Source organism: Ursus maritimus, unplaced genomic scaffold (assembly GCF_017311325.1).
Source record: "Ursus maritimus isolate PB19 unplaced genomic scaffold, ASM1731132v1 scaffold_4, whole genome shotgun sequence".
NCBI lineage: Eukaryota > Metazoa > Chordata > Mammalia > Carnivora > Ursidae > Ursus > Ursus maritimus.
The window spans coordinates 32,437,120-32,581,298 of NW_024426552.1; the positions used below are offsets into that span (position 1 = coordinate 32,437,120).

A 144,179-nucleotide genomic window follows, 5' to 3' on the forward strand; every position below is an offset into this window, starting at 1 on the left:
CAAAGGCATTACGAATCTCAGGTATCTACTTTATGTGAAAGTTCTATTTATACTCTAAGATGCTATCTAAGTGGAAAATACTATGAGTATCACTTGACTGGCTTTTACTTCCATCTACAGTGACTCAATGAATCAAACTACCTTCCTCTTCTATCCTGATTAATCAGGATTGTTTGGCATGAAAACTGGATTTTCAAGTCTAGGTTTTGCTAAAAGAGCTTCTTTATTGGAAGAATGTTGGGGTAACACTGAGTTGAAGAAAAATCTGCAGAAACTAGGGCTCTTCTGGAGGCCTCATTGACTATAAAACACATTTTTAATCCAAGAAGGACTTTTACCACCTTTTCCCATCCCATCTCTGCTTATGTGGGTCACCTTCATTCACTTTCATTCACTTAGCCTCTTCCATGGAGGCATGAAAGCTGATGGCTCTGAGACTACATTCTCAGAACTTAAGGACCTGAAAAAAAAAAAAAAGGATTTCCCTTCCAACTAACTATTCTTGGAAAACTCCAGGAGAAGGAATTTGATTGTGTCTTATATAACTTTTTTTTTTCATGTGTCATTCCATTAATTCAGTAAACATTATATGAAAACCTATTAAATTCCAGGTCATGTTCTCAGCCTATGTATAAAGGAATGAACAAGACTGTCTGTCTGTCTGTGTCTCTCTTCGTGTGTGTGTGTGTGTGTGTGCGTGCTGAATTACAATGGAGGAATCAGAGAACCATTAAGAAAAAAAAAATAAAATTTAGTTAAGTAAAAGTACAATGAAGAACTTAATACAGAATGGTGTGTGACACAAAGAGGGCACTTTTAGATAGCCAGAAGAATGGCAGCACCTTACTGGGTCAGTTTAGTTAGGGTTTTCTGAAAGAAAGTGGATCAGAAACATAAAATTGAGATGAAGAAGCCACAGTTCCCTCAAAGGAAAGGGGTGTGGTTATCTCCCATTTTGTTATCCCCAAAGACAGGATGCTAAGTAAACAAAACAAAGATGTCCATTACATCCTCCTGTTCTGGTTTTTTCATCAGTCTAGGTAAGTTTAAGCTTCAGACAAGACATGATAAAACCCCAGGGTCACATTACAGATGGCCTCCCGGCCATATTAGCTATGGAGGATTGTAGCCACAGAAGATGCTGCTTAGCCATTCCATCATTTCGTAGTTTACACAACAACACTAAAGTTTCCAATCCTCTCATTCAGGAAGTAATAAAATTATTAAGCAGTTATTAAGCAGTAATCTTGAGAAATCATTTTAAACGGGGAAATAAAAGTATATTCCTAAAAATGTATGGAAAAATTATTACTTAATAATACATATGTTGGAGTATATCTCTTGCACAACTAAAAGTTTTAAAAACTGATCCTTGAGATAGTGGTTGAAGAAATAAAGTGTAATGAATGACCAAGCTACGTTCTAATTTAGATATTGACAGTTCTTTTGTACACATTTTTTAAGGCTGCTAATAAACTTTCCACTCTAATTTTCATTCTTTTTATGTGTTTTGTCTTTCTACTGATGGAGTTACAAGAGTCTGGAGGTAATAGGAAGAATATAAAGAGAGACTCCCTCCTCAGTACTGCTTCTCATCCTTGTACACAATCTTATTAAAGCACTTCTTATACATTATTTTAATGTATTTGTTTATGGCTCTGTCTCCCCTACTGGTCTGGATGTTTATGAGGGCTGGTACTACTCAGAGTTTTTTTTTAATCTCTAATTCTTCTCCTTAAAGAACGTTTCACCTTACAGAAACAAAATGGATGAAGCAAACTGATCACTTATTTCACTTCTCAGCATAATGTCGGAAGAGTCATAAAATTGTTTCCCTTCATCGGGGGTGCAATGTGGCAATACAAGGGTGGTCGTGCAGACTCAGCTCAACCTTTCCAGCAATTTAATTGGATGCCATTGGGTGCTGTCTCGGTGGAGCATTTCCCATAAGAAAAGGATTCTTTTCTGTGACCTCCGATGTAGTGAAAACTATTTGGCTCAATTTCATCTTTTCCAGAAGAACAGATCCAAAGAGAAATTACAAAAGAAATGTAATAGCATTTTTACTCCTTTCTGCTGGAGGGGTTTGCAATGTGACTGCTTTAAAACTTACTATTTTGCAAAAGCCAATTTTCTTCAAGAGGCCGTTGGCACTCAAATCAGCAGCACAATAAACTTGCTAGAATCAGACTATATGTTGAATGATGAAAAAAATCGCTGCAATTTTATAGAGCAGAATGACTCACTTTGTTATATTATTTATTTATTTTACTATATAATACATGTTAGAATTGAGATGAAATGGGTGTTTCTGGTTTAAGTTCAATGCTTACTCCACAATTTGGTGAACCCAAAAGCAGATACTCTATTATACTTTCAGAATAGGTGGCATCATAAGGGTTGACTATTCAGACATCTGAGCCTGACAAGCCCGGATTCAAACCCCAACTCTGTCACTTACTAGCTCTATAAAATTAGGTAGCTTCTCTGTGCCTCATTCTTTTTCTGAAAAATAAGAAAAATATATATGCGTATCTCTACATAAATATATAATATACTAAGACATATTCATAATATATGTTCATATCTATGTATACATGTGCTGATATGTCAATCCCAATTATATATTCAAAAACTGGTAAACATTCACCAGATTGGTCCACAAAGCCACTGGAACCACTGGACTTTAGCTATTATTGGACACTTGTGAACTGGATTTGCCCATTTGTCACCCATCCTCTACACAGCCCCATTCCAAGAGGAGGGCCATAATGATTTTTCAGGTCTTGATATCAACTCAAACCCGGTATGCAATAATCCTGGGAATACCTAAGCATTGCCCTTTCCTCAGTGAACAGTCACCTGAGCAACCCCCTTCCACAGCTGCCACACTTACCAATCACCATGTTATAAACTTGTTCCTTACCTTTACCTGAAGTAACTGCTTATTAAGGTTTGATGAAAATGTGCTTCAACTTCTGTTTCCCTGAAATCCAAAACTGTGACTATCTCTTCTTACTTCTCACTCCGTTTCCTTTCTTACTTATAAACTTGTGTATATTTCAGGCTTCTAATCCCTAACCCCTCCCCTATATTTTGTTCCCAAACCTGGTTTAAGTTCCCCAATCTGGCCCCTCAGTGACACCACGATGTTCTCCTATTACGGTTCCAGTCCAAATAAACATCACCAGCAAGACAGTATCCCATAGCAACTCAGCTAAAATGCCCACCTTTTCCTCTTCAAACTCTCTAACTCTTCCCCTCTATTGCTGAACTTACTAGTATTCCTCTGTGGTATCAATAAATGTTGACTTCTCAACTTTTCAAGCTACTTATATAGCTGTGCTTACATGTGATTTTACAAAAGACACGGTCACCTATGTTCTTGTTTTCTTACTGTCATTCTCTAAATGGATGTTTTTTTTAAGATTACCACCACCATCTACTCTGTTGTTGTTGTTGTTGTTGTTGTTGTTGTTCTGAATGTTAAAACAAAAACTGGCTGAAAATTCAGAATACTGTGAGGCATTAGAAAAATATATGACATATAATTCTAACTGAATGCTCATTCTGCTCAAATATTTTAAGCCCTAGAATACTCCCCTGAGTACTGTTTCACACTTTTATGATTTTCTAAATCTTTGCAGTTGGCATCATAGTCACACAACATACAGATTTAGCATTCTGATATCTTCCTTTTGAATTGAACTCTTTATCATTATGTCATGCCCTTCTTTAGATTTAGTTATGCGTTTTAGGGCAGGGCTCTATACTGGTAAGACTCCATCAACTGGTGCACCTTTGTTCTAAAGCATTACTTTTCTTCTTGGGCTTTTAATTGACATCTTATGGATCTTTATCTCATCACTGCAAGACTGCAGGATACTGAGTTTTGCCCTTCAGAGGTTTTTAGCTCAGCTCTTTAACATTTCACCTCACACAGTTTCAAAGTTTGATTAAGGTCTTGAGATTAAAAAAAAAAAATGGGTATGTATTTGAGTTCTCTCACATGGGCCTTTTCAGTCCCAGATGAAGGCCAAAGAAACTCCTGGATCTCTATCCCTCAGCTGATTTTTTACCAGGACTATTTCTGGGTTCTCAGACTCTAAATAGCCCAAAAATAAATGTGTACCAGCAAGAACGAACTCTAAATCCCTCCTGTCACTTCACTCTTGCTTTTTATCTTATCTGATCTCTCTTGTTCTCAAGCTCCTTCCCCCCAGGTGGGTGGGCCTTTGTTTTTAAGCACTATGTCATTTCACTGGCCCTTTGAGTTTCAGAAAATGTCTGGTACAAAAACCTAATCATATATTCAAAGCCCTCCACTCTCAGGTGGAAAAACAAAACAAAACAAACAAAACAACAACAACAACAAGAAAAAAGCCCTCCAATCTCCAAATTTATCATTTTAGCAACTCATACCACCATTAAAATATTTGATGATTTGGCTCTTGATCCAGGAGGGGCCTTTGGCTTGGTCCACGTTCCCATCTACAGTCCATGCCCAGCACCAGAAAATTGCTTACACAGAAAAATAATAGCTGCCAAACATCAGTTCACATATGAACAATTCTCCCTTCAATGGAGCTTTCATTCACTTTAGTCCTTCCACGCCTTCCACAGCACTTGGCTTTAAAAATACAGTTTTTGGAACATATCCAGGTTTCTCTAGTAGTTGTCAGAGAAAGCACTGCCCTGCCAAGACCAACTACACCTAACTCAAAAGCAAGAGTTCAGTTTTGTTTTAATGTTCAATTTGTCCCTCTTGGCCTCTAGTTTTCTTTCCTGAAAGTTGAAATTTCTATCTGATCCTATTTAATACAATCTTCAGTACCCGTGAAAAAAATATCTTCCTTCTGGCAAGGCTCACCTTGAGTTTTACTATCTCAAATACCAAATCAGTTATTTCACTAAGAATCTTGGTTCTTCTAGTAAAGAATAGCATTAGAGCAGTAGAGACCAAAATCTTGGCACTGATGTTGTATTTCAGATTGTTTCAAGGGACAGCTGGGTAAGTGCTACCAGAAACTCAATAGTTATAAAAAATTATCCCTTGAAAAATGATGAGTTTGTGTTATTTCTAATTTGATTACAAATATTACTATAATAAATTTATTGACATACTTCCTCCTTTCAATGAAATTTGATGTACTACTTTCTGATATTATAATGTATTGTTTAACTTATTACCAAATCTCCCTTTTTTTTCTTCCTTTTAATTCTTGAATTAAGTATCCAGAGATTGGTTATATGGCAAGAAAGTCAGTAGATAACATTGTCAAACACATTTTAATATCAATTATCCAGAAAATATTTAAAAAAAAACTGTTAGCCTTTCTCTGAAAGCAAATAATACAGACAAATTCACTAACCTAGGTCATATATATTTCAGATAAAGTCATAAACAAGGAAAAGTATAAGCAGACCAATATAACATTTTGGTTTTGTATTTTGCTTTCCTAAAATTCGTCTTCTCTCTGTGACAGTGCCATCATTTATACGGTCAATTGCTCTGATCTGAAAGAATAAATATTCTTTTATCTTCCCAAGAGACTCCAGTGATTGTAGCCCACACTAGATTCTTACATTAAGCTCCCTCAAATGCCAGGAGACTGGAATGCTGTCTTCCTAGATACTTACATTTCCAAAGAATGAAGTACAGACCTGAGAGACATCTCTAGATCATAAAAGCCAGAGACAGTAGGCATTTGTCTAGTCCTTGGAAAAATGTATTTACATTCCAAAAAGTTAGTATGAGATCAAAGGACCTTTCCATCAAAGGAACAAAGGTGTCTCCCTTCTTTTAGGAATCTCTCTGTATATATTTTTGGGAATAAACACACACACACACACACACACACACACACACACACACACATGTATATATACACATGTATATACACACACACACATATATATATTCCCAAATACACACACACACACACATATATACACACATATGTATGTACATATGTATATGGATATAAATGTGCATATATGTGTACATATATGTATATATTTATATGCATATATATGTATATGTATACAAATTGGGGAAAAACAACCACCTATTTTTGCCCTTTATCAATGAAGTGCTGGCCATTTATGTAGATTTTTCTGGCTGAGTTTCATCATGTTACTAGAGGTAAGGTCTGGGGCAAGAAGGGCTGAAGCACTTCTTATTTGCTATACGGTAATCAATTAGAAATATATCTTTGACCCAGGGCATACTCAGGAATGTATGCAAGACAATAGTACTTTTAGTTACTAACATATTTTATTTGTAGCTTAAAATTTACATTATATTTAGGAACCTACAATATCAAAACATGTATAGGGGCATGGTGTATCTATGGTCTGCTGCACTATATTCTGATGTAGCTGTTCCAATGCAAGTTTTCTCCATTGATTATTGCCCTAAACACTCGGCTCATAAGCTCATATTTAGAACTCCTACTGCCATTAGATTTATGTGTATGTGGCGTGTTGTGTATCCAATATACAGCAAAGCAATATAATGTGTGTGTGTGTATGTAATCTTCACAGAGCTACCCAATTAGTATCCTCACAACTTGAATAATTTAAAAAATATTCTACAACATGTCACTTGGGGTTTTTTTGCCCCCAAAGATTTGTAGACAGATACAATGCTACTATCCTCCACTCACTTCCTAGTTCAGACGCTACCAAAATTATAGCCATCAGTCAACCTAAACAATTTCACTGTTTATAGTCTTGAAGAGGAGTAATCTTAAAATAATTACATAAGCATTTTTTGAAACTCCATCTTATTTCTAAACTAAGAAAGTCATCTTCCCCTAAAGAAAATTATAATAGGAGGAGAAAAGTCAGGCAATATATTAGTTATAGTGCCTTGAGACTATCTCAATGTATTATATAGAGTAACACCAGGAATGAAGACACTTCTCAATTTCTCAGGTATGAATAAATCATTTTCCCCAGCCTGGCATCACATAGACATTTATATATCCATTTAATGAAATCAGAGGTTTCTTCTTGTATACTCTGTAAAATTTTTACTGCCAATTGAAGAAATTCAGGACAAGCAACCTCAAAACATGATGCTTTGGTATATTGATTATTTTGATCTGAAGGCACTTGAAAAACAACAAATGCAGGGAGAGGCTTTCTCTAAATTCCCTTTATCTGCTTAAAGAAGGATCCTCCAAAAGGAAATCAATGGTTATAAATCCCCTCCCAAAGTGTTTCACCAACCAGGGAAGTCTGACTCTTTTCACAGAAGAGGAGACAAAGAAGTCAACACCATAACCACACAAATTGTCACAAATTATCATACTCCCCCCATCTATTCTTCTAAGGGCCCATTCATCTTTCCTAAAAATAATTTATACTCCCCTAAGTTACCCATTCCTCTATCAAGGCGATATATAAGCTCTTAAATCTCACTGCCTTTTTTGCTATTTTTGCTATTTTGCTTTTTCTCCTGTGATGCCCCCATGCATGTAATATTAAAAATAAATAAACTTATAGACTTTTTCTCTTATTAATATTAATGTCTCTTGTCAGTTTATTTTATAGACTCAGCTATGGAAACTAGGAGGGTAGAAGGAAAGTCTTGCCCTCCCCTACACAATTAATAGTAGTATCCCTATTTTTACTTTTATGCACAAAAGTGTTCAAAGTTTCTCTGTGATAATGAGATAAAGCTTTCCAGGTCTTCCTTAAACTAGCTTTGATCCAATTTTCTGCCACTCTGATCCTTGTTCCCAGCAAAGAAATTCTCAGATCCAGTTTGATTTGATACTCCCCATCACCCAAATGTACCACAGGAATTGTTGTATCATATTTTCTTATCTAGTTTCTCCTATCAGTGATGGCTTTCTCTAATTTCTTTCACATTAAACTTCCTATTTTATAAACAAATTAGAGTATCGCTTCTCGGCCTTTTGGCTAAGATCAAGTGTAGAAACAAATTAGAGTAAACATTTGAGATTTTGTAATTCAAATACCATTTCCCTTTCACCTTGTGAATGAACCTATATTTTCCTTAGGGAATTATATATTCCCAATCATATAATCCCAATTAAATATATAATTCTCCACTTACTGTGATTTAAATGGCACTGCCCCCCATCCCTCACTGTCTTAACTGAGGTAGGCAGTGGACTCTGCCCTTCGCAACCCACATATCCCACTTTTCTGACTACAAGTCAGTGATGGTCACATGACTCTAGTCAGTCTAATCATACATATCTGTAGGATTGCAGCTGGGTAACCTCGAGGAAAGGATTTCTTTTTCTAATGTGCTTGGGAGTTCTGTGAATTTATGCCTGAAACCGTAAGGGATGAAATGTGGAAAATGCTTAGTTGATACTGTTGGATGGGAAACATTTTTCCCTATCCATCAAGGTTCTTCCAGGTGGTCTAAGACCAAACTGACATGAGACAGATTAACAGAAGAAAATCAAACAAAATGTTAATAACACATATATCTTCTGTATACATGGGAGAGACCCAGGAAAACTGAATAACTCCCCAAAATGGCTGAAGCCATCACCTTAAATACCATCTTCAGGTAAGGACAAAAGAAGATATTGGGGAAAAGAAAAAGATGTAGGGGGTGAGGAGTCAATTATGACCGGTTACCAGGAAAAGCATAGGAAGTAAAAGTAAGGTTTTTATACAGATTTAAGTTCATGACTTTTCCATCGATAAGTTTTTAGAAATTTAAAGTCCCTCTCTGCTCCCTGGTACAGCTCTGAGGAGACACCCTTACAAATGGAGATCTCATGTACATATCTTTTACAAAAGGGTAATTTCTACTTGATTTTCAGAGCTCTCTTGTGTCTGCAGTTTCTTAAATATAATCAGCCTAAAATTATCAATATGCCAAAGTACAGCTTCAGGTGGAAAAATATGCACACCTGTACAGTACAAGGACAGTGAAGAGGTATGCAGAGAAAAGAGATTGAGAAGAGATGAGGGAAAGAAAACTTGGGTTTTCAAGACATGGTAAGAGCCCTAAAATCTAGCCTTGTTTGAAGAAATTTCTTTGCTTAAATATTCCCTCTGCATTTTTTCAATCAAGGGAACATTCACATCCCACATCTCTTTGCCCTATACCAAATGTTTAGAAGGAATAGTTCCTGAATGATGTACAGACTTATCACATTTATATCACATTAAGTATGATATATATTTTATCTTTATAAAATCAGGATTGCAGTTTTAAGATATAATTTCTTTTAAAGATTGATTTAAAACATAAATGCATGATAGTCAACTGAAATGGTTTATTTGTGAAAGAAGTAGACATTCATAGATTTTATTTTCCTTTTATCTCATGGTTCAAAATTTTAATTATAAAGTTACATTCATCTAATACAAAAAGGCATAACATATACTAACTTTTTACTATTAAAAGTAGTATTTCACTCAAAATTAATTTAGGGATGATTTTATTTTCTTCAAGCAGTATCATTCACTTCGTGTTCATCATAATTACAATAAATGTCACAATTCTAGGTAAAAACCAAGAAAATATCCTTAAAGGAAATTATTTTATGTGTTATATTATTGAACAAGCACATATGTCCTTGACAAAGAAAACAATGTTTTATATAAATAGGATAATTAAAAAATAAAAACATATTTTCCTACAAATCTACTTTTTTCTCAAAATAATTTAGTCATGAAAATTATATAAGAATATAGAAATGTAATTGCTATTTTAATAATTCCATTTTCACTGTGTCTTAAGTTAATATAAGATTTTTTATACAATCTTTGCTATATTTGATTTTCAGTCCTATAGCCTGTTAGATTAACTGCATATATAACTATTTACCTTAATCTTAGTAGTGACTGTCCACATGTATGATTATTTGACATACCATCTAATCACGCATTGTCCTAGGCTCTGTCACAGAATTGTTAAAGCATTAGGAAAAAGCCCCACTTTTAATATAATAGAGTAGGGACAAAAAGACAGATTATCCAATTATACTATGATTCGTGCAACTTTCATCATTCTAACGCATATTAGCATTGAGGTAGGTGTATATATCTTATTAGTGATAGGAAGTCACATAACTTTAAGATGCCACTGTAAATATTTCATATTCTAACAATATGACTTTTCCTTATGTACATTAATTTCTTTTTCTATACCTGAGGCAAAATTTTCATTGCTTCCTAAATAAGAGATATGAGAAAATGCAATATAATGAGCAACAAGCCTAGACAGGACTAAGCTTGACTAATAAAATGTTCTATAAAAGATATATTTTCTTTAGTGGCCCAATTCTGCATGCTAAAATATTACTTTCATTCTGAGTTAGGGCCCATGAGATTGAACCACCTCTCTATAACAATATTAGTAAGGAAAATTTTTTAGGACTTACAGAGACAGCCAAAACACTAACATATGATGATTAAACCTACATTAAATCATAAAAACAAATACAGTTTATTTAGAATACAGTAGGTTCTTTCCTGATATGTTAGGACATAAGAAAAGTGGCAAAGTAAATATATCTTTTTGGAATGTTAATTGAGGAACATTATTCTGTTCAGTTAGGGACCATATTTCTGGAATATAAACTTTTGCAGAAAAATCTTCAATACTAAAATCAGGAACTGCTTGAAACTATTATTACTTTCACATGGGTTTTTCAACTTTCATTTTTTTAAGTACATAATACATTTAGATAATACATATTTCAAGAGATTTAAAAAAAATTTGGGTCCTACCTCTATCCTTTGTCCCAGGCTATATTTTCAATGATGTTTCTATAGTGACAAGTCTCAGAAGATAGTGTCTCCTTTAGAGCAAAGAAGGGGCGTGTTTATGCCAGGATAAAAGATTTTGGTTTCCAAATCACAGGGCTCCTGAAGCTCAATAGTCCTACCCTATAACTCAAACCACTGCATATACAGGTATCTAAGCCCTTTACATCACCTTCAAAGGACTTGGAGGCAAGAGAAAATGCCAGAAATATGCCAATGCACATGTTGCTTGCCTGACTTGAGATATAAAGTCCTTTATCTCTGCCCTAAGAGCTTGTCTCTGTCAGCTCTGATGAAATTGGAACACGCTCACTTATTAGCTTGTTAGTAGGTTAAAATCCCAGAGTTTTCATAGTTCTTCACAATTCTGCAATAAGAACAAAATGCTAGCAGACATGGTTTACTGGATAAGGAAAGATAACGGCCCCGATAGCACTTGCAGGTATACAAGAAGACTCTCCATGATCTGGCTGTGAATACTCTGGTCTAAGTTGTGCGTGAGGAGGTTGAGGAGTCCGTCTCTCACTGTCCTAATCCTCCAATGAAAGTTCAGAAACTGAGTTATGAGAAGTAGGCTTGAAAGGGTATCTTGGGGGACGCCTAGGTGGCTCAGTCAGTTAAACATCAGCCTTCAGCTTAGGTCATGATCCCAGGGTCCTGGGATCAAGTCCCACACCAAGTCCCGCATCAGGATCCTTGTTCAGCCACAAAAACAGAATGAATTCAGAGGCTTGCTTATGAGGGTAGAGCTGCTCTCTCCCTAATCACCTCCTGATTCCTCCCTCTCTCTCCATTTTGACTTAGCTGCTTTAAAGGGAAAGATAATCACAGTTGAGGTCCGTCTGTCCCCACGGACAACTAAAGGCCATACACACCCATCCATGTACGCTTAGAAACTTTGAGGAGAGGAGGAAACCCAACTTTTATGGCTTTGTCGGAAAACATCTCTAACCTATCTCACCCCATAAGAGAATAAGAGGTGCTAATTTAGGTAGGAAAGAGAAAATAATCTGACCTTGCGGGTAGAGCCATTTTGATCAATTTACTTTTGTTGCTATACTAAAAACTCTAACAATTAAAAATAATAATGTTAATGTTAGTTATTATAAACATTTAATGTATTATGTAAGAATCTTTGCTATATTAATGACCTCAGTTAAATTTACTCATTCAGCGACAATTTCCTGAGTTTCTATAATAGCACATTGCTAGAGTTATAAGGATATGGTATCTTTTTTTTTTTTAAAAAGATTTTATTTATTTATTTGACAGAGATAGAGACAGCCAGCGAGAGAGGGAACACAAGCAGGGGGAGTGGGAGAGGAAGAAGCAGGCTCCTAGCGGAGGAGCCCGATGTGGGGCTCGATCCCATAACGCTGGGATCACGCCCTGAGCCGAAGGCAGACGCTCAACCGCTGTGCCACCCAGGCGCCCCAAGGATATGGTATCTTAATACCTGATACCCGTAGGCACTTAAGTGATCTGTTGAACTGATCTGAAGTGAGGTGAAGCAAATTTCATTAAAAGCTTTCTTATTAATGGAGCTTACAATGTATTGGGTAGTAGTGGACTGACAGAAATTAAATATCACACTGAATGTCTGTTGAAGTTCTCTGGCAGAGGAACTAAAAAATCAGTAAATATTTAGTTGCAAAGCAAATAATTATCAAGGGGATGACAGAAGCATGGTTCTTGGAGGGCATCTGCTAGATTTTAGAGCAAGTGAAATTTCAGAGAGAAAATTAATTTGAACCATACCACCTCTATCCCCAACCATCTAATATTCAATTTTCTACCTATAGTCACCAGCCTGAAATGCATCCCATGATCTGAAAACCACTTGATTTGGGCAATGTAATAGTATATACAGCTATACCTCATTTTATTGTGTTTCACTTTATTACACTTCATAGATACTGCATCGTTTTTATAAACTGAACGTCTGTGGCAACTCTGGGTTGAGCAAGTCTATTGGTGCCATTTTTCCAACTGTATTTGCTCACTTCATGTCTGTGTCTCATTCTGGTAATTCTCACAATATGTCAAACTTATTCATTATGTTTATTATACTGATCTGTGACCAATGATAATGACTCACCGAAAGCTCAGATGATTGGCATTTTTTTAAAAAGTAATTTTTAATTAAGGTATGTACATTTTCTCTTTAGACATACTGCTATTACACACAGAACAGACTGCATTATAATGTAAACATAACTTTTATTGTACTGGAAAACCAAGGAATTCATTTGACTTGCTTTATTGTGATATTTGCTTTATTATGATAATTGCTTTCTTGCAATGGTCTAGAACCAAACCCACAATATCTTTGAGGTATGCCTGTATTGTAATGATACCAGAGTTTAGGGTAAATTACCTCACAGATTTTTCACAGTACTCACAAGCAGTTTTCATGAAACAGCCTGGAGAAAGTGAGCTCTGTGTGAAGCAACATAAACAGATATCTACTCTTCCCTGAAATATTAAATTCATAGGAACTAGAATTTTCAGAAAACTCATGTATAAAGTGGGTTGTAAAATTAAGGTAATTAATGGGATACAAGGCAAAAATTTTAAAACGCAAATCAAATGTCTACTAGATGACTCAGAAATCAGGATATTTTGTCCCCTCATATACATTGAGTTGTCAAAGTCACAGATATTCTGATTAGTCAAGATAACAGAGGCCAAAATGTGTTCCACATGTTGAGTAATTTAACTACAGAAAATAATTTTTTCCTAAATTCCCTAAGTATCTAGAGGAGGCGAAAAACTGAAGGATAGGTTTTATTTGCCTATTGAGGTATCACATACAATTATTAATATAATTCAGATAAAAATCAAATTTCTTCTAGGATTACCCACAAAGAATTCCACAGAGTTTTTTTTTTTTCCTTTTGTTATGAAGTACCAACTCTTATGATTGTAAAACTTTTCTAGTCCAGCTAGTTTTTCTCTGGGTGGGGAGAGGGAGGACTGACTTATCCCAGGGACTCTCAGCACTGGCATTGGCTAGAATTAGGAGCTAATTAGGTCTGCATAGGTTTAACAGTGAAATCACTCTTTCCCAGTGGTTAGGCTCAACCTTGGGAAAAGGTGTAGGTCAGTTCTTAATTTAACCAGAGTGGGTAGCTCATCCCTAATGTGTTACAACATTAGTATGCTCCTAAAGTTAAATGTTGGGTTTATTAATTGGGAAGAGCTTTAAGAGGCAATGTTGTGGAGTGCAATGTGAACTTTCCAGGTTTCTGCTCACCTCAAAGTCCACTGGGACATTCTTAGAATATAAGTGAATTCTGCAGTTATGCTACATTGACCAAACACTATAAAAATTGAAGATTAACTTAAGTCGATTGTAGCATAAGAAACTTTACATTAAGTTAATAAGCAATAAAACTAAGTTTAACTTCTAACATTTTCTCTTTGGGGCAAGAATTCTCAGCCTGCATGAATTTTTCCTAAATATTTAAAATTAGCAGACTTATGGAATGCAAGTTAATTTTTCATTATAACATCTAGCATATGATCAATAGGTATAATTCCATTTTGAGGATTTAGATTAATATTTTTATTATCTTCTCAAAATACTGAAATATACACATTTGAGACCCAATCTTTATTTCTCAATGTCACATTTAATAGATGGCACTTTGGTCTCCATTATAAATCAGATTGTGTAATGTAAACAATTAGTGCTTAGAAATCATTAAGCAAATTCTGACGCACAGGTAAATATTTTACATAAACAATAAGTTCTCATTATCTTAATAACTTCAACCATCCCACTCACCCAGTCAGACCATACCAATCTCCCCTTAGAAGTAGTAGTACAATTATCTTAAGAATATGTTGAATTATCTATCTTCCTCCATAGATTTCAGGCTCTTTGAGGACAAGGATCATCACATTCAACTTGTACAATGTTGGGTCTCCAGTACATAGTACAGCCTCCAGAACCAAATGGGCATTTAATAACTCGTTGATGAATTAAGTTAAACAGAGAAATGGAAGCAGCCCAGCCAGAGGACTAAGATATAACATATGTTTCCAAGGCAGTCCTCTTCTAAGCCAAGACCATTTGTGCTGATTAACTCCTGCTTCTAAGCTTCGGGCTATTGTACTCTCTGGTATTAAGTCAGAGCTAAATATTTCCTTAAACCACAACTGTGAGAATCCCTTTCTTGAATGTTATACATTTGAATTTGGTCTGGTTAATATTTAGACATTGTTTTGTATGTTAATCTATCACCCACTCATATTACCCAAATTTTACATGGTATAGAAAAAAACTATCTGACTTGCATTTTCGCTAAAGTATAAACATAGTATTGATTGATAGAAATCATAATATTTCTAAATAATTTTGCTCTGAAGGACACTATTAAAAAATTGTTAATCACACTCTCAAACACTAATTGGAACAGGAGAACTGGATAACTCACTCACTTTATCATTCTATAAGTCTTACCTTCATTGTTTGTAATTCACTTAAACTTCCATTTCATCTCATTGTTATATTTATGTATTAGATTTTGACAATTAATATCAGCAAAATGCCACTTACAGATACGTTCAGCTTCCTTCATTATTCCTTTCATTATATGTATGGTTAGTATTATTGACATTTAAGTATAAGGGATCAAACAACTTATTAAAACTTTTTGCCATAAAATCTTCACTGTGTGTATGTTGTGTATGAAATATATCAGTATAGGACTTCATTTCCGGAAGGTCCTGTCTTATTCTGGTCAATTTTATTCCCCTCACTTTCTAATCGTCACTTTATTTTTTATCAACTTATCCTTTTTTAAGAAGTTTGTCTTCTCAAGGACATTTCTAAGATGTGATAAAATAATTGTTCTCTTACATAATGTGGTAGAGGTGCTAATTATCAGCACAATGGCAATCATCTTACAATATATAAATGTTTAAATTAATATGTTGTGCACCTTAAATTTGTACAGTGTTACATGTCAAATATATTTTTTAAAAAGTGGAAAATTATTGTAATCTGATATAATTGAACAAAATCCCTGCTGAATTTTTTTATAGTCAATATTTTATGCCTTTTACTCTCATGAATCTGTCATAATTGGTAAAATAATGCATACCATCTTCTTCTGGAAGTGCTCATTTTATCAAACCTAATTAGTGCACTCTCTCTGGTACTTTAGATAGAGAGGAGAGCTCAAATGAGTAAGTACCTCCATCGTTCATTCTTATCCCTGTCAGAGAGTGTTCATTAGGTGTCTCCAGGTATTTCTGAAGTTTGTGTCTCTAGGTAATCCCAAAACAAATGAGGAGAAAATAAGAGAAAGAAGACAGTCATTCACTTAATCAAAATAGTTCTTGAACTCCTACTCTGTGCCTGGCAATATTCTAGACTATAGGAATACCTCAGTGAACAAAACAGACAAAACTTAGCCCTCATGAAGTTTTCTCTATACACTACGCTGGCCAGTGGAACTTTCTATGATAATGGAAATGTTCTATATCTATAGTTTCAATACAGTAGCTAGCCACTAGCCACATATGGTTATTGAGCACTTAAAATGTGGCTAGTCTGACTAAATCTTAAATTTCTACTTTTATTTAATTTTAAGAAATTTAAACTTCACCCTGTGGTTAGTAGCTTCTGTACTGCACAGCATGATCCTATAATGTTTGTATGTATCTTTGCCCCGGGGTAGGAGGGTGGGGGTATGAAGCAAGGCAAGTTGGTGGACATGGCATAAGAAAATGAAAATGAATGAGAATTCTTCCTTCAGACTTCTTAGTCCTTTCCAAGACTGAAAGTCTGGTTAAAATGATTCTGAAAGCCACAAGATATATGAGTCCCTGAAATACATAATTAAGCTGCAAAATGGTCTTTTTACTGATAGGCAATCATGTTGATGTCACAATTAACGCCTGAACACCAGTTAATGTCCACATAGGGAAGAATAATTACAAAAAGTCATTAATTAGGACCTATTTACTATTCCATTGTCAAAACTAATTGCCTGGAGTAAGATGTTCTCCCTTGATTAATGGCTTTATAAGTGCAAGGCCAAATATATGAAGGCTACTGTTTCCCAGGAAAAGTGCTTAAGGTGCTAGGACCAGCTAATACCAGGTAACAACCATCACATGTGCTTTGGCTGCCCAGGCCAGACTTCAGTGTTAATTTCTAGACAGTTAATTGAGTTTGGGGCATTCAACAGATGATCCAAATACCACTTTTTCTATAAAGATGCAACCCTTTCCAAATACAGAACCTTCTGTTCTTATAGTATTGCTTTTATTTTGGAAACTTCAGCCAATATGTAATATGGAGTTATAGTGAAAAACTTAAGTCCCTCTTTGGTACAGACTGCTGTGTGCATTCACTACCCTATTCAGCGATTGGTCTACCTTAGATTTTTGGTGGGGTTTTTTTGTTTTGTTTTTGGGGGTTTTGTTGTTGTTGTTGTTGTTGTTGTTGTTGTTGTTTTCACAAATGGACCCTTTTAATAAAAGTTACCAATACTCAAATGATCTAATAAATACATATATAACAAAAGTGAATAAGGTAAAAGTAACTATAGCGAGATGAGGTCCTTCCAAAAAACTGTCTTGTCAAGCATTCTAGGAGTCTGAGCCAAAGACACATCACCATTTTGCTCATTCTTCCAACCACCCACTCATACTTCCTTTGACCCACCTTCATACCCAGCAAACTCTAGTAATCCCTCTGGGGAAGGTTCCATATTAGCCCCGGGGCTCGCCAGCACCTCATTAAACAGACTGATATTAAAAAAGAAAAAAAAAAAAACAGCTGTACAATGTGGCCCATGGTGGTGAAGGTGCAGTGCCTCTGTCCTTCCTAATAGTGAAGCATGTGGGAACCGACCAGCTAAAGAGAGCTGTGCCAGAAGCAGTCACCACAGTGTCTCAGCCCTGAGACCACAGACTGCAAAAACCAGCAGGTCTGGAATGACACCCGGGAAAGCTTAGCAGTGCCAAGTAGAGGACAGATACAACTCACAGGACCTCACAGAAGTGTAGGGTCACTAAAAGCAAATAGCATAGGGTTATTTTCCCGACCCATGGTTTGGCAGAAAGACTGTGCGGGAAAGCTTCCTCCTCTTGGCTTCGCCTGCCCTGAGCTCCCTACTTTCTTAGCCTCGGAGATTCTAAAGGCTGGGAGAGCACAGCCCGGGGAAAGCGTGAGTCTCTTCATTCTGTCCCACCTGGAGGATGGTTTTAGTATTTGAGGATACTCACTTTTAAACATTTTCACTTGCACAAACTTAAAGCTATAGTTGCAGCCCTAAAAGATGAACATCTACCCAATTCTTCTGTCCTTTTGTCAGAAAAGAGGCAGAACAGCCAAAATTGGGTAGCGGTGCTTCCAGGACAAGTTAAAGGAATGCACTGAACTGCACTCCGGAAAGGCAGATAGGGCATTCGTTCTGCGGAGACCCAAAACAGACTGTAGACATTTGCAGGAAATGTCACTCAGATTCAGCCAGACACAGCCAGTGGTGGAGCATTTACCCGATCCTAAAATTAGCAGCTGTTACTCATATAAATCTTACTACAATCTGACTGCAGTTAACTCTACCTCAGACTCAAATAAAACCATAACTGCTGCATGTAAAAAACCAAAGGGAGAAAAAGTCTAACACAGCCAGACCATCGCACTTGGTGTCATACCATTGGTGGGCTGTTGGGGAGGAAAGTCTGCGGGGAAACCACGTAATACTGCTGGGAACGTTTCCCCCCCATTTTAATTAGTCCCGTAGTTCTTTAAGTTATTCTCTTCACTGATAGAATAAAATATATCCAGATTCTGATTTTTTTCATATATCTGATACCAGGCCATAGAATTCCTCAATAGCTTGGTCATCCATTTTCTCTACAATGTCATCGTCAAACCAAAGCCCGAAGCCATGACTCTTCACAATAGTTAAATAATGTTCACCATTAGGACCACTGCCACAGTGAGCCACCTCGGCCACCAGGTCATATATGCAGTCCAGGTTCACGGCATCGCTGGAAGTGCTGTGAGCCGGAGTCAGCGCGGGAAGACCACCGAGTGAGACAGCTTGGTGTGCCTGTGTACACCATGTACTCAAACTGCGTTAGGTGCAGGGCCAAAATCACGGGCAGCTTTGTCACTCTCATCCTTTTCTGGGCCTCCTTTGTGCTGCAGCACATGTCACAATAGTATGTCTGTTCACTGCACAGTGTTTCTATGTTGCTAACGTCTCTCAGACGGTGGGTAATAGATGTATTCTGCGCCACATTGATAGAAAGGTCAAGAAAATCTTCACCTTTGCCCTGAAGCATATTACAGATGGAGGCGATGTTTCAGTCACCCGTCTAAAGTTTGCAGCGATCCCGCAATGCCATCTTTGTAAGGTGAAAACAGGACTGTCCACGGTGGAGTGCTGGCGGGGAGGTGGTCTGGGGTCCGGCTTGAAGTGTGGCTGGGAGAGGGAGGTCGTGGGTGGGTTTGTGTTTTTTTGTAGAATCCAGGGTGCACATACTTACTGGGCCCTTGGGTGTTGAGGTGGTATCCAAAGAGCAAAACAGTCCAGCAGCAAAGATGGATGCTTTCTCTGCTGTCTCTGGTTGTAATTCCTACAACCTTCCTCCAAGCTCCCAAAGCTTCATTCCTCTTCCACGCTGATTCATTCCATGAAACCACTTGAGGATTGGGACAAGTATCAAACAATTGCAAATATTTCCCAGTCCAGTACAAACTCATCGAATAAATGAGTGAGTGAATGAATAATTGAATCCCACGAGGAACTAAAAGCACATTTGAATCTCCCACATTTTGTATTTCTATAACAAAAACTGAAGCTTAACGAATAACTTCATATAATTTTGTTCTCATCAACGTATTAGAAAAACAGAGCCCTAATTCAATGGCATTCCCCTGATGATAGCAAGTGCTACCATTCAGTATTTGATTCTGAACTATTTACTGTTTATTAGTGGTTTCTAATTGTGGGGTGATAATATACATAGGACCCCTCAGCAGGGGGAGGTCATGATCCCCACATTTGAGAATAATTTACTAAACCGTTATACATTACTTTAGTGTCCCATGACAATAAAATGGAAAATGTTAAATATAATAAATACAATAGAATGCTATTGCTTTCCATTTATTTCCATATATTTTCAATATATATATGTATATGTGTACATACACGTATGTGTGTGTGCGTATAAGAGAGAAACCAGAATGAGTGCAAAGATAATTTTCCAAATTCCTCACACCATTTTTAAATTTTTTTTAATCATTTCAGGACCTCCAAAAGTCACCAGGACAGAATTAGATACGCAAGAAATTGGGTAGAAGGAGCCTGGCAAGAGAGAGTTAAGGCCACTGAGTGAAAGCTGAGGTGAAACCCGAATGTACAGCAATTGAAGGCTGTCAGCTAACCACACCCTCCACCGCAGGGTTTCTGTGTGAGGAGGTCTCAGCAATGTTGTCCCGTAGCTAACCACCCTAACAAGATGACGGGTACAAGCGCCATCGTAAAGTATTCCCCCTTATAGTACTTCAGTGACTATCATTACAAAATCCCATGTGAGAATTGTTCTAGATTAAAGGACTAAAGAGACATAAAAAAATGCAATACATCTTCCTTGTATGGATGCTGGTCTTATAACAGGATAAAATAGCTATAAAATATATTTTGGGACAGTTGGTAACATCTGAATATGGACTGGATAGTAAGTAGATGATTTCAGGAAAAGATTTTAAAGTTTCAGATGAGCTAACAGTACTGTGGTTATATGAGAGACTTTCAAATTTATTGTAGATGTATACTGTGATATTTAAAGATAAAACGCCATGATATCTTATAAATACGTTGATAACAACAAAAAAGTAGCAAAATTAGTCCAAATGTTAATAGGTGTTAAATATCTTTAAGTGTATGTCTGTTCATTAAATATTTCTCTACTGTAATGTGTGTTTGGATATTTCATAGTTAAGATTTTAAAGAAAAATATGAGCCAGTGTCTTTCTTTTAAAACATATTCTAGGGGCCTGGGTGGCTCAGTTGGTTGAGCATCCGACCCTCGGTTTTGGCTCAGGTCATGATCTCCGAGTGATGAAATGGAGCCCCCAAGTGGGGCTCTGCACTGAGCATGGAGCCTGCTTGGCATTCTCTCTCTTCCTCTCACTCTGTCCCTACTCCCCCATGTGGGCCTTGCATTGTCTCTAAAACAAAACAAAACAGAACAAAACATATTCTAATCAAAAGAAGAGTTATAGTAACTAATGAAACAGAATGTTAGTACTCGGGAAGGCTGGGTGGCTCAGTTGCTAAGCGGCTGCCTGCAGCTCAGGTCATGATCCCAGAGTCCTGGGATTGAATCCTGCATTGGGCTCCCTGCCCAGCAGGGAGGCTGCTTCTTTTCCCCTGCCTGCTGTTCCCCCTGCTTGTGCACTCTCTCGCACTTGCTCTCTCTCGCGTTTTTGCTGGCAAATAAATAAAATCTTTTAAAAAATGTTATTACTCTACATTCATGGTAAATTATGAATAAAGATATAATTAAAGAAATTATTTCATCTACAGATGAAAACTTTTTTAAATTTTATTTTCTGACAGAAATTCACTTTATTGTAACTACTTTCAGAATCACACATGGGGCACCAGGGTGGCTCAGTCCATTAAGTGAATGACACTTGATTTAAATGATCTCAGGGTCATGAGATAGAGCCTGCATGGGGCTCTGTGCAGAACATGGAGCCTGCTTAAGATTCTCTCTCTCCCTTGCCCTCTGCACCACTTCACTGCCCACATGCATGAGCTCTCTCAAAGGAAAGAAGAAAGAAAGAAAGAAAGAAAGAAAGAAAGAAAGAAAGAAAGAAAGAAAGAAAGAAAGAAAGAAAGAAAGCCACACTACAATGAGATGTACTTTTAATATATATCACTTAGATGCCAAAGGATCCATTTTTCTATTATATAACGGAATATTTGTTGTGAAATTTATTTTAAAATGTTAATTTTGCTTTAGTTACAGAATCTTTAAGAAACAAATAGTATTACTGGTATGTGAGTGGTAACAGATTGGCAGGTCCTAATCCCAACAATATACTACATCTCTCATTCTCTGTGGTTACCTCTCTAGTCTCAACATTACCCTGTTGAAGTGTCTACATCTATCATGGCATATAAAAACAGATGGTGTCTACACCTATCATGACAAAGCACTGCATAATGTACAGAATTTCCAAATCACTTTGTTGTACACCTGAAACTAATATAGCATTATATGTCAACTATACTTCAACAGTAATAATCTTAAAAGCAATCAGATCATGAGATTAAGGTAGATTACCTATAAAGTTTACAGTATGTTAAACAGTGAGAGAATTACTCTAGTCATCTAGATACTAACAAAAAACAAAAAACAAAAAAACAAACAAAAAAAAGCACTACCTGAGAAGGATGCCATTTTTGCCAAAAGCTAATATTGTGGTTACAAAGAATGACTACACAAAGAGAGTGAAGTGTGTGCCATATTTAACATCAAAACTTTAGTCCTCCAAATTAATACTTTCAGTAAGATCTGAATTCATATACACAATAGAGATCATTAAAAAAATGATAATCTAGTTTAAAAAAGATAAAATTCTCTGAGATTCTACAACAACATAAATGCAGCCGATAATTAAAAACACATTTATTTTTCATGTGCTTTTAGCAGAAGCATCTTATACATATGACAGGGAAAGGAATTTAATTCATGCACGTTACTCAGTACAATGAAACTAAATTATCAACACAGCATCTTACACTTAACTTGAATATTCCTTTCCAGATAACATGATGGATTTTTAATATTGCCTTAGTAGTATGTTTCAAGCTCTGCAGAAGTCCTAAACAGTATTTCAATTGACGAAGAAGTATCAATGTCTTGATAATACAAAATATCTATTCTTATGTCATCTTAGCGATTATTCTAGGCTATATTAAATTCTGCTTTTCTGAATAGGATCCACATCCCATCTGCAGCGCAATCTAGCAATCAAATACTCCAAGTGCTTCAATTCTTAGCAAACATTAATATTTTTCCCTCTGCTGGCAGAAACAATTACCAACACAATGTATTTATTCAATTATTATTTATTTGCTCAGTCATACGTACATTCACTCAACATTTCAATATTACACAAGATTCTAAGGATATAAAAATAAATAGTCGAGGCACTTTCCCTAAAGGAAATATGTAAAGGGAGATGCAAACTATTAATTTTAATACAAAATGATAAGCACTATCATAGAGGTAAGATGAATCTCCCCCCTATTGCATTTCCCCAGGTATAGGTCCATCTCTACAAGTAGAAAAATTCAATCCTTTTAGATTCAAATTTGTTAGAGTCTATGGCATTTGTTATTGTTGTTTCCACACCATTGCATCAAAACTGTGTTTAAGGATGAGTGGCCCATATTACAAAAACTACAGTCAAAATGCACATCTCCATCCCCACTCCCTCTAATTCTGATTCCACTGATTTTATACAGGTTCCCTGTTCATTTTCTGTCTCTTCTGGGGGCACAGCCATAATGGTAATTTTCCACATACCTTTACTTGTTATATAATGTTTTGGGTGGGAAGGATATGTTCTCACCCATCCTCTCGCTACCATATTCCTCCTCCTCCCCCACACTCTCTTCTAACCAAGGCTAGAATCTTCTCCTTTCTGATAATGTTTGCCTTATTTGTGTCTATATTCAAGGCAGCTAAAAATTTATACAATACAGTACTGTCTACTGCAACCTTAGACGCAGAAGTTATGGAAGGCAATGACACCAAAGGTCTTTTATAATAATGTAGGGGTAGGGTGACATATGTTCAGGTCACGAACCATTTACCAATATGCACATAGAATTATGATAGCAGAAAAGCAAAAATAATATTTTCTGTGAAATTCAAAAAATTTGTCCTATGAGCTAAGGATGAGTATACCAGGTTGTACAGCAAAGAAAAGACACTTCCAGAAGATAATATGCCTCTTTTTTTGTAAAGTAAGACAGAATGTGTTGTATATTGGGAATGGCACATAATTTATTATTGTTGGATTACAAGGTTTGTTGAAGAGAGTTTCAGAAATTAACCCAGACAGGTAGCAAGTACCCACTAATAGAGGACTTTATACTATGCAAAGTCTGGATTTTAAGTTATATATGAAAATATACAATAAATAACTTTAAGCAGAAAACTTACATGATTTAAATTTGAATTTAGAAAGATCATCCTTTCTCAACTGTAAGGATGAATAGTCAAGAGTAGTTCAGAATCTATGAAGATGGAATTACCTAGCATTGAGATGAACAAAACCTAGAAGAATATGATTTATTTCCCTTGTCTTCTTATGGTGTACCTGTTAGATAGAAATATACGGATATATGATTGTACGTATTCCAATAGGAAATAATACCCATAGCAAAAACAATGCAATAATAATCAATGATTTTTTTCATTTGTTTGTTTGGTAGTAATCTCCCAGCAAATCTAACATCCTGACTTTAGACTTTATCTATAGAACATCATCAGGCAAATCCCAGCATTCCTTACCTGACAGACATCTAACCAGCAACCTGCCAGCAAAGACTAGGCTAATGATGGAGAAAATGTCCCCTACTTATTCTAAAAGCTTTCAACTTTTAATACATCCTTGAAGTTTCATTTAATGAGTGTAATAGATAAAGTGTAACATAGGTAAAAATGCTTTCTAATCCACAGTTCATGGTTTTTTGTTTTGTTTTGTTTTTGCTTCTCAATGACTACTTAACTTACCTATTTAGTTAGCTTCTACACTCTCTAACTCCACAACATATGGGAAACCAACATCAAGAAAAGTATAAAGTCAACTACAAAGTCTAAGTGAAAAATGGTACAGGGGAAAGAAAGTGTTATGGGATGAGAGGAGTCACAGTAAACAAACATGCAAGACCTAAAGGCCAACAAGGTTGCCAGAATTAACCCATATTTGAAGCTTAGCTCCTTGTTTACCAAAGAGAAAGGAAAATACTATCAGTTATAAAAATACTCACTGTCAAAAGAACATATTTTAACTTCAAAAAAAAGAAAAGTTTGTCCTAATGCATGGTTCTAAAAATGATTTCTCAGAGGCAACAGTCAGAAATTACTCAACTCATTTACTGGTTTTAGATAAATAACTGGCTTTATTTTCATCTCTTAACCTTCAAAAAAGTTGCTCAGGGCCAATTAATTCTCAGAGAGGGTATATTTACATGTTAAAGGTAAACATTTAGATTATAACAGGCAATTCTTCAATTTGCAAGACAAGATAGAAATCTTAAGTTTTACTTGGATCACATGTTTGTATTTAACAAGACAAATATTATTTCATATTATCTATGAAGATAGATAAACCCATACAAATCTTTAAAATGTTTACTATAAAAATATTATTTTTCCAGGTTAATTTTTAATTATTTATTGTGTGAATAAACCTGAACCCTTAAAAACTATATCAAAGATTTGTTACTATCAAAAAGTGAGGGGCAAGAAAGCATTTTTTCTCATCACACATGAGAATATAGCACCATAAAAAAAAATAATAATAAAAGGAAAACTGGTTCAAATGGGTGCAAATGAGAGTGACAGTTTTATACATTCTCTCCATACAAATGATCTCTTTTTGATCTTGCATTATAATATTGCTAATAGAAAAACCAAATTTTATTTAGGAATCACAAAACAAACACAAACAATATAATAGCATGGGAAGCAATAAATGTTAGCAATTCTAAATAAAGAAAAATCAAAGATAAGTTCTCCACAATCGAATGAAAAATATATATACCTGATAGATATATATCTACCTAAGTGATAGATAAATAATAAATTTATAAATATAAATTTATAGATCTATATAGATAAATAGACAAATAGATAAATAGATATAAATAGATAAATTTAAAAGAAGTTTGAAGAAGATTCTGGAAAAAATGGCACTTTAAATTAGCATCCTTCTGCTAAATCAAAACCATTGCCTCTTCTGAGCCATGCTAAGGCTGCTGCTGGAAGGCAGTGGTGCAAGAATGTATGAGTGAAGCTTCAAGGTTCTCTTTTGCGTTCTGAAGGAAAGAAATGTTACTGAACTCCTTTCTGACCAGGAGGAGATGCTGAGGAACATCAATGGATCCTGAGGAGTGGTTAAATCACCAATCTAAAATGATACCCCGGAGGAAAGTTAACCAAAGCTGGAATGAATGTATCTCTTTTCTCTAGTCTCACATTACTGAAGAGACCTTATAAGCAAAACTACATTATCACTAATACTAAGAGTAGGAAAGTGGCAGTAGGGAACAAGATAAGGGCTTTCTGCCATCTCTAGAAGCTATTGACAACAGACTTGCTAATATCTGCTAGTTGCAATAAGAAGAAATTTCTACCATTTGTGTCATGATTTAAGTAGCCCAGAGCTGGGTCAGGCCCCAGGCCATGAAATCTGCAAGAAATATAACACGCAAAAGACATCGTTAATAAGTTTTTGAAAAAAAGACCAGAAAAGAACAGGAAACTTATACCAATAATTAAATCACTTAAGGGACCAGATAGCATTCAAATTAAACTTTATGGAAATTACCAAAATTAAAAGTTTATTAAATGAAAAAAATTGTTGACTTTTTGAAATGAAAAAAAAAAGTTGATGAATTGGTGAGGACTGAAATACAAATTGAAAGCCTGGAACATTAAGTTAAAGAAATAAAGCAATCCTTTAGACAAACTCATCAAAAAGAAAAGAGAGAGATGATCCAAACAAACTCAGAAATGAAAGAAAAAAATAACAGTGAACACCATAAAAAAATAAGGGATTATAAGAGAATACTATGAAAAATTATATGTCAAGAAATTGGACAACTAGAAGAAATAGATACATTCCTAGGAACATATAACCTACCAAAACTGAAACAGGAAGAAAGAGAACATTTGAACAGTCTGATTACCAGCAAAGAAATTGAATCAGTAATCAAAAAAGTTCCTACCAATGCTTCACAGGTAGGTTCTATCAAACATTTAAAGTAGAGTTAATACCTATTCTTCTCAAACTGCTCCAAAAAGAGAAGAGGAAGCAAAGCTTCCAAATTCATTCTAAGGGGCCGATATTACCCTTACCAAAACCACATAAAGACCCTACAAAATAAAGAGAACTATAGGCCAAAATCTCTGATGAACATAAATGTCAAAATGCTCAACAAAACATTAGCAAACTAAATCCAACAATATATTAAAAAAAAAAAATCATTCACCACAATGAGGTGGGATTTACTCCAAGGATGCAAGGGTGGTTCGGTATTTGCAAATCAATCTACATGATACATCACATCAACAAAAGAAATGATGAAAACCATATGACCACTTCAATAGATTCGGAAAAAGAATTTGGGAAAGTACTACAGCCATTCATGATAAAAAACCCTCAACAAAGTAGGTTTAGAGGGAATGTACCTCAACATAATAAAGGCCATGTATGAAAAACCCACAGCTAACATCATCCTTTAAGGTAAAACACAGTTTTTCTCTTAAGACCAAGAATAAGAAAAGGATTTCCATTCTCACTGTTTTTATTCAACACGGTACTGGAAGTCCTAGCCACAGCAATCACACAACAAAAATAAATAAATAAAAGGCATTCAAATTGGTAATGAAGAAGTAAAATTTTCACTGTTCGCAAATGACATACTATATGTAGAAAACCCTGTTGACTCCACCAAAAAACTACTAGAACTGATAAATGAATTCAGTAATGTCACAGGAAACAAAATCAACACAAAATCTGTTGCATTTCTACACACTAATAATGAAGCAGTAGAAAGAGAAATTTAGTAAACAATCCCATTTACAATTGCACCAAAAATAATAAAGTACCTAGGAATAAATTTAGCTAAGGATGTGAAAGACCTGAAAACAATAAAACACCGATGAAAGAAATTGATGATGATATAAACAAATGGAAAGATATTCCAAGCTCATGGATTGGGAGAACAAATACTGTTAAAATGTCCATACTACCAAAAGCAATCTATAGATTTAATGTAATTCCTAACAAAATACCAGCAGCATTTTTCATAGAACTAGAACAAACAATCCTAAAATTTTTATGGAACCCCAAAAGAATAGCCATAGCAATAGCCAAAGCAATCTTGAAAAAGAAGAACAAAACTGGAGGTATTACAATTCCAGATTTTAAGATATATTACAAAGCACTGGTAATCAGAATAGTATGGCACAAAATAGACACATAGATCAATGAACAGAAGACAGAACCCAAAAATAAACACACGGTTATATGGTAAATTAATATTCAATAAATGAGGCAAGAATATACAATGAGGAAAATGTTCTTCAACAAATGGTGCTGGGAAAACTGGACAGCAACATGAAAAGAATAAAATTGGACCACCTTCTTAAACCATATACAAAAATAAACTCAAAATGGATTATAGACCTAAATGTGGGACCTGCAACCATAAAAATCTTAGAAGAGAGCACAAGCAGTAATTTCTCTGACACCAGTAATAATAACATTTTTCTACATGTGTCTGGGAAGGAAAACAAAAGCAAACATAAACTATTGGGACTACATCAAAATAAAAAGCTTCTGCACAGCAAGCAACAATCAACAAAACTAAAAGACAACATACTGAATGGGAGAAGATATTTGTAAATGATATATCTGATAATATATAATATATAAAGAACTTACACAACTACACACACACAAAACCACCACCAAATAATCCAATTAAAACATGGGCAGAACACATGAACAGACATTTCTCCAAAGAAGACATCCAGATGGCCAACAGACACATGAAAAGATGCTCAACATCATTGATCATCAGGGAAATTCAAATCAAAACGACAGTGAGATATCACCTCACACAGGTCAGAATGCTTAAACTCAACAACCCAAGAAACAAGTGCTAGAGAACAAAGAATCCTCATACACTGTTGGTGTGAGTGCAAATAGGTGAAGCCACTGTAGAAAACAGGAGATTTACTCAAAAAAGTTAAAGTAACACTACCTGGGCGCTTGGGTGGCTCAGTTAAGCATCCATTTCTTGATCTGGGCTCAAGTCATTCTCTTGGGGTCATGGGATCGAGCCTTGAGTCAGGCTCTGTAACAGCAGAGTCTGCTTGTCCCTCTCTCCCTTTGTTCCTTCCCCTCCCTCCACTTGCCCTTTCTCTCTCTCTCTCTCAAATAAATAAATAAATAAAATCTTAAAAAAAAATAACGCTACCATATGATTCAGTAATTCTACTACTGGGTATTTAACCCCCTGCAACAAAAAACAAAGAGACAAAAATACACACACACTAATTCAAAAAGACATATGCACCCCTATATTTATTGCAGCATTATTTAAAATAGCCAAATTGTAGAAGCGGCCCAAGTGTCAATCAATAGATGAATGGATAAAGAACACACATGTGTGCGCGCACACACACAATGATATATTACTCAGCCATAAAAAAAGAATGGAATCGTGCCATTTGCAGTCACGAATGGATGGATCTAGATGCTAAATGAAATAAGAGTCGGAGAAAGACAAAAACCATATGATTTCACTCATGTGGAATTTAAGAAACAAATGAGCAAAGAAAAAAGAGACAAACAATAAAAACAGACTCTTAACGTACAGAAAACAAACTGATGGTTACCACAGAGGAGGTGGGTCCCCCCACCCACCTGGGTGAGATAGGTGATGGGAATTAAATAGTACATTTATTATGATGAGCACTGAGTAATGTACAGAGTTGTTAAATCACTATACTGTACACTCGAAGCTAATATAACACTGTATACTAATTATACAGGAATAAAAAATAAATAAGTAAATAAATAAAAATTTTAAAAAGGAAATGCATATGTAATTTTGTTAGGGATTGCCAAATTGCCCACCATAAGGGTTATAGCATCTGCATTTCCACTAGCGATAAAAGAAAGCGCTACACAGTCTTGTCAGTAGAATCTGTTGCCAAACTTTTTAATTTTTTTTGCCAACCTTAGAGAAGAGCAAAAGTATCTCACTGTAGTTTTATTTGCTTTTCTTTTACTTTGAGTAAAACTCAAATAATTTCATAAGAGGAAGAGAAATATATTAAGAATAGAACCAAAAAAACAGAAAGTCTGTGAAAATGGAGTCAAAATGTAGAACGACAAGCCTCACTGTTTTCAAATTACTCCTCAATATGATAACAAAATAGTATTCAAAGTCTAGATTAAACCCAATTTCAGTAGACCCCATGTTATTTCTCTATTACACTGGAGTTGGGTTTAATATTGCTTAAAAAGATGTATCATTTGAAATTCTATAAAGAAAGAAAAAATAACCAAATAGAAATCATAAATTGTAACTCGGAGGATAGACACAGGAGACAAAACATAGGTAAGTAAAAGAATCTAAGAATACAAAGAAAAATATGGAGGAAAGATACAGAGACCTGGTCCTGTAGACTGCAAAAACTCAGAGTTCTAGTTGTGATTGACTTAAAGGAAAAAAAACAAAGAACGAAAACCAAGATATACCTTGATAAAATTCCGGAACTATAAGCTAACCAAGAATGTATTACAAATAAAAAGAATCTGCTATGGACAAAGAAAAAAAATTCCACCCACACACTTTACTTGAGAAAACAATAAAGAAATGACCCTGATAAAATAGCAAAATGAACAAGCATAGAAATCTTAACAAAGATAAAGAAGAGATAAAAGAGTGGAAAAAAATACACTCCTCTTTATAACTTAAGAGTTTATTTTAAATGGATAAAATCAGATCTCTGTATATTTAACGTAAGTACTGAAAGATCCTTTCAATTGAAGAGACATGTGACAATAAAAATGCTTATGCTAATTTAGAAAAAAAAAGGTACTAAATCTAGGAGAGCAGAATTTAGGGAAAAGAAAAGTAATCCAGCATTCTTAACTGGTGGGGAAGAGATAAAACAGAAAGATAATACATGCAAATATTGTGAAGGTCTTATAAGGTGATGGGAAGGAAAGCAAATGGGAAAGAGTTGAGAAAGAAAGTATATCACTGGAACCAATGGCTGGAATTTCATTTTCGTATAAAAGTAAAGACTACCAGGTTTTGTTATGAACATTGGAAAATAGCCATTAACAATGGGAAAAAATAAAGGAAAATTCCCAAATTAACACAGGGGGCATAAAAGGAAGAGTTACAACATTATTAGACCTTATCTTAAGAAGAAGAAAAAGATAACAACAAAGCAAATGAAACTTAATATATAAATTTAAGTTGGAAGAAATACCAAGTATGTAAGTTATTACACTGAATTCTCCATTAAAAGTTGAAAATCACAAAGATTTTTTTTTAAAGTCTGAAAATGAATGGATTAGACAAAGGGATATTTAATGAACATAATACAAAGCAAGTATTAAAATACTGATACCAGATGGGGTAACTGGGGGATGGACATTAAGGAGGGCATGTGATGTAATGAGCAGTGGATATAAGACTGATGAATCACAGACCTGTACCTCTGAAACCAATAATACGTTATACGTTAATTAACTGAATTAAAAAAATAAAAATTAAAAAAATAGATACCAGATAATATGGAATTTAACACTAATTAACAAAAATATGCAAAGATAGACATTAACAACAAATTTGTTTGTATGGATAGTCTATTAATTATAAAATAATCAGTATTAAAGAGATGTTTATATGAAAGAAATCTCAATTATCTATATATGTATGATATGATTTTTGTGGATTAAGATAATTTTTAATGCCATGATTATAGTTTCACTAAATACTGAGCATATTCACTGGAGCACTTTATCAGTTTGATGAAATACATTTAAGGAACACAAACAAATTCATATAATACAAATAAAAAATGTAAACATTTGAAAAATTTTAAGAAGACATATTAATAAAAAATAATATAAACATACATGTGTATGATTATCTCTCATTAATAGTCAAAGAAGGAAGGAAGGAAAACCATATAAAGCATAGAGAGAAAAATGGAAGAATCTATCAATGTGCATTATTCCTGTGTGATCAGGGACATATTGATTGGAGAGAAGAGATAGGGCAAGCATGTAATAGAAAATAAAGTTGTTCAAAACTCCTTGGTTATATGAAACGGTCCCATTCATGTAAAATGATGTGTACATGAGTATGCAGAAAGAAAACAGGAAAGTCTATGCAGTTAAACATCAAGCCTTTCTATCAGCATTGGGAAAGCAGAAGAATATCCGTAAGACTTAGATCAAGGCACTGGGGGTTGGAGAGGGCAGGAGAGAGCTTTTCGTGATAATGCTTTTATACCATTTTACCCTCTTTCATATGTGTTGCTTTAGCAATTTTAAAATAAAACCTGCTTTAAAAGTAAATAAATGAGTATATACCAGAATATATGCAATGAAAAAGCTATCGCCCTTAAGATACTTTGACCCATATATAATCACTTTCAAAATTATCTTGACAGAACTACAAACATTCACATAGTCAAGAATAGCTCTTTTAAATACTGCCTTGTAGTTAGGAAATAATCATTTAACCAGAAGCTTGTTTTAAAAGTCCCCCACTATAAATAAATGTTTCTAAAAATCCCCAAAAAAATAAAAATAAAAATAAAAGTCCCCCCAAAATAAACAAATGCATCTGACTTTCCTAGCAAACAAGCTGTGTATATATCTAGGACAACATATATAATTTTGTTGACATAAGAAAACAATGCTTAATTTTCTTAACTCCAAATGAACAGTTTAAAATCCCAGCAAAACATTCATGCAAGTGAATCTGACTTGGATATATACCTTTGCAGGAAAATATAGACAGTTCGATCTTGTATATGGTTCCTAACAATCAGTATTTCAGAAGAATAAAAGAGCATTTCTGGAACATCCCCTAGAATCTTCTTATTGTCCTTGTCGCACTTGTTGAGGGACTTATGTTCCACTTTCTTGCAGAAGATTTATGTGCATGCATGTGTTGTACACATACAGATACAGAGTGTATAGGGAGAGGTGTTTTGAAATTGCCAGAGAACTTACATTCTTTCCTGTAAAAAAAAATGTCTTTGTATTTTTGGAGAAGTATCCTATGTGACAGCTGAAAGTTATCTTTGAACTTATATAAAAAGCTCCTCACTAGAGAGATATCTGATCCGACAGCCAGGGGCAGGTGACAAGCCAACCGCTCTGCTGCCCGAATCAAAATTCTTGGAGAGACTGGCTCACATTGGTGCATCTTGCTACCTGTTAGCATGATATGTATGTTTAGTGGGAAAGAGGCTGTGCCTATATTGAGACAAAATGCTGGTCATCTCAGCTAATGCAAAGTAAAGTGGTGTAGTTGAGAGAGAACTCTAGAAATGAAAGACCTGGCATGACCAGTAAGCCCCCTGTGGCTTTGGCACAGCCACTTAGCCTCTTCGAACCTTATTTCCTTTACTGTTAGGACTGTTTTTCAATGTGTCAATATTTTACCGACTTATCTTTGCTTACGAGAAAAGTTGAGTCCCTGAGGATGTTAACGTCAGCACCAAACCAATTTAGGAAATGTTGCTGATCCAATGAACATCATGGTACTAAACACTGTGTGAAATCACGCATTAGATAAACCAGTGTAAATGGTTGAATTCCAGATATCCAAAACCTGTTTAACTTCAGGCAATTTTGTTTTTATTTTTTTGCTCAGAGTTTTGAAACTTCACACAACACAATTTGGGAAATGATGTGCTAAATGATATTTAACATCCTTTCTAGGTATAAAAATATATAATTTATTAAATAAATCATTCTAAGTAGAAAAGTTATATCACCAGTATTTTTGCATCACAAAGTTGGCAAAATTTTTTCACATTTAGCAATGTTCTGGCATAACCTAGACTAAGCAACGAGAGCACTTTCTCCCTTATAACATAAACAGCACCAACAAAAAAGAACAGTTTTCTCCCTACAACTTTTTTCTTACTCATATTCTCACCAGTTTTACTTAACATTTATTTTTAGTACAAAAACACATTTCTCAGGATAACACATAAGTATGATTGCCAAAAATATTTATTATATCCCATTAAGTAGTGATTTCATGCACTTTTTCAAAATGCATATAAATTATCTGTCTAAATCAGTTGCTGCAAATTATAGAACGATAGTGCCGGTTTCCACCCCTCTAACTGAAAATTACAGAAAGATTTTTTTTTCTGTAAAAGCTGCCAAAGTAGTTCTCACAGGTATACTGAATATGTACGAATCCAAATTAATTATTTTCCTGCCTTCTTGAAAGATGCCTGAGCCCAGAAGATACTGCCATAAAAGGAACATACTAAATTTACACCAACTTTAAAATAACCCGGCTGTGGCAAAGCATGACCAGACAGCTGCCTGCAGCCACAGTCCTACAGTCACTTTCCATTTAATGAACGATTTTGGTTATATAATGAGTATCACTCAGCTCCCCCAGACCTGTGCTATCTTGAGCAGCTTCTAAGGCTTTGAGAGCTTGAGCAAAGAAATAGGAGGCAGAAAAAGTAAATGGTTCCTGATAATTGCCACCTCTGGCACCAAACAAAAGGGATGGTAGGCATCGCTGAGCTGACTCGACTGTGCAGAACGTATGCTCACCCGGGGTCAGGGCATCACACAGCACCTCTTCAGTGTACATGTTTTCCTTCTGTTTTCTCCTCTGTTAGGTCTTTATTTAAATGCAGAGATCTGACTGGAACATCAGAGAATTGCTTTCCATGGAGTGGATATCCAATTATTACGACAATAGTCAGCAAAGAAAAATTAATTTCATGTGAAAAGTGACAAAGCTCAAACAAAATGTGACCTTGAATACAGATGTATTCATATTGGGGAAAGAAACTGCTCTTTCTTGTCAGTCATGCAGATATTAGCTTAGTTACACAGTAACTGTGGCTTCTTGTAAATTTATTTTAAATTTTCAATATTTAAAAAAAAAACATGTGGGGGCGCCTGGGTGGCACAGCGGTTAAGCGTCTGCCTTCGGCTCATGGCATGATCCCGGCATTCTGGGATCGAGCCCCACATCAGGCTCCTCCGCTGGGAGCCTGCTTCTTCCTCTCCCATTCCCCCTGCTTGTGTTCCCTCTCTTGCTGGCTGTCTCTGTCTCTGCCTCATAAATAAATAAAAAATCTTAAAAAAAAAAAAATGTGGGTATATATGTATTACATCAAACCTGAAAATATTTCATCAAAATATGCAAAACTTTACAGTTTTTTACTATATATTTACTTACTGTATATTCTCACACTATTTGAAAGTCTTCTAAATTAGGGAACAGAAAATATATCATCATAAGATACATATGAACCTAGTTTATTCTAGGAATAGAAAGAAAGAAAGCTGGTGCAAATGTAAAGAGGTGGAAGAGGGGGTAAAATCATGTGAATAACTATTAGCAAAGTTCAGAGGTTTGCTTTTTGTTCTAATGCCATTAAGCCACTGTAAATTTTATAAACAAAGTAGCATGATACGATTCATAAGGTGAAGAAGTCAGTCGCATGGCCTGCCATCTAGAAAATGGATGTTAGGGCAGGGTGGGGTGATGATGCCTTACACTAGCACAGAAATACTAGAAATGAAAGAAGTAATGAAAGAATACATTTTTAGTGGTGCTGATTTTCAGATAGATTAGATATTGGAGAGTGGGGAGTCAGTTCCGTTAATCGATTATGACACCTTGAACCACTTCCTGTTAGATTCAGGGACAATATGGTGTTGAGGGGAAATCACTGGGCTGAAAAACTAGAGACAGTTATAATATTCCTAGTTCTTTCACTTTGATAAGTTGTGAAGGCTCCCTACGTCTCTTTATTCCTCTGTAAAATGACCTTCACATCGCCTTCCTCCTTGAGAATGCTGTGACTGTTAAAGCAATCTACGCTACTGCTCATTGTTCTCCTGCAACTCCTTTCTCTGTCTTAATTGCATTATGCTACACTTGTTCCTACTGAATGTCAGTTCCATTTGTTTTTCATAACTTCCCCAATTTATCAAAGTCAACAATCCAATCTTATCCTCCCAAGGTGTTGACCTTCCTTTTTTCCCCCTCTTATTCCCACGTGTACTCCTAATGAGGTAAATTTTCTACTCTATCATTTAGATTCCGGATTCTTCTTTTGTTATCTACCTCCACTCTTTACTCACTTTTCCCATGGCCCGATGATAATCAAGCTTTTAAAACCCCTTGCTTCCTATGTGTACTATCTGTAGAATGGTTTTAGCTTTTAACACAAAAGATAAAGTCATGCTTACTAAAGCTACATTACAATCAAAATTCTCCACAATATACTGTATCTAACATCCTAGATTCAGGATAAGATTAATCAAACTTCACTGCAGAAACATAAGGCATCATGTCGTGAATTCTGCCCATATAAACACATATTTCACATTGTGATAAATCTTTCAGACGTAGAAAGTAAATGTATAAGTATCTATCTTCAGGTTCTACAGGTAACCAGCATAGGTGGGCTGGCTCAAAAATCACATATGTAAAATATATACTGAAATAATATAAATAATTAATATTAAATAATTAATATAAATATTACTATGTGTATGTATTTAATATGTATATATAATTAAAATGTCTTTCATCATGTCACCCCTTTGCCTGCTTTTATTTAATGCTCTTTTTTGATAAAAGTAGAAGAGAAAAAACAAGCGTTAAAAAAATCTTTTTTTTTTCACTACAGCGACTAACTGAACATAATTTTTAAAAAGTCTATTTTCCAGCAGCAGACCTAGTGTATTTATTATCATTTCTCATCTTTTATATACAACACAAATATATATGGCCTATATTAGGAACATAATTTAATGTATAATGCCCTTTGCTTATATTTAATCATGACCTTTAAATAATAAGTATTTTAATCCTGTAAACTCCAATCTGCAGAGAACGAATGCCTAATTACATGAGGAAAATAATTAAAAATACAACTGACCTTTCTCTATGATTGCATATTGTATGTTTTTAATTAGAAAAAATTAATATAAACCTATGAATACAGATAATTATTTTAAAATATCAGTGTGTGTCCAACTTAATATGGTTTACTTTTCTGGATCAATGACTACTTTCTATTCATTAATGCTAATATATCAAACTTTGTAAAAATATGACATTTTATAGCAGTGAGCAATTCTTGTATTTGTCATTTTAGAATTAAACATGGAAGAGTTAGCCCTGAATGTTAAAAGAAATCTAACCCACCTAAAAATACACTAACAGCATGAAGTAATATAGTACAGAATGTAGTTTTTCTAATACCTCTTATATATATTATATGAAAGTTTATTTCTAAGATTTCTCAATATTTCTCAGCTAACCCATGTCCTAAATGACACATATATAAAATAGTCCATATACTTGTGTGTTTGCCCTGAAAGTATACAGCTTGACTGCAGTAATCACTTAACTATGTATATATATATATCAAATCATAATATCAATACAACTTATATGTATGTGATTTTGATCTAAATAACAAAGTATAAAAGAAAAATTTTACCCTAATAGAAAATGTATGTTATTTAAAATAGCAAATATAAACTCTTCCAATGTTAGATTCATTCTTATATATTTCCTTTATGCAAATAAGATCGTATGATAAACACATATAATGTGACTAAAAACAGCAATTCCTTATCTACTAAGTATCTTTAATATGACTAAAAATAGTGATTCTTCATATTTTTCCACCATTGAGACAAGAAGTTTATTTTCTTTCCCTTGTGTTTCTATCCTCCAGAAATAGAAGCCTTAAAATTTATCAGTAGAGTAAAACAGGTAGCAATAGTGCATTATAACATGACTATAATAAACCACAAGGGAGAGGAAATAAAAATTCTAAGAATGAAATTTAAATTCTTTTTATTAGATCTAAGATATGCCATCCATCACTAATATGAGGAATATGCTCAAAATAACAGCATGTCAGTTACTCTACCCACAGTTCAGAAGCATTTTGGGACAATTCCTATGATATGAATGTCCTTAGATACACAATAATAAAATGTCTCAATTTTGTGACAGGTTTTATAAATTATTTTGGCTATATAAAACTGTGTCTGTCGCTCTCAAAATACCAACAAATGAAACATGTATTTTAATCAAGTGAAGACTTCATCATTAAAAGCCTTGAAATAAATACTTGAAAAATGTATTTTTAAAAACAGGCATTCAGCAAGAAGTCAATTGGTCCTAGAAAGTGTAATGGATGTCTTTATGAAAAGTCATTCATTTAAAAAAGAAATGCCATTAAAATTTGAAAGTGGTGATCATATAAAAGAAACAATTATGGAAGAAAATTATTTTGGGTAACATAATTATATATGTTCTTCTATGCTCATCATCATTTGAGTCACTTATTTGAAAACAGAACTTTGTTGCGCTACCTAATATTAAAGATAAAGTATTAGAAAGCTTTCATGGCTTGTAATTCAAACTGATCACTTTCTAAAGTCATAATAGTGACAGTTGTCATATATTCCTCAGTAATGTTTGATATGTTAATTAGAAAAATATCTGCATAGCTTTAGTAAAATACTAAGAAAAACAGGAAGGTCCAAAGTTGATAGAATGTTCTCTCTCTGTACTGTCCAATATGGCAGTCACTATCACAACTATTTAAATAAAAATTAAAATAATTAAAATTAAACTAAAGATTCAGCCCCTCAGTTATACTACCAACATTTCAAGTAGCCAACAGCCACATTGTTACAGTCTATAGTAATGGGCAATGCAAATAAAGAACATTTCCATCACTGCAGAATATTCGTTAGGAAGCATCAAATCACACTTTCTATGTATCTATAATTTTCAAGTAAAATTCAATTTTACTTCATATTTTCTATGAATGTCTATACACCAGATGAGATGAAATTAAATAATAATGATGTCCTGTTAAAGCTGAAAACAGTTAAAACTTATTCAGGTTGGATATGAAGCCTATTCAGAAAGCCAGAAGACAGGAAACAAATGCTAACTCTATATATCAGTGATTTCTAAATCTGGCAAAGTAAAGTAGTCATTTATAATAAAAGACTGAGACTCACACTACCAACTGATAACACTAATCCATGTTTCTCATGAGTTTGAAATGTAGGGATATATTTACAAAGAATTATTAACAAAAGTCTTCAATGTCTTTTGCTAGGAGTAATATGGAACAGGAGTCACAAAATTTCAGTGATGAATGGTTCTATAGACAAACACAAATATAAACTGACTCAATATTTCTTCAACCCTAAATCAAAACTGTGATTAAACACTGTATATCAAGTACTCCAACACTCTACAGACTAGTATGCCAATGCCTCTGGGAGTACATTTTCATGGAATACTAATTAGCCACTCATTTAGCAAATAAACTCTGACCTTTTAGGGTGAGAAGAAAAATAAATCTGACACTTTAGTTTTGAGACCCTTTAACAATTCTGAATCACCCATTCCATCAACCTATTATCATGTTCAAAATGTTGGAAGGAGGTGAAGTCTCTCACATACATGTCCTCAATATAAGGTGAATTTAACACATAATTTTGTTAATCAAAGGAGTGTTAGGAAAAAAATCTACTTCCCTTATTTTAAGCCCTGTCTTTTTAAATATATCAATCATGTGAGGTGTTTTGTTTTGTTTTGTTTTTTGTGGAGGGGATCTCTTCTCCTTTTTGGTTGTGATGGTAAAGCACATGTTGAATCCTTCGGATTTTAAAAAAATATGTAATTATTTATTAACATGTTAATATATGTAAGATATGGAACCCCCCCAAAATAAGTAAAAGTAAGGAGGTCTAAAGCTGATAAAAGGAATAAGAGAGGGTGCAGAAATAGATGGGATCTGGATGGTAGCTACAATACCGATTGCCACAGCCAGCAGCTATGGAGTAGTCTGGAATGTGTCCAAGACCAGGCAGAAGTCTAGAAAAAAGACTAAAGAGGAGGAAAATTTCAAGGAAAATCTCAGTAATGTCAAAGAAGCAGGTAGTCAAGCACCAAGTGGCAGTGACAGTGGTAATAGGTATAAGTGGACAAAGGAAAAAATTTCAGCAGAGAAATGAAATTAATAGCTTTAGCAGTAGGGAATTCTGAAACAAGTATCATTCTTTTAACGGTATGTAGAACCTCAAGCACTTAATGATAAGTTGGATTCCATTAGAAATTATCAACAGGCTATAATTGGCTTTTGTTTGTAACTTGAAACATTAAAGTCTATGGCACTTTTCCTCAGTTCACCCTCTTTGTAATATATTATACTAATTCATTTTCTTCTCATAATCTCTATTTCATTGATGTCCTCATTATCTCTGACCTCAATTGCTGGGCAACTCAACATATTCCCACTTGTTCCTTCCTTCCCTCCAACCATGACCATGACATTTATCTCCTAATCAGTGTCCAATGGAAAAGGACAGAATGACTCCATATGATTAAGTAAAGATTTATCTGAACTACTCAACCCTTCTATTGATACAAATTCTCTCTGACTCAAATTCTCCACTGTAGTAAGAGTGATCATCTTAGGGTTCTCCAGTCATACCAGCATTAAGATGGGCACCAAGTCTTTGTATATGCTATATCGTATCTACTTGAGACTTTCTCTTTGTTTCTCTTCCTTGGGTTTCCAAAATTATTCCTAAAAGAAAGCACAAAGTCTACTTTCTCCATAAACCAATTATAGTCCTATTTACATGATAACCTTTCTAAACCAGTATCTTTAACCTTTGGACCAAAGATCTAAGAGGAGGAGCTGAATTTCTGAAAGGAATTACAAACCCATAAGTACACAAAAAAATTGCCTATAAACTGTATAAACAAACACCACACAAAATTATTAAAAATATTTAAAATACATATATAATTTTGTGTGTATATAGGTACAATTTCATTAAAACATATTTTATAGTCATTTTTTACTTAAAAATATTTATTATGCAAAATATAGAAGTTTTTTACCTCCTTCCTTAGAGGTCTTTCATCTAACTAATCAAATTACGAGGATATAAATTCTACTATTATTTAAAATTTGATGTTGGTTAAAGTTTTGTTTTTAAATTCAGGGCAGTGATTCTGGGGTAAAATACTAATGAATCACTTTTTTCTTCTATAGATAAAACCTCATTATTCTGAGGTTAGATGCTCTGAGCAAGATGTAAGGAACTTCTCTTTGTTTCATGTATTAAACAATCTATAGTCTTAATAATTTTATGAAAAATATTTTCTTGGGAAAAGGAGTATCGACAAAAAACTTGGACATCCAAAATTATATCTGATTTTATTGGCCTATAAAGCATATTATGAAACTGTACTCCTAATATGACTTAGATAATAAATACTAGTATTTGCTCTATTTTCAATTTGATATGTTATTGTGTACCTGCATCTATCCATTATCCCATTTTATTTTAAATTAGAAGAATGGTTTTATATTTAATTTATTTTGCCAAGACCTACATGCACTCTGACAACTGAAGAAAATCACAAAAGATATAAACTGTTCTGAATCTTTTTGAATGATAAAAATTTACCATTATTCATCTAGTCTTTAAAATACAGTATGTAGGGTATTTATATTACTTAAAAATACAAATGACATTACTGAGCATGTGTCATGAGAGGAATAGTTTAATATATACTAGTTATACTAGTCTAGTATTTTAATGGAAAAAATGAAAAATGTAATAACAGATTCCTATATCCTCAACATTTCTATTTTCTATGAAAAGCTCCAAATCCAATATCCTATGAAATTCAACATGATTAAAACATTTTTTAGGGGCACCTGTGTGGCACGGTTCGTTGAGCATCCAACTCTAGGTTTAGGCTCATGTCATGATCACAGGGTCATGAGCTCAAGCCCCATGTGGGGCTCCATGCTCAGTGCAGAGTCTGCTTAAGATTCTCTCTCCCTCTCCCTCTGCCCCTCCCCCCTGCACTCGCACACATGCTCTCTCTCTCTCTCCAAAAGAAATAAATTTTTAAAAAAGAAACATTTTTAAAATTTGAATTGTTGACAAAATACAATCAACCCATATAAATACCTAGATCAATTTGGATCAAGGTTTTAAGAAGAAAACCTCATTTCTGACTGAGGGTAGAATCAATACTTAGATGATTCAGATATGGGATGATCTTGCAGAAAATAAATAAAGATAATTTATTCAAGGGATGTCTGGGTGGCTCAGTTGGTTAAGTGTCTGCCTTCAGCTCAGTTGATGATCCCAGAGTCCTGCGATACAGTTCTACACCGGGCTCCTTGCTCAGCAGGGAGCCTGCTTCTCCCTCTGCCTGCTGCTCCCCCTGCTTGTGTTCTCTCTCTGACAAATAAATAAATTAAAAATCTTTTTAAAAAAATCAAAAATAAAGATAATTTATTCAAGTCATCTTGACTTTGATTACTACTCAAAGGTAAGTCTGGACTTGCCTCTAGTAGGGTATTTCAATCTGCAAGGAGAACAAATCTAAGACCTCTCTGCTGGGAGAGGGATGGTAGAACTAGGATGAAACATATTTCTAGTTTGTAGAAGATGACATAAACTTTTTTCTGAACGCTCTCCAAAGCCAGTATTCCATACTTTATTCATGAATGAAAATGCTCTCTACCATGTAACTCACTTCTGAATAACTCCTCCGAAGAAATGAGTATCAAATAAGAGTGACAACATGTGGAAACAAAAGGAAGGCCCAGCTCAACTGAAAGATTTTTTTTCTATGTTTTATATAGATAAAAAATTTCTATCTAATATTACTGGTTATTATCTCCTAACTAGAATATTTGGTTCCAACCCTGATCAAAATACAAAGTTGGTTCAAATAAGCTAGTAAATTTGCTAGTTGGTTATCAATATGACTATCTTCATGGTTTTTTAAAAGTTTTCTCTAAAACCTTTCCTCATTTAGAACACAAAATTTTCTTGAAAATTTGTGTCAATACACAAACATAGCCAAAAAGATCAATCAAGGAAAGTATTAATTTGAATGAAAAATAAAGTAATACAGATTTATTTACAAAATAAAATAAATTTTGGTTCACCTTCTCCTTATAAAGGGATTTTAGTAAAAACTTATGTAGCAACTTAGCAATGACAAGATTACAAGTAAAAAATTGAGTTCACAAAAGAATATATCATTAATTACTATATATGAATGATAATTTAGCAGGATATAAAGGTCACAGAAAAATACTGACAAACTGGAAATCTTTTGTTTGATCGTTTTCTTCCAAGGAACTGGTTGGCACAAGGTTAAACATAAAATTCATGTGCTTGAAAATCTGGTGTTGAAAAAGATTTCTAATATATATTAGTTGATCTTTTTTCTTGAGTCTCAAGGCAGTAGTGATGAGTTGTGAACTCTAAATTTAGGTAAATTTGGGTTTGAATTAAGTCTTCACCCTTTACTCCTTCTGAACTTACATACTATATTTCTATTCTTACTCAGTAGAAGTCTAAACTAAATGCTTTCAGGGAGACAGCAGTGTGTAGTAGGGAGAAATGGGGGGATACAAATTGGTAGAGTAGTGACAGAAGAATAAATAGACTGCCATCTCCAATTTGTAACTACTAATATTGCCTGGATACTGCTTATGAAAGAAAAAAAAGAGAATGCAGAATCAAGTGTCGAAGTTGTGTCAATCACATATCACTTCTGATCATCTTCCATAGATTAAAATTTAATTAAGTGACCACACCTAACTGTAAGGGAGGCTGAGATGCTATTTGGCTATATGGCTAGGAAGAAGAGAAAATGGATTTATTGAATAGATAGAAGACTCTGCCACAACGTAATATAATGCTACCTACCACATAGAGCTGTATTGCAGATTAAATGGCATAATGTACAGTTCAGTATGCACCATGTAGGGGTTAACAAAATATTTGCTATTATTATTAATGTCAGTGTTACCATTCTGAACTTCATTTCTCATTATTGAGCTTTAAGGTTGTGAAAGAGATTGTAAATTGGTTAAATATTTACTCTTTCCCAGAGAGAGACTGAAAAATTTCCTTTCTAACCCTCTGATACAACTTTCTCATTTTGATATAATGAAAAGAGAATAAACTTTGGAGTTGCACTAACTAGGAACTAAACCTCTACTTTCCCACTTAATATCTGGGCAACTACAACTTAATAAATAGTTACTGAGTACCTACAAAGAGTTGACCTTGTAGTGTGCTCTAAGAACATAAAGGAAATTGGTTTTGTCAGGTAAACATTAAACAATGGCAATATATTTAAATGAGTCCAATTATGGTAGTAAATTCAGAAAGCAAATACAGTTACGGTGAAATATATCAAGGACATCAAGGAAGAAGATTATTGTGCTAGTGCAGGTGAGAAATGACAGGGACTGAAACTTGACTGGTGGCTAAAAAAAAGAAAAAGAGGGGCGCCTGGGTGGCACAGCGGTTAAGCGTCTGCCTTCGGCTCAGGGCGTGATCCTGGCGTTATGGGATCGAGCCCCACATCAGGCTCCTCCGCTATGAGCCTGCTTCTTCCTCTCCCACTCCCCCTGCTTGTGTTCCCTCTCTCTCTGGCTGTCTCTATCTCTGTCGAATAAATAAATAAAATCTTTAAAAAAAAATAAAATAAAATAAAAAAAGAAAAAAAGAAAAAGAAAAAAACACATTTGAAGGGCACCTGGGTGGCTCAGTCAGTTAAGCATCCAACTCTTGATCTCAGCTCAGGTCTTGACCTCAGGGTCGTAAATTCAAGCCCCACATTGGGCGCCACACTAGGTGTGGAGCCTACTTAAAAAAAATTCTTAAAAAAATAAAAAACAAAAAGAAACCCACATTTGAATAGCATTTTAGAGGTGAAATAACAAACAATACTTGATTAATTGAAAGCTGGGGAAATAAAGAAAACTTCAAAGGTATCTGGGGGATTTTTCTCCTGTGGAGGTATAATATTACCGAGACAGAGAACACATGAGAAAAAGTAGGCTTACTAGAGAAGGTAGTAATTTAAAAGTCTTATGTGTGTAAGTTGGAACATCCTATACGAATTACACTGAAAATGCCTTGTTGGTATTTTAAAACTGTCTGGAAAGGAGAAGCAACTCACGGTTAAATATTTCAGAGTAACGATCATAAATGTGAATTACTGCTTAAAGGTGGTCAGAAAAGGCAAAGAAAGGAAGCCCGGAGTGTGGACTAAGAGCATTTCTTGGAGGGCTGGAAGCAGGCTGTGATATGCAGAATAAGAGCGAAACTGAGGGGGGGGAAGCCCACAAAATTCTTAGGGACTTTTTAAGCATTAATTTTTAGTTTGGTTAAGTATTTTAGAAATGTCAGTTTGCCCCATGACCAAATCAACTAGAGGTCTAGACTGCAGTGGGTTGAGAAAGAAGAGTGATGAGAAGAAATGGAAGGCTAGCTGCAAAAAACTCACTCAACGACATTCTTATAGGGAGAAGGAAAGAAGGACACAAGTAACATAAGGGAACATGAAAACAGGCCTGAGATTTTAATTTTGAGGGCAGAGGCTACCTCCATTTGTTTGAAAACTGAGATCAAGAATGTCAGTGAGAAAGAGATTTACTTCCCATAGGAAAAAAAAAAAAAGACAATGTGAAAACCATCAGCTTGAAAAGGAGTTGAAATACTGCTTCCAGTAAGACAAGGTGAGTGAGAGATGCCCCATGAAGGATGAAAGGGAAGATGAGCAAATTATGAGTCTGTTTCTCAGTGAATAACGAACACGGTTTTGTGCAGCAGGTGAAGAAAGTGTTTTCAAGGTGCGGATTTTACTTACTCATTTATTCAAAAAAATACACTGTGAACACTAAGTTCCAAACACTAAGATAGGTATCACTGACAACACAAAATTGAATTCAACATGCTTCCTAACCTCAAAGTGCTTACGTTTCAACAGGGAAGACAAATCTGGAAACCACTGATTAGGGAACTGTGTGGTAAGTGCTATAGTGGAGGTGGGAACAGGATGCTTCTTAGGGAGGCAACGCTAATAGAATGCATGGGGAGAAGTAAAGGAAGGAATTCTTCCTGAGGAAAGAAAGCTGGAGGTGAGTCTTAAGGGTGAGTAGCCTTTAAGTAGGCAATTAAGGAACTGGGAAGTGTGTTCTTGGTAGAGAAAGCAGCAAGACTGAAGGCAAAGTTAGAAAACAGCATAAGAAATTCAAAACATGGAATTTGTTTATACGGCTGGAGCTCAGAACTTGAGTGAGGAATTTATAAGTAAGATTAGAGGCACGCAGGAGCCAAATTGCAAAAGCACATTTGCAGTTTAAGTTGTATTTTCAAATAAGGTATGGGGAACTATTTTAACACTGAAAATGTGAAGGTAGGCTCACTAGATTTGCAATTGAGAAAGGAAGAAAATGATTCAAGGAAGAAAATTGATTCAAGGAAGAAAATGTCCTCCTGGAGGAAGCAAGTAGTTATGGCATTACTGCCTAAACTGATCTAAGGCAACAGGGATGGAAAACAGACGAAAAATGTAAGAGCACTTTAGGACTTGGAGCTTGAATGATCAGGCTTGGAAAAGAAAAGAAGTGTCATAATATGAAGCATGGGTCTTCGGCTGATGGTGGTACCAATAATGAGATAGGGACTAGAGAAGACTGAACTGGGGAAGATGATGCTGTAGCATTGGACTTCTGTTTATACATCTAATTCAGCAAATTATAAGCACATACTCTTTTCCAGGAGCAATGTTAAATGCCGATATATTGAACTTGACTTATCTATGGAACATTCAAGTGGAGATTTTAGTAAGTGAATCAGTCATAGTTCAACCAGAGAAGCAGAACCAGCAGGAGATATAAATGTAATATATCCTATAGGTATCCTACAGGATATCATATCCATCTATCTATAGCATATATATCACATATTTATATCTATCTGTATCTGTGTCTGTATAGAGATATAGATATCATGATACATATATGGAGAGGGAAGGGGAAAGAGAAAGAAAGAGAGAAAGATTCATTGTAAGAAATTGGTTTCATGATTATAAGGACTGGAGTGGCAAAGAACAGCCAAAACCCACAGAATTCCCTTTATCTCCCTCTCCCTTCTCCTTCTCTCTCCCCCTCTCTCAGAAGCCTCAACTCTGCCTCAACCTCCTAAGTAGCTGATTAAATTAGGCCCACCCAGATTATCCAGAATATTACCCTTTACTTAAAGTCAGCTGATTTGGGACTTTAGTTACATCTGCAAAATCCCTTCACAGCAACTACTAGATTAGTGTTTCATTGAGTACAGAAGCCTAGCCAACTGGTCACATCAAGAAAAGCCATTACCATTGGTAAATCAGAAGGGAGGTGTGGGCTAGGGATATATATTTTGGTATTATCAGATTGCAGGTGGTAGTTTAAAGCATGAAGTTACATGAGTTCTCCCAGAATTAAAATATAGTGTATAGTATAGCAAAGTGTAGCAGTATAGTCATTACTGAAAACTCTCATATTATCACCTCATCACACACACAGCAGAGGAAGGTACAAAATCTTTAAATAAGGGAGTCATTTCTGGAAACGTGTGGAGTAGACAGAGGTAGGATTTCAGATGTGCCTGCTCTATTTAACTTGTCATTGCCAGTTCCATAAGAGGATGGGTGTACTGACCACTACTCTTAGGTCCACTGAAGTAAATCTCCTTCTGAAGTCACTAGGGAAAAATGCACTCAGGTTTCACCCCTTCTCTTCCCTCTGCTGTCTCCAAATTGAGATTCCTTTTATTTTCTTTCTTCTCTCGCAATACCTCATTTTGTTAACTTAATTTCACTGTATGTAAGGACAGAAGTTTGGTACAGAGAGAAAGGAATACAAAGGCGGGAAAAAAAGGAATCCTACCAGGGGCGTAAGAGATGAAGTACAATTGAGGAGATGGTACTGGTGAGCAGTCTTAGTGTGAGGCAGGGAAGGGAAGTAAGAACAAAATGAATCAGGAGGTAAATTAGAGGTAAGGAACTTCATGTGGAAGATTTCTGAAAAGTGAGAGAGGTGTTACAAAAAAAATGACAATCTGAGGAAGGATGATTTCTATGGTTTAAGTAACTTGAGCTTATTTGTATGTTGAAGGAGAGAGTCTTTTGAAAGCCAAAAGGAGTATGAGGACAAGGGTGGAATAGGATGGAGCAAAACAGTGACCTGAGTAAGGCAGTGGAGAACCAGGCTTTGGACAGCTCCAACTAGCCCTTTGACAGTAAGGGTGAGAGAGAAATAAAAAGCCTCGAAATGAGAGATTACGTGGGTACCAATGCTGCAGGAACAAAACCATCTACCAGTATAGATGTGAAGGCTGAAACAAAGTAAAAGAATTTAAGAAATTGTCCTGGCAATAGGCACAAAGGTCTTAATTTATTTGTAATGATAATATTAGATCACCTGTAGTCGGAAGATAAATAGAAAGGATATAGGGAAAAATTGGACCATAGTATTCCATCTAATATCTGGGTATGGGGTTGTGATGCTGTGATTAATTCCACTCCTGGCACCACATTTTTGGCCCATTGTATCAGTTTTGAGTTTCTGTGCTAAAGAAATGTACTGTATTGCCACTGTCAGAGCAGCAGAGCCATAAGGGTAACTGAAAGTTAAGATTTCCTGATCTGGGAGCCCTTACCTTACCGGGTTTTGACTGTCACCCCGGGGAGATGTAACTCAACAATTTATTCTTCTGTACCTATGTCCCGAGTGTTCCCTGAATATCCTTCAGGTCACTTATCTCAGGGAGTCTCCTGAATGTTAAGAAAATAAGCCAATAAGAAAATTACATGTATACTTAGATTTTCAGGGGAAAATTTTATAATTCTAAAATCAAAAGAGGGGAGGGTGGGGAAAAAAAGGAAGGAAAACCGGAAGACAGGAAGGATGATAAGGAGAGAGTAAAGGAATGAGTATGGATAAACAACACAATTCCTTATCTTGGTAAACCGGTCAAGTAAAAAACACTATGTAACAATAGCAACAGTGTTTTTGTTTCCTAAAGCTGCCATAGGAAACAAGGGGGATTAAAGCAACAGAAATTTATTTTCTCAAAGTTTTAGAGGATAGAAGTCCAAAATCCAGGTGCCAACAGGGCCATGATCTGTCTGAAGACTCTAAGGAAAGAATCCTTGGTTGCCTCTTCCAGCTTGTGATTGTCTGCAATCCTTGATATTCCTCGGTTTATAACTACATCACTCCAATTTCTGTCTCTATCTTCACCTGGCCATCTTCCCTTTCTGTGTTTAGGTCTGTCTCCAAATGTAGAGATACCAGTCATTGGATGTTGGGCCCACCCTCATCCAATATAGTCTCATCTTAGCTTGATTACATACACAAAGATCCTATTTCCAAATAAGGTCATGTTCACAGGTCCCAGGGATTAGGACTTAAACACATCTTTTGGGGAAGTAATTAACTCCACTACAGCAATAAATGTTTATCAAAGAAAAAAATTGCCTTAAATAATTTCTGTTCAGTTCTAAAATAATTGAACTATCATTTCTTTCTAGTCTGCTCTCAAACACTTAGTTCCCTCATCTATAAAATGGGGACAATACTAATTTCTACCCTCTCAGGTTGTTGTGAGGATTTTGTTAGTATGTGTCTAGTGTTTAGAACAGCTCCTGGCTATCTATCATAAGCATTTTGTAGGTGTGAGATGGGCAGCCTTGAAATATTTGTTAGCCCCTCCTACAACAAGGATCCTGCCAAGACTTCACCCTGAAGAAATGAAAAGATTAACTAAATCTTATTGTCCAGACAGTGTGGGAAGGAGCCAGTCTATTAGTGAGACAGCACTAATTAAAGTATTTTTATCATGTTTTCCCTATTGTTTCTGCAACTGACTCTATAATTGGACAATTTACTCTAATAGACAATGACCTTGGGCATTGTGGTTGGTTTTAGCAGCCCATTCTCAATTTTCTAACAGAAGCAGGTGAACTCTCTTAATTGGTATGCCTAGGGAGAAATATAAACATGTCAAATGAATAACCATCAAGTAATACACAGTGTTAAGTGACATTCACTTTCTTCTCTGCCAACTGCCTTTAACGTAAACTTGATAACAAAGCAGGACAACTTTTCCTTGTCTATACAGAGGTAAGATTAGCTCATTTAAGAGGTATAATCAGGGAGGAAGGCTGCCTAAAGTGAACATTATAGACCAGCAGTTCTCACCAACTAAGCACAATTAATAGACAAACCTAGGTTGTAGAGAAAAAAAAAAGATGTGCCACTTGAAGATTATTTTCCTTGGCATATGTCAGTCAAAAGTCTCCTTATTCATTTTTAACTATCACAGAAATAAATGTAATGAATCCCCAGCCATCAGCCTAATTAAGCAGTGATGTTATTTTGAAAGGACTTAAGAAAAATTCTATTAGAAAAATTCTATTCTATTAGACCATCACCTTAATCTGCATTATGTGGGCTAGATTTTTTTTTCCTCCTCAAATTACAGATGCATGAAAAAAACAGTGATGCCCCCACTAATCTGTAATCCCATAGATCTATCTAACCAGACAATGAATCTCAATATTATGAATAACCCCCTTTCTATAAGAGCTTCACCAAGTAGACAGAATTAACAAGGAGCTGTAACAAAAACAGTAAATCCTAGTTCTGTGTAATTTGGGGTTAGCTTGGCAGGATGCCTTATAATCCACTGACAGCAGCCAGATATTTCAATCCTTCATTTTCACAATGTATGTGGGAGGGAATGAGAAAAAAGGAGAAGGCCATAATTAGCCCCAATATTTTAACTAGGAAAAGGAAAAACTGATGTTTTGTTTTGTTTTCCTTTTTTAATCTGGCTTTCTATAATGATACTCATATATTTATGCATACATTTAAAATAAAATCTTTCTCTAGTTTTCTATCTTAGTTATCATGATAACATTTTCATCAGAGACTTAAATCAGTGCTTCTCAAACTTGTTGGCTCATTAGCATCACCAGGGGTGATTTTACAGCCTTGGATGCCTAAACTGGACCTAGACTAATTAAATCATAACTGAGTGGGGTGGGGAATGGGATTTCTGCATAGGTATTTTTCAGAATCTTCTTGAAGTTTTCGCATCTGTAGGGTTGTGAACCACTGACTTACATGGCTAGAATTTGATATTTTAGGTGCTCCATTTTGTTCATCTTCCCATCTGTTACTTGTCATTTCCCCAATTTGTAGACATCATTACTCAGTGTTAATGAGATTCTTATGTTGAGAAAGCACTTTTGCTTCTTCATTTTCCCTTTCCTTTGGGATTTCCAACATTTGGTTGTGTGGGTATTAACTTCTTGACCTTTCTAAGGTATAACCACATTAGATTAATTCTATGGTAGCATTAATAACAAAAGTGTCTATTAAGGATCCTATTTCTGTGTAATTGTCTAGAAAACAACACAAATACAGTTAATGTCCTTTAGAATCTTGCACTGATAATAACTGAAATGCAACCAAAACACATTAGCTTTAAGAAATATTCAAGTTTATATGCTCATCAGCAGCAACTCAGGATATCCAGCCATAATTACACCAATTTGTCCTAGAGTATGACCCTTCTTTTTGCTTAAATATCTCTAGATGTCAGGATATTCCTCTAGAGATCAGACTATTGCTCATCTTTCAAGAATTGTTAGTACTTTAGTAGGGTCAGAGGCCTAGAATAACTCTGCAACCTCAAACACAGAAAAATTGTGTATAATTCTGTCTCTTAAATGACAATGGCCTGAGGTATAGTGTGCATTATAAATAAAATGCACTTCTAGAGCAGTGTAATTTCAATATTTATTCATTTATTTCCACACCAAAATGGGGGGAAAAAAAAGACAACTTATGTGTATAGCCCATAGCAACATATATATTTCTCACATTATTGCTTCCAAGATGTCCCAAACAATGCTATTTTCTAGAGAGTTTTCATTTACAAATCTGGCAGGCTTTGCTATCTATTTCTAAGACATTCTCAGTAACCTTTAAAACTGGGAAGCAAATACATTTATTATGACATACTATCTGCCTGTCCAACATTGTAAAATAGTAATAATAATAATAAGCATTTACTATTTGAAAAGAAGTAGCATAAACTTTAAAGGTATTGACTAACAGTTTAACCATGTTACTACAAAATTTACCATGGGATAAAGGCCACATCAGAGCAGACCAGGTAATTTCATTTTGTAGCGCTTCACCAGATCAGAGCATTGATTTTATTTCTTTCATGTATTACATTACTGATATCAGAGTTAGAGAATCAATTGTATAGGTGGCCCCACAGACCAGTTTGTTAAATTTATGAGTAGCTGGTTAGGATCAACAGTCAGAAAATCAATTTCCTTCTATTCTGTTCCTCATTAGTGTACGTGTTTTGTTTTGTTTTTGTTGTGTTTGGGATTGCCTAACTCTTTTGAGAAAGCAATTTAAATAGACTATTCTTGCATATTCTATCAACTTCCAATCAAGCCCCTCCATGGCAAACAGGATTTGGCTTCCACACAAAAGAAAAGTAACAATAAAAACAATAACAAATAATTTCCTTTATAATTGTTTTTCCATTAAATTAGCCTGACAGAGGTCATCCACACACTGGCTAATTAGTGGGGTCATTTTTATCCCAACTCACACCGTTGAAGGGAGAATATTTGGATAGGATTTAGTCGTGAAAACAGGAATAGAATGTCAGCAAATACTCCAAACTTCTGGATATTTAACTGAACTGTCATGGGTTCCTTACTGTGGAGCCTGTCCTGCCTGTCAGCCAATAAATATGTATTGGCTACCCACAACATCCCAAAAGTAATTAAAAATTTAACAGATTTCTTCATCTCCTGGGCCTACAGTTAGTTCACCATAAAATCATAATCATCAAAATTCATTCTTATTCACTTGGTTCTCTGATATATTCAATTCAATCCTATAAATATTTATAGCATGCTGCTTTCTACTGTTGAAAAGTTTACGGTCTTGTATGAACGATAACGCAAGCACATATAACGAGCTACCCAAATGAGCTAAATGCCATGAGACAAGCATGAATGAAGAACTATGCCACAAAGTACAGGCAGTGATACTATTTATGAGAAGTCCACATGTCAGAGTAAGTACCAATGTTAAGTCAGGAGAATTTTAAAAAGTAATTGAGTAATGTAAGTATATAGAGACTTTCTGTGATCTACAAAGTGGTGAGGTAACCTGTCATGTCAACAGTGAAGTATTTTCCATTTCTGGTTATGATGGAGTAACTGACACAAGACTAGTCTCTCCTCTCCCCTAAGTCACACACACGTAAACAAAATATATGAAACTATGTTTTCAGATGTTACACAAAAGGCAACACAGAACTGAGTGAAGGAAACCTAGTAGGGTGAATTCCACCATCCTTCCATCCTTCTGCCTGGAAGCACTTTATGTATCACGGGACAGGGGAGGGAAGCCCAAAGAGAGAAAGGTGGTCTCACCGAGTTGACGAGACACAGAAGAGGGACCTGTACAGAAGAGGAGCTCCCGAATCCTGCATAAAGTTCCCCATGCATCAGTACCAGAACACTAACCTGCATATGAAAAAGGTCATGAAAGATAGAAATAGTTGATTTCTTCCCAGGGATATGGATTACACAACTGTATTTGTTACAACTCATCAAATTCTACACTTAAGATTGGTGCATTTCACTTTCTGTAAAATAGACCTCAATTTTCTAAAAAGTGGTGACAGGACTTGGCTCACATTTTAATAGGATCGCTGTGGCTGCTTTGCTCAAATTTAATCAAGTAGGGACATACAAAGGCAAGAAGAAGAGATAGGAGCCTGTTGTAGTAAGATGAATGTGAGATAGCTGGACCTGGACCATGGTGGTATCAGTGGACGTGACAGGACTTCTAACACCTCTGGATAGATTTAGAAGCTAGAACTATCATATTTACTGAAGAGTTGGGAAATGGGTGGAAGACAAAAGAGTGAAGAATGACTCCAACTATTTTGGCCTGAACAAATAGAAGGGTGATATAAACATGTGCTGATACAGGGAAGAGCCTGTATGTTGGACAAAGCATGTTGGACAAAAAAAAATCAGGAGTTCAGTTCCAGATGCCTTAGGGAAATGGGATGAAACCACCAAAGGACTACATGTAGATTGAGAAGAGAACTGTTCATGGCCTGATCCCTGGGACACCCTCATAATAAAAAGCCAGGAAGCTGAGAAGAAGCCAGGAGGAAAAACAGAAGGGAGTGGTGAGTGAGGAGGTATAAAATCCAGAAGAGTGGGATGTCCCGGAAGCCATGTTCAACCTCTCCCTATCAACTATGATCCTTAGACTTTGAAACACATTACAAATCCTTCTTTAAAACAAAACAAAGCAAACACCCCCCTCATCTACACCAGTTATAAACCTAGTTCTCTGTTGCTGAAGTCAAAGTTTTAGAAAGAGTTCTTTCTTCTCTCTTCTTCCACACTTTTTTACTCACTACTCAATTCCCTTCAAACTGGGTTCAGCCCCTAGTGCTCTGAGGGAGGCTCTCACTAAAGTCACCAATAAACTATAGTGTTCTAAATCCAAAGTTTGGGTTTTGCCCTAGATCTGATCTGACTTGATCTCTTGGGAATATTTGATATTCTCTACATCTTAAAACACTCTATTTTCAAGACATCATACCTTCCTGGTTTTCTTCTTACCTTTCTGGCTTCTTCTTAGTCTCCTCTTTGGACTCATTTTCTAGTCTTTGAATGTTGGAATTCCTCAAAGCCCAGTCACAGTCTCTTTAATCAATCTATATTTACTCCTTAAACAATCTCATTCATGATAGGTGGCATAACAGAATGATTAAGAATATGAATGTATTTTCCAAACTGCCTGGGTTCAAATCTCAACTCTGATACTTATGAGCTTTGTCATATGGCAAGAGCTTCACCTCTTTTTATCTCAGTGTTACCATTTATTTTAAGATGGGGATTATAATGGTGTTTATTTCATTGAGTTGTCACAAAGATTAAATGAGTCTATATTTGTAAATCACTAATACAAAAGAACACAGGTTTAGCTACCACATGTAAGCAGATGGTTCACACTTGCTTTTCAGTGGCCTAGACATTCTCTTTCTATTAGAAACCCACACACACAACCTTTTATTTTTCTTTTAATATTAACTTAGGTTTCTCAAAGTTATCTCAAACTCAGGACAGTCCAAAACAGAACTCATGATCTATTCCCCAAAGCCTTGTGTTCTCTCAGCTCAGAAAACCAGGCAATATCCTTGATACCATCCTTTCCCTTACCACAACCTTCACATCCATATCCAATCCATCTCCACATATAATGATACTACTTTTTATATATTCCTTGAATTTGCCTCCTTCTTTCCAATAAGTTCTACACCCACTAGCTTATTCTCATTTACGTTTATGTCTACTCTCTGCTATGGTAATAGCTTCTTAACTGAGCACCTTGCACCTAAACTTTCTCCTAGTCTCTATGCTGCAGGCAGAACAATCTTCTGATTGTGTTGCCCAAACTGAGCACAAAGTCTTCACTGATTTATTATGATTCCGGGAAAGGTCCAAAATTCTTAATATGGCTTACAAATCCCTCAGCGACTGACTTCTTCATGATCTCATTTCTACCAATCTCTCCACCTTTAGCTCTTCTCTTCCTTTCCATAAATTCTTCAAATAACACATGCTTCATTCTGCAACAGAGCATTTACGCATAGCCTGTCCCCCTCCATTCCTCTTATTTAATTTTTACTCTGCTTTCAGAGTTTGGCACAATAATCATTTTCTTAGTGAAGTCTTGCCTGGTCTCCAGGTGTGGTAAAATCTACTAACTCATGCACACTTGTCCATATGTACTTTTCCCTATCCACCTAAACTGTGGTAATTTTACATTTTTTTTTTAATTTTACATTTTTAAGTAACAATTTAGCTAATGAAAACTTCATGACAATAGGAACAGAGTCTACATTTGCTTATTATCATTGTAAGCCCAAGGTCTAGGATGGTTCTTAGCAGTTAGAAAGTGGTCAGTACATATTTGTTGAATGCATAATAGGGTAGCAATACTTACTAGTAGGAGAAAAACAGTTTCTAATGAGCTGTGAAAGAAAATTAAGCAATTAAGTGTAAAGAACCATCAGCACAAGCACAGAGATAAAATATGTGTTGTCATTAGCCAGAGAATATTACTGAAGAATAATCATCACAGAGTGGTAAGATTGCCAAGCAAACATCAGCCTTTCCAGAAAACAAGTATTATTCCAGACACCCTCTTAGGAAAGTCAGAGAAGCAGAGCTCTAATAGGCTTGGTGATCTTTAGACTTGAAACATGGTACCTGCAATCCTTCTTTATAAGTACCACAAAACCAAATTAACTCACAAAAGGTTAGGAGAAAAAAACAGGCAAAAAGACTATAACAGGCATATTGGAGCCAATTAGAAACACAGAATGGAATGGAAACAGCCATTAGGATGTTTCGCTCCAGTGATCAGCTTCGTCTGCAGACACCTGTAGGTCGTTCAGTATTTTCTCTGTGGGCTCTCTGTATATGAACAAGGAGCTTAACAGGAGACAGACAACAGGAGGTGGGGCTATCTTTTATCAGTTTCAGAGATAATAATGTGTCTCCCAGCATGGAACTGATTAGAAGGAGATGCTGAGCAGTAGAAAATATGGTAAACTGAGCAGCATTCCAACTCTCTCCTGAATCAGTAGTTCCACCTCTGACTTCATTATACAGTTCAAATTAATGTTAAAAGGGCATAAAGTAGACATAGTTGATAGCAGATCAAATTTATGTAATACTAAGACACTTTCCTCACCCCAGCTATCTTCCCTGTTAAATGACCAGTGAATCTGAAATTTCTATCATAGAGCCATTGATTAAGTATTATTCCAGAAATTGATACATTTAAACAGCTTTCAAAAATTACATTATCTAGGTAAGTAAGAAGACACTTAGCTATCACAGATTGGTTTATCTAATGTTAAATACAAGCAAACAACCACAACAACAAAAACAACGCACTCCAAACGGAGTCACTTTTGCTAAACCCCATGTTGCCAAACTGAGACTTCACAGTTTTGGCTCTCCCAGAAATGTGATTTTGAACCAGTCAATCAAGAATTGCCTGATCAGCAAATTAGGTAATCTGCCTGACAGACCCTTATTTTCCCCTAAAGGAAAGTAATCTTGTAAAAACCAACCCACTTTTTTCACCTAGTATAACTTCCTTGTTCCCTCTCCCTTCTGCCTATAAAAGTCTTTCATTTTGTACAGCAATTCTGAGATCCGTTCCCTCTGCTAGATTGGATGCTGCCCAATTAGGATTGATTTTTTTTCTCAAATAAACTAAAAACTTTTATATGCCTCAGTTTACCTTTTAACATTTCTAATGTCAGGAGAGGTAACTGGAGACCGATGTCAACCGCCAGGAGCAACAATCAAGCAGGTATAGATACCCGTTAAGTCCCTTGAGCTCACTGCTTTCTCACTGCCTCCAGGGGTAGCAGATAAGTCCCTCAGAGATCATAGCTCTGTAGCTTTTGTGTTATAAGCTATATGTTATCACTTTATTTCATTTTCCATACTGGATCTAGAAACCAGCTGGAGTCAGACTAGGGCCAACTTCAAAACTGAACTGGGTCCAGGGTCAAACTGGTTCTTATTTAGAAACTAGACTGGGTCCAGGGTCAAACTGGGTCTGACTTAAAAACCAAACTGAGTCCAGTGTGAGGCCTCAGGTGACCAAAATTTTGTTTTAAGCCTGAACACAAAGGTTAACCTTATCAAATCTTGAATTGTAGTGGCCACAGTAGAGAATTTTTAACCCAAACAAGCTTATCCATTTATCTTAGTTAGAGAAAAAGGGGTCTCAGTCAAGTGCTCATCATAAAAGGCAGAAGGAACATTATTTTTCCTCCTCTACAATATCCATTGTCCAGGATGAGACTGGCTAAGATATCCCATTTATTCCACAGCCTGCAGACAGGATCCTGGGAAAACTAGCAGAAGCCAGCAAATGAGAATGCTTACCAAATTCAGCTCTCCCAGATTTCTATCTGTGATGCCTGGCCAAAAGAATGTACCATTTAATGTTGTACATTCCTTTCAAATTCAGATTGACAGGCAACAACAACAAAAAGTAATAATCAGATCTTTGAATTATGACTCATGAATCTGCTTTCAAGTACCTATCAGATGCAGATCCTTTCTTTTCCAGGGACAGCTATTACCATCTTGTCTCATTTTGTGTCCTGAACTACTTGGCTTGGCAACTGTCAGGTTGGGGATCCAAAAATAAAGCTGGACAGATATATGAACTGCACTCCATTTACAGCTAGGGTTCTACTCACTATCGCCAGCTCTCAAGGGAATTGTCTAAGTCTTTCCTTCTTTTGGTTATCTTTGGGAATGACTCTGGATCTCAGAAGGGTAGTATCTTTTGCATCCACTCTAAGGAAGCCTCTTGTGTCCATGGGGTTGCTCAATATTGCCAGAATTATTCACTGTTTGTCCTGGTTGAAACCTGGTAAGATATCCAAAAGGAATTTTTGTTTGTTTGTTTCAACTAACTCTGTGGTAAGGAGTTGGCCCAATGGGAAGCTGATATTCAGAGCCTTACAGAAAAAAAAAAAAAAATCTTAATGGACATAAAATAGCTGTAGAAGGTTTGTGGAAAAGGAATCTTGGGAAATAAGTTTTATGTATGGTCAAGCTAAGATTGGAACTAATCTATTTAAGTTTTTAAGGAATGAATTTTAATGTCAAAAGAACACTGGTGAAAAATTAGAATTGGTTTTCTCTTGGTTAAAAGGATAGTTCTTTTTTAAAAAAAAAAAAAGATTTTATTTTATTTATTTGACAGAGAGAGTGACAGCCAGCGAGAGAGGGAACACAAGCAGGGGGAGTGGGGAGCGGAAGAAGCAGGCTCCCAGCGGAGGAGCCTGATGCGGGGCTCGACCCCAGAACGCCGGGACCATGCCCTGAGCCGAAGCAGGCGCTTAATAACTGAGCCACCCAGGTGCCCCTAAAAGGATAGTTCTTGGACTATCAGTCTGCTTTTGGTGACAGACTGTGAAAGGGGTGCGTGTGTGTCTGTGTGTCTGTGTGTGTGTGTATGTTTAACCTTTTGGGTAATCTACCTGGAAAGCAAAGATTTTGTTTCTTACCAAAATAATTTCTGTGCCTCCCCCTGTCAGATCTTTGTCTATTTAAGAAAACCCAATCTTCTCACTGTTAAAATAGTTAAATTTTGTTCACAGCTATGTAATCTTCTGTATTACCTTTAAAGTATTATATTGCAGTTTAGTTAAATAGGTAAGTATTATTTCATAATGATATGTGATCTTATTTAGTCAAATGTTCAGACCTTTTGACATTTTGGCAACTTCCCAAAATCAAATTCTAAATGGAATCTTTTTGACCTCCAAGTAACTCTGAGATTTCCCAGAAGGCTCCTAGAAAATCTCAAATAATTTGTCTTTCACCTTGTAAAAGAGACACATTAAACTAATTAGGTTTATTTGATATGTTAAATTACATGGGAAGCATCATCAAATTAGTGATAAACCTTCCTAGACTACATTTAATGAATGTATGTTATTAATATAAGTGTTCTAGATGTTGCAGAAATCTCTAACAATTTAATATGTCCTGGTATAAAGTTATCAGTCGTAATTCCAGTTATTATCTTAAAATGTTGTATGTAACAAAAATAACTAAATTTCTTTGTCAATTCCATCATAATAAACTATCATCAAATCTTTAAGTATGGGCATTTTAAAGTCATTTGTCATTTACAGACTCATTTTAACTCTAATGCTTTGAAAAAATGAGATTATGGAAAGGACACGAACAAGTACTTTTGACCAATGACACTGCTTCCAAATTGTAGAGTGTTGAAACTTGGGTGCATATTTCACAAGTGAAGAAGGCTCCAACTGACATCTGGTAAATGTTGGAGACCTCAAAATCAAACTGATTAGGAAGAGATGTAGCCAGTGGGGGGTGGGGGTAGACAGCTTCCTCCCAAGATGTCAGATCAAGATTTCTTTCCATTCCTCCTTCCCTCTCTGACTATCCTTTTCCTAATTCTTATATGATGAAAGTATGATTCTTTTGTTCACCTTTTGCCTTGCTCTGTCATGGAAAGATCATGCTATCATTCACATATCTCAGGCTACTGCAAAGTGGGCTAGTCCAGCCACCAAATAACTGTTATATTTGCTATGTGGGTAATCCTATAGTCCTGCCCATGACAAACTCTTTCTAGATTTCCTCTAGAATAAACTCAGTCTGCTCTCTATTGTGTCAGAGTCCCTAACTTGATAGTCCCTTTCCCTGTCTCTGTTTAGCAAACCAAAACCCAGGGAATCTTCCATCCAGGCTCTAGACAAAGAAAGGGATTCAAGGCTAGGATAACTAGAATAAAATCAACTATGTGGTTTATAGACTTAAATTTTACTGGCCTCTATGGCTGTCACCTTTTTACTCCCAAGCCACACACTCAAGTGGGAATTACCAGGAGGTATTCGTGATTCAAAATTTGCTTCCTTAGATCCCTACTCCCCTGGTTCAAAATAAATGCAAATGAGGCTCTGATCAGGAACCTTTCCTTAACTCTTGAAACTACTGAAGAATCTGTGCTTAAAGAAACAGCTGAGGGAAAAAAATTCCCTAGACTCTCTGGCCAAAGTTGGTCTTGATAGTAGGTTAGTTCTTTATTATCTTTCAGCTGAGCAAGGAGGTGTTTTGCTATAGCCAACATCACTTGCTGCACTTGAATTGATACTTCTAGGTAAGTTGATACTCAGCTACATTAGATCACTGTACAAGCCAGCTGGCTTAAGAAAGTGACTCCTTCAACGGGGACTTATTTGATTCTGATTGGTTTGAGTCTTGGTGACCATGGCTCCAAAGTGTACTCCAGATATTGGGATTTATCCTACTTATAAACAGTCATAGTAGTCTTCCTGATACACTGTAATCCCCCAAAAGCTTTAGGTCCATGTTCGTAGCCACTAACCACCAAGCAAATGATCTTCCTAAAAATACAACATAGGAAAAGGGAAAAAAAAGAATGATAAACTTTACGAATGTGACCCCAATATAGTGCCCTCTGAATACCATACAGAGATTTAGCAAAACCTGCAAGATTTCCAGAATAGTAGCTGAGAGTAACATGAATGCCTTAAATTTCTGATTATGTCTCTCAGTTAGGCTGAGAGTCTTATCAAAATGGAGGAACTATTAAAAACAAACAAACGGACAATAGGCCAAAACTGGAGTTGCTTATGCTAAGCCCCACATCACTAACCTGAGACTTAACCTAGTTATAGTTTCAGCTCTCCCAGAAGTGGAATCTTAATCCAATCAAGCAGGAACCACCTGATCAGTACTAGTTAGGTAATCTGCCTGATAAATTCCTGCTATTCATCTTCTGTCTATAAAAGTCTTTCATTTTGATAGTTTCTCGGAACTCCTTACTGTCTGTTAGATTGGATGCTGCCCAAGTTGAATCCATTTTTGCTCAATGAACTCTTAAAATGTTTCATGTGCCTCAATTTATCTTTTAACACTAATAAAGATAATTTGTAACAGAAAGCACAGTCTTGACATTTAGGATTGCCTGAGTTTTAGGAATTAGTTTTGGTTGTAAGCAATATGGAAAAAACACTGGAACCAGAGTTACTTGATCATATAAGGTCATGGAAAAGTGAAATAGTATCAGTGAGTTAAAGACATCTTACATAGAAGACAAGTGAGGTTTAGTTGCAACTGATAAACAATTTAATATATTTTAATAATCACAGGAAGTACTGGTAAGGTAACTACTTTGAATCACCTTGATCATACTAAATTGTCCCAAATAATGACTTCTACTCATCTTGTTTTCTTATTTATATTTGGGCTTCCAGAAGAAACCCGATTGCTTCCATGAATATTCTTTTCTCACTTCCAAATCACTGAGTATATCTGAAGTTTCCTGTGTTCCAGAAATAATCCTTGACACAACTGATTCTCATAATCTCTCTTCTTAAGTAACTGTAATTCTCTTACATATTTCTGCTGATTTGAAATTAAGATCTTATCTCTTCTGAGCAGTCTCTGTAAGATTCAAAAAAGTGATTTCCCAACAATCCTTACCTGGTATCTACCTCAATGAGGTGTGCCTGTGTCCCTTTCCTCACAAATCAAAGGATCTCCATGAATGATTTTGTTATTGTGCCTCTACAACTGATTTCCTATTACAGATATTGGAATTTATTATTTGAGCCCATATTTATAGCTGTGTGTGGGTAAAAGGCAGCATTACATAAAATTCTGCTTTTGTGCGATCGTATATAATTCACTCATCTAAGTGAATGCTCTGTGACCATTCAGAATTCAAGAATACACTTTGTCCCCTAACGAACAGGATAGAATTAGAACATATCTTTTCACAATCACTGACTGAGATTAATTTGACAAATACCCATTAGGCCATCCAACAGCCTGCTCAGTTACTCCTATTTACTTTAATTTATTTAGCAAAAGACCCTGATCTATCAAGTTAAATGCCTCCATCATTCATCAGTTCACAGATAGTGAAGTGTCCCAGTCCATATCCAGCTTATCAATCTGTGAAGGTGAACATTTGGGTAACTCATTTCACTGAGCAAGGTCTAAAGCCTCCAATATTTTAAGTTATTGGAGGCCATGACTGAGCTATAATCTTCCTCCTGTCAAATATTACAAACTTATAAGCAGACATTTGTTTCGATGAACTAAGTGAGCCCTAAATAAATGTATTTTCCCTGGTAGTTCATTCCTGACTAGGTATTTATTCAGGAAATCTTCATTCTATTATTATATTGGATATGCTTTGGTTTGTGCACAGAAATTATATTGTTTTGACAGCTCTATTATTTTTACTGGTTGGCTTGCAGCAATTTATCTTACAGTACATGAGGAATTTATTTTTTTAATTGGCTCTGCCTTTCTTTATGAATGTGTTTATGAGGCACTATAGCAGTTCCACATTTTAATGTTTCAATGTTTTCCACCAATTTGGTAATCTTGTAAACAGCAGTGTTTCTGAAGGGCTTCTAAGCAGTTTTGAAAACAGAATTAAAAAGGAAAAGCTAGTAAATTTAGTTTCATCTTTCATACTGTCCTGACAGTGCCATCCTCATAGTGGCCTTGTCTACATACAAAGGAAGTAGTGATATTTGGGCTCAAAGGTACAATTAAATATAAAAACTCTGATCAGAATTAAGTCATTTTAAATCCCTTTAAATTTCATTAGAAACTGACAAAAGAGTTGCTATTAAAGAAGCAAAATACCAGTTTTCTACCGCTGGTATTACCATAGGAGCCTGCACAAATGGTAGCTTAGCACACTGAAGACCAAAGTTTGACATCCCAATATTTTAGTTTTATCTAAGAATTCTTAACTCAGAAAACTGGAGGTGAACCAGATTTGGCAAAATTTAAATGTTTAACTTCCGAACTAAACTAAAATTTAAATGTTTAACTTCACAGGTAGGGCTGTTTTTAGGCCCATCAGTTTTTATGGAACTTGATGCATATATATAGATTAGTCAGTTAAAATATATTCTTTAATCAAACCCATCTAATAAGGATCTCTAAACTACATTGCAATTATAAAATAGATAACTCAAGCATTTATTGATTACAATTTTGTTCCACATAGCTGAAAATCAACCAGATAGTTAGATTTTAATGCGTTCAGTCACACATAAAATGTCATCCAAAAAGCGAACTACTTGTAACAGTCAAACGCAACTTACTATATTCACCTATATATTTACTCATTCAGCAAATATTTAATAAGCACTTTCTAAGTGAAAATACTGTGCTAGGAATTTTATGAGAAACAAAGCTGAATTTAATATCTTCAGTATATATTTTCATTAAGTCTATTTATGTGAACATTAAAAAGGAAATATGAAGTTGAAAACCATAAATGTGACATTTTGTGGTGGTGTCAGTAAAACACTTTGGAAATTCCCTGGGGAGAAAGAAAGAGAACTTCTAGGAAATAGGTTTAGAGGTCAGACATGAGAAATGATGGGAAAGGCAATCCAGGAGGAAGAAACAGCCTGAGTAAATCCTATTTGACCTCTAACCCAAGGTACTTATGGCCCTCAGCTGACATTTCTAACCATGTGAACATAAAGTATCTTAAGGAGAAAATGGAGCAGTGCATGGCAGCATGAAGCACAAAGGAACACTCCCACTACCTGTATATTGGAATCACCTGCCTTGAGCCCCACCTCAGACCAATTAAATCAGACTCTTTGGCTATGAGACCTGGGTTAGACTAACCTACAACCCAAGTGTCCATCAACATATGAACGGAGAAAGATGTGGTGCATAGACAGACACACACAATGCAATATTATTCAGCCATGAAAAGGAATTAGATCTTGTCATTTGCAACAACATGTATGAACTAGAGGGTCTTATGCTAAGTGAAGTAAGTCAGACAGAGAAGGACAAATACTATATGATTGTACTCATACACAGAATCTAAAGAAGCAAAACAAACAAACAAACAAAAAGCAGAAACAGACCCATAAATATAGAGAACAAATTGATGGTTGCCAGAGAGGAGGGAGATGGGAAGATGGGTAAAATGGTGAAAGATAGTGGGAGCCATAGGCTTCTGGTTATGGAATGAATAAGTCATGGGATAAAAGGTCAGAGAATATAGTCGGTGGTACTGTAATAGCATTGTATGGTGACAGATGGTAGCTACACTTGTGGTGAGCACAGCGTAACATACAGACTTCTTAAAACACTATGTTGTATACCTGAAACTAATGTAACACTGTGTGTCAACTATACTTCAATAAAAAAGTACAATAAAGTAAAATCAGTAAAATAAAACACCCAGATGATCCAATATGCAATCAATACTGAGAAACATCAAGTACATCCATTGTAACAGACAAGACCCACTGGCCATGACATGAAGTAACCACAGGTCCAAACATACTTGGGACATTCCTCCCACTGAGTTTTGTTTGGCCCACAACAGCCATTTTGTCATTGGAAATTTAGCTTAAGCTCTTAAACCTACCTCTTCTTCTCTCCCTCACCTCCATTATACTGTTAAACCATATTTTCCTCTTATGTATTGAACACTTTATCACCAAGATAATCGTCTCCATCTCCATCCTTGATCCTGCCATACTTTTCAAAAATGCCAGGATATCTTGGCATCTAAATTCAGTGCATTTTTCATTTCCAGTCACCTTTTCCTGCACTTGGTCTCAGGGTTACCCCTTGAACTTTGCCATCATCCCCTGCTCCAGATCTGGAGTGATTAATTCACTAATTCTAGTCTCTTGTGAAAACCATCTGGTCTTTCAGCTCACTTTATCAAGTTTCACTGCAAAAAATTTGAACTATAATCATATACTCCAATGAGCCTTCTGTTGCCACCTACCAGCATCTCATTTGTATCTACTTTTCTTCATATCCAGCTATCACAGTAAATCACTACCTAACAAACATCCTCATTTTTCCTACACCCTCTTTCCTTCTTATTACAAAAAATTAACCTTCAATTAACCCAACAACTTGCCTTCTTCATGACTGTACACCAAAAAGTAAACACTGGAGAAGATTCATATAACCAATGGTATTGGTATCATAATTCATAATCTCTAATCTCATCTAGACTTTCAACATTGTCCAGCTGTATTTTTGTTTTGTTTATGACATTTCCCTGATAATATTTCTGTCCCAATTCTCTGTAACATATATTCCATGAGCTTATGTTTAAACTTTCCCACTTCCCCTGTCCACCTCCACAGATAACCTAGCCTCGTATTTCATAAGTAATCTGTGCACTAGCCTCTATCCCCTCTCCTGTCATCATCAATCATCACCCACTTTGTACTGGATATTTTCATTAGCATAAATAGGGTGACTCCAGTTCCTCACCATTTCATCTTTTCTTTTAAAGTCAAATTCTTCAGACAATTTTCTTCAACTCCCTCAATCCCATTCTTTCCTGAACTCAATTCATTCAAGTTTTTACCAATTACTTTCACTTTGTTGAATCCAAGGATCACTTCTCAGTTTCAGCATCTTATCTCACCTATCAGCAATGCCTGACATTGTCTGTCACCTCTTGATTTGGTTTCAAGGGTACTACAGTGAGTTAATTTCTTTCTTTTATTAAAAAAAAAAAATCACTGTTCTCAGTCTGCTTTTTGGTTGGTGCTCATTTTCCTGACCTCAAAAACTTGAAGTGCCCTAATATTTTTTCCTCAGTGATCTCATCCAATCCTATGACTCTAAATGCCATCAATATGTGCTTTAAAAAATTTCTATTTTCAGCTGAGAAATTTCCTCTAAACTCTGGACTAATACTTAAATATGGCCATTTTTTAAAGATTTATTTAATTATTTTAGAGAGAGAGAGTGTGCGCACATGCAAGTGGGGGGAGAGGCAGAGGGAGGGGAAGGAATCTTCAAGCAGACTCCCCACTGAGTGCAGAGCCCAAGAGGCGCTGGATCCCAGGACCCTGACCTGAAATTAAGAGTTGGATAATCAATCAACTGAGCCACTCAGGTGTCCCATAGATATGGCCACTTAAATGTGGCCATTCCATGTTTTCAACTGAATAACTATTAGATATTTCATACTCGAGAAGAGAATACACAAAATCCTTACATTCTCTATTGACCTGTACCCCCAAAACCTTCATCTCTGTAATGAAATCTCCATTCTTCAGATGTTCAACCTAGGGGCGCCTGAGTGGCTCAGTCGTTAAGCGTCTGCCTTCGGCTCAGGGCGTGATCCCGGAGTTCTGGGATTGAGCCCCATGTTGGGCTCTTCCACTGGGAGCCTGCTTCTTTCTCTCCCACTCCCCCTGCTTGTGTTCCCTCTCTCCCTGGCTGTCTCGCTCTGTTAAATAAATAAATAAATAAATCTTTAAAAAAAAAAAAAAAAGATGTTCAATCTAAAAATTTCAGAGTCATCCTTGACTCCTATTTTTTATCACAATGTACCTTCCATTAGTTTGTAAGTCTCATAGGCTCTACCTTCAAAATGTACCCAGAATCTCATTATATACACTCTTAACATATATTCTGAATCATATTTCTCATTAAATTCACTACTACAACCTTGGATCAAACTTGGATTATTTTAATTGTTTAGTTCATCAGTACCTCTAATCCACAAACCCTGCTACTTTTCTTCTAAGTGCCCTATTGACTCCATTCTTGCCTACTTCAGTCTATTTTTAATATAGCGGCCAGAAAGCTTCTGTTAAATATAATTGAAATCATGTTATCACTCTGCACAAACATTTCTAATGTCTTCCTGTGTCAGTTGGAGCAAAAACTACTCCTTCTGTGGGAAGCAGAGAGTCATCTTATACACTCCAGGCACATTCCAACATAAGACACTTTGTATTCTCCCCTCCCTCAGTCTGGAATGTCCATACCCCAGATATCTGCATCATGCCTTACCTTCTTCATATCTCAGGTTCTCCGTGAGATTTTTTTACTTTTTTTTTCATGATCCTATTCAAAAGTACAACCACTCTAGAATTCTCTATTCCCAATCCCAGCTTTACTTTTTTCCCCATAGCTTTTATCACCTAAAATACTACATAATTACTTATTTATTTGGATTATTTTATGTCTCTCCACCTCCTAATATCTAGTCTATAATTGAAGAGATTCTAGTTTATTTTGTGCATTCAAATATCCCAGTATTTAATACAGTACATGATACATGAGAAACAATCAAAATTATTAAATGACTAAACAAATAGATATCATCAAACAAACAAAAATTCATTTTATCATCCTGTCCTCAAATCAGAAAATCTTATTTTCATCTGCCCCCATTCTCTTTTTCTTGCTAATCACACAATAAAGGAGCTATCTCATCTTTTACCAAAATACATCGCCATATGCATTTTGGACCCCTTCCCTCTATCCTTCCAAGAACTTCACTCTGTTGTTATCCCCATTTATATTTTAACCCATATTTCAATAACATTTTCTTTACCTCACATCTCCTTCCAGTTACTGTTTTAGTTCTCTATTCTCCTTAACATAAAACTTTCTTGAAATAACTGATTACACACCCTTTTTCATTTCTCATTCTCATTCATTTTTCAAGCATCTCCATTCTTAATTCTGCCCCACAAATTTTACTATATTCTTTCTAGCTGAAGTCACCAATGAACACCAGTGGACAATTTTCAGTAATAATGACAGTAACTTTAATATTTATTGAGGTCTTATTATATGCCCAGTTTATTCTCTACATTAAGGTTATTGAAAATATAACAATGAACAAAATATATTTCTTTTATTCCTGTCAATGACCTTGTGAGATCGGCACTAAGGTGTTACTGTTTTCTGATGGGAACTAGAATAAACAGGTTAAGTGACCAACTTTACACCAAACCTGGACCCCATTAATGTAAAACCCAGGGTTTGTACTCAAGTAGTTTAACCTCAGAGCACTAACAAAAACTACACTGCACAACTTCCTCTCAGCTTATTGATAGATTTCATTTCCAGGAGCTTTTCAGTATATTTCACTGATTCTTTTAGGATTATTTGACCTATAAATGTTGAAATTCCTTGAAAATCACTCCTGGACTCTCTTCTTTTCATCATCTCTGTACATCGTACTAGATGAGCTTATGTCTGATGAATTGTAATATTACAGTCTGCCAATTTCTCAATGTAAATATTCTGCCCAGACCTCTCTTCTGAACTAACTTGGCAGTTTCACTTCACTCCCTCATAGATTTTTAAATATTTTCAAAATTCAACTCATGATCCCTGCCCACTGTTCAAACCTATTTTACCTCCAATGTTCCCCATCTCATTTACTAGCATCTCCATCCTCTCAAATTCTCCAGCCAGAAAACTGGTAGTCTTTTTTGACATTTGCTCCTCCCTTCATTTCCCTCATTCAATCTGTTAATACAGCCTCTTGATTCTAATCCAAAAAAATTTTTGAGTCCTTTCGTTCTATCTCCACTACCACGATTTTAGTCATTATCTCTTTCAAGTACAAATAAAATAGCTTCCTATCTATCATTCTTACTTCCACTATTACTTTCTGCCAAACCATTTTCTGCACGAACACACTCCCTTGCTTAAAATTGTCTGATCATTCTCCATTTTCCTTAGTATGAGATTTTTTTTAAAATGCCTATTAAGCTTAAAAATCTTCTACAACTGGTCTCTGCCTACCTCTCTAGAGTCACCTAACCCCATTCTCTTCACTCACTATACTGAGTATACAGACTTTATTGCAGGTCTACAAATATTTCTTTAGCCCATACCTGAAACTGTTACTGAAACTAAAACCTGAAACTGGAGCTGTTAGTCTCTGTTTATCTGAGTAACTGCCTTTGTGCACAGAAAAGAAAGTCCCCAGGATTCTTCTCAGAGAGAAAGATTGGCCCTGAATCATGATGAGGAATACTGGATAAGCAATTTCATGGAGACAGACAAGAATAAGCCTTAAAATCTTGTTATACCAAGAAATAAAACTACTCACTATTAGCATGCAAACACATAATAAATGTAGAATATCTATAGAACACAGATATACCCGATTTTAATTAAAGATTAGTTGTGATTTGGAAACCTGTGACTAAAATACTACTAAATGATACTGTATACATTAGATTTCTTAAAAAATATTTCCATCCTATTCTTATGACTACCAATTTAATCACACTACAAAAATAAAAGGTACCTACTTTTTATAAAACCTCCTAATTTGATAAATGCTCACTTGAAAGATGAGCATGTGAGGGAAATATATATGGAAAATGTTATAATTAAAATCATTCTGTATTTTTTGAGGGGGGAAGGGCAGATGGAGACAGAGAGAGAGAATCTCAAGCAGGCTCCATGCTCAGCATGTAACCTGACACAGGGCTCAATCCTACGAACCTGAGATCATGACTTTGAGATCAAGACCTGAGCCAAAAACAATGCTTAACCAACTGACCCACCCAGGCGCCCCTATTAGTCCATATTTTTAAAATTTAACTACAACTATTGGTGATGTGATTATGTGTAGACTATGTTCTCATTTTAAAAGGTTATGGAGATTTTAGTATTAGAGGAGAAGAGAGATGATATCTTATCTCTAATATAGAATATATAATTCATTAAGAATAGTAGTCATATCCTTAATAGATGAGACATATCAGACACAGAAGAGAAGCACCAACACTGTAAAGATCATAAACCAATTTCAAGAAAACAAGTGGTCAGTTTTTCAGAAATAATTAGCAGATTTCTATCATATAAAATCTTCTGGTACACTACATTATAAGCTGTGGAGAATAAACACATACTAAAAGACTATAACTCACATCCTCATGAAAATGTAAGACTGAAATTAATTATTTTAGTGTAAAGTTTATTTTTTAAGCTATTTTTATGAAAACAAACAAGATTTACTGGGAAAATGCTTAAATTCTAGATTTTTATTAATAAAAATACATTCTAAATAACAGAACAGGTGCTATAAAGAACAACCCCTGAGGCTCAAACTAGCAACAAGCAGGTACACAGAAGATGATAAATAAAAAGCTACCAAAGTGGTAATGTTTCCTTGCCCTTTCTTACCTCATTGGGCATCCAGGATGTAGAATCGAAAGATAAAAAGTATAATTTTTAAAATGACAGGTTTATCAGACTTCCACTAGGATTACTAAATTTAAAATTTAAAGGCAAATCACAACTTGAAAATAGGTTAAAGATAATCCAATAAGCCAAAATGATTTCTAACAATGAATTAAAGTTGAACTGAGATATCATCTATAAGATATGATAAAGACAATCTTGCTAAAAGTATGTTTTAAAAATAAAAGTAGTGCACAGAGGAAAAATCCTTAGATATTTTCTAATAGAAGTTTAGAAAGGGCTTAGTAAAGAAATAAAAGAAAATAAGGAAATAAGAAAAAATAAAATAATAAAATAGAATCCCCCATTGCTGCTAAAATAAAATAAAAATTAATTCTCCTAAAAGTAAAAATCATTAATAATATTAATAAAAGATACAAGATGTTTATGCTTTAGGGAAACGTATTTAAAGAAAATTTCATTAACATCAAAGAAAGGGTTTATTTTACATTTGTTTCTAACAGCAGGTCATATATTCATTAATTTGTTCTCTCACTCATTCATTCAACATATATTTATCAAGCACTATATCTAGTGCCAGATATTGATAGGTGATAAGGTCACAGAGATGGAAAACAAAATTCATACTTTTAACAACTCATAGCCCAGTATAATAGAATCCAAGATGGGAAAAATAATTTTAAAATATTGCAATAGGTATTTCAAAAATTAGAAACACTCCAGTATCAGCAGAGAAGATAACTTTCAAAATGCAAAAGTTTGGTAACTGTTCTTAAACTGGTAACTGTCCTCACTCTTGGGTTCACCCTCTGGAGAATCCCATATTCAGGAAAAGTAGCCAAGTTTGCAAATAAATAATTTTCTCAGCCTATTTCCTGCCAACAGAAATTGGGGACTACCTCTGCCTCTTCTCATTTTGTACTGAAACTCTACCCCTTTCAATTCAAGCTGTCAATATTTAACGTGATGAACTAAGAATGTATTAAGATAAATATCATATCACTCCCATTAGGCAAAAGACACACCCACAAACCTCTTCCCTATAAGCATTTAGTTTCTTATAGGCTATATTGTTAAAGTGAGAAAATCGTGAGACACTCATCTTCATCTCTAGGCCAGATTTTCTGGCAATGTCCTATATTTGAAAACTGCTCAGAAGTCATTTCTTAATTATCTTTGCCATCTAGAAACTGTGTGTTTTCAAAACTATAAAGTCCTTTTACTTTGTTTTATTTCCACAACCCTTCCCTCCTCAATTCATCTCTCTAAGAGAGAAATAGCCACACCTTCAACACTTTGCTCTTAAGTATCCTTAGCTAGACCAACAAATACATTAGGCACACTTTCTACTTTCCATATTACTGTAGACAACAGTGTGTGGAGCCTTCTGCACTACAAAACAGTGATCCTCCTTCCTGTGGTTTCTAATAAGATGTTATTCCCTTCCTTTTGAGCCCTCCTCAGCAACATTCTCAAAGTCCGTATTTCTATGAAAGCTCTGTCCAGTGAAATTTCAGCTTTCTCTAACACCCTCCTCAAATCCTTCCAGCTTTTGCTTATTGACTGGATCCAAAGTGTGTGTGTGTGTGTGTGTGTGCGTGCGTGTGTGTGTGTGTATACATATATATATAGTATTATATATGTGTCTATAGTATATATATAATGCCTATAGTATATAGTGAGACAGATGCCTATAGTGTATATATATATATATGGTATTTGTTAAGTTAGCTTTCTACATTCAGATACAAAAATATGCATTATTTATCTATTGCTCTATAACAAGTATACCAAAACTTAACGTCTTAAATTGTTGTTGTTGTTTTAATCTCATGGTCCCCATGGGTGAGAAATCTAAGCATGGCCTAGTTGAGTGAATTTTTAGGAAATTAAAATAGTTTCTTCCAAAGCCACAATCAAAGTATTAGACTGGGTGATAGTCTCAAGTCCCAACTGAAGATGGCTCCACTTCCAGACTGACTTATGTAGCCATTGGTAGACTTTAGATATTTACAGTGTTTAGCCAGAAACTTGAGTTCCTTGCCACATAGTCTTCTCCAGAGGGCAGCCAACATGACAGATAGCTGACCTCCAAGCAAGTGAGGAAAGAAGCAAAGGATCAAGTCAGAGCAACAAGATAGAAGCCACAGTCTATCTAATGCAGTCTCAGAAGTGGCATCCTGTCATATCTGCCATACTCTCATCGCTTAAAAGTAATTTAGTTAATTTCAGCTTATACTCGAGAGGGGGGCTTACACGAGGATGTAGATAACTGAATGTGGAGATCTTTGGGGCCATTTTAAAGGCAGCTTCTCACAGACATGAAAGGAGATTCGGAGTTGGTTTAATCCTACTTTCTAGAAAATCATAGAATTTAGACAAATACCTAAAAGCCCAGTAGATTTGTGTAATAGGAATAATAATGACCTCTCAAGAATGTCCAATCCTAATCCATAGAACCCGAAATTATATTACATTTTATGGCAAAGAATTAAGGTTTCAGATGAAATTGTTTGGCAATTAGCTAACCTTAAAATAGGGTGATTATCCTGGTTTATCTGGGCAGGCTCAAGGTAATCACAAGGGCAGAATCCTAAAAATGAGAGACAGAGGTAAAAGAGGAGAGAGTCCTAGGGAAAGAGAGGACAATGGAATCAAGGTCCAAGAGATGCTATACTAAAGAGGGAGCAAAGGGACCACTAGACAAGGAATGTGAGCCTTTCTAGATTGGAGAAAGGTAAGGAAATGGATTCTCCCCTAGAGTCTCCCTCCGGAAAAGAATGCAGCTCTACCAGCACCTAGATTTTAGTCAGTGAAACCTATTTTGAGTGTTAACCTACAGAACTACCAGATACTAAATTTGTGTTGTTTTATCCACTAAATGTGTGATAATTTGTTACAGCAGCCATAGAAAACTAATACAACTTATATTTACAAATGCACTCTATTTGGAGGAAAAAATTAAAAAGTCAATAAAGTTCAAATTGGCTTGTGTATTCAGAACATAAGCATATATGAAATCATTAAGGTGTTTAACAATAAAACTGAAAACATTAGGAGACTACAGAATTACCTTTTTTCCATACTCCAGCAAATCACACTTCATCAAGACTGTAAGATACATATGTACCCATAATATGTGTGTATAGTATGTTTACACATAAATACACACAGACATATTAAATGCATGTAGCTGGAAAACACAGGCTTATATTCAAGAGTGGAACTCCACATTTATCAAAGCAGAGATTTATGTATAGGCTGTGAGAACACCATTTAGCATCAAAATTAGATAAAGGGCTTTTTCAGATCAGTTTAAGTTTGGGAATTTTTTCTGTGTTTTGTTTTGTTGTTTCAGTATCTTCTGTAATTGAGAGATTTTGCCCAATCTTTAAATGTTTGCTGAGTGGTTGATGCAATATGTTTATCTGTATGGGAGACTGATATGGAAATAGACTGTAAATAGCTTAAGAAAATTTCTCAAAACTCTTCAATCCTCAAGTTGCAGATCTCACTCTTAGCAGCTTGTATCTGTCTGGCTTCTCTCCTCCCTCTTCCTCTACTCTAAAGAAACCTGTTTTGTGGTCATCCAATCACTTCATTCTGTAGATAATTTAGATTTTTTTATTTTCTCATTTTCACCTCTTCTCTGGTCAGAAAATGAAAAGAAAAATCCACACTTGAAGAAGTTTGGGTTGAGGTAAGGGAGGGTGAGACCTGGAGAATCCATATATGGATACTTTGTCACATGACAGGTGGTTTTACTGGTAGACACAGGTTAGTTTGGGAAGTGATATTCAAAAGCTCCAACATGGCTTGTATGTCTAATTTGTCCCGTTACTGTTTTGGCACTGTAAAAAACTCTGGGCCAGCATTATCTGGAGCTTTACAGATCTAGGGTCCAACTCACCAACACGGAGCTGCCACAAATTTACAAGAAAGATGGTGAGAACCAAAGATTTTGATCAGCACCAGGGAGCTAGCCACCATTTCTCTCAGCTTAGGAAGGAGGGTGAGAATGGAGCTACTGTACCTCTTCTGAAGCTTCATTTGCATATCAAACACAGCTTTTACCACTTTTGCTTCTTTGGGAATGCTTCCCAGAAATGTCAAACCCTTAAGACAGTCAACTGACTTCTGGAAGAATATCCAAAATCTTCAGCATTTACCACCTTTCCTTCTTCAATGAAATTCATTCTAGTCAATCTGTTTCTCACCACCACTGAATGATGTGCTCTTCTCTAGTCAATCTGTTTCTCACCACCACTGAATGAAGTGCTCTCTGCTGCTACTTGAGTGGTATTGTGTTTCCTTTGCTTAAAATGCCCTTGATGCTCACCCACATCAGATAGTTATCTTAAATGTAGCACTAACCATATTGTAATTTAATTAAATAACATTATTTTCAGTTTGTCTCCTCCCAGAGGTATGAGTTCCTTCCACAGTGTACTTCTCCAGAAAGTATTTCACCCTCACTTGTAACATGAAAGAACCCATGTCATAGAAGAATATCTCAAAATGCCTTTTGCCTCCATCTTTATTTAAAGACTTTCTGGCACATTCAGCCTGGTTTATAATAATGTTGTTTATAATAATGGTGTTTATAATAATGGTGTTTATAATAATGTTTATAATGTTTATAATAATGGTGCTGTTTATAATAATGGTGCTGTGCAGTGTGGGGCCTAAAGCTGTCGACTATTCTGAATCTAATGATTCCTGGCTAGCTGCTCCCCTAGGAAAATATAATAATTAATAATGGTGCCTGGAGAGCCTGATTCCCAATATACACATTGGCATACACATTTTCCATAATTATTTCTAATTACCCAATTAATTAAACAGCAAATGCGTAAACTTTTATTTCTTCAGAGTCCTGCAAAATAGTATATCTAAAGATTGATTCTTTTCTCCTCCTTATTGCAAGCATTGCTTTGCTCCATTTCAGAATCAACCTAATCTACTTGGGCTTCATCATTGTGGTAGTCTGAAACACTGCTGCCCCCAAAAGACACTCACATCAAATCCCTGGAATCTGTGAACATTACTTTATTTGGAAGAACAGTCCTTGCAGATATGGTTAAGCCAAGAATCTTGAGATGGGGTGTTCCTTAATTATTCAAGAGTGCCCTAAGTCCAATGACAACAGTACTTATAAGAGAAAGACAGAGAAAGATGTAACACAGTCAGAAGAGGAGATACAGAAGTAAGGCAATGTGAAACGCAGAAAATAGGAGAGTGATGTAGCCAGTAGGAATGTCCACAGCCACCAGCAGCTGAAAGAGCCTCTGGTGGGAGAGTGGCCTTATTGAGGTCTTGCTGTGAGAGAATCTATTTCTATTTTTAGTGATAATTTGTTACAGTAGCCGCAAGAAACTAATATACTATTGAAAGTGACAACCTTCAAGCCCCTCCACACACACACACACACAGCCACTTTCCCATATTGTGTTTCTTTGTAGTATTAACCTCATTCTAAATACCATATATTTGACTCGTTTATCTTGTTCATCTTCTGTCTCTCTAGCTAAAAAGTAATGAAGTTAAAAGTAAGCATTTTCCTTAAGGAAATTCTTTGGTCAAATAATAATAAAACCAAATGTACCAAAAGATATATTATATTTCCCAAGTAATAAAAAGGTAATTACTATATTTGGTTTGCTCTGATGTGAGGTGCCATAATTTCATTATTAGCCCCTAATCCCACCAAAAGTCCATCTTTAAAATAATATAGTTAATATTAGTGAGAACAAATAAAAGGAAGATTGTTAACTTGGTGAGGGAAATGAATAGTTATATGGGAAAGCACGATCCAAAAGTGGTATTTAGAATCTTCAAGTTAGTCAACTTACCACTGTCAAATTTGATATTTCATATAATGGAAAGAGACATAAGCTCTCGTGGCTTTCAACAGGGAATGATCTCCCAAAAACTCCTCTAAATGAGGCAAGAAAACCCAAAATATACCAGCAAGTATATCTTGCACCAATAAAGACACTATAGGCTTAAAGGAATTTTATTCATTGATAATAGAAATACATTCTATTTCTGTAAGCCATTCAATTAAAACAATATGAAATATTAGTGATATAAAATAAAAACATTTAGAAGAATGCTTGACATATTTAAGTTTTATGAACCTACAGAAGAACCCTAGTGTAGTTTGTGAACACTCTCTATGCTGATTACTACAAATATAATGTAAAATATATTTTTTAGATTTATTTACTTATTTATTTGACAGAACAAGTGAGTGTGCCAGCAGGGATAGGAACAGAGGGAGAGGGAGAGAATCTCAAGCAGACCCCCTGCTGAGTGGAGAGCCTGACTTGGGGCTTGATCTCATGACCCTGAAATCATGACCTGAGCTGAAATCAAGAAAGAGTCAGACACTTAACCGACTGAGCCACCCACGTGCCCCAAAATATTTTTCTATTTAATCAGATAGATTCCATTTATTTGGCAGTGGAAATAAAAGGAGAAGAACTTTTTTTATGTATGAAAATAAAAGAAGGATAACTGGATATGGCAGCAATGAATATCTATTAGATGGTAATATGAACAGCTAAAAATAACATTGTAATGAATATTTTATAATCTTACATTACTCATATAAGGGAGCCAATAAAAAAGTAGAAAATATTACTCTATAATTTGTTACTATGTTTGTCTAGAAGGAAGTGCAATGTTTAAGATCATATTCAAAATGATCAATAAAATACAGATATTTAAAAAGAAATTTCTATCACCACACATACTAACACTCATCTAGTTAAATAGTATTAAAAACACTAATTTATAAAATGCCCCTGCAAGCAAAATAATTAAATAGATATCAAGTATTACATTCAGGAAGTAGTATTATAATCAACATGCAGCATGAATAAATTACGTGATAAATAATTTGATACAATTCTCCCCCCGCCAAAAAGAAAGGTAAAATTATCTATCTCATTCACTCATTATTAACTTCAGAAATTTCAGAAACTTCATTAAGGCAGGAGTAAGTGTGAGGTGTGACACATACACACACCCATCCAACTGATATTAAAGTCACTTGAAAGATTTTTGTTATTTTTAATACATTTCTGGCTTTATAGTTTAAAATCCAGGACAGCTGAACAAGTAGTATAATATCCCCTACTACTTTTAAAGAATGGTAAGTGCAAATGAATTCTTGGTAAACTCCACATTATCATGTTAAAATCCAACTTCATTTTTATCTTTTATTACAAAGGAAATGTAGATTTATATTCCAAGATTCACTAAAGCCATCAGTCTATTTTTAGGCTTTCTAATCAAAACTAATACATTGATAAAACATGTCTCCTCACAAAATAAGAGTTACTGCTGCAACTTCTATGATTCTAGATATTTGATTTCATGAATATGTATGACTTATCAAAACTTTAAAATGTACATTTCAAGGCATTTGCCTGAAACTCTACAAGCATTGATAACAAAAGGGTATAGAATAATACTGATTTTTTTTAAAAAAGATCTTTGAAACTATTATAACATGGTAACAATTCTGTGAATCAAACTATGTAGATCTTACGGATAACAAAATAACCCACTATTAGTAACTGGATACTGATTCCAAAGTTTCATTCATATAACAGACTTTGTTTAGCTGTAATAAACATGTAAATGTAATATGTTCACTACTTTCTAATATCTAATTGTTAGCCATTTTTAAAGATCTAAAAAGGCTTGAGTGATGATTATACAACACACCTATCTTCAGCTGGGGCTTTTCTTCTAGCTTCTAGCAGATCGACACACCTACCATACACCTCAATTTAAACACTTAACTGAATTTCGAAGTCAAGATAAATGAACCCAACATGTTCCCTACAGCTCTAACATCTTCTTCATCCATCATATTCATCAATATTTATGTATCACATGCTATTTGCCAGGCATTGTTCTAGATATTTGTGATACATCATGAACAAAAATGATGAAAATACCGGCCTTTGTAGAATTTACATTCTAGAGTTCTAACTACTGCCCCAAACATCTGAATATCAATTGTGACTCTGCTATTCTCTCACCCTAGCATCCAATCAATAACCAAGTTCTTTCTATGCTACCACTGAGCCACACAATATTCTGCATTTGACATTACCCAAGTATAAAATATTTTTTCTCCACAACTATTGCTATCTCTCTTAACCTTTCTTTCAGCTAGCTTCTTCCTACCTTTCGCTCACCTTCCATATATCAAAAGTGACTTTTTATAAAACTAAACATATTGCTCACCTGCTTAAAATTCTTCAATGTAATGAGAATTCCATTTTTGGCTGAATGAGGAGAAAGTAGGTCTCTGCCTATGAAAACAACAAAGGGAAAAAAACCTGTTGGATTAAAAATGTATACTTTAATATGGAATATCAAAGAGTAGTAAAAGACAACACTCCCCAAGAATCAAATTCAGGAAAGAATGAGAAATTCCTCAAGGAACAAAGAGTGATAATAAACTTCATTCCAAAGAAAAGTGGTTGGTCTGGGCATCGATGTGGGCTAAGAGAAATCAGATGAATTTTATCGACACTATTGTCAGGTGCAACTGATTATAAAGTGGAAACACCCCAAATGAAACAGTAATAATTATTAAAGTCATTGTTTCTTCTACTCACTCTTCCATTTCCAGAAATTTGCTGAGGCCCTTGAGAAAGTCTGCAAAGCAGAGCAAATTCATTCAACTCTATATATCTCATGATATTTGGATCCAGGTTACTACTCGCATGAAATATACTGGTAAACCAAAACCATCTAAAACTATGGTCCCACAATACAGCCAGCTCAAATCCTGAGAACAACAGAACAATCAGAACCACAGTGGTAGCAACACCAGAAACCAGGTACTGAGTATTTACAAATGAACTCAATCTAATTCAAGGTGTTGCCCAGCCACAGCTGAAATAAATTCTTAGAAGAATCTGAAAGATCAGTCTCTTATCTTAATTGCTGCATAGAAGAAATGGCTTCCACATTTGGGATTAAGGATGGTGATAAAATCTTCTGCTTCAGGAATTACTGTTTTTTTATTAAAAAATTTAAAGAATACAATTATGAGGTATACAAGGAAGCAAGAAATTGTATTCACAATTTTAAAAAATTCTTTTTTTGTTGTTTTTTTATTATATTATGTTAGTCACCATACAGTATATCCCTGGTTTTTGATGTAAAGTTCCATGATTTCATTAGTTGTGTATAACACCCAGTGCACCATGCAATACGTGCCCTCCTCACTACCCATCACCAGCCTATCCCATTCCCCCACTCCCCTCCCCTCTGAAGCCCTCAGTTTGTTTCTCAGAGTCCATAGTCTCTCGTGATTCATTCCCCCCTCTGATTACACCCCCTTTATTTATCCCTTTCTTCTCCTACCGATCTTCCTAGTTCTTATGTTCCATAGATGAGAGAAACCATATGATAATTGTCTTTCTCTGCTTGACTTATTTCACTTAGCATTATCTCCTCCAGTGCCGTCCATGTTGCAGCAAATGTTGAGAAATCATTCTTTTTGATAGCTGAGTAATATTCCATTGTATATATGGACCACAACTTCTTAATCCAGTCATCTGTTGAAGGGCATCTCGGCTCCTTCCACAATTTAGCTATTGTGGACAGAGCTTCTATGAACATTGGGGTGCATATGGCCCTTCTCTTCATTACATCTGTCTCTTTGGGGTAAATACCCAGTAGTGCAATGGCTGGATCATAGGGTAGCTCAATTTTTAACTTTTTAAGGGACCTCCACACTGTTTTCCAGAGTGGTTGTACCAACTTGCATTCCTACCAAAATTGTAGGAGGGATCCCCTTTCTCCACATCCTCTCCAGCAATTGTTGTTTCTTGCCTTGTCAATTTTTGCTATTCTAACTTGCGTAAGGTGGTATCTTAATGTGGTTTTGATTTGAATTTCCCTGCTGGCTCCGAACGCGGTGGCTCCCTCCCCCTTCCATTTATCTTCCGACATCTGTGTGCGGTTTCACGGCTCCCTGCTTCGTACCTCAATGCTCAGGGCTGGAGATGTTCATTTGTAGAGATCCAGATGTATCTTCCTGCATCTCAGGCTGATTTCGTGGATGTTCACGCTGGTCTGGTACCTATCCAGCTCGCCTCAGGGGACCAGCTGAAAAAGGGGTCCCCTACTCCTCCACCATCTTAACTCTCCTCTCACAATTTTAAAAAATTCTAATAGAATTTTATGAACCATCTATTGGTCACAGGAAAGAATTTAATACAATCCTTATACTTACATTTAAAAAAATACATGATATAGTGGGTTAAGAATTGGAAACAAGAGAAATGGAACATCCGAGGAAAATAAAAAATAAATTCTAGAACAACGAAATTCTGAAACATCAAATAGATTGAGTTGGCATTTCAGAAGGATCATTGAACATGCGGTCAATGCTCAGAAACAAACATAGTTTGAGATGATTAGTGACCTATTTCAAGCTTAAGAAGAGAGGAAAAGATGAACAGATTAAAATAAAAATAAATAGGAGTAAATAAAGTAATAGTAATAAAAGTAGGTATCAATTAAATAACAATCAAACAAGAAAGTTCAATTTTTAAAAGGACTAATGAAACTAATAAGCTCCTAGGGAGACTAGAAACTACCAATACCATGAGCACATTACCACAGACTTTATATACCATAAAAAGATAATGACAGAATATTATGAACAACTTGAGATCAATAGATTTAATAACTTAAATAAGACAGACAAATTCTTACGAAAATAAAGCTCAAAAAAAAAAAAACTTGACTATCACACCAAAGGGCCCAGAAGAGGAAAAATAAATCAGAAATGGTGACAAAGCTCTGGTTGCAGCCCTTTTCCAGAGGTAGGAGTACTCATGCACAACGGCCCGTGACACAGTCCAGGAGCCACCTCATCTTCTCAATGTCTGCTTGTTACATTTTCGCACATACATAATCTTTGAAAAACAATGCCTGTCTTCTGCTTCTATGTGATATAATCTGTGCAGAGCTCTTGTATCTCTGTGGATATCACAACAAAAACATTCAAACCACAGACATTGTGACAAAGATTTTTTTTTTAGTTACTAAAACTTTATTAAACAAAGTATTCTCAAAATCTTAATAATCCTTTGTTTAAGAAATCAAATATGTGATTTCCTCTCCCATGCTGCTGTATGTATAGTATGATGTTTCCACCAGTACAAGAGGAATAACTGGGCTTTCTTATCAGCTCTCCCAGAGTAGGACAGAAGGAGTGTGGAGCTTAAAAGCTGCCCACATCCAAACATCAACAACAGATTTATATTTTTTCTTACAGTCATTTACAAAACACTCACATCTTTTTTTTTAAGTTTTTAAATTCCAGATAGTTAACATATAGTGAAATATTGCAAGAAAAATAAATAACAAATATAAATATCAGAAAGGAAGCTTTCAGAAATACTGAATATGTTTAATAACTTAATCTCGTTGGTTGGTATATACATATGTAAAAATCTTCAGGCTGTACACCTATGATTTGAGTATTTTTTTATCTATAAGTTATTCCCCTCAAAAATAAAACTGAAACATTACAAAAGAAAGCAAATAAATAGAATTCACCATGAGATTAATTCTAAAAATTTTAGTATGTTTGAAACTCTGTTATAATCTAGCCCCTGGCCACTGACTAATTACTCAAATTCTCATTTTTTTTCATATATAGCCACTCATATTCTCGGTTATATACAAGAAAAAACAAAATATTTTAAATTCCCAGCATTCTATTTTCTGTCACATATAAATCATTGTATATATATCCTCTCTCCCTTTAAGCTTTCAAATACCCAGACCTTCACTTTAAACTCTATCTTCTCACCTTCCATCTCACTTCTACATATATTTAATATCTCAATGAACTGCCTATGACTTTATTTACATACACCTGAAGTGACTAAATGCAGATATAGTTATAAAATATCACTATCTCCTCTGTTAGCTTTATCTAAAGCATATTTTACAGACTTTGATGTTCATACAAACATAGAAAAAAATTGTTTTTATTTTTTAAGTTATAGTGATGGGCCCTGTAATAATCATAGAGAGGTATTGTCACTCTAGATTTGGGGCATCAATAAACCCAGGACACCCATGTATGGTTATATAGGTAGTACACTGCACAAACCTAAAGCTGCTGTTTATTAGAGGTTAGCTCACAGTCTACACAAACCTAAGTGGTATTTTTGAGTATACCATGAAATTGTCAAAACCAAAGAAGATAGGGGAAAAAGGTTATTTTTCCCTTCGTCCAATAAATAGCTAGCAAGTTTGCATAACACAAAATGTAACCATAAATATTCCGGAACAATAGAATTTTCTGTACTAAGAAAAAAAAAATCCATATGATCAAATCACTGTTTTCCTTTAATTAAAGGTGAATTCTTTCTTTGTAAAAGACCAGATCTATGATTATATGACTTTTTTTCTTAAAGAGTGGCTTATATTACTTGATTTCTTAAGAGTACAGAAATAATAAATTTGGTGGTCCTAATCAAAATCTAAAATATGTGAAAGCAATAAAATATTTTGAGCGATTCTTATAAGGGAAAGCATCAAAGAGCTAAAATGGCAGCATGATGAAGGAGAAACTTTGGAGAACAAGAATTTGTTATATGCCCTGAACACTGCATCCTACTTAATATATCATCCTTTCCTTCTGTATAGACTTCAAAAACTTACAAACTGGATTTATGAGTTTGCAATCTTGTTAAAATCTGTGAAAGTCTTGAGTCCTAGGCCTTTGTAAATGGTGGGAGGTAGGTGAGAAACAGAGTCTGTATATTTGGATATATTGACATATGAAGAGCTGCCACTATTCGGTTGTTGTGAGAGATTATATATTTTGGATATTTGTCAGTGTCATTGTTCATTCACTGGGTGTTACAGTGAGATGTTCTTCCTATTTAATTGTTCCTTCAATGACAAAACTCTAGGAGAAACACTGTCTACTTTCATACAAAGGTTCTCTGCATATACTTGAAAACTCTTAGGGATCCTATTATCTCTTTATTATCATTCACTTGGTAGTGCTCCCACTTGAAACAGGGCTTACTGAATATATGGGGTATGCAAAAGTGAAAAGCATCCCCTGACATTCATCAGTTGCTCGATATAACAGCTAGAACTTGGTATGAGTTGGCCTGGTACTCAAAACTAGGCATTAGTGAAGATTACAGCAGAAATAAATGATCTAGAAACTAAAAAAACAAAAACAAAAACAAGAAAACAGTAGAACAGATCAACGAAACCAGGAGCTGGTTCTCTGAAAAAATCAATAAAATTGATAAACCTCTAGCCAGACTTATCAAGAAAAAAAGATAAAGGACTCAAAAAAATAAGATCACAAATGAGAGAGGAAAATAACAACCAACACCATAGAAAGGCAAACAATTATGAGAATACTATGAAAAAATATATGCCAACAAGTTGGATAAGCTGGAAGAAATGGATAAATTCCTAGAAATATATAACCTACCAAAACTGATACAGGGAGAAATAGAAAATTTAAACAGACCAATTATCAACAAAGAAACTGAATCCATAATCAAAAAACTCCCAAGAAACAAAAGTCCAGGGCCAGACGGCTTCCCAGCAGAATTCTACCAAATATTTAAAGAAGAGTTAATACCTATTCTTCTCAAACTGTTCCAAAAACACAGAAAAAGAAGGAAAACTTCGAAATTTATTCTATGAGGCCAGCACTACCCTGATACCCAAACGAGATAGACACTTAAAAAAAAAAAAAAAAAAAAAAAAACCCCCAAGAAACCAGAAACCAATTTGAAAAAAAAAAACACCCCAGAGAACTACAGGCCAATATTTCTGGTGAACACAGATGCAAAAATCCTCAACAAAATACTACCAAACTAAATCCAAAAACATGTTTAAAAAAATAATAATTCACCATGATCCAATGGATTTACAAGGGTGGTTCACTATTTGAAAATCAATCAACGTGATACATCACATCAACAGGAGAAAGGATCAGAACCATATGATCATTTCAATAGACACAGAAAAAGTATTTGACAAAGTACAGCATCTATCCATGATAAAACTCTCCACAAAGTAGGTTTAGAGGGAACATACCTCAATATAATAAAGGCCATATATGAAAAACCCACTGCTAACATCATCCTTAATGGGGAAAAACTGAGAGTGCTTTCCCTAAGGTCAGGAACAAGACAAGGATGTCTACTCTCATCGCTTTTACTCAACATAGTACTAGAAGTCCTAGCCACAGCAATCACACAAAAAAAAATAAAAGGCATGCAGATGACATAATATATAGAAAACCCAAAAGACTCCACCAAAACACTTCTAGAACTCATAAGTTCAGTAAGGTTGCAGGATACAAAATCAGTGTATAGAAATCTGTTGCATTTGATATACCAATAATGAAGCAGCAGAGAGAGAAATTAAGAAAACAATCCCTTTTACAAGTGTACCAAAAATAATAAGATACCCAGAAATAAACCTAACCAAAGAGGGGAAAGTCCTATACTTTCACTATAAAGCGCTGGTGTGTGTGCGTGTGTGCGTGTGTGTGTGTGTGTGTGTGTGTGTGTATATATATATATATATAAAAAGAACTTATAAAACTCAACACCAAAAAACCCCCAAATAATCCAATTAAAAATGGTCAGAAGACATAAACAGACATTTCTCCAAAGAAGACATACAGATGATCAAGAGACACATACAGAGATGCTCATAATCACTCATCATAAGGGAAACACAAACCAAAAGTACAATGAGATATCACCCCACGCCTCTCAGAATGACTAAAAAACAGAAGAAACAACAGGTGGGTGGTGTGGATGTGCAGAAAAATGAATACTCTTCCACTGATGGATATGCAAACTGGTGCAGCCACTGTGGAAAACAGTATGGAGGTTCCTCAAAAGTTAAAAATAGAACTATACTATGATCCAGCAATTGCATTACTAGGTGTTTACCCAAAGAACACAAAAACACTAGTTCAAAGGGATACATGCACCTTTATCTTTATAGCAGCATTATTTACAACAGCCAAAATACAGAAGTAGCCCAAGTGTCCATCAACTGATGAACGGATAAAGAAGTGGCGCGTACACGCGCGTGCGCGCACACACACACATATGTGTGTGTATATGTATATGTATATACGTATATATATATATATATATATATAATTCAGCTATAAAAAAAGATTAAAATCTTGCCATTTGCAATGGCATGATGAATGGAGCTAGAGAGTATAATGATTAAGTAAAATAAGTCAGGGGAAGACAAATACCCTATGATTTCACTCATGTGGAATTTAAGAAACAAAACAAATGGGGGCGCCTGGGTGGCACAGCGGTTAGGCGTCTGCCTTCGGCTCAGGGCGTGATCCCGGTGTTACGGGATCGAGCCCCACATCAGGCTCCTCCGCTATGAGCCTGCTTCTTCCTCTCCCACTCCCCCTGCTTGTGTTCCCTCTCTCGCTGGCTGTCTCTATCTCTGTCGAATAAATAAATAAAATCTTTAAAAAAAAAGAAAGAAAGAAACAAAACAAATGAACAAAGGGAAAAAGAGAAAGAAAGAGAAATCAAGAAACAGACTCTTAACTATAGTGAATAAACTGATGGCTGGGTGGGGGAGGAGTGAAATAGGAGATGGGAACTGAAGAGTACACTTGCCATGATGAGCACTGGGTGATGTATGGAATTGTTGAATCATGATATTGTACACCTGAAACTAATATAAGGCTGTATGTTAACTAACTGGAATTAAAATACAAACTTTTTTTAAAAGACTTTAAGATTAATAGTCATTAAAATGCTTTTTCATTTAAAAAAAAAACATTTTAGTGTTCTCCTGCTAGACATAACCAATTTAAGGGAACATCAACATCAGACGAGAATACTCTGTTAACTATGATGGATGATGACAAAAAACCAAATCATGAACAGTGTCCAAGATGCAAAAGTGACCAGCCATCCCCCTATAACTGAATAATGATAATGACTGTTGCCTCTTTACCAGTTACAGCATTAGCCTCATTCTAGCCCTGTCTTCTAGGTAAGATTTATTAACATACCCAATGTTGCTCAATCCAGAGGAAACTTTTGCTTTCTTAACCTCTCCAAAACTACTTAACACTATAAAAAGTACTTTCTAACATCCTCTTACTGAAATGCCCCCATCATTCTCCCTGGAGTGTTTTGTCTTTCACTGCAACAAGCAATAAATCAAATTTGTTCAGCTACTGGGGTATTCTTGGTCATCTTTGACTGAGGGACATTGAAAGGTCAGAGAGGAGCTCTACTGGATCTTTAAAATAGTCAGTTTCTGAAATTGTACTCTTTGTTGTTGAAATTTCCCCTTCCTCCCTCCCTCCTTCCCTCCCTTCCTCCTTTTGTCTCTCTTTCCTTCCCTTTCTTTCTTTCTTTCTTACTTTCTTTCCAGTATACATCTTTAACTTTTATATCATAATTTTACTCCATCTTCTATAAATTACAATATTGCCCATAGCATGTTTTTAGCACATTTTTTACACTTTGATTCCAAAAAGTTGTTATCTTTTCATATCATAATACTTATTAGGATATGAATAGACATACATGTGAGAAACACCCATGCAAATGAACTTCTATATTGTGTAAAATATAAGTAATTTCTTTATTGAATGAGTTGAACTCAATGGGATACAGAGAAAACAAATAAAAATATATTCTTTCAGCTGTCCTTTGTATTACAATCTGCACAATTGTTCATTGTTCTTCTCTGCCTACATATGAAATTTTAGACAAGACTAACTTTTCCTGGATACATTTAGATATTTAAAAAATTAGTCACTTTCATTCACAACAGTCTCAATTAAACGACAAAATATCCAGCTAATATAAAGCTTCTCTCTCACCCAGATTTTTACTGATTTCAACACAGAAGCCAGGACTATGTGGAATAGCAAGACTGAGTCCTCCTTTCTCCCATATCTTAGTCTTCTACTTCTTAGACTGCAGCAAGAAGAAAAGGTAAGTCTTATCTGGCATGTATGGAATTGGCACTAATTCCCTCTGAGGGTGGCACATTGCCCAGTGCTGATTCTTTTCCTCCCATTTTCTGAACACAGTTAATGAAAACTAACAAACGACGGGACAGTACCTCAGGGCTGGCAATAACGGAAGCTGTTACCACATGTAAGCCTGAACAGTAAAATAAATATTTACCAAAGTCAGAGAAGGAATTATAGCTATAGGAGGAAGAGCTATTAGCAGAAGCCATGATCACCAGTAGAGAAATTCAACCACTACTAGAATAGTGGCAAGGCCGAGAAGGAACCAGTGGAATAAGCACCCTAGACTCATTTGACAGATACCCTCTGATCTCCTGCTAGCAGCTCTAATTAACTGAATCCAATCAAAAGCCAGAGGGCAAAGAAGCCAGCTAGTGGATTCTGTTATATAGCCTTTCAGGGCACACAGGAAGGTGAAGAATGATGAGAAGTTAATCTAAAGGGACAAATAATGAATATCCAACAGATCTCCTCGGGCCAATGAATCTAGCCCCAGATGATACAATAAACTATAAGAAAATCCAACAGAAACAATCAAATATTAGAACTATTATAAGAGTTCAGCAAGCTTTCTGGACGCATAATCAACTTGAAGTCAATGATATTTTCCTTACCAGCAACAGCCAACTAGAAACTATAATAGAAGATGAAGCATCATTCCCACTATCAATTCAGTTAAAAATTCCTAAGAACTTTCTGGAGAAAATTTGTAACTTCTATTAAAAGACACAAAATAAGGTTTAAATATATGGAAAAATATTCCATATTCATATGAATACAGCACCACTTAATCTCTCAAATCTACAAATTCAATGATATTCAAGGAGAATTTTTTAAATTTTTTAAAATTTCTTTATTTTAGAAAGAGAGAGAGTGGGGTAGGAGCAGAGGGAGAGAGGAGAGAATGACTCTCCAAGCAGACTCCCCGCTAAGCATGGAGTCTGACATGGGGCTTGATTCCAGGACCCCAAGATCATGACCTGAGCCAAAATCAAGAGTCATATACTTAACCAACTGAGCCACCCAGGTGCCCCAAGCAGCACACAAGACTTAATAAACGAATTCTAATACCCACATTGATTATAGATGTTTACATATAGAGTAATTTTGATAAAGAACAAAGATATATGACTCATCTAACTAGTTAAAACGCATAGTTAGAAAGTTTAGCACAAAACATGGGTGTAGTACCAGTGCGGAACAGGTAAATAAATAAATTAAATAAATAAGTAGGATGTATATATGAGTACTTGATATACAATAAGATGGGACCACAATCAGAAGAATTAATATTATTAAAAGACCTATACAACCCAAAGCCGTCTATAGATTCAGTGCAACCCCTATGAAAATTTCAATGACATTATTTACAGAAATAGAAAAAAATTCCTAAAATTCATATGGAACCATAACAGACCCCCAATACCCAAAGCAATATTGAGAAACAAGAGCAAAGCATCACACTTCCAAATTTCAAACCATATTACAAAGCTATAGTAATCAAAACAGTACGGTACTGGCATAAAAATGGATACAGAGACCAATATAACAGCGTAAGAGAATGCAGAAATAAGCGCACACATATACGGTCAACCAATATTTGACAAGGGAGCCAAGAATACCCAGTGAGGGGGGGTGCCTGGGTGGCTCAGTCATTAAGCTTCTATCTGCCTTCGGCTTGAGGCATGATCCCAGAGTCTTGGGATCGAGGCCCACATCGGGCTCCCTGCTCTGCTGGGAGGCCTGCTTCTTCCTCTCCCACTCCCTCTGCTTGTGTTCCCTCTCTCGCTGGCTGCCTCTCTCTCTCCCAAATAAATAAATAAAATCTTAAAAAAAAAAAAAAAAAAAAGAATACCCAGTGAGGAAAATACAGTATTTTCAATAAATTATAATGGGAAAACTGAACATTCACATGCAAAAGAATGAAATTGGAACCCAATATTATACCACTTGTAAAAATTAATTCGAAAGGATTAAAGACTTAAAAATAAGGACTGAAACCATGAAACTAGTAAACAATACAGGGAAAACGCTACTTGACATTAGTCATGGCAAAAATATTTGTGTATGACACCAAAACCACGAGCTACAAAAGCAAAAATCAGTAAGATGGACTATATCAATCTAAAAACATTCTGCATGGCAAAAGAACCAATCAACAGAATGAAGAGGCAACCTAAAAAATTGGGAGAGATATTTGCAAGCCATATATCACATAAGGGGTTAGTATCCAAAAATATATAAGGAATTCAAACAACTTAATAGCAAATAATAACTATAATACTAATTTGATTAAAAATGTGCAGAGGACCTGAATAGATATTTTTCAAAGACATACAAATAGCAAACATGAGAAGGTGCTCAACATTTAATCAAATGAAAACCATAATGAGACATCACCTCATACCTGTTAGAATGGCTATTATCAAAATAATAAGAAATAACAAGTGTTGGAGTGGATTTCAGGGAAAGGGGACACTTATGTGCTGTTGGTAGGAATATAAACTGGTACAGCCGTTATGGAAAATAGTATAAAGTTCCGTCAAAAAATTAAAAATGAAAATAGAACTACTGTATGATCCAGTAATCCCACTTCTGGGTATATATCTGGAGGAAATGAAATAACCATGTGAAGAGTTGTCTGCACTCACATATTCACTGCAGCATTATTCACAATAGCTAAGATATGGAGGCAACTTAGGTGTCTGTCAAGGATGAATGGACAGGGTGCCTGGGTGGCTCAATTGGTTAAGCGACTGCCCCCGGCTCAGGTCATGATCCTGGAGTCACAGATCAAGTCCGCATCCGGCTCCCTGCTCAGCAGGGAGTCTGCTTCTCCCTCCGACCCATCCCCCCTCATGCTCTCTCTCTCTCTCTCTCTCTCAAATAAATAAATAAAATCTTTTTTAAAAAGGGGGGATGAATGGACAAAGAAAATGTAGCATATATAACAATGGGATATTATTTGGCCATTAAAAAAGAAAACCTTGTTATTTGCAACAACATGGATGAAACTTGAGGGCATTATGCTAAGGGAAATAAGTGAGACAGATCATATGATGTCATTTATACATGGAATCAAAACAAAAACAAAAACAAAATAAACACCAAATTCATAGAAACAGAGCATAGAATGGTGGTTGCCAGGAGCTGGGTATTGGTTAAAGGGCATAAACTATAAACTTCCAGTTTTAAAACAATTTCTGGAGACCTAATATACAGCATGGTGACTAGAGTTAACCATACTGTATGACATCTGTCTTATATAATTGAAAGTTGCTAAGAAAGTAAATTTTACATGTTCTCACCAAAAAAAAAAATAAAAAATTGTAATTATGTGAGGAGATGGAAGTGTTAACTAACCTTACTGTGATAATTACTTTGCAATATATATGTATATCAAATCATGTTTGTATACCTTATACTTACATAATATTATGTGTCAATTATATCTCAAAAAAGCTCACGTGGGGGAAGATGGCATCACAAAGTCATGGGAAAAGGATAGATGTTTTTTCATGATACTGCAGGGAAGTATAAAGTTATACTTTATGTAAAAGTTAAATCGGGGTCCCCACTTTACACAATAGATAAACATGTCCTCCAGATTAAGGAACCAATTACACAAAAGTAAATATAAAGCTAATTTAGCTACTGAGGAAGATATCCATGATCTAGATGTATGGAAATAAATATTTAACATATTCAAAGTAAAAACCATAAACTGAAAACGACAGACTGACCACATCAAAATTAAGGACCATTTAATAGAGGGCAGTTGGAAGAATATATTTGTGACATCTAAAACTGATCAATGTTGGGGCGCCTGGGTGGCACAGCGGTTAGGCGTCTGCCTTCGGCTCAGGGCGTGATCCCGGCGTTACGGGATCCCGGCGTTACGGGATCGAGCCCCACATCAGGCTCCTCCGCTATGAGCCTGCTTCTTCCTCTCCCACTCCCCCTGCTTGTGTTCCCTCTCTCACTGGCTGTCTCTATCTCTGTCAAATAAATAAATAAAATCTTTAAAAAATAAATAAATAAAACTGATAAATGATTTAAAAAGAGAATATACAAGTACTTGCAAATCCCCAAGAAAAAGAAAGAAAATTTGATAGAAAAATGAACAAAAGATTCGAAAAGGCAATTCACAGAAGAACCCAAACATCTGACGAGCATGTGTAAAGTTGTTCGAATTTACTATTAATGAAATAATTGCAAATTATAACAATGAGATAGAATTTCATATTCATCAGAATGTTGATTTCGGAATACGGGTTAATTCCGATTATTGGCAAGGATGTTGGTAGACAGGAACTTTCACGCCCTGCTGGCAGTGTATACTGCAACAGCCATTCTGGAAAGCCATCTGGCAATATTTAGCAAAATTGCGTATGCGTGTTTCCTACGACACAGAATCTCAGTCTTAGTATATATCCCAGAAAACACGTGCACAAATCAGTGTGGTGATATTTATAGAGACTCATCTTAGCATTTTTATGGTAATAGAAAACATGGGCATCCTAGAGTATCTATTACCAGGGAATTGGTCAGTAAAATGTAGTGGACATGGACCATAACATAGCATTCAGATGCAGTGAGCCACATGTGCACGGAACAACAAAGATGGCTGGAAAACACAGCAGTGCACAAGGCAGAAAACTGATCAAGGTCACCACACGCAGACATACACATGTTCGAATGAATATGATTTTAGACCAAATAGGTGTGTTTAAAAATAAATATCAGAAAATATCTATGGAAGACTTAACAACTGTGTGTATACATATATATGTGTGTATATAAATGTGTGTGTGTGTGTGTGCATATGAAACATGTATTTTTAAAAGGCAGAGTTAAGGTTATCCTCTTAGTTCAGACTGCTATAACAATGTACTATAGAATGGGAGGTTTATAAACAACAGAAACTTATTTCTCACAGTTCTAGAGCTAGAAAGCCCAAGGTCAGGATGCCAACATAGCCAGGTTCTGGTGAGAACCCTCTTTCAGATTATAAACAGCCAATTTCCCTTTGTATTCTCATTTAGTGGAAAAAGAATGAAGGGATTTTCTGGGTTCCTTTTTATAAAGGTACTATTCCCATTCATGAGGACTCCACCCCCCGGATTTAATTACCTCCCAAAGGCCCCACCTCCTAATCCCATCACTTTGGGACTGAGGATTTCAACATATGAATTTGGGGGAGTACATAAACACTCATGCTACTGCATCATTGCAATATATAAGGATTTTAAACATTTTTATCTATCCCCCTGATTCAATTACAAAATGGTAGGATTTTGGGGCGCCTGGGTGGCACAGCGGTTAAGCGTCTGCCTTCGGCTCAGGGCGTGATCCCGGCGTTCTGGGATCGAGTCCCACATCGGGCTCCTCCGCTGGGAGCCTGCTTCTTCCTCTCCCACTTCCCCTGCTTGTGTTCCCTCTCTCGCTGGCTGTCTCTATCTCTGTCAAATAAATAAATAAAAATCTTTAATAAAATAAAAAAAAAAATGGTAGGATTTAAATTTTCTTTTTTTTTTTAAAGATTTTTTTATTTATTTATGTGACAGACAGCCAGCGAGAGAGGGAACACAGCAGGCGAGTGAGAGGAAGAAGCAGGCTCCCAGCGGAGGAGCCCGATGTGGGACTCGATCCCGGAACGCCGGGACCACGCCCTGAGCCGAAGGCAGAAGCTTTAACGACTACGCTACCCAGGCGCCCCAGGATTTAAATTTTCTGTTATTCAGATATTTAGAAAAGGAAGCTTGGAATTATTTCCTTAATTACAACTAAAGTGATTCTACAGTTCTGATACTTATTTGGGGAGGACTACTAAAAAATGCAGAGAACTGCTTCATAGCCAAGTGGTGACAGTATCAATTATCCTTCATATGTTAAATTCTTCTCTGTGCCTTCTGCGAATTTGCAGATTAAAGCTAGAATCAGAAGAGTGTTCTGAGAACACATAAGGGACAGTAAAATGAATTTTGCCCTTAAAATTTCTGATGGAAAAAAAAAGGAAATTTAATCAGCCACTTTACATTTACATTATTGATTACCAGCAGGATTTTGACTGTCATGAGTAAATGTCAGGAACACTAATTAGATTATTTCGCGATTTGTGTGGAAGTTAACAGCAGACATTATTACATATAAAATGCAAACTCAGAAGAAAGGAGTTTTGTTCTTTTAAGTCTTTTCCTTCCTCATAAGGCTGCTTTCTTTTCCTGTATCTTTTATATCCATAGGATGATGGGATCAAACTGTGCATTGCTCAGAATATAGATTGGTGCTGGGATGTTCTGTAAGTTTAAGTATGCAGACAGTGTGATTCTTATCCCTGATATACCAAGGGTCTGCATAGCCACGTGGAAAGATTAATTACGGCTCACATCAATTTTGGCCTCTAGATGTCATGTAAAGAACATAACATCAGAGAGGAAGCTGCAGAATTTTGATTATAGCCATCTGAAAAACTGTATGAGTGGGAGTAGGAGGAGAAAGGGACTCTTGTATTCTTTTACAGAGTGTGTATTCTTTTACGAGGCAGGCAAAGGCAGGTAGGCTGAAAATCAGGTCTTGGAAATGCTGCTAGGAAACGCTACTCACTTCAATTAGTCAACTAGTAAGATTAAAAGAAGAGAGATGAGAATTTATAAGAGGCATGCTCTCTACGAACACTAAGATTGCAAGTGATGCTGTTGATAGCATTCAGAGTATTCAAGACAATGCAGCAATTAATCCTCAATTGCACCTTTAAGAGAAAAACTAGAAAGCAACAAGAACTGACATTTCTGGGCATTTTAATGATCCTTCCCTGAAAATAGAATAAATGGAAGAGGAGCAGATTTGAGTGAATCTTAATTAAATTATTATATATGTTTAATTGCAGTATTTTAGTGTGACACCAGACAAACGATATGGGCTTCATTTCTGTGCAAGCTGCTTCACAGCAGGAAAATAAAATGTGTTTCAGCCTGTTTCACAAAACCGAGCAAAAAGGGAACTAGATGAATCGCAGAAAAAAAAAAATCCATCACAAAAATTGTATAACACGGATTAGAAAAGAAGACCATATCTGTTCATTCCTATGTTTCTTACAATCTTCAGTTAATTCATCACAGTGTAGCTCCCTGGATATTTAAGGACAATGGGAAATGTCCACAAGCCCTCCTCTTATTTCCATTTGCAGCCCTAGAGTGCAGTGGGCTGCAAACAACAAGCCATTTAAATGCCTCCCGAGGAGAATAGATATGTTGCAAGTAGGCAAGCTTGCTGTAAGATGAGCAAGGAAACACAAAGCAGACACAGTGAGGATAGGGAAATCATGCAGAAGAACCAAAAGGAAGGAAGAGGGGCAGAACATAAGAAAATGAGAATCTGCTTAAACCGATGTATGGTAATCAGCTCAGACACTAGAAAAACTTCACAGTTGAAAGTGAAACAGTACATCTGATTTCAGAAGCAGAACAGTGGAATAATGAATAGTGTTGAACCTTTTGGTCCCTAAAACTAGGTTCAGATTCATCCCCAGGAAAACTCCAGTGATTGAAAAAGTACTGGATTCCCCTTGAGTAGCTAAAGTTGAATTTCTTCTTTTTCCCTGGAGCTGCCAAAATAGAGGAATAAACTCAAGAGTAATTGCTGGACTTGGTCTCATAATTATAGGTCTTGTTTGTGCTTCTGAATTAAGCAACTTTTTGTTCAAAGAAAGTTTCACTGAGTGCCTAGCAAAGGACATTATTATTATTATTTATAAAATTAAGTTATACTTTTATTCTAAAAGAAAAACCACGCTATTTTCAAATCGTCATAGTATTAATCTCAAGCATTTCTTAAGCCAGAACCCAAACATTCTTGATCATCTTTCACCACTGATGATTTGGAAGGTTTCCTGTAGTAGAAACAATTTTAAAAGAGATTACTAGGCCCAAATCAAAGAGTTATTAGCAGCCGAAACCTGCATATCTGAAGTTCAAAGACAAATGGAGGGGAGAATTTCTCTTTGAAAACGGCATCTCTCACCCAGCTCATGACAAAAATATCCCCCAACGTATCATTAAAGTGTATATGGCAACATGGACACAAAAGATAAGACTGACAATAGCATACACCGTAAGTCTTGGTCAATCAATTGGCAGAATCTGTAAAAATTTGCATTTATCATTATCCGTCAAGAATCTGTAAAAATTTGCATTTTCTATATACATTTAGTTTGTACATCTGTGAGCTGTCCAGGCTAAGTCACCTAGAGTGTCACCTAATTGGAAGTAAAAGGAGGACTCTTTGTCTACCTTCCTTACTGTCACTGGATCAGCAACTCAAATGCATGAACCAGAAAAGTAGACACAGGACTCACATCTCCTTAAGGCATGTTTGTGTGCTTCTATTAAATGCTTCTATTTGTATGCCCCCCAACTCTCTCTCACCACCAATATTTGCATTAGATCATTAGGCCCATTCTCATTTTGTATTTTTATTCTTCTTGTTTGTCATTTACCACGAGAAGCACAGAATTTCATGCAATACCTCGCACCAAGTATCCCATCCCAAGTACTGAGAAGCACAGCGTAATGTAAAATACTAAATTGGAGGAAGAAAAGAGAGATAGAGACAAAGACACAGAAACACAGAGAAAAAGAGAGAGAATAAGACAGGAGTATTTCTTAAAAGTAAGAATGTACAAAGTCAAGAGATACATCCAAAGTCCTTGAGCTCAAAGGACAGGACAGAGGAAGTATTTGAGGAACAGAAGAACAAGAAAGACCAAGGATCAATAAATCAAAATAGACTCTCTTTTCCCATCTTCATGTTCTATTTCAATCTGCACTTGCTTGAGGATAAATAAGCCATTTTCTGTTCTCCGTAGTTAATTTTGTGTTCAGTGGAGTATGTAAGTATGCGTCTTAACTCTTATAAATAATAGTGTATGTGCTGAATACAGGGAGAAAAGTGGCTTAAAGGAAGGCAAGTGAGACTATACCCTTTTTTAAATCAATAATTCTGTTTTTCCAAGTTTTGTAAGCCATAAGCCAAATCCTAAAGAGAAATTTTATAATGTCTAACAACTATAGATATTCTTAAATCAGTACTTATGCAATAATTTTTCCAGTGCTTACTCAGTAACTTATCATATAATAAATAACTAAAAATAAATTACATATCACTCTTTTGAATTGTCAAATGCTGCACAGTTCTCTTTTTAAATTTCTTAATGTCAAGAGTTATAGCTGCCAATAGTATTTTCATCATAGCACTATAATGTGTTGCTCAATAAATATAATTACTATTTTTTCTCAACTAAGAAATGGGAGAAAAAGAAAATTTTCATAGTATCCAGACTAGCCAGTAGAAACAAAACATTTTTTTTTCTTAACAATAGACGCCAGTCAAGCTTACACAATACCTCACAGGTATTCATCCAATTCTTACATCAAATGAGTTCAAGAAAGTGTTGAATCACTATACTGTACACCTGAAACTAATATAACACTATATGTTAACTAACTGGAATTTAATTAAAACTTTTGAAAAAAGATTTAAAAAAGAAATCACTGAAACAGGTCCAGAAAGGACAGCAAATGACAAATTCTTGCCCTTCACAGTGCATAAATTTCAAAGATAAACAAATCAGGCCTCCATTTCCCTCCTTGTCCCCTCTCAGGGATTGGTTATAACAGTAATTTCCACATAATAAATCATTGTTACTGTGAGTTTATCATTATATGTGATTATGTACACATACTCAATGTTCTTTCTGTATTAACCATTCTCAAGAAGACTTCTTCATAGCACGCCTTTGCTCATCTTTCTAAAGAATAATATTCTCTAGATCTCTGAATAGCTCAATTTCTTATCTCAAAACAATAACGATCATGTCATCATTTCTACTGATTAACCCAAATTCAAGGTACTGCAATTTCAGCCTCTTCTCTGTGATTCTACCAATACCACACACACACACAGACACACAGCGTTATTAGCTACCACCTAGATAAGCTTTCATAAACCTAGAAAGTAATAGTAAGCTCCTATGGCCTTCTCATTTCTAGAATAGATCAATGCCTTTAGTTTTCCTGTTAAAATTCTTTTCCCAACCAAATAAATCCCATTATTTCTTGGGCCTCCTGTGGATATTGTATGTCAGTTTTCATTTGCTGGATCTTGCTGGCCATGTATGCTAGGAATAAAAAAGAGCCATTCCTGGATAAGGATCATAAAAAGTAAAATTTCCTATATCAGAATTAGTACATTCTGTGGATTTCGGTTCTAGACAGAGTAATTCCAGCTTCTATAATATATAAACTCCCAAATCTTAGTGGCTTAAAATAATAGAATTTTATTTCTCTCTCATGTAACAGTCATGTTACTCATGTACTGTACATACACTCATGTAAAGAACTTGTGTTCTTTGCACAATATGGATTTCCATACTCCAGAAACCCCCGCTCCTTCTTCAGAAACCCCAGCTCCTTCCATTTGATTCAGAAACCCCAGATACTTCTATCTGATGGCTCCTAAGGATTCCCATAGTCTAGCAATGATCCAGAACCTCTGAAAATCCCAAGACCCTTTCAGTGGATCCATGAAGTAAAGCTAGCTTTATGATAGTAATAAAATGTCATTTGGGTGTTTTTTTTTTACTCTTATCCCATACGTGAATAATTGCATTTTCCAGAACTATATAATGTATGATATCATAGGCATTTGAGGAATTAAGAAAGACTTTCAAACTATAAACGATGCCGGGGCACCTGGGTGGCACAGCGGTTAAGCGTCTGCCTTCGGCCCAGGGCGTGATCACGGGGTCCTGGGATCAAGTCCCACATCAGGCTCTTCTGCTAGGAGCCTGCTTCTTCCTCTCCCACTCCCCCTGCTTGTGTTCCCTCTCTCGCTGGCTGTCTCTGTCTCTGTCAAATAAATAAATAAAATCTTTAAAAAAAAAAAACTATAAACGATGCCATTCTTCTCACTATATTTTTGTTTTGGAAAATGTAGCTATTTGTCATAAAAATTGATTGTTTATATAATGGATTCTTACTTTTATGGTAAATATATTAAAATAAATAATTCTAAATTTTTTCTCAATTTTTCATTTCTAATACAGTAAATATTGATGGATATAATTTATAAATATGAATGCTCCTGAGATCTTCAATATTATTTAAGAATTTAATGGGAGGGACCCTGAGACCAAAAATGTTGAGAACTACTACAGGAGGGCATCATATATTTTCCTTTCATGTGTAGTTGGGGAAAGAGAGTGAGGAAATTACAGCCATATCTCAAACCCTGTGACCCAAAAGTAGAATACATCAATTCTGTGGTTATCCATTGTTGAGTCCTAACACATGACCCTTGAAGACAAAGAGGAAAGGCTCTGTGAAATGTAGCCCCTGTCCATCAGCCACTTAGTGCTACAATTCTATTCTATGGAAAGAGGAACACAAATCTTTAGTGGACAGATAACTGTCCCTTCCACGATTTCCAATAGTAATAGCAATTATTCTCTTAGAAAGATAATTCTAAATAGTACATGCTTTGGTTGAGTTTCTTCCATTCTTTATTTCTTTTTCTCCCAAATTGAAGTATAATTGACATGCAATATTATATTAGTTTCAGGTGTACAACATAATAGTATACATTACAAAATGATCATCATAGTAAGTCCACTTACCATCCGTCACCCACACAAAGTTAATAAAATATTATTGCCTATATTCCCTATGCTGTACATTACATCCTCATGACTTGTTTATTTTTTAACCGGAAATTTGTATCTCTCGATCTCCTTCACCCATTTTGCCAAACCCCCAAATCCCTCATCTCTGGTAAATATCAGTCTGTTATCTATATCAATGAGTCTGGCTTTGTTCTCTTTTGTTTGTTCAGCTGTGGTTTTTTTTTTATCTCATATATAAATGATATCATATGGTATTTATCTTTTCCTATCTGACTTATTTCAATTAGTATAATATGCTCAAGATCCATCCATGTTGTTGCAAATACTAGATATCATTCTTTAATGGCTGAGTAATATTCCATTGTAAATATATACCACATCGTCTTTATCCATTCAACTGTTGATGGACATTTAGTTTGCTTCCATATCTTGGCTACTGTAAATAATGCTGCAATGAACATAGGGGTGCATATATCTTTTTGACTTAGTGTTTTCATTTTCTTCAATTAAACACCCAGATGCAAAATTGCTAGATCATACAACAGTTCTATTTTTAACTTTTTTGAAAAACCATCATACTGCTTTCCATAATGGCTGCATCAATTTATATTCCCATCAACATTACAGGAGGCTTGCCTTTACTCACATCCTGGCCAACACTTGCGATTTCTTGTTTTGTTCTTGTTTTTGTTGTTTTGTTTTGCTTTCTTTTGTTTCTGATAATAGCCATCTGGCAGGTATGAGGTGATATCTCACTGTGGCTTAGATTTGCATTTCCCTGGTGATTAGTGATGTTGAGCATCTTCTCAAATGCCTGTTGGCCATCTGTATTTCTTTGGATAAATGTCTATTCAAAGCTTCCCATTTTTAATTGGATTATCTGGGGTTTTTTTTTGTTTTGGGGGGTTTTTTGCTATTGAGTTGTATGAATTCTTAATTTATTTTGTATATTAGCCCCTTATCAGATCAGATATATGATTTGCAAATATTTTCTCCCATTCAGTACATTGCCTTTTTATTTTGTTAATAGTTTCCTTCTCTGTGAAAACACTATTTAGTTTTGTATAGTCTCATTTGTTTATTTTTGCTTTTGTTGCCCTTGCATGTGGAGTCAAATCAGAAAAAATATTGCTAAAAACCAATGTCAAGGAATTTACTGCCAATATTGTCTTCTAGAAGTTTTATGGTTTCAGGTGTTACATTTAAGTCTTCAATACATTTTGAGTTATCTTTTGTACATGGTATAAGATAGTGGACCAATTATCTCAACCACATTTATTGAAGAGACAGTCCTTTCCCCACTGTGTATTCTTGACTCCTTTGTTGTGAATTAATTGACCATATATGAATGGACTTTTTTCTGGGCTTTCTATTCTATTCCATTGATATGTGTGTCTGTTTTTGTGCCAGGACCATACTGTTTTGATTACTACAATTATGTGGTATAGTTTGAAATCAGGGATTGTGATAGCTCTGTTCTTTTTTCCTCAAGATTGCTTTGGCTATTTAGAATCTTTCACAGTTTCACAAAAATTTTAGGATCTTTTTGTTCTAGTTCTCTGAAAAATGTTTTGGTATTTTGGTAGAGATTGAATTCAATCTGTAGATTGCTTTGGGTTGTATAAACATTTTAATAACATTAATTCTTCTAACCCATGAGCATATTATATCTCTCCATTTACCGATGTCTTCTTAAATTTCTTTCGTCAGTGTCTTCTATCTCCTTGGTTTCAGTGTACAGGTCTTTCACTTCCTTGATTAAATTTATTCCTAGGTATTTTATTCTTTTTGATGAAATTATGAGTGAGACTGTTTTCTTAATTTCTCTTTCTGATAGTTCGCTATTAGTATATAGAAACACAGCAGATTTCTGTGTATTAATTTTCTATCTTGCAACTTTGTTGAATGTATTAGTTCTAATAGTTTTCTGGTGGAGTCTTTAGTGTTTTCTGCACCACGTCATCTGCAACTAGTGACAGTTGTACATTTTCTTTCCAATCTAGATGCCCTTTACTTATTTTTCTTGCCTAATTATTGTGGCTAGAACTTCTAATACTATGTTTAATAAAAGTGGTGAGGGTGGCATTGTTGTCTTGTTCCTGATCTTAGAGGAAAAGCTTTCAACTTTTCACCATTGTCTATGATGTTAGCTGTGTTTTTCATATATGGCCTTTATTATTATTATTATTCCCTCTATACCTACTTTGTTATTGTCATACATGGGTATTGATTTTGTCAAGTGCTTTTTTTCTTCAACTGTTGAGATGATATGATTTTTTTATCCTTCATTTTGTTGACATGGTGTATCAAACTGATTGATATTTGGATGTTGAACTCATCCTTACATCTGTGGAATAAAACCCATTTGGTCATAGAATACGATCCTTTCACTGCATTGTTGAATTCAGTCTGATAATATCTCATCAAAGATTTTTGCATCTGTATTCATGAGGTATATTGACCCATAATTTTCCTTTGCTTGTGGTATCTTTCTCTGGTTTTGGTATCAGAGAATATTGCTGGCCTCATAAAATGAGTTAAAAATTCCTTCCTCTTCCCTCTTCAATGTTTTCCTCTTTTTCCCTCAAAATTTGATAAGGAAAGACATTAAATCTTCTTTGAATGTTTGATGGAATTCACCAGTGACACTGTCTGGTCCTGGACTTTTGTTTGTTGGAGGCTTTTTGATTACTGATTCAATCTCATTACTATTAATCAATCTATTTCATTTTCTATTTCTTCATGATTCAGTTTTAGATGATTGGGTGTTTCTAGGAATGTATCTGTTTCTTCTAGGTTGTTCAACTAGCTGGCATATTAATTGTTCATACTATTCCATTATGATCCTTTATATTTCTGTGGTATCCATTGTAACTTCTCTTTCATTTCTGATTTTATTTGGGCCCTCTCCCTTTTTTCCTTCATGGGTCTTGCTAAAGGTCTGTCAACTTTATCTTTTTAAAGAACCAGTCCTTAGTTTCATTGCTTTTATTATTTTTTCTACTTCTATTTCATTTATTTCTGTTGTGACCTTTATTATTCCCTTCCTTCTACTAACTTTGAACCTCATTTGTTCTTCTTTCTAGTTCTTTTATGCATAACATTATTTAAAATTTTTCTTGTGTCATGAGGTAAGTCTATATTGCTATGAACGTCCCTCTTAGAACTACCTTTGCTGCATCCCATAAATATTAGAATGTCATGTTTCCATTTTCATTTGTCTCAATTTTTTTTTAATTTCCCCCTTGATTTCTTCGTTGTTTACTTGCCATTGTAAGGTGGTTAGAATGAGGTGCAAAAATGGCACCTGCCAATGTCAGTGCCAGGAAGGCTGAAAGAGACTGTAAAGATGGTGTCCACCAGTGTTTTTGCCCCTGATAAGAGTCCCAACAGACTTCTGCCCCTCTGGCAGATACTTTAAGTTCAGCAAGTAAACCTCCTTTACCCATGTTCTGGGCTCTTCAAATTGTTGCTTTTTGTGCTGGGTCCCAGGGCAGGTGAGTCTGCATGTGAGCCCTTTAAAAGAGCAGAATCTTTGTTCCCTAAAACCCTATGTTTCCCCAGAATGTAATCCCCATTGATTTTCAAAGCCAGATGTTTGGGGCTTATCTCTCCAGGAAGAACCTGACTGTTGAGTTGCCTGATGTGGAGTACTGACCTTTGCTTTTGTCCTTAGGGAGAAGATATATGTGTATCTTTGTTTTATTTTTGTTCCCTGATGTTCCTTTCCACTGCAGGTTGTTGCAGGAAGTGGTGGGATTTTTGGTGAGAGCATGTCTCTGCCACTCCTACCCATCTCAAAGTGTGGTTCTTTTATCCTTGGTTATGTAGCAGGTTTCAGCTAGTTCTCAGATTCTTTCCAGGAGGATCTTTTCTATGTATACATTTGTTGTGTCCCTATAAGGAGGTGAGTTTATAATCTTCTTATACCATCATTTTAAACCACCTTCAAGTTTCCTCCATTCCTTGTTCTTGTCTTTCTTCTTAGGTAGATTAATCATTCTTCATTCATTAATACAGTAGCCCTCTTCCAAGAGCACTGTAATAAGCAAGTCCAACAAATATGAACATTGAATAATGAGTAAAAAGTAATAAGGGCATGAAAGAGTCAAATGTGATTATACCAGACTGTGCAGGGCTCATCATGGAAAGTTGTGCAGTTTGTACACTGAATAAAGTTGACAGCTGCAGATCTCTTGGAAGCTGATGTCCAGCCAGCTCTTCTTAACAAATCATTCAACTGACACTTGACTGTTTTCCAATAAAAGACGTACTTTTTATTTAATAATTTTAAAAAGCTTGACTTCACATGACAGGGTGATTTGTTTTGTTTTGTTTCATTTTTTTTTCATAATTTGCAAAAAGTGCAATATAGGCCATCAACTGCCCTGTCTATGAGGACAAACATTTGGTATGCTTTTATTGTCATATCCTCAGCACCTTGATTAGTCTCTGATGCATAATAAAAATTCAATAGATACTTGTTAAATGAATACACAAAAGCACTGAACCATGGATCAATATGTAACTAGAAAGATGCTTATAATGGCATAGTTTTATACTCTGTCCTTGACTCCGAGCCAGTTAACATTTTTATTAATGCTTCAGATATAGAAAGAAAAATGCTGATTAAATTTTTAGATGATCCAAATCTGAGAGGATTAACTAATGCAACTGATATTATCAAGGTTCAAAAATAAAAATGGCAGGGTAAATGATGGGCCCAAACTAACACGAATCAATTTAACCAAAATAAATATCCTGCAAGTGGGCTCAAAGAATCAATTTTATAATTATATTCTTAGGAAAGCTTGACAAAAAGTAGTCTATATGAAAAATGCCTAAATGTTTTTGTTGACTAATATTATGAAAGGAATTAGCAATATGACTCAGTGCTACAATAGTAAATGATTAAAGAAAATAAGGTGTCCAAACTTAAAGATATAGTACATTAACCTAACGCTGGATGTATCATTCAACGTCTTAAGTATTGTGTCAGTTTGGGATGCCATATTTTTAATGAGGAATGCTTGACTTTCAGGGAGAAGAAGGGGGAAAAATCTAAGACTTATTTGATATTCATCCGCAGATATTTGAAGGACTTTCCTGTCTTCCAAAAGGAGTTTGACCTTACATTGAATTTCTCTAGAAAGCAGGACTAGAATTTATATTGGGAAGGTACAGGGAATATAAGAAAATATAAGAAAAGGCAACTAACAATTACAGCTAACAAAAACCAAAATGGGTTATGTTTAAACCATTGTGCTCTCCCCTCTTGATAACATTCACAAAGATCCCAAGTGATAGAGACAGGTCTCTGAAGAATCATCCTCTTTATCAGGGATCATATATAACTTCTTGGCCAAGATTCTACGTACCCTGCGATTCTAATTCTAGTATGAAGTAGTAACAGTAAGTAGGAAAAAAAGGAACTTAGTCTCTTTGTCCATTAACTGATCCAGCAGAATGTTCATGGATTAGTTCATGCAAACCAGTGAGCACCTTTCACCCCCGTCTCACCTAAACATCAGGAGCTACAAATATATACACAGCTGCCCTCACTGACCTCTCTCACTCTCCCTCCCTTTCTGTCTTCTGGCATATTCAAATTCTTTTGTCAACTGTTGAGGTGGGCTGCTGGACCACCCATCCAGTACTCCTTTCCTTTACTGTCCCACTCTCTATTCATTCTTAACATCAAACTCCACAAATTGTTAGCATATGCATGAGGTCATTTTGTCAACAGAAAAGGCATCACATCAACACATTCATTAAAGAATCCTTCTTCACCCAATAGCAATATTGAAGTTACCTTGTGCAGAAGATTTCCAAAGAAAACATGTTTGTTTGTTTTCTGTCACCTTTAATCATTACCCTGCTCCAGAGACAATTTCAAAAACAAGTAAATGGCAGCTGAATCCAACTTTTATTTGTTTCCTACATTAAAAGCTATTTTTTGTTGTTTTTATTTTGTGTTTGTTTGTTTTACTCAATGTCCACATATTGGTTTCCCTAAACGGTGAGATAACACAATGAAGTGGAGAAAAGTGGACTGAAAATATCCAATTCATATAAGCTATATACCTGAATGAATATAGTATTATCAAATTTACTGAAAATACTAGAAAGAACACACAGAATCTATTTTTCTTTTCAAATATTGTATAATACAATGAAAATAACTGTTCTAAAACGTTGAATTCAAAGAAATTTTCTGATAGCACAAAGTAGAACTGCAGAACAGAACTAATCTCATGCTCCAAATACCAAGCCAAAGTAAGAAGCTCCAGTTCTAACAAACATTACATTCAGCAAGGGGTAAGTCATACATATGAAGCAGTACATGTATTTGATGACAAAAGATAATCTGAGCCTAGAGATCCACCCAATATGGATCCTTTTGGCCAAAATATGAATCATAAAATCAGCCTCACAATGAAATACAGCAACCAGGTGAAAACTCCCACCGCTGCTTTTGACACTGCTACATGCAGAATTTGAAACAGAAAATATGAGAAACAGATGGAAGAAGAGTCCTAACCTACAGTAGGTTGATAGTACTTAGGGGCAGTTCACTAATTTCTTCTTGTCGACCATGAATCACCCAACAGCATCCTTCTCTCTTTTATGCAATATAGTAGCAAGTAGATTTACAGATTTATACTAGCTTTAACATACAGAATATTTGGTTAAATTCTCATTTTCCAAGAAATTCTAAAAAAGTATACTCGCAAAATATGATTATAACTGACAAAATATTTGTTGGAATTTTTTAATATGTTCTAAAGGAACTGGATGTACTGTTTTGTTCATTGGTCAGAAAAAGACAAAGCTTATTCATATAACATAATAAGAGAGAGGTAAGGCTAAATATATAGATCTTATCAATACATATCAAATACGCATAACTCATTTATGTAAAGTAAAGCAAAATAAAACATCTTGTTTCACCTAACATAGACATTTACCTGCCTAAAGCAGTATAATTGTTATGAAGAAAAATTTAATATTATCTACTGAAATTACAGATACATTTGGTCTTCAACCCAACAATCCAATCTCTAGGAACGTGTCCCAAAAATATACTAGCAACAATATGAAAAGGAATATGGACAAGGTTATTTATTAAAGAACTGTTTTATATTAGCATAAATAGTGATATTTGCCTAAATATCTATCAATATAGGACTCGTTTAATAAATTACGGTATGGACCACAAGGTAGACCACTTTGCAACTGTAAAAATAAATGAAGAAATTTCTATGTATTAGTCTAGAATATTTTCTTACATTTATCATTAATTGAAAAAAAGCAAGGCAGAAAAAAAGTGAACATATCACAGTTTACCTAAGAAAGGATATGAATATACATGTTTATATTTGACAAACAAGCAATGAAATGAAAAACCAAGATTTTTAAAAAATGTTTACCAATAGGTAGAACAAGGGTTTAGGATCATGGACAAAGGAATAGGAGCTACATATCTTTGAATACACAACACACACACATACACACACTCACTCTTAATCCTGAAAAATTAAAAAAATATATGACAAATAACAATAAACAAACAAAATTGTGCAACTGGTTGGTGGCATAACCACCCAGAGAACAGACATTTCATGAGTCTCTAATATAGTACTGTAACAAAAACAAAAACAAAAACTTACACTAATTTCCATAAACATACCGTTGGTGAAAATTATGATTATCGGTGGAGATTTCTGTATGTTTTGTGGGATAAAGCAGATAATATTCTATCATTGCTAGCACTGTTGGGAATTGGCATTCTCTATGTGGCAGAAAAGGGATCTATATTAGAATTGGTTAAGTAAAAATTCAGTAGTTTTGAACTGTAATGGAAAGAATCAGTTGAACTCATGCTATATTTCACCTTAAAAAAGTAATCCTACCTGCATCCACTGGTTAAGTCCTAAAATTAATGACCTACAGTTGCATATAAATTAAAGGGTTCCTTAGGAAAATGTCCATTCCAGCTTTGGAGATGAGTACATACAAGATGATCGTGGAAGCTCATAACTCTCACAGAAGATATCAAAGACTACTCTAGTCATACCAAAAGGAGTAACAAGTCAACCTGACAGGACTCCCATTGGCCAAAGAATGCACAAAAAAGGATAATCACTATAATGGGGGAAGCACAGCAAATATATTTAAACTAATGAATTCATAATTATGCTAAAAGACAAAAAAATTTTGGTCAACTAATTAACCCACTATTTTAAAAACTGGTAAAAAGAAAAAAGTAAACATTTATCCTGCTTTCTCTGTGGAATTTTACCAAATAATAACCAAATAGACAAGCCAAGTATCTGTCTTTCTAGAATTAACCCAGCTAATAAATGAAAAAGGAATTAAAAGAATCACAGTATCACCACATTTTAGTCCCTGAAATATTAATGAATAAAGATATTAATTATTAATGGCAACCAAGTAACAGAAAAAGAAACAAAATTATGTGCTTCCTAATGAAAGGACATATCACCACCAATGAAGGAGATGTAGCAAAAATACCACACTTAAATCTGATCAAGCTTTTAAATCCAACTACCAATGCAGCAATAGATGGGGGCTAGACAAATATGCTAAAAGACACCATGAAGATTCAATCAGCTAAACCCAGACTGTGGGAAACGCTAAAGAAAAATGACAATTTTTTTTTTAATACATGAACATTAAAAAACAAAAGATGGAGAAGAAACCTCTATATTAAGAGATTAAGAAGACATTTCAAATCAAATGCACTGTGAAACTCTTGCTTATATATCAAATGAACCAAACAACAATTATGTTTATGAGGCAACTGTAAGTTAGAATAATGACTGGTATCTTACATATTAAGGAATTTTATTGTCATATTTAAGTGTGATAATGGTAATGCATTTTTAACTTTTTGAGATACGTATTGAAGTACAGTTGAAATGCTAACATGTTGGGGCTTTTTTCAATATAATACAGTAGGGTCTTAGTAGGTGAGGGTATTAGGTCAAATTCCCCAAAAGCAGACCTGGTGACAAGGTTATGGTCCTCTTTTGTTAAGTTAGCACTGCTAGTTGGAGAAAGCAGAACAAGAGTGGCGGGGGAGGGGGAATTTCATGGAATGTCCTGCAGAAGGTAGCTTTAACATGATCCTGCAGTAGAGGCCAGGAGTACAAATTAAACCCTTGAAATTTCCAGACCCAATACATAGGCTATGCTTCCATGCCTCACATCTGTCAATAATTGTTCAAGAGCCAGTTAGCAACTTAAAACTTCCAGGCACTACTATCTTGGAGATGACAGTAGGGAGGCAGAAGTACACAAATAAGGAACGGAGAAACCAACCTGGTATGTTACAAGGATTGTATATTACAAGGGTTATATGTGAAACAAGATTGGTGGAATCGATAATTCTAAACTCTGGATGGTGGATTGTAGGTACATGGACATTCACTATATTATTATTCTGGTACTTTAGAATTTGTTTAAATAATCTTTCTACAAAAGGTTTAAAATATAAAGTTTCTAAAATAAATAAATAAATACACCGATTTCACAGTATTCTACTGGTATTCCTTGGTTTCTTTAAATTAATTAGCTTAACTTCAATCTCTTCCTCCATCTTTACGTGGTCTTCTTCCCTGAGTCTCAGTGCTTATGTTTCTCAAATCCCTCCCTCACCTTTCTCTTAAAAAAAACAACAGTGATTGGATTTCAGGCCCACCCTAAATCAGGATTATCTCACTTCAAGAGTCTTAATTGCATTTGCAAAGACTCTATTTCCAAATAAGGTCACAATCTCTGGTGTCCAGGGTTAGAACTGAACCTATCCTTTGCGGGGTGAGGGTCATCATTAAACCCTCTATAGGTTGAGAAAGCATGGTGAGTGATTTAAATGAACTAGGCATAAGAAGAAGGGGCACTGTCTTCATGCGTTGTCATATCTCTCTCTCCTCTAGTTCTAGGGCAATGTCCTAAGGTTATCTAGTAGCTACTTACCCCTCTATCATCCGCCTCATGGTCTGTTTACCATTAACTGCCAGGTTTCCTTTGCGGAAGCTGACTCATAGCCTGCAAATTAACTTCTAGAATCCAAAAAGGCATCCTGGGTAGAGGTTGCACCTTACTGAATACAGTGTCTCCTATCTGGACATAAGCCTGAAGAGGAAAAAGTGGGGATACTCTTCTACCTTCTTGACGCATTTTCAGGGGTATGAAAATTGCTGGGAGATTATTTCTCTCTCCTGTATCTTATCCTCTTACCAGAAAATATAAAGTTGTAGATCCAGAGCATATTCTCTTCACACCAAGAGAGTTCTCTGAACTAAGTCAGCCAGACTAATTGATATATTAAAGAAGTCAATAAGGAAATTTAGAAAATCCTTTTCCAAGCTAATTTGCCTGGTTTAAAAGCCTACTATGTCTTGCTGCCAGATCCTTTTAGGCAATGTAAAAGTTAAAGATTTTCTGGGTATCTCCCTGTTTACTTCTGTAGCATTGCTAATAACTGCCCATCCACCCCCATCTACCTTAGCCCTAACACCCCAGGGAGATGCATATCTGGGCTAATTACGGTAAAAATCTTAAACTCAACGTTTTACCGTATCAAATAGTAAAATAATAAAGTAGAGCAAAGGGGCTCCTCCAGGATCTTTGTGAGACCAGCAAATTTCAAACTCCTGGCAGTTTCCCCTCCTCTTTCACAAGTCCTCTCTTCCCTCCTTTTCTCCTCCTTGGGTTCCTGTTGGTGCTCCTCAGCAGGGTTCCTTCATCTGCACTCCAGCAGGAGCATTCCCTCTGAAGGGCTTCCCCCGACCCTCCACGAGGTCACTCCAGCCCAGTTCCTTCATCTGCACTCCAGCAGGACGCATTCCCTCTGAACAGCTTCCCCCCACCTTCCACGAGGTCACTGCAGCCTTCCGGCCACAGAATTTCACCAGCTGCTCAGCACTGCTGCTGACATCTCTTGTTCAGGGCCTGATTCTCACCCCCAAACCCACCACATGCTCAGCATGCTGCTGGTTCTCTTTACTCCAGTTTAATAGCATTATCTCAAAGCCCCAATGTGATTGAAGCTTAAAAGAGCATCAGTCGTGGCACTCTTTGCATATATAGGCTGGAGAAATCTGAAACCCACACTTACATGCCTTTCCTCCGCTAAACCAAAGAAGTTTGACTCCTGTAGGTGCAACGAAGGAGGGGTGGGAAGCTTTTCTTAAACTAACTCTGTGTACATGCCTGAGCAACTTTACAGCGCGTGTTCAGCTTTAATCAGAAGATTTCTGCACAGCCTCAAGACCTAACCTCGGCCTCCAGCACGCAGTGCTCACTGTGCCTTATCCTGTAAAATCAGTGAACGCTCGGGTGCACATAGGCACAGTCGCTGACTTTACAAAATGGGTAGAAATGGCACTCCGGGGCCCAAGCTTGCCCTTTGTTTAAGGCTGGATCAGATTCATGTTACAGGGTGTTTTTTTTCCTTTCTTTCCTTAACATTACAAAAGTGTGATATTGGTTCCCTTGTCTATAATACATCAGCTAGATTTACAAAAATTAATGGTAGAAGTAGCTTATGGCCAGAGGGTGTTAGGAGAGGGGAAAGAGCACATGTGTTTTGACCTCTCATGAATGTCTTCCTTTACAGACTGTATATGCCTCTTATATGAATTTTACACATGCACGCGCGCACGCGCACACACACACACACACACACACACACACACACATCATGAGTTTGGAATGAAAGGAAAGGTAACAGAAAGGAAAAAAGAACCTAGCCCATAATCAGTAGAGTTCTATTTTTGTCTACCTTATCTACCAAAGTAGTCACAGGTGAATAAATAATCCTTCTCTTTAGCCAAACTCAGAATCTTAGTTTCCCTCCCCCAGCATCCAGTTCCTCTGTTGTTTATGTCCCACTTGGGAAAACACAGCTTCTGCTGAGGCTGATCACTTAAATGTTCTATCCCGGGTTTAACTTTAATCGCATGGCATTTTAGCTCTGAAAATGCAACAAAATTTTGATTTAAATCTTTTTAAAATATCCTTTTACTGCTATTCAAATTTAATTATTGTAAGAACAGTACCACTATATTAAAATATAATCACCTTACACCTTTTGGCTTCATGACAATGTTCATAAAGTGCTTAATATTCATGTAACATGCTACCTCACCCTGTAATATCACTATATTTATGGAAAGAAATTGTAATCCTCTTTACTGGCTCAGGTTAATTCCAATAAAATATTAAATCCATTTTCTAATCTAAATGAGTTCATTAGGAGAGGCATGGTACTGAGAATACCAAACTCTCTCTAGAGTTCAGCTTCATTACATTTCCGCACTGTGCGTTTCCAGGGCTGTTGTACTACATTTATGAGGATTTATCTGTACTGTTCCAAAAACATTCATCCTAATTCTACTCCTTCTGTGCATGCTAATCATGAATATGTTAAGTGGAAATACTAAGCTTGTAGCCAATCTCATCCCCAGATGGGTTCAAGTTATGATTACAGAAGCAAATTTGCCATAAGCACTCTTAGAGCAGTGCCAGTGAGGAGGAAATGAAGGTTTGGAACCATGCTAAAAAAGAGAGAGAGAGAGAAGACAGTTTGAGACAGAGTGGTAATGTCATAGATACTAGAGGGGAAAAAAGGGTATTTCTAGACTGCTGTGTCTGAGAGAGAGCTTCTAGAATATATAAATAGATCTGTTCAAAGAAATTTAAAATAAATACAGGGATTAAATCATTAGTTTTAACTGCTTGGAGTCTCCAAAAGTCCATAATCCAAAGTTGAACTCCACATTATTCAGCTCATTACATCTAGCAAAGCTTTACTCCATTAAGCTCTCCATATGAAAGAAATAATGGACCTTTTAGGAAGGGAAGATGAGAACAATCTGGGATGTTCAGGTAGTGAATAATTATACGATCCCCAACTGTTTGCCCACAGAGTGCTTTGACCTATTTTTCACATATACCTAGCAGTTCCTTCCTTTCCTTTACAGGTAAAAGAAAATAATAATAATAATAATAATAATAATAATAATCTGGTTTACGTATCACATAGGATGAACCCATTAAGAATCTTCCAGTCACCTCCCATATTTGCATTTGCAGTGACCTCTTAGTAAAACAAGTTAATCTACCTTTCAGATGCTTAGTTAATAAAATAAAACAGTTCTCAAATAGACATGTGGTGGATATATACCTGTTTTTTTTTTTAAGACATTATTTATTTATGTGACAGAGAGACAGCCAGCGAGAGAGGGAACACAGCAGGGGAGAGGGAGAGGAAGAAGCAGGCTCCCAGCCGAGGAGCCCGATGTGGGACTCGATGTGGGACTCGATCCCGAAACGCCAGGATCACGCCCTGAGCTGAAGGCAGACGCTTAACGACTGCGCTACCCAGGCGCCCCAGATATATACCTGTTTTTAGTAAAAGATAAAATGAAGATCAGCCAGAAGCAAGTTATTCTGAGTGCTAGTTATTAAAGTGAGAAGCAGGCCCTTGTTAATCTGTACAATATCAGCAATAAATTGTCAGCCGAAATAAATTGTCAGTGAAATCCAGCGGCCACTGGTTGTCACTGTTGTACCACAAAACAGCAATGCAGGTACTAGTCTTTCAAAAGACTGTTTTTAAAGAACTAAGTTTGAAATGATGTATTTGACTATTTGGTTAATCACTAAAGCAGAGCACAGAAACCCATTCCAAGGCCCCAGGGATTTCAGACTATTATTAGGCATTTTGATGTGGAAGTCTGAGCAACAAAGATGTAAAATAAAGATATAATTATATACATAAACAAATACCCTTTGTATCTAGTCATGTGAGATATATGCTGTATCTTGAAAGCACAGGTTCTTTCTGATATTTAAATTAAATATTATGTTAAAGTCCAGCATGTATAATTGATCACTTTAAGACTTAGATACATTATTCAAATGAAGTGCTTTCTAACGATTGCACTTATAACATTTTTTAACCAATAGATGGGTAAACAGCCTTGACATAATCTTCCCTTTTCCCAAATCTGATTAAAACTGGCAAGACAAGAAATCAATGGGATCCTGAATATAAAAATCCCAAAATATTCTGCTGTGTTTGAAATTAATTAAGTACTGTGATGCAGGAGTCTCAAATCAATAAACATCAATGATGGTAGTGTTAAAGGTGGGAAGAGCTGGCAAGAAATTGGCATGATATTTGTGGTTATAAGATGATTATCTAACTCAATGAAATTAAAGGTTAAAATTAGACTAACTACGCTTTGGGAAAATGCAAAGGCAGGTCTGGAGAGTCAAGAACAATGTGTTCCTGAATACGATTTTTCAAATTTGAAAAATCATACTTTTTAAATGAATAAGAGGGTGGCACTTGTATTTCAATTTTAATAAGATATCTTCCAAACCATGTTAACAATCACTAAAAAACTGGGCACTGGTATTTTCCAGTGATAACAGCCAGAGTTGGGAGGGGAGAGGGGAGGCTAAAACTACCAGTGGTGTTTTTACTTATTATCATCTGCAGGGACCTAGCTGGACTATGGAGTCTTTCATACGGTTCTTAAGATAAAGTACTATTGTTTTTCAAGGTCATTCTTTTTTGTTTCATTTATCCCCTTTCTTTCCTCCTTCCTTTGTTTCTTCCTTCATTCCTTCCTTCCTTTTTTTTTCTTGCTTTCTTGCTTTTTTTTTCCTTAGCCTCAGACATAAGTTATAATCCAGAAGCAATGAGGTAAAATACATAATCAGGAAAGATGAGATAACTAATACTACCTGTATCGCTAATAATAGGTATAAAATAACAGTTTGTCCCATCTTAACGTCTTTTCTCATTAAAAATAGGTAAAGATATAAAGAGACCACATCAATCACACCTCTTATGTGAGATTACATTTTCATTAAGATGTACGCATTTTAAATACATTGATTTTTGTCTTAATATGGCCAATGGGAATAATTGCCTTCTCTTGCAAGAGACAATCACAGTGGCAGAAACAATTTCACAAGAAAGATGTTTAAACTATGCACAGAAAGTTTATTAGCAATGGTGTCTACTCATATAAACTCCCCACAGTGTGTTCTTTAAACCAAGCACTCTTTAGAGTAGGGAGAGGAGCAGCCACAGAATCAACAGGGTGCTTGTGGAAAATGACACTTCCTGGTCTTTATACAAGGCCTATGGAGTCAGATTCTCTCCACAGAGTCTTTAAATACGTATTTTCAGCAAACTTCCCACTTGATTAGAAACATTAAACTTTGAGAGTCACTCTTTCTGTCTCATTAAAGAAAAGAAAAAATACTATGACATTATAAACTTTGTGATTATGCCATTTTCATGATCAACAGAATCGAAGAACAAAGGTTATATAATTTAGATGAACAACCCTGAATAGAGGGTAGCATTATTTTTATTTCCTAATATAATAATTATATATGTTTACAATGGGATATTTCATAAACTACAGGGAATATAAACACTAATTAAAGAAAGAAATTTTTGAAAAGACTGTGATGAAAGAGGTTCCATCAAATACACACTAGGTATCCCAAACAAAACAAAGCAACAAGAAACAAACCAACCCTCGTCTCTTCTTCCTATGACAGCTCTTGTACCATTGCTCTGTTTGGTGATTTTTCATTGGGTGTCCTCAGGTGGTTTATAAATCACTTGAGGAAAGTTTCTTTGTGTTCAGATTTTGCATCTCCAAAATACTACACTCAGCTCTATTCATGTAGAAGGCACAGAGTGATCACTTGGTGAATTAGAAAGCTAATTAATGAAGCACACACTGCATACTTCCCCAAGACCACAGATAGAGTCTTTAAACATTTAGGTAAAGCATATTTCTGTAAATTAAATAACTTTCAATTTAGTGCTTAAAGTAGTATCATTTAATATCCAACTACACTCTAGTGCCATGTGCCCTCCATGTTCTCTGGAAGAGGTGCGATGAATACATAAAAGAGCCTTAGCCAAAAGGGAAGGAAAAGATTAGGAAGAAGGAAAGCATCAAAATGTTTATGTATGAGTATAAACATCACGAGCCTAAAAATGTAAAGCTATGATGGTGTCTAGTTTCTCCTTTTTTTAAGAGCTAGAACACATCCCCAGATTTTCATCCAAGCTAGACTGTAATCCTCAAAGTGTGTTGCAGCCAGGTGTGGCCACGTGACTCTCCAAAGAATATGACGTTGCAGTATCACTTCCATAAAAGGACATCTTTTTTTCCCTTTAGTTTCTCATTCCTTTTTTTAGGAGGTTAAAATGCTAGCACAGTGGTGACCCAGCCTCAATCTTGATGGACTGCAACGCTCTTGAGAAGACACAATAATGAAATGAAAGAAATCTTACTTTCTACTTTAGACAGGTAAGAAGAAAGTAAGGTTCTAGCTTGTGTAAGGTGCTGTATTTTTAACTCTGTATCTTAGCCTATAAATAATTCGGCTACACAATGAATAGTGTTGTGTCGGTGTTCAATGCATTAATTCAGATGAAGCTTCCCTCATGATGAGTTGACTGATTCTAGTGCTGACCAGGAGAAATTAGGGAAAGTTTAACTGGTGCAGTGGGTGGAACACCAGAATAAGGAAGCACAGGAAAGCAGTCAAAATCTTGGGAGAGAATTGATGTGAACATTATAACTACTAATGAAGAGCATTTGGGGTGAGAGAATATGCTTTAGTCTCAAGAGAAAGTAGAATATTTAATATTCTAAAATGGAATAAAAAAAACTTAGTTCTTGTCATACCTGGGGATAGATGTCACACTTAGAAAGCACCTAGAAGTGAGGAATACAAATTATTTAAGTAATTGCTTATCAAAAGTAGGGAGCAAGTAGAGTATGAACAAAATCAAAAGTAAAAAGCTTCCCATTTTAACTCATTCCATATTTTAAGATAGACATTCTTCTTTTAAAAAAATCACTAATGCCAATATCTGAAATAGTTATTTCCTCAACTTAGATTTTAAACTGTATATAATAATACTATGAGTTTCAATTAACGAATATACCCTTCAGGTTGGATGTATTAGGGTCTGATTTGTGATGCTCCTTCTCCCTTCCCATGAACCAAAATAGCCATGACTTTAAAGTATGAAACAAGCCACCACCTCTTAACATTTGTGAAATCTGTGCTCTTTTTGAGAAGTCAATACACAGAATAAGTAAAACAAGAGAGTTAGATATTGAGAAAAGGGGTTTGTAAAGAAGACAGAGCTAGCTAAAGTAAAATTATAAAAGAGGTTACATTTATGCTCACGATCTTTACTGACTCTCTGCACCTCCTTCACTGTACGTATTGCCTTTGCAGGGACTGTGCCCTTTCAGCAAAACCAACCCAGCCAGTCCCCGATCTGCCTCGGGTGGTTACCAGTCACTCAGTTATGTCAGGATTCTCCTGGAATCTTTGTCAAACTCTCAGCCTCTGAACTAAGTTATTTTCCTCAGGGATGCTGGGAGAGTTTATATGTCAAATCACACCAACACCTTCAGTCTGGCCATGCATCTTGTCTCTTTACCCCTAGTAAAAATGTCTGAGTCTTATGTCCCCAAAAATTATCTCTATGCAATAAAAATGCCTGAGTCTTATGTCCCAAGAAACTGTCTCTCTGCAGTAAAAATGCCAGACTTATTTCCCAAGAAACTACCTCTAGCTTTTAAGGTACTCTTTAGCCAAATAGATCGACTATCAGGGAAATGAAATGGCCACTCCTCTCTCCCTTCATCTATAGATAATATGGATTTATTTTAAGTAGACTTTTTGATGGCAATGCCTGATTGGAATAGAGCAGAGACTCTCCTGTTAAGATTCTGGGACAATAAGATAGAGGGAGGGCAAACAACTCAGTGGGCAATCTTTTGGAAATTCACTAGGCATAAGTTCATGTGATATTTTTCAGCCATCAGTGCATATTTTTTTAACTATGACATATCTAAGGTTACTAAAGCAATTAGAGTTCATGTTTCTGAAACTGACTCAAATATTCAAGTAAAAATTATTTTATTAATTAAACTCTGACATATACCTTACACCTTCAACCTGTTAATATTATATTTTACCTGCCCATTACTATAATAGTTACTCAACTTGTCCCATTCTGTTTTCCATTCTATGGTTTGTGTATGTGCAACAACAGATATTACTGAACATTTGAGCTCTTCCTCTTGGCTGCTCCAGAATGGCAAAAATGAAAGAAAACACCAACTAGACTCATTGTTCTTATCTCCACACTGCCAAATAGACAGACTTGAACTATCTAAGATTTTCATCCTTCTTGGAAATGGTTTTCAGCTTAAAGGCATTTGACCTGGAGTGAGGTTATATTTCAGTCAGCCTACTCAATGGTATCTAGAGAGGCCCGTCAGCAGAAGCTTAGCAGAAAAAAATGTGAGTGAAAGTTCAAGTGCCTGGTAGCTGAGAAAGCTGGAGGAGGGCAAATCGGCTTGAATATCAAAGCTAAGTTCTGTCAAAATGTCAAACGTGATTTTCAAAACAAGACATCCCAGGAAGGCATTAATTGAGGAAGCTTAAATAATAGTTGACCTATTTGACTAAAGGTCATCTTCGAAAGCTTTGAAACAGTTCCTTGGGACATAAGACTCAGACATTTTTATTAGGGGTAAAGGGATAAGATGCATGGCCAGAAGGTGTTGGTATAATGTGACATATAACTTCTCCCAATATCGCTGATAAAAATAACTTAGTTCAGAAGCCAAGGGTTTGACAAGATTATATCACAATGCTAAAGTATCTGAGAAAAACATCTAAGGAATTTCATACCAAGATATTTATGAACAGGGATCAATTATAAATTGATAGTAGAGCTGATTATTTTAGCCTGAGCATTTTATTTTTTTAAAGATTTATTTACTTACGAGAAAGAGAGAGAGAGAGAGGCTGGGGGTAGGATGGGAGAGGTATAGGGAAAAGGAGAGAGATTCTTAAGCAGACTCAGAGTGTGGAGCACAACATGGGGCCTGATCTCATGACTCTGAGATCAGGACCCTGAGACCACGACCCGAGCCAAAACCAAAAGTCAGGAGCTCAACCAATTGCACCATCCAGGCTCCCCTGAACCCTGAGCATTTTAAAGATGGCCTTTTCTAATACGGGTAGAAATGATCAGGGGAGAGAGGATATTTAGAACTCATAGACTGGCACCAGGTTAATCAAGACAAGTGTTAGTGAGCCGGTCACTGTCCTCTGTATTCAGGGAGGATGGCACAGAAGCCATCAATGCCTGATGCTATACAACTTTTTTTCCTCAAATTGAGCAACAACCTGGTCTGCGATGGCTGTGCATAAGCATTGTCTGCTGGGCCGCTTGGCAGCAATTTTCAGTCTATTTCTGCAAATTGAGCTTCACAGTGCCCTTTGAATGTTTTCCCCTCTAGATTACAGGGGCTCAACACCGTTCAGTATACAGGACTCACTTTTGCCTTTAGCTGCCTTCCAACATAATCGGGCCCAGATAAATTGAGTAGTGCGCCTCATTTTTATTAGTCGGGTATAACATTGCCAGCAGAACCAGTGGGAGTGCTTTCAGGTTAGTGAAAGAGGAAAATAGTCAAAAAGGGAGTTGTCTACCTGATCCAAAGTTGAGAACAGTCGTGACTCAAACTGCCCCACTCTCTGGCAGAGAGTTTCTTTCAAGATTCAATGAGATTTTTGTAAGAGATTCTTCAGGAATAAGTGAGCAGGTGTTCTTATCCTTTTGTAGGCTTGTGCTTAAACTGACTGAACAGCAGCAACCAGATATTATTGCTTCCCTAAGAACAGTGTGGGGAGGTGACATGCACCAGGAAATTCTACATAGGTGACATGTATGCAGTCATATCCCAGTGTCCATATGCTTAGTTAGGCACCACAGCCCAAGCATCTCTTCCCTGACATAATGATTAGGAAGAGCTCACTCCTGTTCTCTCACTGTGACTTCACATGCATGAAATTACTTATTGCTAACTCTGGATAACAACAACAAAAATTGGCTATGTGTGACCACTGATAGGAGCAAATCACCACCACCATTACAAATGCATAGCCAGGCATGTTTATCTCTGGGTGTGTCTGTATCTGTTCTTCCTTCAGATGTTCACACAATGGGCTTGGGTAGATCTCAAGGAAGGTCATGGAGAGACAGCGTAAATTTTTAAAGTCACACATATTAGAAACTGCATGTCAATTTTGTTGATAATTTCCTCTCTACCTTCTACCCTCAGAGCTTTCACATTTAAGTTAGTAGAAAAGGAAAGCAGTTTGGTTACGGCAGCAGGTTACTGCAATCCTAATTCAATTCATAAGTACTACCAAAGAAGTGAACTCATACACTGGGTGTCTATTTATTGTAACAATATTGGTAAGCTGGAAAGGCAACACTATGAGTCCACTAAAACTCACTTACAGCGGTCAACAGGCAGGTAGTAAACTAACAGCCTATATTGCGCAAGCATTCCTCAAAACTGCGTGGTTGGATTTACAAGGTTTAGACAGGTCAAAACCCTCTCTTTCCTTTGTGTATTTTTTATTCCGCCCAGGTTTACATTCAGTGCCTCCTTCAGAGAAATCCTGATCATACCTTCCCACAGGCAAGTCCCAAAGCACTGCTCACCTCCACGCTCAAACGTAGCTCACACATCATCTACAGGGCATGCTTTGGTATCCTTGGCCATCTCGTTGTCACACTGCAGTCTTTTCTTGAAGACAGTCCTAAAATCACTTATTTTTTTTCTAAATACACATAAAACATAATATGCTTCTATGACAGAAACTATGCTTGAACCAGGATTTTATTTTCTGGTTTGATACTATGATTTGATATATTTGAGACACTGGTTGATAATAAACTGGCTTCTTTTTTATCACTGCTCTTGTGTATAGTTCTATTCCCCCCGCAGGCCTGTTTTCTTCCTAATCACTAGTCCCATTTATTTTAAAGAAATATCTGCACTTGATTATATTAATAGTTGCCACTGTTGATTTTATACTTATCATGCTACTTCCCAAACCTCTTAAATAGAAAACATGAGTACCCTCTCTGCATACATTTATGAACCCAAAAGTATCCTTTACTGTTACTCACATGTGAATGTAAAATACTTCTAAATATCAAGTTCTGTTTGCAGAGTTCAAGGATATGATGGTGATAATTTCCAATATTGTGGATTGAAATAAGCCAATGTCTCAGTAGTCATAAACTCCATTTATCTACTTTGAAACAGAGCACTGAGCCACTTTTCAATAATTACATCCCCCAAACCCCTGTAGTCCAGTTGCTTTACACATCACCTAAATGTTTAGAGCCTGGAGTGGATGCCAACCATACGCATCTTCAATGGTACACATTTTGAAAAGAGTTAAAGAATGTCTATCGACGTTCTTAAGATTTACACATCTTCTTACTAAGGATATAAACAATACTTGAGTCAATGGTTCCTCTATTTAGATGTGACCTAATTCTATGAAGTGCAAGGAATGACTGTCAGTGAGGACAGCAGATGATCTATCTTGTGTTGCTTGTGTCTGGTATTGTGCAAAACTTACGCTGTTATTCCTTATGTCAAACCTCAACTATGATTTGAAGAGTACAAAAATAATACAGGAGTTAACCCATTTGTTCTCAATTCCTGCCTCCTGAGATGTTTTTTCTACTTACACAAAATGAATAAGTGATCACTTCTGAAGCGCTTGCTGTGGACCAGGCACAGTGCCACATCTTAATGGATTAAATTCACTTAATTCTCACAAAAGTCCTAGAGGGTAGGTACTGTTATTATTCCCATCCTATATAGGAAAAATGAGTCAGAGAGCTGAGAAATTTGACGTAGGTTATATAAGTAGTAAGTGGAGTAGGGACTCAAACCCAGGCAGTCTGACTCCAGAAAACATGCTATGTGTTATTACATCTCACTATCTCACCTTCGTGGTGCTTGATTCCCTTTTTTTTTTTTTTTAAGAATTTACTTATTTATTTGAGAGAGAGAGAGAGATCACAAGCAGTGGGGAGAGGTAGAGGGAGAAGCAGACTCCCCACCAAGCAGCGAGCCTGATGCGGGGCTCAATCCCAGGACCCTGGGATCATGACCTGAGCCGAAGGCGGATGCTTAACTGACTGAGCCCCCAGGCGCCCTGCTTGATTACTTTTTTTTTTTTTAATAATTTTTTATTATGTTATGTTAGTCACCATACAGTACATCCCAAGTTTTTGATGTAAAGTTCCATGATTCATTACTTGCATGTAACACCTGGTGCACCATGATTGCTTAACCAAGTCTGGAGACACAGCCAAGCCTTACCATTGGGGATGAGACTGGGGTGGGGTGGGGGGGGAGTAAATTTGGAAGTAGTGTCATCCCAAACCTAGTATCCTTGGATCTGTGTTCCTCCTACCAAGCAGCAGTCCCTCCCCAATGCACGTGTGGTTTATCAGTCCTCGTACGGGAAATTCTGCCTCTAGATGCCTCTAGATGCATCTAAATTCCCTCTAGATGCCTTCACTTTTCCATAGACCACCCCCTTCTTTGGAATCTTGAACCCCTGCTTATCTCTTATCAACTCCCCACATGAATTATATTCCTTTATCTCAATCTTATCCTAAGATCTTCCTCCAAATTAGATAAAACATCCTGAGATTATTATAGGACCATTGGGATATAAGTAAAGATAAGCATCATGAAGTATCTTAGAGTTAGAAGGGATTATTTCTCTCTGAATTTTCTCCTGAATGTCTCAAATTTCTCACTGGCCTTAAAACTACAGAATCTGCACTCGTCAGTGTGGGTGGGAGCCCTGTATTTCAATTTCTCCTCTTCCACTTTTGGACATTTATGCATTGCTTCACCCACACCCCCAGATCTTCCATATTAGCTTCTTTTTTGAAACCCACTGCAGAAAAGGTGCTGTTTCCCAAAGATACTGAATGTTATTTTTATTTCCGTTTTTGATAATAATTAATTTTTAATCTAAGACTTTATTTAAATACATTCAGTCCTTACCCTTTTCATTCTTCTTCCCTGATTCTCTCTTAATGATTTTACTAGAAGAAGACACAACAGTTTTCTTATTTCTTGTCTTTCCTGTCTCCTTGAAGAGGAAAGAAGAAAGAAAACACAACTTCATTGCTCCTATTTTGTCTTCACCCCTGGTGGCTAAGATTCGCTTATGTGTCTAAGGAAAAAAATCCAATCATTCTGTTTTCTTTCACTCAAGCAAAATCAGCTTTCCTAATTTCCCAACAAATATTTAATCAGGATGCTATTTCAATGTGGATATTAAAATAATTCTCCACTACTTTTCCTAGTTTCTTCCCCTCTTACAGTTGAGGGTTCATTCTTATTTGGCAAATTCTAGAATGCCTGGAAAAGTGTAGGCACTCTCTAAATTTTTACTGAATAATTGTTATATTTATTATTACTATATTGACATAGCAAACTGTTTCATAGCAAAAAATAAAATAAAAACAAGTGTCATTTAATTAGCAAAAAAATAATATATTCTTAAGCTTCTAAAAAAGAGAAAAACATAATTATCTATACATACAGAATCTACCCTTTCTAAAAGTTAAAATCCTTCCTATATTACAAAGAATCAACAGAATCTCATATCGATCACTTTTTAATCATTACCATTTTCAAAGTTTCATTTTTTTTTAATAGAATGATCTAGTGAAAAAATGACAAAGGGTTCTAAAACTCAGGCACTGATATTGGGAAAAACTCAAACTGTAGAAAAATATTTATATATAAAGAGCAAATGCAACCTTGAGTAGACTTTCTCAGCTGCCAGTTTTAAATCAAAATGAATCAAGTGTTACCTGTGGGGAAAATTCTTGATTTTATATCACAGCGTCCCCAAGGGCAGGGGTAGAAGCTCAATAAATACTTGTTGAATTGACTTTCAGCATTTTGAGAAAACTAACTCTTTTGGGAATTGATGTTTCACTTCTGCCTCAATTTTTCATGGCCTCTACCATTAGAGAGAGAGAGAGAACATTTTTAATATTTGCTTTACATTTTCCAAGATTTTCTTAAATATTAACATTTTAGAAATGATTTAGTTACCATTTCTAATTATTAATGTTTTTAAGGACAGAAAAAAGTAAAAAGGACAAAATTAAATGTTATAAAAAAGGAAAAGTGAATGGAAAGAAATATTTGGAAGAGCAGAAAATCTGAAAAGAATTGGCAAGTAATTTTCTTATAAAACATGAGAATTGGGCTCATATATATGTAAACACATAGACACACACACCTGTACTTGGAATTCATGTTGTCACAAAAGGACAACAGCATACTTAAGAGTGTCATAATGTTTAGGCTGTAGAAATGATTATTTTGGGGAATTTGAAAACCCATGAAACGTTTACTGAATATTTTTAAAACTACTTTCCAGAAAAATATTTTCTCTCACAATTGCAAACTATTTACATATGCTTATTTTTTTTCTAATACAAAATTCAGAAAACTATCTGCCTTTTTTGAAGAGATCTGAACTTTTGGAAAGCCGTTTATTATAATACACACAGTATTTGTAATCTCTTGATTATCTCTTGACTGTTTGATTAGTTCAATTTTACAATAACAGTAAAATGTTTGGGAGATAAGGAGCTATGAAAGTGTTGGGAAGATATTCATATTTTTATCAATGTATGTATAAATATCTCAATTCATCATTTAGCACATATGGAGTTGGGATTGATACTTTTCATTTCCGTATTTGAAATCAGATTCCAATGACTTTTTTTTTAGTTTTATTAAACAAAGACATGATGATTGTCTCAAAGATTTGTAAAGCTGCTTCTGTCAAAGTTGATATTTACCCGTAAAGGTTTTTTTGTTATTGTTTCTTAGTATCAGAGTAGTCACCCTGGAATTAGCACAGCTTTCAGAAATCCTCAAGATTATCCTGATTTCTCTTCTGATAGATGCCATGTTGAAGACAGACAGACTGTTGTCCCTCCGTAAGCAAATTGACTACACATCGCTTGCTACGTGGAACCAAATTAACATATTCAAGACATCACTGAGTAAAGTGAAAGTCACTGTCATTAAATGAGGATAATATGGGTAAATTATTCCTGCGAGGCCACTGACTTTGGAAATAAGACCTCCGTTTTTATCCTTTATTCTGTTAAACGAAGGTATAAATGATTTAAGTAACTACAGAGAGAGAAGTTTTCATCAGAGAAAAACATTAAAAAATTAAGTGAAAAATAAACTTGAAATAAATATCAAATATCTCACATATTGAAAAACTACAATGATTATGGGATTGCTTCCTATAGACTGGGAGGTGTTCTGAGTCGAGTTTGGGGGATTTTTTTACAGAATGTGTAAAGCTAAATGTGGTAGTTTTCCCGATTGTAAGTGTAATACAGAGTTCGATACCCTAACTTTTTTTTTCTGACATCTTTCAGTCACAGCAAAAGCCTAGCTACCTATTCATGTATTGCTCAGAGGCCTAAGTAGATAAACAGCCATTCTCCACCTTAGCTCCTCACCAAGATCTCAAATACCTCTGGGGTCTAAATATCTTTTTTTTTTTCTTTTACTTTCACTGCTTAATAAAGAAAACCATAATTTAAATATACAGTGTAGTGATATGTCTTTAATGACAATTGAATTTTGCTTTTTTGTTTAATCCACTGCTTCCCCTTCCCAGCTGCGAAAGTTTCTGGGAGCTTAGTCGGTTAACTAGTAAGTAGTTATTAGTAACAACAGAGGTTACTAGAAAAACATTACCCAAAACAACAGCAACAAAACTCTTCCCCGTAGCCAGGGACAGGAAATTGTTAAATTTCATACCTACATAAGGACTCATTTGACATGCACAATTTATTTTCAATCAGCCAGAAAGATGTCAGAGTTCATGATCATGAGTCAACCTCTCATCTGCAAGAACAAAACGCACCTATCTATATAAACCCAGGATGTGAGAAAATGCTATTTTAATTTGCTTGTAGTCATTTGATATTTATCAAGTCTGCACTATGCAGAATGCTCACATGATCTCTGCCCTATATGAGATAGTGTTTCTTCATAATTTTGATATGTAAATATCAATTCATAAATTTCCAAATCACATATAGATGATGCATAACTGGGGCCATCACAGCAGGTTTTTCTTCAGCAAGTCAATAATGATAATTTTTACAAGTCCTAGGGAATTGGGGCGCCTGGGTGGCGCAGCGGTTAAGCATCTGCCTTTGGCTCAGGGCGTGATCCCGGCGTTATGGAATCAAGCCCCACGTCAGGCTCCTCCACTATGAGCCTGCTCCTTCCTCTCCCACTCCCCCTGCTTGTGTTCCCTCTCTCGCCGGCTGTCTCTATCTCTGTCAAATAAATAAATAAAATCTTTAAAAAATAAAAAAGTTCTAGGGAATTTACAACAGGAACAAATCTGAAGAAATAACTGAATGAATATTGTAATGTATGGCTGAGAAGATAGGAAAAAACCCAAGCCCTAGGGAGGGTGATCGGGGAGTTCTACATAAAAATCAGACCTATGAATAGTCAAACTGCAGGACTGACATATGATTGATAATTAAGGAAGTCGGTGGTCAAAATTAAGGAAGCAGAAAAACAGGTAAGCAAGATAGTATTTGTGCTTATCTTCTGAACAAAGTAGGAGAAACACATTAGACTGGGGGAGATGCACATTTAGATTACTTTAAAGGCATTTTCTGTTAGATCATGAGTGTTTCACTAGACTTTATCCTATATGGATGAGAAATTCCTCCCTAATACCCACCTCCATTTTGCTTTGATTCCAAATTTACCTATTCAGCAGTTCCGAATAACCCCGATACTGAGGGGGGCACACATAAGAGTAATACAGGCAAAAATATTCTTAGAATTGGAAAGATTCTCACAGGTTAACATGAAATAAGCCTGATTCATTCATTGGTCTTTTGTACACTGTATTAATATGAGTCAGTCCCTGCCTGTACAACATCTCTTTAAATGAATTGATAGATAATTGTTTTTGGAAATTTCAAAACTTCGAAACAGCAAAAATAATCCCCATGAAAGTATGGGGATTTTAAGTCAAGACATGTTTGTGAAGTCAACTGGTGTCTCTAGGTGGCATTAGCATGAACTTCTCACTTACCACCATCCCCTTTGGGGCAGGAGTCATGTGTTACTACCGCTGGTATCACTAGTACTGAGCAGGGCCGGTTACGTAATAGGTGCAGTACAGTGCTATGATATAATTGGAAGTTGTTTCTCTCTAAATGCAACACACATGTATTCATTGTGTCATGAGCTGCTCAAACCTTTAGTTTTAACCTAAAATTGATCCATTTAACAAATACTTACTGGATGCCTATTACATGTCAGCACTACTCTCTATGGTTGGGGTACACGAATGAACCAAGCAAAGATCCTTATCCCTGCAGAATTTATTCAATCCCTAGCATTTAAGGACTCTATCTTCTGTCTCTGATCATGCTCTCATTGTCTTCCTTGGTTTCTCGTTTCTCTGAATCTCACCTTCTCTGCCTGTTTCTTTGCTGGCATGCATATCTTGAATTATTTCATGTTCATCTAGTAGATAGATAGATACATTTTATATATATATATATATATATAGAAATTTAAGGGCACCTGGGTGGCTCAGTGGGTTAAGCATCTGCCTTTGGCTTAGGTCATGATGTCAGGGTCTTGGGATCAAGCCCAGTGTCAGGCTCCCTGCTCAGTGGGGATCCTGCTTCTCCCTCTCCTCCTTGCTCTCTCTCACTCTCACTATCTCTGTCTCTCTCTCTCTCTCAAATAAATAATTTTAAAAAATAAAAAGTGAAAATTTATATATAGCTATTTATTTAAATTTATATATGTATATGTATGTGTGTGTATATATACTCACGTACACACACACACACACACACACCCCCCTCATATAAACTGGTGAAAAGTTTTCAGTGGGGCACTGCAATTTGGTGCCCCATTCCCTATACTAACCATAGTCTTGCACTGTTCTATTAAACCAGCAGCCTCTGAGTGGTGTGGTACATGATAGGACCAATGGATGCCACTTTCTTTGCTGTGAAGCAGGTCACTGGATCCTTTCTATGTTAATGTATTAAATACTTTGTAAGACTTCAGATGGAGAGACTGGCCCAGACTGCAGCAGGACTAGCTACAAAATTGGTTAGGCCCATGTAAAATGAAAATGTGGTGTCCCTTGTTTGAAAAGTAAAAATTTCAAAATGGCAACAGAAGAACACTAAACCAAGCGCAAAATGTTTCCGAGCTTGGGCTCTGTGTGACTACACAGGTCTCATGCCCGTGAAATTAGTCATAGACCACAGGCAGGAATGATAAATCCATAATAAAACACACATTGATTATAAGCAAAACAAATCACTTCCCTTTCCAGGGAGTAAGGAGTTCAATGTAATTAATTTGCTACCAAGTGGCTAGTTGGCTTCAAAGGATAGTGCCATAGGTGGGTCAGCACTCATCTCTCTTGATGAAGACTGGATTATTAGCAATGCCAGATTCGCCTTGTATGTGAAGCCCAAACTGTTAGGCCCATGCATAGCTCGCATCCTGTTACCATGGCTATCTATTCACGCACCCACTCCGCCAGAACTAAGTTGGTCAATGTATGTTAGAGGCTACTACACATCAACTGATTGAGTCATTTTTGTCCAGTTGATTAGTGCCTCTTTCCTGGTGGGTAATCTCTGGTGAAAAGTTAACAAATCATACAAAAATCTTAATACACTCCCAACTCCATGCCTCTTCCTCTGACCTTGATATTCCCTGCCTTTTTTCTTCTAGGACTTTGAACAAGCTATTCACCATGGCCCATTATTTAGTATATATTTTATCTCAAACAACTTCTCTTTCCACTCAAAGTATATCATCAGGTACACAGTTTGAAGCTCCCTATTCATTAAGAGAATATATCTTTTTTTGTTTGTTTAGAATGAGAGCAACAGCAAATGGAGGTAGGGAGGGGCAGAGGGAGAAGGAGAGAGAGAATCTTAAGCAGGCTCCACACCCAGGGCAGAGTCTGATGCAGGGCTCAATCTCACGACCCTGAGATCATGACCTGAGCAGAAATCAAGAGCCGGACACTTAACCAACTCAGCCACCAGGCACCCCGAGAGAATCTATCATTATAGTCAGTCATTAATGCCCTCCCTGATTTGTGATTTGAGTGCTAGTGCAAAAATTGTTCATTTGTGGCCCAACCAAAAGAGCCACCTGCAGCATGAGCCAGACCTGCTGCAAGACTCCTTTCTGGATCCTTCTCAAACCTGGCAGCTTCCTATGTTACTCAGTAAATGGATTAGATCAGCATTTCTAAATGTAGAAACTGCCACTATCAAACCCAAAGAGACCTACAAAGTACTTGCTTTCTTCTTAATGGTGGGAAGCGTAAAATGAAATAAATTGTTCTTTACTTTGGAGGGCATCCCCTAGCATATACCAAAACACATGAGATGGCCCCCTGAATCTTTGCAGATTTCTCTCCCACACTCCCACAGAGTGTGTATATCTTTAAAATGTCTTTGATATACTTGCAGATCTTGCTCATCTGGTGTGAATATATGATATAATCACTAGAATAGAACAATGTAATGTGCTGCAGAATGTCCTGGTGGTCCAAACTACATCATAACAGAATGAGGGGGAGTACACATAGACCTAAAGCAAGACTACAGAGGCATCCTCTTCTCTTCCACATGTAAATATAAGCCACTTCTAGTCCTCCTGACTCATAAGGATGGAAAATAATTCATGTATTGAACCAATAACCACATACCAAGTACTTGAGTCCATGTTAATTTGCTCTAACCAAGATATCACATGTAGTGCAGCAGCTCCAGTGAGGACAAATACTTGCTTGAGTTTATAATAGCTCACTGTCACACTGCAGGATCTGTCTGTTCTGGGTAGTGGCCGGACTACTAAATTAAATGAAAGTAGAATGGGAATCACTGTATCTGCATTTAGTCCTTTACAAGTGTCACTGATATATTACTGTTTTTAATTTACTAGATTAGCTGCGGGCTCAATTTGAAAGACTTCCACTTGACTTCCCTTACTGTGTCAGCTCTAATCCTTATGGCAAAGAAAATGATGTTGGGGTTTTGCTAACCATCAAATATGTCCATTCCAATTATGCACTTGGGATTGAGAAAAGGACTGCTGGAGAGATCCATGAACACATCTGAGCCAGGACTCCATTTATTATATGACACTCCTATGTCCCCTTGAACAAAAATTCTAATATAGTCCATAAAGAAGAAAAATGACCAAGAAGTAATAGTAAGATAAAGGAGTTTCTATGACAAAATGAGTATGAGGTCATTAGTATTCACCAGTAGAGTAACATTGTCTCTTCCAGTAAGAACTTCCTATTAGATACCATGGTATTTGGGATACCAGAGAAATGTTTGATTCTACCAATGAACTAGCCTACTTTAAGACAAACAACCAAAAATATTTAAATCAGAAACTTTGTTTCATGATTTCTAATTCTATATTCTTTAACTAAAGAGACCAGTCAAAAGTGTTTACTCCTATAGAAACATAAGTTTAAAATTTTACACTCGGTGGATAATCTTCTAGAGGTGACAGAAAGATGACAGAAGGTGACAGGAAAGCTCTGAAGTGCTATCCCAGAGTGGGAGAGGCTAAGAGATCAAGAGGCAGAAGAGTGGCCATTTGACTCACTGGCCTTACTGATTCCTGCTTCATTGCAACCCATTAACTAATACTGCCATCAATCTAAACTTACCATCACACCTGCATCCAATCACCTTCTATTACACCCATGTTCTTTATTCAGAAAATACGTTTGGAAAAACATGAATCTGAACTTATTTTTTTTCCTTTTTGTTAACCTATCTTGTACATCTTGTATGTTATCTGCCTGGTAAATGTTTTGATTTCCAGTGTCCCAAACACTGCCTGACACTTGGTAGGCCATCAGTAAATAAAGACTGACCAAATGAATGCGTGCATAGCCAGGATCTGAGAGTACAGTGGTGAACAAACCTCAGTCCTGGCTCTCACGGAATAAAACTTCAGTGTGGACGACAGTGACGACACCAGACAATCACAGTGTCATAATAAGGCAAATGCACTACCACTGGAGCAAGATTAGACTCTCCAAAGACAACATCATCTAGTCAAAGACCTAGAAAATAAGTAGGAGCTAAAGAGCCTATGTCTGGAGTGTGACTGAGTCGTGCCGAGACAGGAAAGAACATTCCAGGCAAAGCATTACAGCCAACGCAAAGGCCTGGAGTCAAAGGAGAGTTAGGGATGCAGCACTTGGTTGGTGTTTCCCTTCATGTATTAATTTTTTGGTATTTTGTAGGCCTCGAATTCCAATGCTTCAGGAAGCTAAAATGCAATAGATACTGAAAATAATAAATATGATTTACTTATATTTGGTATTTAGAAATTTACAATAGATACTTTCATCTTCATGAAAGCAAATGATATAATCCTCATGGACAAAGTTTTGATTCCGTATGGTATTATATGCCATTTCATCATGCCTTCCTCTAATGTTTATAATGATAAATAGGCTGTCATCCTAATTCATCAGAGCAACATTTCATGAAACCACATGAAGATTAATGCTATGATAATGTGTCTATTACATGCTACCTTGAGGGGAAAATCCATAAGTAGTACTCTCATGCTATAAAGACATTTCATATTACAAAATGGCAGAGGCCAAACACTGAAACCTTTACCAGTTTCTAGGCAGGTTGAATTGTTTCATGATGTGGTTGTGTTTCTTTAATCTATGAGATTAAGAATAACATAAACCTTTGAATATATTCACTACTCTTTGAACAAATGAAAATGTACCATGTTATTTTACACTTGTAAATTAATATCTAACACTTTTTCCCAATGAATTTATATACATTTATTATATATTAATACATGTATTAACTATGTTAACACAATACTATGTAGATATATCATTACAAATATTAATATATATTAATTCTGGAAAATTTCAACAGATGCTTTGTTAGAGATTTATCTCTTGGCTTGTACTGATTTTAAGAGAAAGTGCAAGAAAAATCATGATTTGGTGGCTATAAGCCTTTTCAGTGTTGTGAAGTTCTTGTTTTTACACACGGAATATGAGAGCCCCAGCCCATAGAGGAAAGCTCTGTACTTCTATTATTACTTGGTCTGAGTCTTAACAACTTTATAGGCAAAATATTTTTAATGTTAAAAAAATATAGAAAGAGTATAATGTCCTTTAAATGTTCTTTTATGTTGGTGTTTGGATCCTGAAAGGAAGGGAAAAAATACTGCAACAGTAGTGATATGAACAGCCTTGAACAATGTTGTTTTATATGCAATGATGATGCATAACAGAAGAAGCCAAAATGAGTCAGACGACAGTATATCAAGCCCATTTTCCTCATTTTGATTCAGAGGTTTTTTGCTAAAAATCACAAGCCAGTCTTAGTGGCAAGCTTCAGAAAACTTGCACAGCTCTGATAAGAAAGGACATCGCTCATAAATATTCATTAAAAATTACCTTTTCTGGATCATGAATTTTTCAAGCAGACACTGATTTGACCTCTACAAGGAACAAAATCCAGCCTATAGTGGAGTGTCTCCTATTTCTGACAAAAAAAGGTGAAAAATTGGTTTTCCCAGCTAAGCAGCTACTTTGTACACTGTGTGAGGTCTGAGGTCAGTTACCTCTGTGCTCCACACACTTGAGCATTAATATTCATTCGAATTACAATCTTTAAATTCTAAAGTCCTGTTCATACTTCTCTGAAAAACTGATTGTATGGCAGGCCAGGGTTTGCATTTTAACTAATTTTTAAAGTAACTTCATCTAACTTCTCTGTTGCTAAAAAATGTATGAATTCAGTAATTTTCTTTAGAAAAAAGTCACATCTGCCTGTTTTGAATTTATATGCCCCCTCACTGAGGATAAAAGCCACGTTTTTCCTGGTAATTATCTGCAGAGTGGGTGAATGGATAGAAACGTCTACATTTATGTCTATCAGAGAGCTATTGTTGGCATTTCATCTTCATATAGCTCCTCATAGTTCATACATACAAAAGGAGCTTTGCATTATTTGGGGGTATGTTTTTTGCTTGCATTGTTATTCCTAAAATATCTCAGTGGGGTAGTCAGCATTACCACCTGCATTGTTTAAATAGTCTTACTGATAAGTAGAATATGAATTTTGATAGCAAATCGTGTGCAAACTTAGCAACTAAACAGAAATGTCTTCCCAGAACTTTATCCCAGGTTCTTGTTTTAGGTTAAATTCTAGAATCATTGCACCTAAGGTCTAGGATTCATATTTAGGTAGCTTCAGAGAGTAACCAAAAAGTGGCCAAAGAAACACTTTAACCACATGTAGTTCAAGTTAAGGTGGGATAATTTTGATTTTTTTTTTCCTCATGTAGTTAAACAGAAGTATTCTAATTACAGCAGGATTCTAATCTCAGTTCCTTCCTTTTTCTGGATTTATGACCTTGGACATATTTTAACCTTTCTATGCCTTGCTATCCAGGTGAAAATGAAGGTACCTAGTTTAGAGAATTTACAAGGTACCTCAATTTGTTCCTGGCACTTCAAAGAGTCCCTTTTTAGTATTGAATTAACTTGATTTAAGTACTATGTAACTTAGCACAAAGATGGTAATGGAACAAAGATGGGATGTAGTCTCCAAGAGAAATGGAAATGTGCCAAATTGGAAATTTCTACCCCTTCCTCCTCCATTAAAAAAGAAGAAAAAGAAAGAAAAAGAAAAAAGTCTCCGAGAAGCAGCAGAGAATAGGGAGTACTGCAAAAAGGTGGCTGAGTTAGAATCTCTGCTTCTGCTGGTTTATGCACTTTTTATTCATAACCCAGCCCATACTGCTTCTTAGGTAGGTGCTCATCTGATTTGCAGAGGACAATTCTTTAAGGGTAGAACCTGCATATTATTTCAACGCCCTTGGTAATTTACTAAGTCACATGCTGATGTTGCATCTTATGGCCATGTATCTCCCTAAGCCTTCTATATAGTTGCTCCTAGATACAAGGATCGTCAGCCTGTCCTCCCCAAATCTGATGGCTCATGGCCCCAACTCCACTTCTCCCGTATCAGAGTATGGAACAAGGAACAGAAGTTTTGCAGGGGAGGCTGAAGACCAGTCTAGACCTTATCCACTCCTCCTTCCCCTTCCACCCCAAGGATGTCCCTACACTACAGCTGCCAGCTTTAGTAAAGGAAAACGCACAATATCCAATCACGTTTGAATTTCAGATAAACAGTGAATAATTTTGTAGCATAAGTATACTATATAAAATATTTGTGACATATCTATAATAAAATTATTTGCTTTTTTAGGTGAAATTCAAATTTAACTGGATATCCTGTATTTTATCTGACAACCCACTCGTGTAGCCCAAATTCATTCAAAGAATCTGTTGCATGAAGAAAACAATTGCTTTTAACCTTTTTCCCATTACCCTTCTCATTCATGCAGAATGGCAGAAGTCCCCAGTGCAGTTTTTACTTCTTTTACTTCCATATTATGCCATCAATGTAAATCACCAGATAAATCTGCCATGCTTTTATTTCTACTGTGGAGTCACATGTTACTATAGTTGCTAGATTCTATATCCACAAACTATGGCAGAATTCTTTAACAGTCAAAAATACACTTAAAGATCTATTAGAATGTCACAGTTAGAAGCTCTTCTACAGTCTCTCAGCAAATCTACTATGGTCAGTTTTTCTTGCTGCATTAAAGGACAATGCTATTATGTTGTTAAGCATCAAATGAAGTAGGAGGCTTGATGCTGGAGCCATGTTGTATGAGAAAGAGATCATAGCCTTTGGCTCCTGATGGTCATCAAGAATTGTTTTTTTATGTAATTTCCATAATAGACTTAACTCGTTGCCAGAGATATCACTTTACTTTGTATCATATTCCTAGAAAAAGACATTTATAGAAAGAAAGAAAGGAGGGGAGAAAGGGAGAGAGGGAGGCAGGGAGGGAGGAAAGAAAAAGAAGCTTTCAGAACTCTAGTATTCACAGCTATTATTATTTTCCAAATAGTATTCAATAAAGATGATGAACATATACTGATGATATAAAATGTTAATTTATATGGGAATGTCTTGAAATAAGAAACAACAGATCACCAAAATATACAATATTTGTTTAGTGTGTATGAACGTATAGTATTTTAAATACAAAAGGACAAAAATGTAGTGTACGGAATTTGGACGGGTAAATTTTATACTAGGGTAGGTCTAAAAATCATTCTACCACCTGGTTTCTAGTACAAATTATTCTTTTCGATAAAGAAGCATGTTTGTTGTTAAGAACTGTTTAAACTTTTCCTACCAGGCAAACAGAACTGACCATGAGAATCCAAACATGTATTCACTTTTGTAACATGACAGCTCATGTTAGAAAATGATTACCCCAGCCTACCCTGCTCCGCACTGGGCTCTCAGCACAGGGGTATTTGGCTACATCATTCCACAAGCACCATAATAGCTACATTTTCTCAAATGCTACAGTGCATTTTTAATATTAAAAGCAATATTTTACCATGTTAAACTTCTATTAACTTTTTGTTTTCACATGACACTTAAATTAGCTTCTGACAGATACAACTCCATATACATAGAATAATGTATTGAGCCGATGCGTTTGGTATGAGAGGTGCAGTCAGAAGAGGAGACATATTATGTTCTACATTTGATTGTTTATGCACGACAATACATTTAAGCTGAGTTTCAGCAAGCCAGTTGCCAGAGATTCAAAGCCTGGCAAATAGCACATTCTCTTCACAGAATAAAAATGTACAGGCATCCACACCAGCTTACAAGTTATTCTTTATGAACAATACAATTGCTTTTTGCCCATTTCAGACAGGACCCTAAATGTGCCCAGCACAGCAAGAGAGAGCACAGGAAGCAAAGAGAGCTTAATATTCCAGCCCAGCTCACTGGAAACCACCACCACCACAAAAAAAAAAAAAAAAAAAAAAAAAAAAAAAAAACCACACACACCTAAAATGACAGAGCAGTGTTCGGTACAGCAACATGACTTGTCTGCTTTAAATGGAGAATAATGGTTTTAAGTTTAGAGCAGAACTAAAGGGCTCAATTACTATTCATGGATTCTGAATTGTTCTACTTTGGAAACTCCTTTAGCATGAAATGTTCATCAAAATCAGTGCATGAAACCACAGGAAAAACAAAAACAAAAACAAAAAACACCTAGTTTCCAGGATGAATAAAGGACTTCCCCAATTTAGATCACTGAAAAGAAAAATATACACGCCAATATACACAAATCCTCCTTAGGCAGTAGGACTAAACATTTTCAAATAATAACTTTTAGGTGGATATTGAGAGGTAGAGAAATTTACAAATATGATGGTAATACATACCCCTGTTTTTAGTCTTACAACTAACACTAATAAAATAGTGTACTATTGCTTCTCACTCAGCATTTTAGCTAAAATCATGTGTAAAATAGTGTGCTAACCCTCATATAGAGATTACTACTACTGAGCCACCATCTTTTTTTTTTTTTTTTTTTTTTTAATCTTTAAAAACTAACAGCCATCTAAAATACGTGGGAGTACATGCTGGGTGAAATGGAAGAACTGTTTTTCTTTTAATTTTTATTTTAAATAAATTGCATAAAAATAATTAAAACAGATGAACACACTTTTTACTAAAGAATTGTTGCCACTGGAATTGAGAAGATTTTCTGAGAATAATAGTGTAATGCTAAGTTGACAAATGTATCACTTCTTTAATTGTGCTTATATCCAAAACCAAGGATCCTGTTAAGTAGCTTTCACATTACAGAACTATAGAGCTATAAAGGAAGTATTCAGTAGTAGAATAGTTGATCACTCTTTGGTAATCACAGCAGAATGACTTGTGTTTGTTTCCTTTTGTTTTCTGTTTACTCCCTCCAATATTACAATGGCCTTCTAAAATGATGAAAACAAAAATGGATGACTTGCTTCCCTCATCATATGCTAGGAACAAACTAACAAAGAAACCACATCTATTAATGTATGGAACATCCATTTTGATTGTTTCCCCCCCCCCCAAATATCTTCTCATGAGCATGGTTTTATCTGCAAAACATTGGTAATAAACTAAGGTAAAAATGCATTCTTTATGTACTGACTTGTGGTGGAAAACATTTGCTTTTCTATTGACATTGGCAAAGTTTCATGTGGACTATTACGGATTATAATGCATTTCATTTGCCATATTAAAAAATGTCAAATCCTAAAACCAAGCAAAATAGTATCTGCATTTTTTTGTCATTCTGTAGGAGAATGGTAAAGTCCTGAAGGCAATTTGAAAACCTTAGTTAACCAGCTCCTTCTGTTTGCATATTCAATCCCTCAATGTAACATATGCATAATTTTATCATCATTGTGTGCCATCTGGAGTATACTGATTGAACTGCAGTTTGAAAATGAGGGTTAAAAGATAATTTGGTTGCATACATTTAGAACTGAAATGTCTCTCATGGAGCAGAACAGAGTTATTTAAAAACGGAACTTTGACTAAAAGATGAAAATACATTCTATAAGCTCAAGAAAACCAAGGAAGGCAATTAAGTCTTCATGCTTTTTCACTTCAAGGCCCTTTAAAATTTTAATAACAATGGTATTCTAAGGGAATTGTGTGGGGGGGGAACAACATGTGTACCTACCTCTTAAAGCAATAATTATAAATAATCTTCCAAGCTACTTTACACTTTTCTTTAATTATCTGGGAAAATTTAACAGATTATCAACAAACAGTATCAGCTAGGACACGGGTGTGTGACCAATTTATTTTTTAACTGTAACATCAAAATGTTAGGTTGGCTTGCAAACTAGCAGGAGTTCATCAAATTTGAGCATCCTAGCTGAGAGCAATTGCCATGGAAGCACATGAGAGCCGTATTGAAGACTGGCAATAGTTCTAATCCAGAATTTTTACTTTCAGTTATCACAGTGTGATGTCAAGTGAAACACTTTATAAAACCAGTTTTAAAGTGGAATTACCTTGTTTATATTTGTGAGAACAATAATTTATCGTAGCCTCTCTCTTGCAAAACTTTTTCACATTTTCTCCTGTTTTGAATTTTTCAAATTTTCTATTTTTTTTTCACCTTTTCTAATACCACTGAATTGCCGAGCCACCTGATTGAGACAGGTCTACAAAATTACATTGTCAAAAGTGTAGCCATTAAGAAGGGAATTACGTCACCTAGAGTTGCTAAAAATTTATAATTTTCAAAAGGCTTTGGGTGGTATAAGCATTAGATTTTGATACAATACATGTTATTCTTTCTTATCTGTGGAAGAGAACACTTTTAAAAAAATAACCTCTCCCAAATTATGGATTTCCAAATTTATGTATGGAAGAACCCTATTATTGAGTGGCCACCTCCTCAGGTACTGCTTTCCTGCTCCAGTAAAGACCTTGCTCCTCCAGAACTGGAACCTTCTCCCTCTCTCCATTCCTTCCTATGTGTAGTTTTCCAGCAAATTCTGAAATTATTAGAAATCATTTGCTGAGTTCACAGGGCAGATATGAAGGCATGAGCATAAACACATGGGGGTAGAGAACCAGAGAGCACCTATCCGACCACTATGGCAGGCTCAGCCACTGAATGAGGCAGCTCACAATTGAACTTCCCGTTTTTTATCCAGGAGAGCAGAGAAGAGCAAGCACCGAATCTATTACTATCCCATCACAGAACATGACATTCTAATTCAGTCAGTAGGGACTCACAATAAACTCCAAATCACACTGAGTGCCTCCCTGGTATGACAATTGATTACATCTCTTAACCTTTCTGCATCTGTGGTACCATCTGGAGAAGTTAGTGCTTACATTTTTGCACACAAAGAACAGGTAACAGCCTACAGACCCACAGACAGACTCAATCTTACCGCTGTAAGGCTGTAACAACAATAAAAAGGAAAAAAGAAAACAATAGCCAGAATCACCTTGATTTCACAAAAGATGACATTTCAAAGGAAACAACACAATCCAATAACTAGTATTTTGTAGAATAACTACTCTAAGATTATCAATTTAAAAAGTTAATCCATTCACCCTTGGGAAAATTTCCCACACATAGAAGAGAAAGCAAGCAAGTCTATTCTAAGGAACTATTACGTGCCAGGGGCTTTACATACATGATATTTCATTAAATTCTAAGTAGCAAGTACCAGTGTCCTATATTAGTATAAAACTAAGACTCTTAAATGTTAGTAACTCAATCAAGTTTACACGGACATTTAATTTCGGAGCTAGGATTCAAACTCAGTTCTACTCCCAAAGCCATGGTTCTTCATACTGTATCATTAAATATAATCCAAATCGAGATATATTAATCCTTTTGAAAAAAAATTTTTAAATACTATACTATGTGTTAGGAACCTCTGCTAGTTGCTAAACAAAGTAATAGATACCTCCACTATATGTAAAGAATTGTGCTAAGTAAAGAATAAATTCTGGTCAAAGCAAGAGCTTAGAACAGGAGTTCTCATTGGGGCCAGATTATACTTTGCTGTGGGGTCTCTCCTGTGCATTGTAGGATATTTAGCTGCATCCCTGCCCTCTACCCACCACATGCCAAGAGACCCACTTCCCCAGTTAATAAAAATGTCTCCAGACATTGGAGACAGGTATCTCTTGCAGGCAATTTCTCCCCGTTCTACCAACACTGAGAACCACTGGTTTAGAGTAAGGCGGGTGGACAAAATTTTGTAAACCCTTTTAAGACTGTAAACTCTTAGGGAACAAGAACTTTCCTAATACAATTCTGCAGCCATTAATTCTGTAGCTCCCCCAACAATAAAACCTTTGGGAAATTTTGATCATTACATGAATAAATGAATGAATGAATAAAAAAAACGACAAAACAAACTGCCAACCAAATATTTCTATAATGGAACACTTGTGCAAACACTAGTTACCTAAAAATAACTAGTGAAGACCAGCTTGTTTTCCTCTTTTAGACTTCCTGCACTAGTTTCCAGACAGAAGAAAAACAAAGTATATGAGAAAAAGTGTTACCCAAATTGGCACACACTCTGCCATCACTGTACTGAGGTGTCTCCTTCTTCATTTGACTCATCTAGGTTCTCGGGCTCCAGGCAGCCGTGCCCTCCTGTGCCACTGCCAGCTACCAAGTGTGGCAGAAATTCACAAATCATTGCTTTATCCATAAAATAGAGGTGTTCTAACTTTAGCCTCTGATAACATCATTCTTACACTCTTGTACTTCTACGCCCCCTTTATTTTTAAAGATTTTATTTATTTATTTATTTGTCAGAGGGAGAGAGAGACAGGGAGAGAGAGAGAGCACAAGCAGGGGGAGCAACAGGCAGAAGGAGAAGCAGACTTGCCACTCAGCAGGGAGCCAGCTGCAGGGCTTGATCTCAGGACCCTGGGATCATGACCTGAGCCGAAGGCGACGCTAAACTGACAGAGACACCCAGGCGTCCCTCTAAGCACCTTCAGTGAACGAAAAAGAAGATTTATAGCCATATGTGGCGAAAACTCAGAACCCACAATCTGTGTGAAACCCCTTTGTGAGTGACAGTTAGTGCTATCCTGACCTGCCCTTAACTGATGTAGCAATTCCAAATCATCACTGTGCTAGGGCATGTGATTTTATAGTGACTTCCATTTCCTCTCTAAATTTACTCATAAATAAATTTTTAATAAGGAAAGAGGCAAGGACAGATGGAGAAAAATGAAGAGTGCAATATGTCTGCATTGCACATGAGTGAGAATGAGGTAAGAAACCATTTTCTGAATACTGATCTAATAATGATGCAGATGACAAAATCCAGAGACAAATCAAGTATAGGGCAACAACCACATTCACAGTAACTACGTAGAAAAATAGGCACTTTGTATGTGCTATAAATATTAGCACTCTGATTTACAGTAATAACAGGCACGGTGGATTTTTTACACCGTCAGAAATTCCACACCATATTATTTAATTCATTCAGCAACTTTCAGTGACAAGGAAAGTGAGGGCTACAATGTTTACCAACAAGGACCCCCTCAGAGACTATGGGATCTTTCTGAGCACAGCGGACTTCTGAGGCTTCCTCTCTTCACTTCTCACTTCCTGGATATCAGAATCAGCTTTCGGGTGCCAGGGTCTCTGGAACTAGCCTATCAGTGAGACACACAGGACACTGAACTCCAGTACTAAATATGATAATTGTTTAGGAATGGTCTCAAACCATTTCCTAAGATCAGGACCCTCATGGTAGAGGGCTACAGAGGCCATGTCAACTTGAAGCAGGATCGACTCACACCCACGCTAACAGATATGAATCACATGGGGCACCTGGGTGGCTCAGCTGGTTAAGTGTCTCCCTTCGGCTCAGATCAGGATCCCACGGTTCTGGGATCAAACCCTGCCATAGGCTCCCTGCTCAGCGAGGAGCCTGCTTCTCCCTCTCCCTCTCTGCACCTGCTCATGCTCTCTTTCTCACTCACTCTCTCTCAACTAAATAAATACACTCTTAAAAAAAAAAAAAAAAAGAAATATCACAATCTCACAAACAGGAGCACACTGAGAAGGTTCTGTTGGCAATCTGAGGAGGACGAGAACACTCTGAGAGCTACTGTCCACACACCTGTTGGTTACCCATTGCAACCACACTTGTTCAGTCTCCTAAGTTGATGGTAGAAGACTATATAGACTTTATATTCAAACCATTTCCCACTTGTCAAGCATATTTCTGAGTCACTTACTCATTTGTCATCTTTATTCATAGCAAGATGTCCGTTTGTGACAATTCATTGCTTTTCATGTGAAAAGAGAACACCACTGCTTAAATATGGGGAAAGTTCCATTTTCAACAGTGAAAGTAAACAACAGCATTTTTAAACTCATCAGTGAAGAAAAGGAGGTTTGCAAATCCTCACTTTCCTGCTGTTTCTACAAAGTGCATTACCTAAAGATTATGAATTCTGAATTATAGAAACCATGAGCCTTTATCAGAGGACACAATGAAAAAAGAATCATCCCTTTCAAAAACTGTATTTAGAAGCTTCAACAAATCACCAATGAAATTACAGTCATTTATGAAATCCCATGTTGCAGTACTGGTTAACAGGCCAAGACAGGGCCCCAAGTACAATCAACTATTTCAAGGACACAGCACCTGTGTGCAGGGGTGAGTGACTGCTTTGTCCTTCCTTAGCCCCCATTCTTGTAATTGCATTGCTGGCTGGCATAGGAAAGAATCAGGCTCATTTGGCCCTTGTCTCTTCTTGTCAGAGAGAGGGCTCCCTTTCAAACAAGTGACAAGGTTGGTGGGAATGTAGTCTGGGCAGCACACTTTTACTGCCGCTGCAAGTACACAGCTTCTAGCAAAGGAAGCAGAATATTATTTCCTAGGCAAAATGCCGTGATCTTTGTCTTCATTCTAGGGGAACAGCCCATACAAACAAAAAGGAAATAGTAGAGGACAAATGAAATGTGGGAGCAAAACGTAATGTGTGGTTGATACACACGGGCAAGACGTCCCATTGGCTGAGACACTGAATGGGCCTCAGAGGACATTTCATTTCTTTCTACTTCTTCTTAGAGGGTTAGAACTATTTCCAGAATCATCTTTGTTTTTTCCTTCCACCAAATAACTTCTTTCTTGAAAGCAGGTTGTAGAAGACAGAAAAGAAAAACCAAGGAGGGAAGAAAATGGGAAGACATTCTACCTGCTTCGCTCTTCCTCTTCAGCTTACTTGATGACGAGAGAAAATCTAGACTGAATAATACAGAGATACGGATTTTAAGACAGTTGTCTTTTATTTTTCTTCTCACTAAGATTCTAGTTTTTAGTCCTCTTCTTTTTTCCTTTTTTTCTTCCTTAATGCTCAGCAATTTCTATTCCTACCACATGTATTTCCTAGGCAATTTATCCACATCCAAAAATTCAACCAATATCCATCTATACCAGAAGTCTGCAAACTTTTTATGAAAAGTGCCAGAAAGGAAATATTTCTGGCGGCACAGACCATACGGTCCCTGTCACAACAGAGCTATTTGCATTCAATTTTTCTGTGTAGAGTGAAAGCTGCCACTGACAATATGTAACCAAATGAGTATGGCTGTGTTCCAACAAAATTGTATTTACAAACCCTTGGTAGCATGGATTTGGTCAGAAGGCCATAGTTTGTCAATACCTGATCAATAGTAAAACGTTTATCTGCAGTGTACACACTTTTCTCCACTTTTTTTTTTTTAAGATTTTTATTTATTTATTTGACAGAGAGAGACAGCCAACGAGAGAGGGAACACAAGCAGGGGGAGTGGGAGAGGAAGAAGCAGGCTTCCAGCAGAGGAGCCTGATGTGGGGCTCGATCCCACAATGCCGGGATCACGCCCTCAGCAGAAGGCAGACGCTCAACAACTGAGCCACCCAGGCGCCCCTCCACTTTCTTTCTAACTGTGTGGCTACAGTCTGAATGTGTGTGGCCCCCACCCCAAATTCATGGGTTAAAACAGTTCTCTGAAAGGGGATTAAGTCATGAGAGCAGAGCCCTCATGAATGAGATTAATGCACTTACAAAAGAGGCCCCAGGAAGTTCCCTTGCCCCTTCCACCAAGTGGATAAAACCAGAAGTCTGCAGCTCAGAAGAGGGCCATCCCCTGACCATGTTGGCAGCCTGACCTCAGATATCCATCTCTAGAACTGTGAGAAAAAGTTTCTGTTGCTTAGAAGCACCACCTAGTCTATGATACGTGATTATAGCAGCATGGACAGATTAAGACACTGACTAACAGCCTCCTCTTCCTCAATGTTTTCCTGCCCCTTCAAGCCTCTTTCACTACTTTCCCCATCAAACCCTGCTTCCATGTCCCATATTTCAGGGTCTGGCATCACTGTCGCTTCCATCCCCCATGCCAGTGACTTAAAAATTATCATTAACTTTTTTTTTTCCTCGTCCCACTTTAGACAGTTTTGTCAAATTTGCTACCTAAATATATCCTGAACCTACTCCCACAGAAGCATACTTGTAGCTTTAATATAGTAAAGTATTATCTTTCCTTCCAGGTTTGCTTTCCTTCCAGCTAGGACAAGTGTGCTCTTCGTAAAGTGTAAATATGATCACATTCTCCCCAACGCAATGTTTCAAAGGTCCCCAAGCCCCGAAACATCAATTCTAACCCAGTTTACAGAGCCTTAACTCAGACCTCAGAGGCTCCAGTGATGATAATTAATCATTTCAAGTAATAATTCCTCAGCAAGACTGACACTGATGAGCCTACCACTAACCTACCTTTATACTAAATCCACATTCTTTGACATGCCCCCCAACTCCTCACAATGTAGCTCTGGACCACACCTTAAACCTGATCTGTTTCCCCAATCCCTTACGCACATGCAAACGTTGTTGCTGATGGACACATACTCCACTGAATCTCTTTATGTGTTTGGGGGGACACACTGGCTCCAGCTGTTCTGTCAGTCCCACAGCCAGCACCTGGAACCACTCGTCAGAGAAATGCTCTCAGGCTACTGGGACTGTTTTGTCTACTCATACAAGTACATGAGAATTAAGTCCCCTCAGGAGCAGCCCTTGATCAGTAATTGCAGGAGGAAGAGGATATATATATTTACCAGCTCCACAGCTCCTGATTAGGATGGCCCTTAAAATGAGACCTATGCTGTGTTCAAAGCTACCAAGTGGGATCGAGCCAAAGGTACTCTCCCTGGGAATTTATTCGATATTGGCCTCTTGATTGGCCTCGGTGATGGTTAATTTTACGTGTCAATTTGGCTAGGCCACAGTACCCACACTTTTGGCCAAACTGTTGTTAGATGTTGCTGTGGAGGTATTTCCTAGATGAGATTAACGTTTCAATCTAGAGACTACAGTAAAGCAGATTATCCTCCATAAGGTGGTTGCATCTCATCCAATTACTTTAAGGCCTTGAGAGAAAACAGCATGAGT

The 144,179-nt window shown here is 36.0% G+C and overlaps 1 pseudogene; it reads left to right on the plus strand.

The window, feature by feature from the left end:
• The first annotated feature begins 7,912 nt into the window (after positions 1–7,912).
• Positions 7,913–8,052, plus strand: LOC121100567 (annotated as a pseudogene).
• Positions 8,053–144,179: the final 136,127 nt, after the last annotated feature.